General features: G+C 37.3%; 6 protein-coding genes and 1 long non-coding RNA gene across 13 annotated transcripts; 5 read left to right on the top strand and 2 right to left on the bottom strand.

The window, feature by feature from the left end:
- Window positions 1-2,287: 2,287 nt before the first annotated feature.
- LOC121733244 (coiled-coil domain-containing protein 63-like) lies at window positions 2,288-19,266 on the top strand. Its single transcript, XM_042123448.1, has 12 exons — window positions 2,288-2,375; window positions 3,422-3,547; window positions 5,388-5,582; window positions 6,011-6,150; window positions 6,431-6,605; window positions 6,901-7,080; window positions 7,467-7,617; window positions 10,244-10,415; window positions 16,095-16,236; window positions 16,689-16,819; window positions 16,970-17,104; window positions 19,230-19,266. The coding sequence occupies exons 1-12, from the start codon at window positions 2,310-2,312 to the stop codon at window positions 19,264-19,266; spliced, it is 1,650 nt and encodes a 549-aa protein (XP_041979382.1). The 5' UTR covers window positions 2,288-2,309.
- Window positions 19,267-20,176: 910 nt separating this feature from the next.
- On the top strand, window positions 20,177-28,106 carry LOC121733245 (cellular tumor antigen p53). Of its 5 annotated transcripts, none has more exons than XM_042123452.1 (8): window positions 20,177-20,491; window positions 20,690-20,755; window positions 23,429-23,540; window positions 23,623-23,721; window positions 24,814-25,000; window positions 25,404-25,641; window positions 26,720-26,918; window positions 27,773-28,106. In XM_042123452.1, the coding sequence occupies exons 2-8, from the start codon at window positions 20,709-20,711 to the stop codon at window positions 27,938-27,940; spliced, it is 1,050 nt and encodes a 349-aa protein (XP_041979386.1). In that variant the 5' UTR covers window positions 20,177-20,491; window positions 20,690-20,708; the 3' UTR covers window positions 27,941-28,106. The 5 variants fall into 5 exon arrangements, with proteins under 5 accessions (XP_041979386.1, XP_041979387.1, XP_041979388.1 ...); XM_042123453.1 differs by having other exon boundaries at window positions 20,687-20,755; XM_042123454.1 differs by having other exon boundaries at window positions 20,672-20,755; window positions 25,407-25,641.
- Window positions 28,107-49,258: 21,152 nt separating this feature from the next.
- LOC121732938 lies at window positions 49,259-63,080 on the bottom strand. Of its 2 annotated transcripts, XM_042122973.1 has the most exons (6): window positions 62,916-63,080; window positions 60,571-60,619; window positions 59,987-60,124; window positions 59,406-59,548; window positions 58,822-58,994; window positions 49,259-49,344 (listed from the first exon to the last, which is right to left on the bottom strand). In XM_042122973.1, coding segments are annotated over exons 1-6 (588 nt in total). In that variant the 5' UTR covers window positions 63,000-63,080; the 3' UTR covers window positions 49,259-49,343. The 2 variants fall into 2 exon arrangements, with proteins under 2 accessions (XP_041978907.1, XP_041978906.1); XM_042122972.1 differs by lacking the exon at window positions 49,259-49,344 and having other exon boundaries at window positions 58,818-58,994.
- Window positions 63,081-63,803: 723 nt separating this feature from the next.
- Window positions 63,804-93,229, top strand: LOC121732936 (putative phospholipase B-like lamina ancestor). 2 transcript variants are annotated; one of them, XM_042122968.1, is made up of 11 exons: window positions 63,804-63,954; window positions 71,149-71,262; window positions 83,181-83,513; window positions 85,062-85,211; window positions 86,856-87,099; window positions 87,950-88,230; window positions 88,792-89,026; window positions 89,447-89,652; window positions 91,433-91,589; window positions 91,871-92,174; window positions 92,535-93,229. In XM_042122968.1, the coding sequence occupies exons 3-11, from the start codon at window positions 83,395-83,397 to the stop codon at window positions 92,858-92,860; spliced, it is 2,022 nt and encodes a 673-aa protein (XP_041978902.1). In that variant the 5' UTR covers window positions 63,804-63,954; window positions 71,149-71,262; window positions 83,181-83,394; the 3' UTR covers window positions 92,861-93,229. The 2 variants fall into 2 exon arrangements, with proteins under 2 accessions (XP_041978902.1, XP_041978903.1); XM_042122969.1 differs by lacking the exons at window positions 63,804-63,954; window positions 71,149-71,262 and adding an exon at window positions 80,744-80,762.
- A 1,946-nt stretch (window positions 93,230-95,175) lies between these two features.
- On the top strand, window positions 95,176-110,068 carry LOC121732937 (charged multivesicular body protein 2b). Its single transcript, XM_042122970.1, has 6 exons — window positions 95,176-95,318; window positions 95,412-95,503; window positions 96,013-96,129; window positions 96,934-97,114; window positions 104,808-104,914; window positions 109,512-110,068. The coding sequence occupies exons 1-6, from the start codon at window positions 95,285-95,287 to the stop codon at window positions 109,608-109,610; spliced, it is 630 nt and encodes a 209-aa protein (XP_041978904.1). The 5' UTR covers window positions 95,176-95,284; the 3' UTR covers window positions 109,611-110,068.
- Window positions 110,069-112,556: 2,488 nt separating this feature from the next.
- Window positions 112,557-136,747, top strand: LOC121733268 (gustatory and odorant receptor 22-like). The gene is made up of 9 exons (XM_042123487.1): window positions 112,557-112,758; window positions 116,050-116,188; window positions 118,271-118,521; window positions 124,369-124,629; window positions 127,678-127,805; window positions 132,313-132,472; window positions 134,026-134,097; window positions 135,363-135,452; window positions 136,626-136,747. The coding sequence occupies exons 1-9, from the start codon at window positions 112,639-112,641 to the stop codon at window positions 136,716-136,718; spliced, it is 1,314 nt and encodes a 437-aa protein (XP_041979421.1). The 5' UTR covers window positions 112,557-112,638; the 3' UTR covers window positions 136,719-136,747.
- LOC121733269 lies at window positions 132,832-142,540 on the bottom strand. The gene is made up of 4 exons (XR_006036536.1): window positions 142,073-142,540; window positions 141,450-141,454; window positions 137,206-137,213; window positions 132,832-132,844 (listed from the first exon to the last, which is right to left on the bottom strand). It is a non-coding gene; the product is annotated as an uncharacterized LOC121733269 (long non-coding RNA).
- Between the last annotated feature and the right edge of the window lie 1,639 nt (window positions 142,541-144,179).

Genomic DNA, 144,179 nt, shown 5'->3' with positions numbered 1-144,179 from the left:
TAAGACACTTGAAATTTTCACAAAATCCTCAATTATAAACGTACTTTAATATTTGATACTAAAATTGAAATATAATAAATAATTAATCCCATACTAAAACACAATTTTTCCCCTCCTTTCGCTCTATAACAGTTTACTTTTTTGGGTGTATTTCTTTTAGGTTTCCGTACCCAGAGGGTAAAAACGGAACCTTATTGCTAGACTTCATTGTCTGCCCGCTATCCGTCTGTCTGTCTGTCTATCTGTCTCTTGGATGTATCTCATGCATCTAGCAACGGCCGTCGTGACTTACTGACTATCATATAAATTATAAACTTTCACCTTATTTTTATGTTTCCGTACCCAAAGGATAAAAACGGGGCCCTATTACTAAGACTTCGTTGTCTTTCCGTCTATCCATCTGTCTGTCTGTCTGTCTCTAGGCTACAACTTGAAAACGGTCATAGCTAGAGAGTTGAAATTTTCACAGATTATGTACCTATATCTATTGCCGCTGTAACAACAAATACTAAAAATAAAATAAAATGAATATTAAAGGGGGGCTCCCATACAACAAACGTGATTTTTTGGCCTTTTTTGCTCTATATCAATAATGGCAACAGATAGGTACTTGAATTTTTCTCAAAGTCCTTAGTTATATGTCTACTTTAATATTAATTAATGATATTAAAATAAAATAAGAAATTAAGGGGGGCTCCCATACAAAAAAACACAAATTTTTGCCCAATTTTGCTCTATAATGGTACGGATATAGGTAAAGTTGGGTTTGATATTTTTTTTGTTGTTTTAGGCCTAATATCATGTTACATACCAAATTTCAGCTTTCTAAGACTTCAGGAAGTACCCTAACAGTTTTGATGATCGGTGAGTCAGTGACCAAATTGTGGTTTTTTGGACACCTGTAAAATCTAAAGTATAATAGCTACGATATTCAAACTTTGCGCATTTAATAACTATACTTACCCATGTCACTATATCTTTAAAATTTCAACTATCTGGCATTATTCAAACCAAAGTTATGAGGGCCCAAAAATACGACGAAAGGTTTCGAGAAAAGGTAGGTAGTGCCCTTGCGCGCTTCGCTTGGCTCATCTTGGCGGGGGCACTCCCGTGCCCCCAGATTCTTAATTCTGCACTAGATGATGCCAGCAACTCGCGTTGCAGTAAAAGTAAAACTCGTTTCTCGCGCGGAATCCGTATATTTTTCTGATATATAAAGCGTCCTTTTCTGGGACTCAAAGTAGATCTCCATACCAATTTTCAGCAAAATCGGTTCAGCGATTTGGGCATGAAGAGTTTACAGTATTACTGTATTACAGACGGACAGATAAATTTTCGCATTTAATATAATATTAGTATGGATTATGAAAACCGCTTAGATCAAAATCTTTTTTCCAAAGTCCTAATTTTTTTTGTTTAAGTATAAAAATAATTTATGATTTTCTCCTTCTTTACTCTTAAATTGCCTGTCAACTTGAAAAAGAGCAGCGCTAAAAATGGTACGGGTCCCGCGGTAGCTGCTGTCCCCAATAACGTGGCATAGCTCAGCCCCCGTAGACAAGTGGCAAAACATTCTGTCTACTCTGCTAACGCTAACGCTAGCTCTACAAAATGTATGGATTTGACATTATATTCGCCAGCGAAGCTATGACTTATGTCAAATCGCATACATTTTGTAGCGCTAGCGTTTTAGCGTTAGCTTAGCGCTTTGCCACTTGTCTACAGGCCCTGGGCTTCCCAATCTTTTTCAGCCTGCGGCGGCGCAGTTATATAATATTATGTACAATATTTTGTCACGGCGCGGCGCCCTACTGTACCTAGCTATTAGCTATTATTTACCTTTAATGATTACAGTTTGGTTTGGACGGTAATTGGTAAATAATAATCAACAAATATTTAATCATCTGCATTACAAATTAAGTATACCTACATATATTTTTATTTTATTTTTTATTTTTTGGTTTCGGATAGTAACGGAGGATCGACTCACGGCGCCCCTCTTGCCTTTCCACACTTGTTCAATGCTTGCTTACATCGCAATTCGCACACCTTGGGAACCCTTGGCATATAGCTCATAGATATTATGACCCCTGCAATCCAAACTTCTGCCATTTAAATAAAAAAATATCCTCGGCCCTCTTTCCACCTCTTTCTGCTTCTAATTTACATTTGACAACTGTTATGACTTATTGAAGTTATGACAGAAAAAAGGAAACTCAAAGGTGACTCAAAGAAACTAATTCAGTGGCATTTATATTTATTTACTTGCAATTTAATTTCTTACATCTTTTTGATTTGATTTTAATACAATGCCAGGAAATATAGAGCAGAAGACAACAGACCCAGAGGCAGAACTGAGCAACGTCCAGAGAATCGTAAGTTTTAGGACAAAAGACTCAATTAATAATTAAAAACCCAGGCTCAATTTATACCGCGGCGGAGTGGAACGGAAGCGACTTTTTTTCAACGAAACTGTACATAGCATAATGGTCTTTTTATATCAACAGTATAACACATTTAACGGCCATTCTCCGGAGAGCAAAATTTACGTGTTCCGGGCTTGTATACTCTGTAATATTATCTTATTCAAGTATGCAATATTTTCAAACGGTAGATACCATCAGTATCTAGCTACAAACTTAAACACAGGCTTCTAATTTAAGTAATTCAGACAAAATTAATTGAAGTCGTGTTCAAAAACCGTGTTTTGCTAATTACCGTAACGTGTCCTCACGCCAACTTGATCTCGAAACTTGCTTGTAATTTTTATAACGTACATATTTACTGTATTCTATTCATCGTTTTAATGTTTGTGTGTCGCCGATAAAGCACGTTAGTATCTAATTACCGTAGCTTTTGTTATAAACTTTTCTAATTGCCGTAATCTTCAGTTTTAAATTATGTTTAAATTTGATTTTTACTATGGATATTCTGTTTATATTACATTATTTTACGCCTACGTACGTTGCCATAAGCTAGTTTTTGTCAATTGTGTCATTGTAACGTAATGTTAAACATTACATTTATCTAATTACCGTATCCATAAATTTTTAAGTCGCATTATCTAAAAAACTTTAATTAACTGTTACCTCCCACATTTATTATTGTGCTCGTATCTTTCATTTCTTTAATATTTCAATGTGTTTAAGTCAAAACAAAAAAAAAAAAAAAGGTTACGGTAATTAGGCAAATAATGCCAAACCGGAGAATGGCCGTTAAATTAAACAAACACGAGCCAAAAAATTGGACGCGCGTCTTCCGCGGTTTTCTCGCGAATTCTCCGGTGTCGTCTGTGGGAATCCGCGGGAAGTGGCGCGAACTAGTCAAGTACAGTTTAGATTAAACAATGGGATGTCCTCATGACGCGGGAATTCGCGGGAATGCTCGAGCAGTATACAGTAATTTGAATTTGCTGTTCTAGTTTCAAAATTTGGCGCCGTTATGCAGCGTGGAGAAGAGAGCAGGCGACATCCCCCAGCTTGCCTCGCAGGAGAAGCAGCTCAGCATCCTCGCTTCCGAGTTGAAAGATACACTGTTATGTATAAACGTAAGTCGAATTCACCTGACTGCGGCCAGTAGGGGGAGATTCATACGTGGGAGAGCCATGCTTCGGCACGAATGGGCCGGCTCGACCGGAGAAATACCACGTTCTCACAGAAAACCGGCGTGAAACAGCGCTTGCGCTGTGTTTTGCCGAGTGAGTGAGTTTACCGGAGGCCCAATTCCCTTTCCTTCCCATCCCTACCCTCCCCTATTATCATATTATTCCCTCTTAAAAGGCCGGCAACGCACCTGCAGCTCTTTTGATGCAGCGAGTGTCCATGGGCGACGGAAGTTGCTTTCCATCAGGTGACCCGTTTGCTCGTTTATCCCCTTATTTCATAAAAAAAGTAGGAGGATTATGTATTTCGAATTTACGTAACTTGATATTTTTTACTGTTTTTAGTGAGATGCTTTAGTTCCCGGCCACCGCCTGCTCACAGAATAAATCAAATACGTTTAATTTACATAACCCGACTAAAAAAACATGGGTCAGCTATCTGCTTATAAATCGAATATCAGGATGGAAAATTTCTCAGAAAAAATTCTAGAATCTAGATGTTCACCTCTCTATATTTTCAAGCTTTGATAGTCACAGACCACAGTCTAAACTCGAAAGTTTACTGCCGCTTCTTTTTTTACTTTATTTTATTCAGAAAACTTACAGCAAAGCTTACAGTTTTCCAATAATTTCACTAAGAGTACAATTATTATAGAAACATAAAGCCATTTACATATAAAGTTTTCACATATACTTAAGTAACAAAAAAGAAAAAATAAGCATTAATATTATAAGCATTAACTAGCTGTTTCCCGCGACTTCGTCCGCGTTAGCATAGTAGATCACATTCCAAGTATTATATTTTATTGTACAAAAATATTCAATGTACAGAATTGACTTTCCTACGATTTAATTATATACTTATAGATGTTCCGCGCGGCTTTGCTTGCGTAATTTAGGAATTTCACGCAACCGTGCAAAAAATAGCCTTTGTTCCTTCACGTGGTCTATTCTTCATGTTTGCCAAATAACATAAAAATTGCTCCAATAGTTCTTAAGATATTAAGCAATTTCAAATAATTTGCCTCCGTTTTTCCACATTTTCATCTATTTCTTTGCTCCCATTAGTCTTAGCGTAATAAAATATAGCCTATAGACTTTCTCGATAAATGCACTATCTAACACTGAAAGAATTTTTTAAATCGGACCAGTAGTTCCTGAGATTAGCACTTTCAAATATGACCTTCCAAATAATTTCCCCCCGTTTTTTCCACATTTTCCTCTATTTCTTCGCTCCTATTAGTCTCAGCATGATAAAATATATCCTATAGTCTTGCTCGATAAATGGGCTAGCTAACACTGAAAGAATTTTTCAAATCGGATCAGTAGTTCCTGAGATTAGCGCGTTCAAACAAACAAACAAACAAACTCTTCCGCTTTATAATATTAGTATAGATGCAACAGTTGTAACTCGAACATGAGAATAAGCAAAATAAGCAACAACACTCAATAGTCATTAACAACAAATTAATAATATAGCTAAATCTATATACAAAGATAACTCACAAAACGGAGTTCAGTTCAAGACTCCATTGCTTAGGTCAAGTGCCAGTTTCAGAACTATTAGCGTCCTGGGCGAGGTTTCTTCGGCGCCCTGATGCTGGTAGACCTAAAAAAGGGGGTGCCTGTGGTGCCAATGCCAATAATGTCTGCCTTCGGCGCCTTCTTTTTATCTGGCGCCCTGGGCGGTCGCCTAGCGTCCCCCCTCCCCCCCCCCTCCTCTACCACCGCTACTGCTTAGGTCCTTCACTTAAAGATTTCCTAGTGATAACGTTCATGATTACAGCTGGCAAAGAAAGGTATGCACGCTCTCCGCGACTTCACCGTGAAGGGGGGCATGAAGATGTCTATCTTCGATTTTGAGAAGTTGAACGGGCAACTTCGCGACGAGAGCGCACAGCGGTCGGAGCTGGACTGCCTCAACTACCTCGCGCAGAAGCACCTCGTGGAACTCATGAAGCAGGTCCCCACGGAGGCTGATGTGAGTCTTCCTTATGCTGGGGCCACACTAACGATAAATGCCATTAATTATTGCGATAATGCTACATGTTACAGCCAGCCAGCTATCCCCAACCCGCGGGCCGCATGCGGCCCGCCGGGACTTTATCTGTGACCCCCGTGATGTTAAACCATTTTGAAATTCACGCCCAACAGGAAAATAATGTAAAGTGGTCTTGAAAGTCGTGATATTTTCCACTTTTAAATCGTTAATTTTTAACCCTAAAAAAATTTTGTTGTGGCCCACGACACCAAGATCAAAACATTTTTGTGGCCCGTATGAAAAAAAGGTAAGGGACCACTGGCCTAAGAGGTTTGTCGCATTTGGGCTAAAGCAATTAGATTTGTCTTATCACATGATACGCTTGTCCCGGGCGCTGTCTGACGGAATACAAGCCCTACCTTTTTCAGGAGTTGGAGATGATAGAAAACGCCAACACTCGCCTCCGTAGAATGGAGAACAAGCTGGACTTGGCGACGAAGAGATTCTGCCTCGTCAATACAGATAACAAGAAAATGAGAGATGAAATCAACATACTTTTAGTCGAAAGGTATTTCAGAATGTTGCTTAGGAGAAACAATGACTTGGCACACTTTTCTGATAGTTCGTTAAGTTACGTTTAACGAATAACGATACACATTTAATGAACTGTTACTATCAGAGAAAATTACATTTTTCATGGGCCAACGTAATTTAGATGGCCTATGTCTAGATGAGCTTGACATAGCCCGACCAAATTAGGTAGAATATCTGCAGCCTATGAACAATTTTCTCACAGTTTCTTTAGTACGGGTAGACTTAGCCACCATACTAAAAGCTTTATTCTCTAGAAACAATTTTAACGTACAATGGAATCGCACAATCGGCAAACTTGTGAAGGGCAAGGAATATCTGATGGACATCTTGGAGATAGCTTCGAACGCCTTCAACGACCGGGACGAATGCTGTAAGAAGCTGGAAGCTCTGAAGTGGAAGGGACTGTTCCAGATGAATAGGGATATCATGGTATGTTTGAGAAAAGTTGCAGTTTATTTTGCCCTATTGGGCTGGGTCTAGTGACTAGTCAAAATTTCGATCAGTGGCGCATGGCGGGCAAGATTTAAATTTTATGTGGGCGAGATAAATTTTGCGAGGCCTCCGAATGGATGACGCAAGAGGCCGGATTTTGTTGAGAGAAAGAATTATTTTTTTATACATACCTACAATCATTTTTTATAAAAAAATATTGTCAGTTATGCTCGCATGTCCTTCTATTGTGAGTTGTTGTCAGTGTAATTTTGATTTTGAACTTTTGTTGTAGGAGATGCAATCATGTGAGAGTGAGCTGAACCACCTCGCCAAGCTGGAGGAGTTCCTTCGTGTGAAGGGTTCCAGGAGGGTCTGTGAAGCGGACGAGAGAGAGGAGATAAGAATACAAGAGGAGATTCAGCGATGCGAGCAGGAGATTAAGCGGCACGATGCGCTGCTGGGAGAGATTTTTGTAAGGACTTATTTGCAGCCTGGATTTATGTATAGGCAGTATATGCCATGGCCTATGGGCGGCAGCGTCCTATCCTATAGCGTCCTAGGGGGGCTGGCAGCGTCCTAGGATGGCGGCAAATTAAAATGGCATACATAATTATACCTACTCATAAAAAATAAATATATAAATCCGGCCCTGCTCATTTGTAAGTTGTAACTAACGGCAGCACAAATACGGTCGCATTCACCGCCGTACTAAGAGACATTTAATTTTGATTAAGCTTCAATTTAATGAAGAGTTTGACAGATAATGTATTAATTACACGTTTTAGGTACGTGCAAAAGTCTATTAATAAGTAACTCTGTAATTATTAATTTGAAATGCAACTACTTTTGTCATGGTAGGCCTACACAGGGTCCGAGAGGATATCGGCCATTATAAACAGAACCAAGGCCGCTGAAATTGAAAATTTCTCCATCTTCGTGCTACTTTGCGATGTTTGTCAAGAGTCTATCTTGATGCAAAGAGAACAAGCGAAGATGCAACAAACAATATGTAAGGAATCTAATTCTTATCTTATATCTTTAAACGAGCAATTCTTGTATAGGTATTTTAATATTAAGTAATATATTAAGTAAGTATATGTAATGTTTCAAAGAATTTGTTTTTGAGAATATTGGGTATTGTTATATATAAACTAAACATAACAAACTCAGTTTTTTACAAATTCAAGTTTTTTGAAACATAAAAATCGGCGGCGAATTAACCAAATCATATAACGCACACGTCTGCGCTGCGCGTCGTGTGCTTTACTGCGCATAGGTTCTATTTCCACGGACTAAAAAGTGCGTCACGGATAGTATGTCGTCTGCGCTTATCTGTCTACTATATTATATACCCTTAAATCTGTGGTTCGTGCTTTGCAGCGCAGGTATGAACAGTCTGAAAATCTCGAAATCTTGTTACAATCTTGGACAATTTGTCAAGATCGCGAACAGGATTTCGAAATTCAGGATTGATGGCTTTCAAGATTGAATCTTGGAAAATCACTCAAGATCTTGGTGGAATCTTGATCTTGCAAGATCAAGATTGCATTCCCTAGGTACAACTTTTTTCAGTAAGTACCATGGAAGAAATTGATTCATAGACAGAAGGCTGACCTACGTATTTTGGTCGCGTTTTTTCAAACCCAGCCGATAGATGACGAGTTGACATAATTCGACCAAAATTCGTAGGTCCGTCATCGTCGTTGTCGTCGTTCGCTCTATGAATCAATTTCTTCGAAGCCTTCACCCACTGCGACTTTTAGTAGCGATGCAGTCGCGACTTTATGAAGCGCACGACTGCATTACTACTAAATAGTAAGTAGTACTAACGCGCGTTAGTCGCATATTTTGCAACCCCATACAGGACATACAGCTAGCGACTGCATCGCGATTGTATCGATGCAAATATGCGATAGTATCGCGACTGCATCGCTACAAAAGTCGCAATGGGCGCGCGGCAAAAAGTATGTAGGTTAGAAGTGTTTATCGTCACCAACACCATGATAATGGACTCTGTCCTACTTAGATAAGATGATAAGTTTCTCTCTACACATTACTAACCTACCTCCACTTGCCCCACGGTTTCTTATTTTCGTCACTTTTATCCGGTTTCTAAGGTTTTTAGACGGGGATTATCTATTCACAAGCTTAACGCCTCCGTGGTGTAGTGGTATAGAGCGCGGCTCTTGACTCGGAGGTCGTGGGTTCGATTCGTTGGAAACATGTTATTTTCAAGTTTGGTTAGGACAATGCAGACTGATCACCTGATTGTCTGACAAGTAAGATGATCCATGCGTCGGATGGGCATGTAAAAAGTCGGTCCTGCGCCTGATCTCTCGCCAGTCGTGTCGGTCGTCCGTCCCACTGGGTTATGAGAGTGAAGGAATAGAGAGTGCTCTTGTGTACTGCGCACACACTTGAGCACTATAAAATTACTCCTGCGTACCTGGCCTGGTTTCAATGAAGCTGGCCACCGTCACCGAAACCGGTGTGGGGAGTATTATTATTATTATTCACAAGCTATTTTGATTGGATACCGTCTTTATAATATTATCTACCGATATTATCTAAAAATTGACCAAATAAAAACGCTAGATAAAAATTCCTAACAAAAATACATCATACATTTTGAATAATATTCCACATTTTGTACTTTCAGAGAAGGTGATTCCTAGCCCCTAGCACAGAATATACTTAACTCTACGAATAATATAAACTATTAACTATAATAATATTATATTAGTAGTTAAGTAACTAGCACCACCCCTAGGCGGACCCATCATGTCATATTTTGGTGTGAATAAATTATTTTGATTTGATTTTGATTTGATCATGTCAATTACATGTTAATTATTGTGATCTATCGACTGGGTTTAATGTAACGCGACCAAACTATACGCATAGCTGGGCATTAACTCGTTAATCCGTTAATTAACGAAGTTAACATTTTGATTAACGGTTTAACTTTTAAGTTAAATTTTTAAAAATATTAACTGACTGGTTAACTTCCGTTAATATGCAGAAGTTCGTTAATCGTTAATCCAATGCCTACTATTTACCGCACGGCACCGCGGCGCGGCGTGAAAACAGGTTCAGACGAAACAAAAACAATACTAGATAATATACATTTTCAGGCGCATGCGAGTGAGAAGAGATTTGTTTCGTTTTATCATTAATTCATTACTCAGCGCCGGTGCTTATAGAGAGAGTGATTTGTTTATTGTTATTATAAATCATTTGCATGTTGATAAAGAAGAGTGCAGTATAATTTAGTTAGGTAGAATACAATAATTATAGAAGTATTTTGTTTTGTCCCCAACCTGTTAACTTCCAAAACCTTAAACCAACAGGTTTTATATGTACACTAACGCAATGATATTATAAGCTATAACAAGGCCATATTACAAATATTATCGGATTAACGATTCACGTTAACTTGCGTTAATTCGTCTGAAATGTAACGCTTTAATGTTTAACGAAGCTAACATTTCATTTAACGGATTAACGATTAACGAAGTTAACTATTTGATTAACGGTTCCCAGCTATGACTATACGTATCCCCCATCTGCCTAGAAATCAACTTCTCTGTTAATAGATATACATGAGACTCATAAAACATTTTGTATATTCCAAGTGGACCAAAGAAATAGGAATGAAAAGAAAAAAGAAGGCGAAGAAAATCGATTGGCAGAACTTTCTTCGACTCTGGAGAAGAAACGACAAGTTACGAACAGTTTGCGAGAAACGAACGAGGCGGTAGAAAACTTGTTGCTCAGAGTTCTACGAGGAATAGACGACTTGTTCAGGTTAGTTTTAGGGTTCCGTACCCAAAGGGTAAAAACGGGACCCTCTTACTGAGCCTTCGATGTCTGTCCCGTGTCTGTCTGTCTGTCTGTCTCCAGGCCACAGAGATATTGCTTCTGATATCTATGCTCCAGGTTGTATCTCAATTCTTATAAGAACCGCTACAGCTATAGACTTCTGAAAATTTCACAGATTGTGTATATTTGTTGCCGCTATAACTAACAAATATTATGTAAGTACATACTAAAAACAAAACAAATTAAATATTTAAGGAGGGCTCCCATACAAGAAAAAAACACAATTTTTGCCATTTTTAACGTGAGAGAGCCATGCTTCGGCACGAACGGGCCGGCTCGACTGGAGTAATACCACGGGCTCACAGAAAACCGGCGTGAAACATGCGTTGTGTTTCGCCGAGTGAGTGAGTTTACCGGAGGCTCAATTCCCTACCCTTTTCCCTTCCCTACCCTCCCCTATTACCCTATTCCCTCTTAAAAAGCCGGCAACGCACCTGCAGCTCTTCTAATGCTGCGAGTGTCCATGGGCGACTTAAGAGGATACACCAGGGCCGAGAGAAATTGAAAATAGGTATTTGAAAATGTATTGCCGTCTCACCAATTTCAAGTCTCCCACCGCAGAGCGCGATAAAGACAACACGACAAAATTTCTAATAAAAGAACAGAAAATCTTCGATGCGTTGTCCGCTGATTCTTTCTGCAAAACTTAACTTAAGTACTTAAATCGGTTAGATTTAAGTACTTTTTTCATTAAGAATTAAAGCAAGGCTTGATCTGTGTTCCTATGTTTTTTTTTTTTTTAATATTGTAGCCAGTTTTGTTCTCTGGGTGTTTTAACACAGAGGAAAATCTGGCCATTTTTTTGGGTTTTCGGACGTTCTTATCTTTTTTAGCAATAAAATTATGAAAAAAAAAACATAGGGACATGCTAATAGTGGCCATAGATATTCAGGAACAAAATCATAACTCCACCGGCATTATCCAGGGAGGAAACATCAAACAGGGGACAACGTTTGTATGGAAAAACGGGGGTGTGGTCCTCTTAATGGCCTGAGCCTCTGAGGCCTACTACGAATCGTTTTGAGAGTTGAGACTCATGAGAATGCCGCGTCTTGCTCTAACAACGTAATCTCTCGTTTGTTAGAGTTGGTAAAACTATAGTAACCAAGTTGTGTGCCGAGTACTGCCGAGTGGTAATTCTAATGATTTGATTGCCATACAAATTATTTTTATAGTAAAGTTAATTTTCTCACGTGGAGTGGTAAAAAGTTGCACTCAACATACAGAAATAAAGAAATTCGCGACATTTTAATAAAGCTCATTATACATATTATTATCATGTAAGTATATCTAAGACAAGTACGCCATCATTCTGGCAATCATGGTGATCCAGTATCCACCCTGCCATGGGTGTCATGGCCTATGGCCCATTTGTCCAACTTGGTAAAGGGCATCCGAAACATACTCTAATTAAATAATATAATCTAATAAATAAAATTCTCATGTCACAACTCAGAATTCACAGGGTTTGTTCGCGAACTCTTCCAGATTCGTCAGGCGTTAGTGCCTTATCACACTGGCGATTAGCGAGCGATTTGAAAGCGACACGACTGCGCAGCGCACATGCCGCGATTGCGCGGCGTGGCGTGGACGCCATTTTTTACACTCGTCTGTGTAGACCAGTGGTGTTCCTAACGGCTATATTTTCATAACACGCTATATGGAATATGCTACATTTTTCTAGCGCGCTAGTTTTGACGCTACGTTATAACGAATGAAATCCCGATTCTTTCAAGCGCGCTTGCTTTGAAGCTACGTTATAACGAATTTCAAGCGCGCTAGTTTTGACGCTACGTTATAACGAATTTCAAGCGCGCTAGTTTTGACGCTACGTTCTAACGAATTTCAAGCGCGCTAGTTTTGACGCTACGTTATAACGAATTTCAAGCGCGCTAGTTTTGACTCTACGTTATAACGAATTTCAAGCGCGCTAGTTTTGACGCTACGTTCTAACGAATTTCAAGCGCGCTAGTTTTGACTCTACGTTATAACGAATTTCAAGCGCGCTAGTTTTGACGCTACGTTATAACGAATTTCAAGCGCGCTAGTTTTGACGCTACGTTCTAACAAATTTCAAGCGCGCTAGTTTTGACGCTACGTTATATCGAATGCAATCTCGATTATTTCAAGCGCGCTAGTTTTGACGCTACGATATATCGAATGAAATCTCGATTCTGGACGCGTTGTAAAGCTACCGACGTTATTGAAATTCTTTCTTTATGTTATATCAATAATAATATGATGATGCGTAACGTCTACAATAATTATAACGCGGTGGGTGAGTTAATAATATAATATAACGTGGTTGTTACATATTATTTAGAACAATATAATCGTTAATTTAATAATGCATTATTTGGTTAATTATATCGACGGGTGCAAAGTAAAAAAAGTCATCTGCAATTTTGAGTTTTTCGTTTTTTTGTAGAAACTAGCTTAAAATATCATGTTCTACAACATAACAAAAACAAAAATTCAAATATCACCTTATTTCTGGTACTTTTGTCACGTAAAAGAAGACATCTACTCCTGTTTTGTGAAATTGCACGACGTAGATGCGGATAACTACCGCTGGTCGTCTATACGCGGGACGCGCGGGGTTAATGTTATGCGGCATAAGCGGCTATCTGCCATATAGCTTTTTCTACGTTGCGATTGTGATTTAGATGTCTCAATTTACTTTTGTAAATTAGTATTGTTTGTTATGTTTATGAGTACCTTTCTATGTTAATTCTTATTGTTATTATATTAATTGACTTCTAATTTCTTTCTGTTATTTTTTACTGTTGTTTCATGTTCAGAAAGTCCAAAACAACTTTTTAAAGAAGTTGAAAGTTTCCAGAACATAAACGATAGATTTATCGAGCAAAATACTGTGTTGCCCGATGAAGAATTATTGAACTTCTATAGAAAACCTTGATGTATCAGCGATGAATACAAATGAATATAAGTTAACTTCGTAAGATAAGTCCCCATGATCTGAATACTCTGGGCCAGTCACACCAGTTCACTCTCAGTCTAAAATATAAAATGATTTTGAAAATTTGGATGTCGATCTAAGCAAATTATTAAATACGCCAACGCCCTCAGAATACAATTCATCACTTCAAGTCCGCCGCGTCCATTATCAGTATTAGATCAAAATATTATGTCTTTTTTATTAAACAGATAGTTTGATCTCATATAATCTATGACCTGCTTGAGTTTATTAACTCATATATCGAGCCATCGAGTATATTATCCCTCTCAAACTGTGAATCTTCTAAAGACAACACCATTGATACTTCTTCGACAGTGGAGGCATCAAGTGAATATTCTACGCCTTCCTCGTTAAACGGTAGAAAAAGACGTCAGTTCAGTATTGATCTAAAGAAAAGGCGATTGAGAAATAAAGACACGTGTATTGACACATGACGTAAATTACGACAAAATTTAGGTAAACAAAATATGCAAAACATCATATTCCGGCATTTGCAAGTTTAACTGTAGCGCAAAAATATCTCGCGAAGTTTTCCTTTTAACTTATCTTTGACCGGTTTTAGGATCTCTGTGATCATGAAAAGCAATTGAGAAATCGTTGAAATAAAATTTCATTTTGTGTTCTGAAGAATCGTATACATCCCTCCGATGGTGTAAAACGTCCGGCGATGCTTATGATGTTATAATGAACACATCATGATCACAATTCACAAGTGCCAAGTACAAAGACTTACTCGTAATAAGCCTCTGCCTAAATTATAATAATTTACAACATAGTTCCTGTACTGATAATGATACTGAATACTTTTTAAATTAGTTTTAAAGTAATTCCAGTATTGACACAGAATTTCATTTTTGTTGTGAGAAATTACGATTTGTACGAAAGTAAATGAATGATTCCTAAGTATATCCAAACTAATATTAAAATGGGAAAGTATGTTTGTTTATTTATTTATTTGTTTGTTTGTCCTTCCTTCACGCTCTAACTAAGAAACTAATCGTATTGTTTTTTGGCATAAACTTATTTGAAAAGATGTAACCGCCTATGTTACTAGGCTACTTTTGGTCTTGGAATAACATCATGTTTCTAAGTTAGCTTACAGGAATATTTGCATTTTACGCGATTTTCAAATTCCACGCGAGCGAAGGCTAGTATTTCATATTTTAACTTCCTTCTAAATCGTGCACCTTGCACCGAATCGACAACGTAGAAAAAGATATCTACGCAATTATGTTCTGAACTTGGTGTTTTTAAGGTGTAAAACGGGCATTAACTACATATTTTAATAATATAAAGTGTTACACTTTACGTAGGTACTGATAATCGCACTAGTAATCGGTAAAAATACTTTAATAAATATAATTTTTAATTCCCACGTAGAAACGACCAAGTGGTAGTTAACTCAGTTGTCATATTTTCAAGCGCAATGTAGATGCAGACAACTACAATATCTCGTAAATTAAACAGAAATAGAAGAAATTAAATATACATGTAGATTAATTTATAAATAATGAAACAACGATGAAAATTTCAATAAATTTGATTGGAAATTGACAAAATGGGAGCATTTTTTCCTATTATGCGCTCTCCTGAAAAGTAGCTGTTTTGTAGATGACTCTTTTTACTTTGCACCCGTCGATATTATGATGTTGCAAATATTAATTTTAACTCTGTATTGATATTATATTTGAACAAACATGATTAGTAAAATTATAGGCGTATTTCAAAGTTCATTAAATAAAAAGTTCATTATATAATATGTACCATGTACATAAATTGGTTTAGGTTTATGTTAGGGTTAGGTTGTATACATACAATTTTATTATTTACAAACGCTTTAAATGTTTTTTTTTCTTTTTTGGTACTACATAATATGTACTTACATATTTTTACAATGTCAGTTTTTTTTTCCATTGTATATGTAAAAATATTATTTTCGCCACTTCTGTCGACGACAAACGATTTCTTTTGTCACTACTCACTAGTAACGTATCCAGATTTAGAAAAAATACGATCACATGGAAGTCATGATTATAATATTATAAATTACCCATAATTTACATAACACGCAATGCAACAATGCAAATGCGATGACAGCCGAATTCACCCGAGTTGACAACGAAACGACACGACAACGATTGAACGAAACCGCGCGCGATCGGCAGCGCGGGCGGCGCCGCGCTAGGTCAGTGACCACGCGGTACGTTATAACGTAGCGTCTTATGCACAGATTTATAGCGCGCGCTATTCGTTGCGAAGAACTAGCGCGCTATTTTTATCAGCTATACGTTATATTAACCACCACTAGTGTAGACGAGTGTACAAAATGGCGAGATTATTATTATATATTATAGTAGACTCTTCTAGGGAGTGACGTCAGAATCCATTTTGCTGCTGAGTGGCCAAAATGCCGAAGGCAAGCGTGCGTCGCGCAATCGCAGCGTCATCGCGGCGTGTGCATTGCGAAGTCGCGTCGCTTTCAAATCGCTCGCTAATCGCCAGTGTGATAAGGCCCTTAGGCCTCAGAATAGGTTTTTATTTACTTTATATTATATTGATACTATAACAACGTTTGCCGTATCAGCAGTGTAAGTACCTAATAGTAATTATTCACTTCACTACAGACAAGCAAGATGTGATGCGAGCCCGTTGATGTCACTTCTTGGGAACCACAAGGAAGTCACCAAGTGGAACGCCAAGAAGTTTCTGCCGATTTTGGAAACTGAAATTAAAAGTCTTATCGAAATAGTGTATGGTGCAGTCAAGGTGAGCTTTACAGGGTTCCTAAGTGCATTTTTTTTATGAGATAACGGGCAAACGGGCCACCTGATGGGAAGCAACTTCCGTCGCCCATGGACACTCGCAGCATCAGAAGAGCTACAGGTGCGTTGCCTTTTAAGAGGGAATAGGGTAATAGGGGAGGGTAGGGAAGGGAATAGGATAGGGGATTGGGTCTCCGGTAAACTCACAGCGCAAGCGCTGTTTCACGCCGGTTTTCCGCCGAAGCATGGCTCTCCCACGTAATAATGGACTGGCATCAGACATGGGACTGTCATAGTGGTTTTGTTCGTCAAATAGGTAATTATTGTTCTGGGACACCGTTAATAAGTTTTCCTTCGCTATTCCGGCGTAGGTTATAGGTGTTATGGTTTACTCAAGATAAAAGGACCGTTTAAGTTGTTATTATTTACAAGTTTGTATATAATTTTCCTGTGCAGCCACCAGCGCCTACGCCAAAGGGACGGAGGGCAACCGCGCAGCCTCCGGCAAAACTGGTGGCAGATCCCCAAGTGGAGGTCCTCATACCGAACAAGATTAATAGCCTTGTACCTTATCAGCCCTGTGCCTAGTTAGTTTAATTTTTTTATTCTCATGTCCCTACTTTGAGTACTTTGTTTTTTTCGTAGTTTGGGAAAAGCTATAGCGGAAAACCAAACAGTTCCATCGAACATTTTAACAAAATTTAATTTATTTCTGTCAATTACAATATTGATTTCAGTTGCGTTGAGGACTACATAACGCATTTAGTGTTTGAGACACCGGCGGTGCCTGCTGATGATGAATACGTTCAGAAAATATTCCATCTGGAAGACGTCAATACAAAATTCGGCATATACACGCTAACTGTGCCAGAGTGAGTTGCTTACGGCCCGGCCGCATCTGCGTCTATCGTCCGAAGCTTCGTGCTACGACTTACGAGACGATACTATTGGACGATACACGCAGATCGTCCAATAGTATCGGTTTTAGCGCGAAGCACTACGCATAATATGCGGCCGCGGCATTACAAGTTACACGAGCCCACTGCCCACTTTGCACCAGTTTGTGCCTAATACCCGGGCCGCACCTGCGTATTGACCCTGACTCTGAATACAAACATCGTCCTTCTCTCTTCACACTCACGCACGTCTTTCATATGCCAGGTGAAAAAGGACGGCGCGGAATCATCGCCGAGTTAGTTTTACTTGAATAAAAGACGAACTATAATGATTATGAAAAAAGTGTTTTGAGCAAATTTAGGTTTTATCAATACCTTTTTAGATATTAAAAAATATTAAAGAAAAGACAGCAAACTCTGAAGATCGAAGCAAAAATGTGTCTAAAACAAGTTTTTTTGTAAAAAAGAAACTATCGAGCATTTTTTAGTAATCGTGTCTTCGTCTTGAGCATTTAATCTTTATGAACTGAAGTTACTTGTGTCAAAAAATCAGTTTTGAGCATTTAATCTTTATGAACTGAAGTTACTTGTGTCAAAAAATCAGTTTTCTAGACCTTACAGATTTTGAGATCTAGGTTAAAGTATGTAGTCAAGTTAGGGCCTCTTAAAACGATACCATTGGACGATCTGCGCGTATTGTACATTGACATCGTCTCATAGCACGAAGCTTCGTACGATAGACGCATGTGCGGCCGCGGCATTATACACATATTATCATGTTATTTTTAGGGTTCCGTACCCAAAGGGTAAAAACGGGACCCTATTACTGAGATTTCGATGTCTGTCCGTCTGTCTATCCGTCTGTCTGTCTGTCTCCAAGCTGTAACTCAATAACCGCTATAGCTAGACTTCTGACATTTTCACAGGTTGTGTATCTCTGTTGCCGCTATAATAGTCTAAGCGATAAGTTGAGAATGGCGAAATATAGAGATAAGGGTCATAAAAATACGTGCGATAGCTCATTAGATTCGGGAAGACGTCTAGAAAAATGTATCGGAAGCGTGTATTAGCACACAAAAAATTGCAAAAGTTATAAGCAAATTAGGTTGCCAAAAAAGGTATTACGTTTTTTGTTAAAAACTCCGAAACTATTAATTTCTGAAATGTTAATAGTTTCGGAGTTTTTAACAAAAAACATAATACCTTTTTTGTAACCTAATTTGCTTATAACTTTTGCAATTTTTTGTGTGCTAATACACGCTTCCGATACATTTTTCTAGACGTCTTCCCGAATCTAATGAGCTATCGCAAGTATTTTTATGACCCTTATCTCTATATTTCGCCATTCTCAACTTATCGCTTAGACTATAACAACAAACACAAAATAAAACTAAAAACAAAATAAAATTAATATTTAAGGGGGGCCCCCATATAAATTAAGGGCCGTAATAATATTATGTACTAGCTGTTGCCCGCGACTTCGTCCGCGTGGACTTCAGTTTATAGCGCGCGGTGTCAACAAAATTGTTGTTAAATTTAAAAGCTTTCTAAAACCCTGGTACCCCTTAAATCAAAATACCCAAAAACAGCACATAATGTTTCATTATTTTAAATTAAACTTTATTTATGCCAAATTTTAAAGCTTATTTAGCCCCCCATTACACAACTTTACCCATAAACAGCTATAATTTATCATTCATAGGTTTAAGATTACATCACTGCATACTGCATAGATAAAGTACTGAGTAGTGACTTATAGAAAATCGTGTAAAACAATCTAAAGAATTGAAAAATACAATTTTGGATGGTACCACATCTTATAGAAACTTTTAAAAGCAAGCGATAGTGCGATGTAAATGACTCTTAGCGCCATCTGTTTTGAATTTTTGGAACTAACTTAATTTGAACAAATTTACGCATTTTCACCCCCTTACAACCCCTTTTTCCAGTTAAAAAGTAGCCTATGTTCTTTCTCAGGCTTCAGACTATGAAATTAATATTGGCGTGAAAGCGAGACAGACAGACAGACAGAGATACTTTCGCATTTATAATATCAGTATTCAGTATAGATTCTGTGACTTAGTGAACTTTTTCTTTCCAGAAAACGCCACCCATACAAGGGATCAAGAAAAGAATGAAAATAAATAAAATATTACCTATTTATATTTTGTATTTAAATCTTTCAAATGAAGTTTTACAGTTTACATAGAATAAGGGACATCATTCATTTTGGACTTAAAGGAAACACCTGATAACAATCCTGTATAAAATAATTATATATGTAGATAATTTTCGAATAAAATTACTTATAAAGTTAAATAAGACTTAAAGAAAGATAAGATAATGACTATTGGCTGTGCTATTGGTTGGAATAATATTAAGGTAAAATAACTCTGTTGGTACTCACCTATTCTCCTATGGCCAACTATAACAACAATGTCAACGAAGTTCATTATCGCGCGTTACGAAAGGGGGCTAGACGGAAAAGTTGTAACGACACTTTTTGAACCTGCGAAGTAGGGGCAGAGGGCGTTGATGTGGCGATGACGTCAACTGGAGGGAAATTTAAAACTTCGTTCCATCCGGGTGTCCCTTGACACCTCTCAAGTTTTTTCTTTCATTAAAATCTGATCTGCGATTTCGACGCGACGGTGCAACGGTGCCGGTCATTGAAAGGGCCAGGCGATAACACTGCGTTGCGGCGTCGCATCGCAAAAAACTACATTGCTTTTCTAAGGTTGTTTTTGCGATGCGACGCCGCAACGTAGTGTTGTGGCCTGGCTGGTTATGTCAATGGGAGTTGGGACTGCTCAATTATTTTTAGAATTATTGGCAGTAACCAACTATTTTGTTTACTATCCGACTGTTTTTTATTACTGTCCATGTTTTATTGATTTTATTTTCACAGAATTAAAGTTACCTACCTACCTACCGCTTTAAATCCCGATTCTCGGTAGTCCTACGCGTTAAGAATAGTTCTGAAAAAAAAAGTAAAAAAGAAGTAGAAGTAGAACTGTCAAGTGTCAGTTGAAACTTGAAATCGGCGTCCGCGGTACATGGTCGAATTCTTTCGATTTTTCGTTTCTTTTTGCTTATTCCTAAATAATTCACAGGTTTATTTTGTGATATAATAGAGGATTATTCGTATTTTTGCTAAATTCAGTGAAATGTGAACTGGAAGGGCTTACATTTTAAAGTTGATGCACGTTCACAAAGTCATTGAAAGCCAAAAAAAACTTCACAGTGTTCTACACTGTGAAGTGATATTTAGTTAAAACTTATAGTACCTACATGAAATTATCAGTAATAGTTTATTTAACAAGTTGAGGTAGTGCTCCAATTTTCATAAAACACTTTAACAAGGTATGCTCCGTTTCACAACTACAACAATCTCCTCTTGTTTTTGCTTCTTGCTTTTAACAGTAATCTGGCTTTTAACTTTGGTACCTACTTACTTTAAATATGTTCTTTATAAACAATCTCAAACAAATTCTTTGGTTCAGTTGCTTTTAGTGGTCAATCTAAATATATGTATGTTTTAAGGAACTCTTACTGTAGCAGGAGAACCACAGACAGCAAAATGTTACATGCTGATGACTTTAACTTGGCAGAGGTTGGAGCACTGACGTGAGTTTTATTGTTATTTTATTAAGATGTCCCCAATGGTGACTGATACAATTTTATGTTAATTTGCCGGCTTAACATAAAAAGAATCTTGAAGTGCATCACACAATATGGTGCATTATATTGTCTGACATAACTCAGTTTTGTCAGACAACAGTAAAGGCCGGCAACGCACCTGCAGCTCTTCTGACGTTGCGAGTGTCCATGGGCGGCGGTTGGATGGCAGTTGCTTACCATCAGGTGACCCGTTTGCTCGTTTGCCCCCTTATTTAATAAAAAAAAAAAAAAAAAGTTACCAGTAAAAGGCAATAAATGATAGAATTGTAAAATTTTAGATTGAACAAATTGAATGTTTAAGATATAAGTTTAATTTTATGATACCGTACTCTGATATTGTATTCATGACATATTTAAGTGTATGTGTCATAATATAGCGTTTTCGGCATCTATTGTGTACCCGGCAAATACAGGCAGTAGCAGTCATTGACCACCTGTCAAAAAACTTGTCATATTGCATCACTTTCTATATAAACTACGATTGACAGTGAAGTATCAGATGTTCCTAGTCTGGCTGCCATACATGCTAGGGTCTATCGGAGAGGTCCACCTGTGCAGGTATGCCTGCACAGGTATACTGGAATGTGTGTGGGAATAGACCTGTACAGTTTTATGGACCTGCGCAGGCGACCAGTGCAAAATCTAAAATCAATTCTTTCGACTGACACCTGAGTAGGCATACCTGCACAGGTGACCTCTCGGATAGCCCTTAGCGTTTATGGCTTACATAAGGGTGATATCATATTTCGCATACTCAATGTGAACTCAGTAAGCAATACGAACTTAAAAAATGTTGGAGATTATCATCATCAAGTTACCAAGAGGTTTTCTGATTAATCTATAATAATCTCTGCCTTTGTAAGAGGAAAAATTTTTCCTTAACTATTTTATCAGAGTGGAGCAATGCCTATGGTTTGGTCCTCAATCCAACAAAAACTCAATGCATCATAATTGGCAGCAGGCAGCTTATCGCGAAAGTAGACTGAAAGACCTTACCTGACATTCTTCTTGATGGAAATATTATTCCCTACAGCTCCTCCGTGCGTAATCTTGGAGTTTACTTTGACCGCACCCTCTCATGGGATTTCCAGGTCCAAGAACTACGCAATAAGCTGAATGCTGCCACTGCATCTCTTAGGCGATTGAGCAATTTCCTGCCAGTTGCAACCAAAATAAAACTAGCTACTACTATACTTTTCCCAATTCTTGACTATGCTGACGTTTGCTACTGTGATCTAAACGAAAATCTTCTCTCTTCCCTTCAACGCCTTCAAAATTTGTGCATCCGTTTTATATTTGGCCTTCGCAAATTTGATCATGTGTCTGAATACCGGTCTCAGCTCAAGTGGCTTCCGATCAAGATGCGTCGAAATTCTCACGTCCTGCATTTACTTTACAATATCCTTTTTAATCCCTCAACTCCTGCCTACCTAAAATCAAATTTCAAATTTCTAGGTCATGGCAATCCTATTCTTCGCTCTGCAAAGAAACTTACGCTTGCCTTCCCTTCCCATAAAACTTTGTTCTATGATTCTTCTTTCACCTACTCCTCTATTCGTCTCTGGAACTCTTTACCTGATTCTATACAAAACTCTGAATCCATAAATATCTTTAAGAAACGTGTCAAGAAACACTACTTAGACCTATTTCCTTCAATATGAAAATTTTGATGTTAGTACTAATATTAATTACTTATCATAAAATTCTTATCTCCTGTAATTTTTTCATATTTTTGCCTTATTATATCTATGTAAAGTATAAGTAGTTTATTTTATCTCATATTAAGTATTGTAAGTAATAGTTTTACACTATTGTTTTTTCAATTATTTTATATTGACAGTTGCCTGGTAGAAACTGCTTACAGCGGTAAGGCCGCCAATTTGCACATTTTTATTTTGTAAATTTTATTGTAATTGTATTGTCATTGTTTTATGTATCTTTTGTTGTGTTCTTCATTTTGTATGTAGCCTTATGTGCAAATAAAGAATTTATAAATAAATAAATACAGCATCTTTCATATAGCTCCTTGAATTAAAAGATCAATGACCACTACCGCCTCTATCCGCCAGGTACACTTTGGAACTGCCCCAGGGCAGGGCAGGCTGAATGGATACAAAGATAGCCAAAGTTTGAATTACTAAGAATAAACTACATATTTTTATAATTAAATAGCCTTTATTCAGATGAACAATATATTTTTTTAATTGCAATAATATATTCAAATTACTTAATTATTATTCGGTATCTAGTGGTCTTTGTTTCTGTGTGCCTCTTGGCAAAGGCCTCTCCCAACAGCTCCCACTCATTTTTTTAAAGTAGTAATAAGTCTAAGTGCTTGGTGGATTCTGGTTTTGTTCGGCTATTTCTGTATCCATTCTGCCTGCCCTGCCCCGGAGCAGGTATCTCATAGCGAAAACGCCAATACAAAATTAAAAGTGAATTTATATTTAGAGGAATATCTCTAGATATAAATTCACTCTCCTATCCTATCACTATTCTAAAATAAAATCTTGTAGCATTTTCCTCCTGCTTTTTTAATTTCTAAGTGGAAGGACAGACTATAAGACTCTACAATTCTTGTACCACAGCAGTCAATTCTAATCAAAAATACTGTTTTAGGGGCGATTTTGATGAATATTTCATAAATGGAGTGCCAAGAGTTTCAATATCCGACATAGAAATTGATAATTTTAGTGAGCCCAAGACTGAGCCTTACAGTTTTATAAATCCTGTGAGTATCATTCTGTTTTTGAATAGAAAACCGGACATTATATTATTTAACGATGCTAAACTATAACACTCTTCTATTTTAGGTTTCACCAACTGGTCCGCCTCACAGAGTTAATTTTTCTGGAGAATATAATTTCAATTTAGAAATAAATGCAGTCCATACACAAAAGAACAAATATCTGGTATGTGGTTATTATTATTTGTAATTGCCAACCTTGTTTTTTTAATTTTTACCTTTCCTTTTAACAAATATAAAATAATAAAAAAACAATTGACTTTGCTCAGAAGACTTCTCCACCTAAGTGCCATGCCACACGATGCGGTGCGGCGGCGATACGGCGCCTGACCGGTGCTGCTCCCGTTTCCTACATATAAAAATGTATGGTATGGCCACAGACATCGAGCAAAATAGATACCGCAAGTGTATATTGTACTTCGCGTGCCATATCGCGTTCTCAAACGACGAGCAATGCTCGTCTTTCGAAAGTCTTTTCTTTAGTCTGCTATCGGAGTCAGAAGTCGATCGGAATTTTAAAAGTGCCGTATTGAGCTGTACAAATTCAAATAGAAACGTTGGCCTTGATAATGGACACGTTTCTTATTATCGGTACGTCACAGTGGGTAATAAAAAAGTGGCACGCTCGTTTTCATACAAATGGAGCGACATGCAGTATCTATCTTGATCACAGATATAGATCAAGATAGATACCGCATGTGTGTGTACTTCGCGTGCCATATCGCGTTCCCAAACGACAAGCAATGCTCGTCTTTCGAAAGTTTGTTCTTTAGTCTGCCATCGGAATCGGACTTCAATCGGAATTTTAAAAATGCCTAAATTCCTAATTGTGCCTTATTAAGCTGGATACATATAATATATATCATGGACACGTTTCTTATCATCGGTACGTCACAGTAAATAGGAAAAAAGTGACACGCTCGTTTTCATATTATCATACAAATGGAGGGACATGCGGTATCCATCTTGATCTATTTCTGTGGGTATAGCACACGGCGCGTTCCGGTGCGCTCCGGCGCTGCACGGCGGGGAGGCGGGGAGCTCGAGTCCGTTGTCGTTGATACAGTACTGCAAAACTTTGCGGTGCCGCACTCACCGTGTGGCCAGAGTCCGGCGAGACGGCCTCCAGTGAGGTGCCACACCGCGTCGCGTCGTGTGGCATGGCTGTAAGCCGTAAGGGTCCACCACATATTACGACACATGACGTAATATGTGCCTAAATTTGTAGGCTTTTTGTAATATCCCCTTTTCTTTTTAGTACTCACACAAACTCCATAGGATCTATGTAGTCATGAAGGAGAATTTCTCAGTAAATTTCAACTGGAACACAACAAACATACAACAACCATTGTATGTGCGGGCGACTGTTGTGTTCTCTGATGCTGCTCAGGCCGAGAAACGAGTTGAGAGATGCAGCCAACACTTCTATGAACAATCTAACTTGCGTGAGTGTTGTGACAGTACGAAAAATATAATTGATACTATACTCCACTCGGGCTAACTTGTCGCTAGCGGTTATTGACTCCCTTTCAAAAACTTGTCATTTTCCATATAAAACCACGATTGACAGTATCTGACACTTCATTGTCAATCGCGGTTTACATGGAAAATGATAAGTTTTTGACAGAGAGTCAATGACCGCTAGCAACAAGTTAGCCCGAGTGGAGTATAGCTATCCTGACCGATGCAAAAATAAATATGTAGTGTTAATGCACGCATTTTTTGAAATGAGAGTGTTAACAAAAATTTTAAAATTATAACAGTTTCTATATCATTTCATAATATTACACAAAAACATCTAGTTTCTGCTGTCGAAAATAAAATATTCATTTAATATATTTTTTTTAGAAGAAGCTCAAATCACTTCAGAAGCGGAACGAAGGAATGTTCTCCGATCAGCTCGGGCTCCGGGCTCCCCGGGTGTTTTCTACTGTGGCAGTCCGCAGACGGTAGACTCGTGGTACTCAGTGCTTGTGGAGTTCCCAGCACCTTCCAGCCATGCCTACACGTTTGTGTGCAAGAGCAGCTGCACTTCTGGCATCAATAGACGAGCCATCAGCATCATATTCACCTTGGAGGATATGGCGTAAGTCATTTCTGCTTGAAATTTTACTAAACTCGATCTATACATGGAAGCAAATGTTAATTATTAACGCGAAAACGACAACTACTATACGCGCATAACTTTAAGTTCTCGCGCTTCAATGAGAGGGGAAGGATCAAGGAATGTCGATTTTTAGCCTATTGGTAGTTAGACGTATCGTTATTTGTAGATCGCGATTAGAGGGTGACACGTTATTGGTAGATATTGTGCACATTCGCCGATCGGTCACTCCATTTCGTCGAGATAGCTTAAAGTTGTGCGGTGCCTATCTTTACATGAACCAAATATGTAATACGTTATAACGACTTTTAAATGTCTTTCGGGAAATTGTTGTTTTACAAATACGCACGTTTAACGTACGTGCATTTGTCATTGTCGCGACGTGCAAAATACCTAATTACGTTACGTTAAAGTAATTCTGCACGTCGCGACAACGTAACGTGCCACGTTACCGCACCGTTCCATGTTGACGACGCATCGCGACGTGGAGATGTGGACAGGCCGTTAGGCTTCTATAGAAAAACTAAACTTTGTCATTTTGGTGACGTCATGTTAATAAAAATAATATGATTAACGCTGTTAGCACTCTAGAACATGCAAGTTGCAAGTTGCAACATAAACTGATAAGTGATAACCCATTGTCGTTCGATCTGTAAGACAGGTCTGTCGTTTTAGTGTGGTATTAAAGCCGGAAAAGTAAAGACATTTGCAAATCATTTCTGTCGATTCTTGATCATTTTAAGACCAACTTACGAGGTTGGTAGAACTTTAAGCGTCTTTAATTATAATTATTCGCTAAATAAGTTGTCATTAACATATTTCAAGGCAAAAGCTACATATGAGTTATGACACAATGTAGCCGGTAGTCCGCAGGCGATGCGTCCTATTTTTAAACGAGCAACCCAAAACTGGACTTTATTTACTAAACAAGAAATTACTGAATTGACCTTGTCTTGCCACCCGCCGTGCTGGACTACCCAATTCTTGATGACTCTTTCAATATAATTACGCGTCGTCTCGTCAGTCGTCACGTTGTACTGACCCTAGCACCGATTTTCAGCGGCAACGTGTTCGGTCGCGACAGCGTCGGCGTCCGCGTGTGCTCGTGCCCGCGGCGCGACATGCGACGCGACGAGAAGGCCGAACCGACGGCGGGCAAGCGCCGGCTGACTCGCCCCCCGCGCCCGCCCTCGCCCGACACCCCGCCCGCTAAAGTCATCAAGGTGGAGAAGAACCATGAACAAAACATCAATTTGCAGGTGAGATTCTAGTCGTTTAGTTTAAATGACAGCCAAAATCAATCTAGGGGGCTATGCCAGAGTAAACAGAGCTAACGAGTAGGCCGACTCGGAAACATAAAAATTAATATATCTAGCGGAATAGAACAATCTCGAGCTGTCAAACGAAACCGAAATTGATTTACATCTGTGTGTAAAAATATTATGTGTATTGTGTACGTATACACATTACACTTACACAAGCATCTTTCTATATTAAATTGTCAACGTGCCGATAAGTGCCGACTGGACGTCAAAAAAAAGAGTGCTGCTGTCATGTATCACACGTCTCTTTTTACCACGCAGTGTTACTGATAGTGACATTTTGCTCGCTCAGGCTTTTGTTTCTCTAATCCGCTAGGTATATTAACTTTATGCTCAGTAGAGATCTCGTTTAAAATACGTTTGACGTAGTATGTCATTGACGTACTATACATATATAATACGTTACTAGGAAATAGGAATCGTGAAAAATGTTGAAAATGACAGTCGTGCCTCGCGCCCAACTCGCGTATATTCGCCCATTCGTTTGAAGTCGAGGTACTCCTTAGTTCTGTGTGGTTCTGTCTACTCTGGTTTTGCCCTGACCGAGCAAACCACCGAGCGAGGACGGAAGATCTCCCTTTGTAGCAACCACTCATATTCCCACCAGTGATGTCATTATTAAAATTGCTGAATTTGTCAATGACGTTGCCGACTTATTAAGTTTGGTAAATGTGAACACCGCCTAAGCGCTGATTGTGTTGTTAGTTCATTCTGTTCTTGTCTCCTCGTCCTACTGACCATTACTCAAATGGTCAGTAGGACGAGGCCCTCAACGTTTCCTTCGTTTTTAGGTTAGTCTCGTCGGGAAGAAAATTGCAATCTCAGGACTGAACGTCATGTACGACATGACAAAGCTGTTGAGAGACCAGAAACACGCGACTCAACAGCCCGTGGAAGATTTGGATAGAGCCCTAAGTGATATTCAACGAGAAATTGACAGGTTGAAAAATACTGCATAGCACCACTCGCTCAAGTTAAACTTAAGATTCTGCTATTGAGATTATGTTGTTATAATATTTTCTTTTGTTTTTAAGATATTGTGATAAATTCAATGCATAGAATTTAGCCGCATCGCGTCGTGCCTATGCAAGAAGTTTACGACGAAAAAAACTGCTATGAAAGTAATTAAAAAAAAGTTCTTGAAACAGCTGACAGATAATTTCCTCCTCCTCCTTCGAGACTGGATTTTTTTTCAATTTGAACTTCTTTGCATAGGCTTACTGCCTGTTATGTGCTTAAAATTTATGTTTTTGATTTTACCAAATCGAATATAAGTATAGAAACCAGTGCGAAATGACAATAATGATAAAATAATATTATGATTATTGATTACCATTGAAACCAATAGTCAGGAATCACTGAAAACTCTCACCCACCGAGCCTATATTTATCATTGAGTTTAAATTTAGAAATAATAGTAAATAAAGCTCCCTTATATTAATTGAAATATTTACACGTCGTATTGAAGGTCCTGTGTCTTTGTTTGTTATGTTCCTAATCCAGCTATCCCCAACCCGCGGCCCACCGGGACTTTATCTGTGACCTGCGTGATGTTAAACCATTGTGACATACACGCCCACCGGTAAAATAATGTAAAGTCGTCGTGAAAATCGTTAAATTTTCTCCACTTTTAAATAATTAATTTTGAACAACGTCATTTTTTAACCCTAATAATTTTTGTTGCGGCCCACGACACCTAGACCAAAACATGTTTGTGGCCCGTACGAAAAAAAGGTTGGGGACCACTGGTCTAATCCAATGGACCAGGCGACTGAAAAAGACAAGCAATGTGAAAAACCTTAAGTTTGCTTTGTAAATATTTTTATTAGTAAGGTGGATAGATTTTACAAAACGGCACCAACTTAATTAAGTATTAAACAATTTGTACTATTATTTTTGAAATATACTATTTAAAATATATTTTAGTAATATTTTTACAAAAATTAAATTTTAATAGTATATTTTCAAATCTTAAAACTTAAAATGTAGTTAGAGAGTAGTTGTAAGTTTTATAAATTATGTTGTCAGTTTTATAGAAGCCTGGAAAAATTAAAGGAATTGAGACCGAATAATTCATGTAGTTTTGAAAGTTGGTACAGTTGTTCCTAATGGTGTTTACATGAATATACTAAAATTTAATTATTATAATTTTTTATTGTATGTTACAGCATTTAGCATATTCATAATTTTCAGGAAGAATGAGTCTATAGGTACCACTACGTTTTTATTTTATCGTAAACATCATTCAAATTTATTTTATGGTTGGTCGATTGGCAGGGTACGGGGCATTCATTTTTTTGCAATTTTCAAGGGTCATATTTTTTATTTATTAGTAAATTTAGAAAAAGTCGAACGTAGCTTTAACAGATCATAATATTGTATAAAAATCATTTATCTGGACACATTGTCCAGGGAGTAAATTAGGGAATATGTTTGTATGGAAAAACAGTGCGAGTGTACCCTTTTAATACTCTGTATTTTCTGAAGTAATGACCGTACAGTAGAAATGTTTGGACGTAATATAAAGGGAATTAAATGTAGATCATTAATGTAGAAGTCACTAAAGAGATATTATAAATAATTTTCGAGTCACAAGCAAGAACCTTGAAAAAGAGACCTTTCCCCCCCTCCCCCACCGCCGGCTCTTGTCCCACCCTCGGGGACTTTTAGTACATTCATCTGGATTCTGGACACATTTAGGAACAACTGTACCAACTTTAAAAACTACACGAATTATTCGGTCTAATCGTCGATTTTGAAACTAATTTTCTTAGACTAATTATTGTACTTACTACTTTATCATGTTCTTCCATTGTAGTTATAATCATGTTTCGCTATGTGAAAATCTAGCGTGACTGATAAATTTCAAGCAACGAATATCCTAATAAAGTGTTTAGTACCTACATTATTATGGAATAGGTATTTTTCTTAAGTTATCACTTTTTGTGATGACTGTACTGAATATTTAAAGTTACCTAGAAACAATAAAAGATAAGCATGTGAAGTAAAAAATAAAAATACCATGACATTTGATACTGATTACGCTCTTTATGATGCTACTGAGTTCATTGACCGGTTGACCTCCCACGATCGTTATGATTTAAATATTACTGTGCCTGCCCCTTGTTTAGAAGTACTAGGTTATGTTCCGCTTCGTAAAATCAGAATATTATTTTAAATACTTACTTAATTTTTGATTAAACATTTTTACAAAACCAATCATATTATGTCCTAAATATCCATAATAGATTTTACCTAACATTAGGTCATAGTATATTCCAAAGTTCCATAAAAAATTTGATTCATAGGCAGTTGATGGACCTGCGTTATTTAGTCGGATTATGTGAATTTAATGTTAGTCCTGATTTGTCGGTTGAGTATGCTGTGACATAATGCGACCAAATTACGTAGGTCCGCCATCTACCTATAAACTCTGATAGTATATGCCTTACCAAAGTTTTAGTATTATGGTTTTCTGTGCATTTTAGAGTCACTCACGTGTCAAAAATTTACTCAGTATACATTTTAAAATATATTATGTAGTTTTATAAATGCACAATGCCCATATTATACGGATACCAAATGTTTGTAGTAATATTTGTATCCTATTCTAATGCTGCGTTTCCACCAGAGAAGTGTTTTTGAGAACCAATAGAATCGCTTTTTTTTATTTTATTGGATCTTAAAAACAATAAATTATAAATTTGAAGTTGAATAAATTATAAATTCTTAATTTTCACTATCACAACTAAACCATAAATCAATACAGTCAATTACAATTGATACAAAGCTATTAATTTTTTAGTAAGTAATTCTTACATTTAATTATATATTTAAATACCTATTAATACAATGTTTATTTTAATGTTTGTCTTATTTTTTAATTTGTCTTATTTAGCAGTTATATTTGAGTTTATGAATGGTGCAGTGCTTTAAAATTTTATGTTTAATGATCAAACTGATTTTAATAGAAGTAGTTTATCCTTGATTAAGTATTTTAGTTTTTTAATTTCTAGAAACATATTGTTATGGTCAGCGTTCCCTTATCCCTAGAACATTTTTTATTTAACCTACTATCAAGCAAATTTTTTGTGAGTAGCTTCATTTTGATAAGACGAATAACATTTTTTACTGTGAAAAATCTTGAAAGTGGTAGCTAACAGAGATGGAAAGGATTTTATACTTTAATTTGATGATCCTAAAATATGGATTATTCTATTTGTAGGGCCATGTTACTCTTGAATTATATAACTATTAACCTATCAATATACAAAAAATCAGCTGGTTAGGGTTCCATAGTCAAACAAGTTTTGTTGATTACAGAACCCTAAAACGGAACCCTAACCAGCTGATTTTTAGTACTTATATTGAAAGGTTATTAGTTATATATAATTTAAGACTAACATTGTCCTACAAATAGAACAATCCATATTTTAGGACCATCAAATCAAATTATGAAAACCTTTCTATCTCTGTTAGCTACTACTTTCGAGATTTTTCGCAGATAAAAATGTTGTTCGTCTTATCAAAATGAAGCTACTCACAAAAATTAGCTTGATAGTAATAAAAAAATGTTCTAGGGAACCCTGACTACTAAGTTTTATAGGTGCATATGCTAGATTCCAGTCGATAGACGTAAGTACTAAGTATGTAAGCAAGTATCTAAGATACTAGACTGTGCCTTATTTTCTATTTTAAATAAAATAATTATGATAATTTATTGTTTTTCATTTAATGTACATTTTCATAATATAATTAAGACATCAGTGGATGAACCGTGTAACCAGAGACCAGACAATATTTTCCTTTGTCTATGGTGTAACCAGGTGTAACTAATATTTAACAACATAAGAGGAATTAAGTAAGTACTATTTTTTCCATTATAATTTGATCAAACCTTGTGACTTACCTACTTCTGCATCTTCTGGCTAACATACACATAGAATACACATTTCTTTTTATTTCATATTATTTTTTCGGTCCTAAACGACAAAAACGACAGTTTTCAAATCGTCAAACACACAATGGCCTACGATGGCCCACTGCAGGCCATCTTCAACTGTAGACCACGAGTAAATCAATAAACTTGAACGTTCTATCGTACACCATTACCCCGTCTACACAATGGCGACAGCATGTGATGCCAGCTCCACTATTGTGGAGAGGCACCTTTACTTAGGTACCGTAATTGTACTTACGGTACCTAAGTAAAGGTGCCTCTCCACATGAATGGATGAAGCATCATCATCATCCACTCATGTCTCATCTCATCTCATCATTTTTGTCTCCAATCAGCTGTCATCATTTTTGGAGTTAAAAATAGTTAAAAATAGTCGCAGGTACACGTGTTAGAATAGATAATAGGTACACTTTAGCGTGCTTTAGCCCAGCGGCCCCCAACCCGCGGCCCGTGCGGGCCACCGGGACTTTATCAGTGGCCCGCGTCAAGTTGAGGTGACGCCGCGTTAATTTCATTTAATTCTTCATTTATTACTAGCGACCCGCCCCAGCTTCGCACTGCACGGGTATAAAATATACAGTGTGAAACAAAAACTAGTGATAATACTTTAGGGTGTGTACATGTTCCTTGTAGAGAGTTTACTGTGAAAGTAGCAGCTCTGAAAGACGAACATTTTTTTTCACTTTTGTATGGGTAAGGGCCCGAGCGTCACGAGTTTCCCCATACAAAAGTGAAAAAAAAATTTGGTCTTTCAGCGCTGGTAATTTCACAGTGAACTCTCTACAAGGAACACGTAGACACCCTAAAGTATTATCACTTGTTTTTGTTACATTCTGTATAGCCACTGAAAAAATGATTAAACTTTTCAAAAGCGAATTCGAATTCTCCGAGTGTATTCTTAAATCCAATTCTGTAAATCTTTCCGACTCAACAAGATAAACTTAAAATCGAGTTTGGGTTTAGGTAATAGTAATGCTCTTTACGAGCCTAAACGAATTTCGCCCAAAATAAGGGCAAGTATTATAGCAAAAGCGATACTTACTTGAAAAACTACAGTCTACAGACTACAGCCCTTAGGTATAGTATAGTCTTATTAGATTATTAGTCTCTCGGTTAAGGTGACGCCGCGTTAAAATAAAAATCGTTTTGGATATGTTTTAGATTGCTTGTTTTCTATGAGAGACCGGGCCGGCTTCTCATAGAAAACAAGAAACGGAACAGCAAGAAATGGAAAGAGTGACAACTGACAAACGAAAAAATTTAAAAACCATAAATAGGTATAAGTATTTCATATAAGCTATGGGCAAATTATAGTGTATGCTTGAACTAATCAATGTACTTACAAATTTTGGAAGCTTAAATCACTCTCCTTTGTTGGCAAAATTAGAATCCCTGTTCTTATAGAGGTTTTTTTGATTAATTATTCTGTGTTATAAAAGTTGACCAATCGTGTTATGCTATGGGTAATTCAAAGATAAAGACGTGATGAATACTGACAATGATCTTTAATTTCTTAGCTTTAGTCATTGTTGAGAAAAATCGATATCGCTGCAGCCAAATTATCAAGGCGTCACCTTAATAATGCACAATCCTCATATAACTATTTCTATATTACCTTATCTTAGACATCTTTGGGAGGTTTCAGCACTCAGCACTTGCTAAATGCTAGGTCCTTTAATATGATCAATTTGAAGCAAAATGTTGTAAATTACATAACTTGACACGTTTTAGCAAAAAAACCAAGCAAACGCGTACAATAAAATTCAAGGCCAAAATATGCTTAATAATAAGCATATTTTGGCCTTGCCTTAATAATAAGTACCTACGTACATTAACGAAGTTAATGTGATTATAACAGAATTCTATTCACGTCGTCTTATTATTTTATTCTTATGCAAAAGTAATGTAGGCTATGAAAAATTTCGTAACAAATAGCATTGAGTAAAATAAAAAATTATACGATAGTAAGTAAGTAGGTATATTATACTAGTCCGACCGAAGGTTGATTCTGGCCGTCGCCGAAGCCGAAATAATAATCTGTGTAGGTACAAGTAACTAGTAAGTAACGTAACTTTTACATAATACTTAGTCTCCATAACGCGACGCTCGAGTGACTACCTGATTAGCACCCTGGGCTCCCCTACGTTTGATGTTCCTTTGAATTTCCGATATTCCGATATAAATTCAGAATTTCGTACAGAAAAGGCTTTTGATTTGCGTAGGCCCTGAAAATCGTTTTCAAGTTTCAATCATGAACTCCTTATTATTTATGTTGTGTCCTTTTTCTTTTGTTATATTTCTCCACATTTCTCTTAGGTCACTTGGGTATATTTTTTACGGAAACTTTTTTCATAACAGAAAAATGAGAAAAAGAAACAAGCCGGCGCCGTAGGCTCGAGTTACTTTGTCTCCTTACAATTATTATTAATGAGGGTTTAAATGTAGCCAAGTATTTGAATCCTTAAATTAATTTAGAACAAAGTACTTCATTTTATTAAATTAACATTCATACAGGCACAAATATTATGCTGTAAAATATTTAATCGTAACAAAAACAAAAGTTGGATTTTCAACTTGTAAATTAATAAAACAGCCTTGTAAGTTGTAAAGTGAAATAACGTTGAGTCATTGAGTGACGACTGACGTCACACCGAAGTTAGGGATCGTCCATAAATGGCGTGAGGTGATTTTGGGGATTTTTTACCTTTTCCCCACTCCCTTGGTGAGATATAGTTACTCTCTACAGGATGTAACAAAACTAAGTGATAATACTTTAGGGTGTGTACGTGTTCCCTGTAACGTGCACCAGGTACCTAATTTCATTTTATAATAAATTATTTATAATAAGTACTTATAAGTATTAAAGCCTTTTTTTTACATTTTACTAAAAAAAAAATACATTTTCTGAGTCGATCCTCTCCCTCTATTGAGGTTTGGTAATATTTGGCCGGATCCCCCTCCTCCGTCACTAAATGCCTTACGTAATTTATAAACGTATTTATTCATTTTACTGGTGCGGTTAGAACTTAGAAGTTTCTGGATCTAGTGAACCGCTAAAAATTTGCGCAATTTTTGTAAAATATGTCCTAAGTTCAAGGATATTAAATGAAATCCAAGAAATCGTATAAAAGTTAACTTGCCGACTGCCATGGCTTTTAAGAAGCTCAAATTATAAGTAGGTATTGGCGAAGCCGTAAGAAAAGATAAGTAACAGAAAAACGTCTATAATAAATTATCTATCTACAGGGTTACCTCGTAAGTCGACCTAGATCCTTTAAGGGGCTATAATTTAGATCATTTCTGACTGATTTGACTATGAAACACCCTATCCTAAATCCAATGGTTTTCGAGATAAACTAATTTTAAGTATTTTTCATAAAAAGTCCATTTTTTGCCTTTTGTTGTATCTCCTTTTTGTAATCTGAGGCTCTGGTATGTTTGTTTATACGTTTTATTTTAGAAGATAAATTGCTTTATCCATTACAATAAAAAAAAAATACAATTGCAGAATAAAATGAGTCGTAAAAGATGGAGAAAAGTGAAAAATCAAACAAGAAAAAAACCTAAGATGTGTCTTTCTTTAAGCGATACTTAAAAAAAATCTATGGAAGTCTGTTTGCAGATGAGCTTAAAAACATCTCCGTTTTGTCAGCTATCCAAAAAGGTATAACATTATAGGGTAATAGCAGTTTTTATTACAAAAAACTCAGATGATAGCCTCCCCGGGCATTGAAATAAAAATATTAGTTAGTTCTAAAAATTAAACAAAAAAATGTAAACAGTAAATATTTATTAAATTTTGTTTTTACAGTTCATTTTCTACGTGTCCGCCTCTGTTTCGGACACAAATTCGCATTCTTTTTCTCAAAGCACTTTTAACTACTCCAGTTGTTAGTGTAGTTCGCATTTTATCGGCTGCATCAATAATCTTTTGGCGTAAAACTTCTACACTCGTTATGGGATTGGGGTCGTCATACACCAAAGTCTTCATGTGTCCCCATACGTAATAGTCCATGGGGGTTAAGTCGGGACTTCTGGCTGGCCATGGTGTAGGTCCACCTCTCCCAATCCACTTATTGGGATACGTCGTATCTAGCAATTGTCGGACTGATCTTCGGTAATGTGCAGGACAACCGTCGTGTTGAAACCACATATTTTGGGTGATTTCCGCCGGTAAGTCCTGCAATAGTTGTGGTAATTCTTCAGTCAAAAAGTTTTCATATGTTTCTCCATTTAAATTTTCGGGTAGAAAATATGGGCCAATTAAATGGTTACAAACTATACCCATCCACACATTCAAACTAAATCGCCTCTGGGATCCCTTTGCTCTTTTCTTTTTTGGATTTCCGTCTGCCTTTGAGGCCCAATAGTGAGCATTGTGGTAATTTGTTATACCATCTTTGTCAAATTTGGACTCATCAGTCCACAAAATGCGTTTAAAAAAATTTGGGTCTTCTAAATCGGCATGCAGCATAAATCTGCAGAAATCCAATCTCCTCACAGGATCGCCTTCTTCGATGACTTGTACGGGCGTGTAATGGTATGGGTATAAGCCAGGTGTATGGACGGTGGACCACACTTTCCACTGCGAGCATCCAAGATCTCGGGCAACAACACTCGTTGTTGTAGTTGGATCTGATCTAAATCGTTGTACTATATCGTTATCTTGTTCGTCGTCATCATTAACACGTGGACGACCCAGGTCAGACCGTCGTCTTGAAACTGAACCAGTCTCTCTAATTCGTCGGTAAACTCCATCAAACACACTGACATCTGGGGCGCGGCGGTTAGGAAACCGTCGTGTGTATTCGGCACGAGCTCTTGATGATACACCATCGCAATATCCGTAACACAATAACATGTCAGCATATTCCTCGTTCGTATAGGCCGCCATTTTCAACAGTTCCAAATCAGAAGCACAAAACAAAGTCCACAAAGCAAGCACAGGTAGTCACGAAGATAAAACGGGATCAGTCCAGAAATACAAGCCGAGTCAAAAAACAGAGAGAGCACAGAGCAAGAATCGCATCTACCACGGACGAATCGCATGAGCAGACTAAGCTAAATCTTTTGTTTAGTCATCCAAACTCCAAAGTAACTCAAACTATCTTTTTTCTCACTCCCACATACACAAAACGTATCTCATCTCGCTCGCACGTATCCTATTTCAAACAAGGATACTTAACAAAAGACCGGAATTTTTGCTACCTGTGGGCCTTTTAACAAAGTTTTTTTTATGAGGTTTTGATGTTACCCTATAATGTTATACCTTTTTGGACATCTTAGGTTTTATTTTTGTTTGATTTTTCACTTTTCACCATCTTTTACGACTCATTTTATTCTGAAATTGTATTTTTTTTTATTGTTATGGATAGAGCAATTCATTTTCTAAAATAAAACGTATAAACAAACATACCAGAGCCTCAGAATAAAAAAAGGAGATACAACAAAAGGCAAAAAATAGACTGTTTATGAAAAATACTTAAAATTAGATTATCTCGAAAACCATTGGATTTAGGATAGGGTGTTTCATAGTCAAATCAGTCAGAAATTATCTTAACTATAGCCCCTTAAAGGATCTAGGTCGACTTACGAGGTAACCCTGTATACTTAATAAAATTATAAAGCGGCAGAGTTAGTTTGTTTGTTTGTTTGACCGCGTTAATCTCAGGAACTACTGGTCCGATTCGAAAAATTATTTTAGTGTTAGACAGCCCATTTATCGAGGAAGGCTATAGGTTATATTTTATCACGCTAAGATTAATAGGAGCGAAGAAATAGAGGAAAATGTATAAAAAAACGGGGTGGGTAAATTATTTGAAATGGCAGGGAATTCTCACGAACTACTGGAGCAATTTTTATGTTACTTGGCATAGTCCATAGATAAGAAATAGACCACGTGAGCTGTGAAGGATCATAGGCTATTTTACTAATTTGTCTGTGAAATATCTAATTTAGTACCTGTATGTGTATAGTCAAGATATTTATAGCCCAACTAGTTACTCTCCTCATTGTTTCATCTTATCGAGAACCGTACCAAATCTGTTACCGCACGCCGACTTACTACTGTTGATAACATTACTAGTGCCTAATGCCTATATAATACTACCTGCCTAGTGCCTACAACACTTACTATAACGTGGTGACGTCACAGTAAAGATAAGCGTTGCACGTAGATCACTGACCTCTATAATACACTGGACAGGCGATCGCTATCAATAAAATGTTTAGGCTATTTGAAAGTCGCCATATTGGCGCTGATTATGTGAAAGCAGTAGTGAGTGTACTTGGAACTACTATTTTGCAAATAGCGGTTGTGATTTTCTATGTAATTAGTTCACAGTACGCTCACCGCGGCGCTTCAAATCGGCACAAAAAATAGCTGTCATTTTTTACGGCATAGCCTGTCCAGTGTATTATAGAGGTTAGTGACGTAGATCCACAAAGTGTGTGACATTACCGTACAACGGATAACGGAACCCTATATTGCGCGTGGCCCGACACGTACTTGGCCGGTTTTTCGCTAGTACGGACCCTCGCAGACATTATATATTATTTTATTTCATAATGCAGGCTGATTGGAAAATGGAAATATAGAGCTACAGTAGGGCCTCGGTAATCCGGAGAGACAAAAACAAGACCCTTTTCGAATTATCGAGGCGTCCGGATTATAGTATGCAATATTTAATGTTAATAAAACACATGTTTAAGGGCAATTTCAGAAAAACGTGTACGGGGTATAAAATTTCATTTTAATTTTTATGTCAATTTTCTCCTTTTTTCTATAATGTAATAGAAAATATCGTTTATTATTCAAAAAAAAAAGAACGCGGAATTTAAGGCATTTTCCTGATAATATCAAAAATTACCGTAGAAAAAGTCACCCAACGGAGGTCACATAATGCTACCTTCTTGTTGTTTTACATTGTTTAAAAATTAACCATCTTATTTAGCACTAATACATTTTTGGTATCAAATACTATACAAGTTTTGCAATGTGTAAACAATAACAATAATCAAAGAAAAGTGATTAATAACTTGGTCACATACCTGAACAAAGAAATTGAAACACCTGCACTTCAACAACATTTCCGCGCTTTTCACTAGTTAGTTTGCCAGTAAAAACAAAAAGACGTACCTATCGATGAAGAACATACGTTGTTTTGCCAGATCGTGCCGAATAATTTCTAGTATTAGAAGAATTTTTGCAAAAACGAGCGGTCACAAAGCGGAATCTTCCGGAAGACTAAAATTTTCGTTTTAAATTCAAATTAATTTTTAAAAGAAATTACATATAAAAATATATAATTGATACTTTCAACTGATACATTTGACTTTTGAGATTTTAAATTATGTATAGAAATCACTTCCAATACTGGATATTTTTAAAAATCAATCATTATCTCATATTTGATGGTTTTCAACACTTTAAAACCTTCGTAAGTTTTTTATTTAGTAAAGTAACAACAAGACGACAGTTTATATATGTATTTAAACATATACTTTTTTCACTTAAATTAATATATTCTGTTAAAAGTTATTTATCTCAACAAAATAAATTAACAAAGTCGAGGGACAAGGCAAAATCAGGGGGTACACATTTTTTTGAAAATGCCCTTAACCTTAGTTTCTTTAAGTTAATCAATTTTTAAATTATAGCATAAAAACAAAATTTGGTTTGAATGTTTGGATATGTTCATTATTGTAATATTATAATTCAACCATGTAAGAAATCAGTAAGTTAAAACATAAAACATTAGCTGTTAATTATTTTTGAAAAAGTCTGTAATACTCTTCTGTGTATGATTTTCGCACTTCATTTCGAAAGCTCGGTCTCTAGGTTGACGGAGAAACATTACTTCGTGGCTTTCAAATTCGTTATCTTCAGCCCATTTTAACGCAGTGTTTAAGAGGATACACCAGGGGCGAGGGAAATTGAAAATAGGTATTTGAAAATGTATTGCTGTCTCACCAATCTCAAGTCTCCCACCGCAGAGGGCGATAGAGACAACACGACAAAAGTTCTACCAAAAGAACAGAAAATCTTCGATTCGTTGTCCGCTGATTCCTTCTCCAAAACTTAACCGATTTAAGTACTTTTTCATTCAGAATTAAAGCAAGGCTTGAGCTGTGTTCCTATGTTTTATTTTTTTTGTATATTTTAGCCTGTTTTGTTTTCTGGGTGTTTGAACACAGAGGAAAATCTGGCCATTTTTTTGGGTTTTTGGACGTTCTTATCTTTTTTAATAAGAAAATTATGAAAAAAAAGAAAACATAGGGACATGCTAATAGTGGCTATAGATATTCAGGAAAAAAATCATAACTCTACCGGCATTATCCAGGGAGGAAACAGGGGACAACGTTTGTATGGAAAAACGGCGGTGTGGACTCCTCTTAAAGCTCTGGCCGGCCGGATTATAGCGATCACCGAACAAGCTGGAGTCCGGATTACCGAGGCCCTACTGTATATGGCGCACTTGCCGGGGTGGCACGCTTTCCTGTTATTCAAATGTCTAAAATAACCGAGAACATGATATTTTAACTGTAAGAAGATAATATTATACGTTATACATTGTTTTTATAGAAAGATTAAGAGGATACACCAGGGGCTAGAGAAATGAAAAAAAAGCACGTGTAATATCTATAGCTGTCTCCCTTACCTCAAGCCTATAACGCAGAACGCGATAGAGACAACTGCAGAAAATCCAGAAAATCAACGATTCGTTGTCCCCTGATTCCTTCTCCAAAACTTAACCGATTTAAGTACTTTTTTCATTAAAGATTAAAAAAAGGCTTGATCTGTGTTCCTATGTTTTGCTTTTTTTTGTATAATCTAGCCAAATCTGTTTTCTGGACGTTTGAACACAGCGGAAAATCTAGCCATTTTTTTGGGTTTTTGAACGTTCATATCTTATTTAATAATTAAATTATGAAAAAAAAGAAAACATAGGGACATTGTATTAGTGGACGTAGATATTCAGGAAAAAAATTATAACTCTACTAGCATTATCCAGGGAGGAAACAGGGGACAACGTTTGTATGAAAATGGAATGAAAAAAGGGCGGTGTGGACTCCTCTTAAGGAAAGATCTTTAGGCTGAATTTATATGCGACTGCCCGAACGCGCGGTGACGCGTGGTTTGGCCAGAGTAGACAGAATGATAGTTTGGCCGCTAGTGCCGCTACACCGGGAGATGACAAGCAAACAGCGCCCCGCCTAGGGTTGCCATCCGACCGGGTTTCCCCGGATTTGTCCTAGTTTGAAGGGCGTCCGGGGACCGTCCGGCCGAGTTTTTGAAAAGTGTCCGGGTGAAATCCGGACACTTTTGTCGAAAGAAATCCAACTTTTTAGTCATGCAACAACAAACGAAAGATAAAACCTTGCTAAGCATACACACGGTTTCTTCTTTAATCAAAAAGTACGATTTCAAGGATCAGATTTTAACAAATTCTTGTAATAGTCAGTAGGACTATTTATACGGGCCTAAGACTTCGACGTTGTCTGTCCGTCTGTCTGTCTGTTTGTCTGTTTGTCTGTCTGTCTGTCTGTCGCCAGGCCATATATATCAAGAACCGCTATAGCTAGAGTTCTGAAATTTTCACAGATAACCGCTTTGACAACAAATACTTAATAAAATAATTTTAAATTGAAGCGTACAATATGTTTGTTGTAAAAGGGGTGCCGTGTGTAGGCTGTAGTATGTTATCATGAAAAACAAGAGCAGAATTCAATTACATTTTCCCTGTTTGTGTATGTACTATGTAAGCTCGGCTTTGTTAAGAGAAACTCTAAAAATTTTAAGCAACCCAAATCTAAAATCATGTTATATAACGGACTCGTCCGTAGCCACCTTGAGTATGGTAGCATAGTCTGGAGTCCATATTACGAAGTGCATTCTCAAAGGATCGAAAACATACAGCGGGCTTTTACTAGATGTAGCTTTTACTAGATGACCTAGCTTACGGCAGTAGCGGATTTTCACATAGGCAACTATACGAGCAACGTCTGAATAAATTCGATATGGTCACCTTACGGAATAGAAGAATATTACTTGACTTGTGCTTTCTGTATAAAATTATCCACGGTAAGGTCATATGTAACAGTCTGCATGATCGTATAACCTTAAACGTACCATACAATTAACCTATAAATAAAATAACTAAGACATTTTATATTCCTCCCTGCATAAAGAAGCTTCGCGAGTTGTAATTCCGATTTCCGAGTAGGCCACCAGTTCCCGGTACTGAGAGGGTCTATTTTGATTTATCTTATTATAATATTCGGTGCTTCCCAGAATTGGTATCAAAAATATATTGCCATGTTTTTCCAATGCCAGTTAAAAACAATATTATCAGTTCATGAAAAAATTCAAGATGACGCCGCGCCTTGATAATTTGGTTGCAGCGTATCGATTTTTCTCAACAATGACTAAAGCTAAGAAATTAAAGTTCATTTTCAGTATTCATCATGTCTTTATCTTTGAATTACCCATAGCATAACACGATTGGTCAACTTTTATAATACAGAATAATTAATCAAAAATACCTCTATTAAAACAGGGATTCTAATTTTGCCAAGAGTGATTGATTTAAAGTGGGAGAGCCATGCTTCGGCACGAATGGGCCGGCTCGACCGGAGAAATACCACGTTCTCACAGAAAACCGGCGTGAAACAGTGCTTGCGCTGTGTTTCGCCGAGTGAGTGAGTTTACCGGAGGCCCAATTCCCTTCCCTATCCTCCCCTTTTCCCTTTCCTTCCCATCCCTACCCTCCCCTATTATCCTATTCCCTCTTAAAAGGCCGGCAACGCACCTGCAGCTCTTCTGATGCTGCGAGTGTCCATGGGCGACGGAAGTTGCTTTCCATCAGGTGACCCGTTTGCTCGTTTGCCCCCTTATTTCATAAAAAAAAAAGCTTCCAAAATTTGTACATTAGTTCAAGCAACACTATAATTTGTCCATAGCTTATATGAAATACATATATTTATGGTTTTTAAATTACGCGATAAAAACCATTTTGTCGCTTACACCCTTTTCATTTCTTGCTGTTCCATTTCGGAGATCCGTTTCATTTATGAGAGTTCCATTTCATTTATGAGAGGCCGGCCCGGCCTCTCATAGAAAACAAGCGATCTAAAACATATTCAAAACGATTGTTTACTTTAACGCGGCGTCACCTTCAATTGTAAAAACTTTTTAAAAAATTACAGAGAAAATATTAAATATCTAAACTGTTTTTATTGTAGGCGTAATACATTTTTCGGGACAGAGGCCAAACTAATTTTGCTGGTGAATAGTAAAATGGTAAAAAACTTAAAATAAACAATTACATAATAATAATATTATTGTCTTTATCTCTTTACTAAACTATGTAAAAGTAAATCCAGGGGTATGTTACTGAGAGTCGGTTAAAAAGGAGCCTGGCTTTTAAAAGCTTCGTAAATCGTAAGTTGTCATTTAAGCCTGAAACACTGTTCACAGTTAAATTGAATAGGTGTTTCACTTTGTAGAATGTTTTATTGTTTTCTAAACTCTCTCTGTTGTCCCAACTCCCAAGTGAAAACAACCTTTTGGAACTTTTCACCCTGATTCTGGTTATTAAATCGAAAATAGGTGTTTCACTTTGTACCTATAATGTTTTATTGTGTCGAACTTTGTAACCTGATTGTGGTATTTTAATCTAACAACAATACAGCTTCGTTTCAGTCGGGTTATTATTATACTTACATCTATTTAACTTATCCTAATGTACAGGTGTTAGTTGTTACAAAACAAAGTATCAATAATACTTGAGGGTGTGTATGAGTCTCCTGTGTAGAGTTCAATATGAAAGTAGCAGCGCTGAAAGAGTACATTTTTTCACCTTTTGAATGGGCCAATTGATGACGCTAGGACGTTCGCTTGCCCGTACAAATCACAAAAAATTTTGCTCTTTTTAAATCGCTGCAACAACAAAACAATGTAAGTACCTATAACTTTGTATTGTTACACTCTGTATAAGTCAAACAAGCATGAAAATATCATTGTATAATTTTATTACACTGAGAAGTCAGAGTAATCGATGGCTAATCGAAGCTAGGTAAGTCAGGAGAATATGGGTACCGGAATCGAGTTGCTAGTCCTGTAGCAATTTTCAACGAGGTTATGAATACACTTTACGAAATTGGTCCCACAGATAAATTTTAACATCTCATAATCTTAAGGTACGTGACAGTAAAGTCAACTTGCTATGGAACGCTCAAAGACGAATCTATAATGATTAATGTTACATTACACGCGAATGCTCGTCTGTCAGGGAGGTAGTATTAAGTAGTGTAATGTAATACTCAAAGTCGAATTTATAATGTTACACGCGAATGCTCCCGGTAAAGGAGCACCTTTAAGTCTTACCAAATCGGTGGATTGTCAAAATTCTCCCATCCATTCTGCATTTTAAATGACCGTCTACCTTCGTAAGGCACGTGTTAGCTAGATAATACTTACATAAATAATGTCAACATAAATTGTTATTGATTCGTTACGCACAGATACGCATGTCGTCTGTCGCTTCTAATTCCGTAACGATTCCTAATATATTCCACGAATTTAATATTATGCTCAATTTGGCCGATATTGTCTGAATAAGGCCACGCTCCCACGTTTCATAATTATGAATATTAATAAAATGATATTATAGTCCAGGTTTCATGGCTCATTTTTCACTTGATTACCGTCAAGCTAATTTTCCGTAAGTAGCTTCATTTTGATAACACGCTCAACAATTCCCTGTGCGAAAACTCCTGATTGTGGTAGCTAAGAGATGTAGCAGTGATAAAATATGTGAAGCCACTCACGGGAAATTAGCTTGATATTAATCAAGTGAAAAAATGGGCCATGGAATCCGGAGAAATGTGGTAAACACGGAATATTTTAATTTTTAACTGACAACCGACCTTTGGCAACGTCGCTGCGCGTGCGATACCGCGTATGAGCAGTTGGTAAATACCGCGTAACAGCAAAATGCGCAAAATTGAGATATTGTGCCAGCCTATTCGAAACGCATATTGGCTTATATTAGGCTTCACAGAATTTAAATTATCCAATTAGAAACGTACATTTTGCCATCGAAACAATACCGCGGAACAGTAGGCGGCCGGAAGTTAGAAGCAATTCCGCGTATTTACTACAGCGGCAAGAAAAATATATCGAAAATAGTAAAGTGCTCCCAGAAATAACTATTTTTCTGAGATAAACCACCACGTAAGTATATTTTAATTATTGTTTAATATTGTTCATATGTATTGTATTTATGCTAGAATGTTTCAATTAATTTACCACCATTTCCATTGCTTTGAAGATCAAGGAAGGTTACATGACGTGATCATTATATCTTCACCTTAAAAATACAGGCGGCAACCAATCGCCACGACTAAATATGATCACCAGGTTGGGGAAGTAGCTCAGTTAAGCTAAAGCACCCCGGGGATATGGGCGACTAGTTGTGCTAATCCTACCCACTAAAACCACCTGCGATTTGCCTTCAGCCGTATACGGAAAGATGTTCTGGATTTGTCAAACACAGGGCTCCCTCCACGACCGGACGGTCTTCTCTAAAAGGGAGTAGACTACCACCAAAGTAAGGAAACGCTTCGGTAAATTGTAGAGTTCCCTTCGGCGTCGGGACCAGCTAAGCCGGGTAGATTTCCAGCCTCACCCGGAGCCCCAATTGTATTGAAAGTTGGAGGTTCGCATAATGATGCCTCCCCACTCCCGATGCGGAACAGAGAATAGCTCATTATCTTTGTTACTCTATGGCCCAACGATCGTATGCCTCGTGGCTGCTTTCCTTGCCTTTAAACCCTCCGGAACTCCCACTGCAGGCCGTGACGTCCTCTCTGGAACGACGATGAGCAACTTGGCGAAGACCTTCGTAACCAGCTGTCACGATAGATCTCCCGCTAGGACAGTAGCTGCCGCCTAGGAGACCGTACGGCACCTCCTACCAGGAGACCTCGTGGCTGCTTTCCTTGCCTTTAAACCCTCCGGAACTCCCACTGCAGGCCGTGACGTCCTCTCTGGAACGACGATGAGCAACTTGGCGAAGACCTTCGTAACCAGCTGTCACGATGGATCTCCCGCTAGGGCAGTAGGTAGATGCCGCCTAGGAGACCGTACGGCACCTCCTCGTAACCCTCACCACTACATTGCGAAGAGTAGCTGCCGCCCCGCTAATGCCCGCCTTATTACTACGAAATTAGTAACGAAATCTGCCTATATTAAACCAACGTGCAGAGCTTACTCCGACAGACTGGATTCTGCCGGCTATACTCTAGAAAGTATAGCTGCTGTGGTGTAACATATTTTAAGCGTTGGACTCATTTTGACTTTCGACCTTCTGATAACAAGTGCTCCGGGTGGGGGTGCTTTTCTTCAGGTCCATGGAAGAGCAGGGCTTCAGTATGTACTTAATATGTAATATATCAATATATGTTTTTTATTTTAAATGATTATTATGATCTCTGTCAGATAAAGTCAAAAATCTATGAAAAATTGGGATATCAATTACAAATTAGGAATAGATAATATTGTTAAATGATTTTGGTAATTAACACGTCATATTTTTGCTAAGTTACAGTGGAACAAAATATAAAATATTTGATTTTTCTAATAAAAAAAAATGCTACCTTTTACTAAATTGTTTGATTTCAAAACCGCGTATCTTTAATATTAAGCCTACTTATTTTGTAACTACTTAATAAAAAAACGCGTAAGTGTTTTTGACTTGACTTTACACAAAACCTAAGCCAATTGCGAACAAATTTACGTTACTAACCACTAAAGGAAAGTACAAAGAACTAGCTGTTAAGTTCAGTCGATAATAGGAGTCAAAATAGCTGAGATATTCAATTTTTTCTTCCTCCTGTAAAATCATCAAAAAGCAGATACGCGGTATTTACCAACTGCTCATACGCGGTATCGCACGCGCAGCGACCAAATGCTAGTTTTGAACTAGTTCTACAGAGGGTGAGCGTATGCTTATAACGTTAGAGGTAGATACTCAGACGATGGTCTTCAAAATGTAAGCTATGGCAACCTCACTCTTAATGTAAGTAAGTAATAAGAAGAATTACCTATTATATGTTGATTATAATAGGTTTACATATTTTCATACCTTGTTTTACGGCATGCAGGTAGGGTTGCCAACTCTCGAAAGGACCAACCCGGGAGAATTGTAGGGGGGGGGGGGGGGGGGGGGGGGTGAGAAAGAAGAACATAGTCTCAGAACCACAGGACCATTTTTTCTCTCTTTCATATGAAGTCATTAGTAAGCCCAGAGATAATCCAAGCGATTTTCTTCAAACAGATAATATGATTGTCCAATCTAACTTCATCTTACAATTTTTCACTAAGTATGCAATAATAATTATTAGTTTTTTAATTTAACCGGAGAAATTATCGTTCTCCGGGAGGACGGAGGTTAAGCATTATTACTGGAGTCTCCCGGGCAATCCGGGAGGGTTGGGAACCCTACATGCAGGCCTGAAACGGCCGCTATCACACTACTTATATACTTAAATATAACAAACTTATACTTAACTAGCTGTTGCCCGCGACTTCGTCCGCGTTAGCATTATAGTAGATCACATCCCAAGTATTATTTATTGTACAAAAATATTCAATATACAGAATTGACTTTCCTACGATTTTATTATGTATAGATGTTCCGCGCGGCTTCGCTTGCGTAATTTAGGAATTTCACGCAACCGTACATTTTGCAGCAAAAAAGAGCCTATGTCCCTTCACGTGGTCTATTCTTCATGTTTGCCAAATAACATAAAAATTGCTCCAGTAGTTCATAAGATAATAAGCAATTCCATATAATTTTCCCCGTTTTTTCCACATTTTCATCTATTTCTTCGCTCTTATTAGTCTTAGCGTGATAAAATATAGCCTATAGCCTTTCTCGACAAATGCGCTATCTAACACTGAAAGAATTTTTTAAATCGGACCAGTAGTTCCTGAGATAAGCGCGTTCAAATAAGCCCTTTTCATATAATTTCCCACGTTTTTTCCACATTTTCCTCTATTTCTTAGTTCCTATTAGTCTTCGCGTGATAAAATATAGCTTATAGCATACCTCGATGAATGGGCTATCTAACATTGAAATAATTTTTCAAATCGGATAAGTAGTTCCGGAGATTAGCGCGTTCAAATAAGCCCTTTCATATAATTTCCCCCGTTTTTTCCACATTTTCCTGTATTTCTTCGCTCCTATTAGTTCTAGCGTGATAAAATATAGCCTATAGCCTATCTCGATGAATGGGCTATCTAACATTGCAAGAATTTTTCAAATCGGACCAGTAGTTCCTGAGATTAGTGCGGCTAATATACGTGGGAGAGCCATGCTTCGGCACGAATGGGCCGGCTCGACCGGAGAAATACCACGTTCTAACAGAAAACCGGCGTGAAACAGCGCTTGCGCTGTGTTTCGCCGAGTGAGTGAGTTTACTGGAGGCCCAATCCCCTACCCTATTCCTTTCCCTTCTCTCCCCTATTCCCTTCCCTTCCCTTCACTACCCTCCCATATTACCCTATTCTCTCTTAAAAGGCCGGCAACGCACCTGCAGCTCTTCTGATGCTGCGAGTGTCCATGGGCGACGGAAGTTGCTTTCTATCAGGTGACCCGTTTGCTCGTTTGCCCCCTTATTGAATATATGAATGAATCATTAAAAAAAATAAGGCGACCAGTGTTCCCAACTTAGGGGTTTTCCCCCCAGATTTAGGGGTTAAATAAGTGAGATGGGATTTTTTTAGGGGTCTAAAATTTTTAGGGGTATTTTAAGGGATTTTTTTACTTTTTAATATTTTGAAATTGTTGATATTAATATTAATTATTTATTGACCTAGCGACTTCTAGCGACATCTATTACGTAATTCTATGGCCACTCTGTGGTGACTGGCGGCAACATATTAAATCAATTATTATAAAAAAATATATTTTATAACATATTTCAGTATATTATTTCTAAACTATTATAAATTTAGATATATATATATATATATATGCATACTAGCTGCCCCTGAGAACTTCGTGTCACTTTAAAACATTCCCTGGACTTCTACGAATATTTTAAGACTAAAATTAGCCCAATCCGTTCAGCCGTTTTCGAGTTTTAGCGTTACTGACATAATTGAAAATCCATTTTTATATATATATAGATTTTAGGGGGAAGACAGAAAAATTAAGGCGATTTTAGGGGTTTTTGACACCAATTTAGGGATAAATATTTTTGAGAGGTGGTAACACTGAAGGCGACAAAAAATTGAAAAAAAATATAATATGTTGGTAATTTTTATTTATAAAATAAAATAACAAAACAAAAGGTTTATTGTAATCTTCTACTAGTTGACTCGGAACCTTCGCTCTGCAAAGAAAAATAAAACAATTTAGTTGTTTACTGTCTCTATAAAAAATAAAAAAAACCCTCAAAATTTTGCTATTAATTTAATTAATTATATAGGTATTAAATATAAATATATTCTAATAGGTCCTAATTCCTAACCCCTTCCCCCTCCTTGTCACACTTCGTCTACAACGTTAAAAGTACTTAGCGTTGAAAAACAGTAAATATTAATATATTTTTGTTATCGATTTTTGTCTTTTTTATTCCGTAAACGGGAACAGCCAATACTTGTAATGTTGTAATATTAGTATGGAAATACCACGAAGCCCGCGAGTTGTGTTTGTGCCGAATACCGATTAATGTACACGCCAGGAATATAACAGAAACAAACAGAACATATCAACAAATAATATATTGTATTTTAGTACAATGTCGAATTGTCGAGAATGCTTCCTCCGTCCTCGTATTGAGGCGCACGAACGAGCAGCCCCTATACAGGCTGTAACAAGACAAAGTGATAATTAGACATCGGATTATATGCACGATCAAAGTGCCGATATATGCATGCAAGTATGCACGATAAATGGCCGAAATATGCATAAAATATGCACAATCAAAAGTCACTTTTTATTGAAATTTATTATTTTTTTGAAGACCTTTCCGGTGCTGCTGTTAAAAAAAGCGTCAATTTTTTTTTATAATTGCATCAAATCCAGGATTTTTCGTTTTTTATACAGCACCAATAATAATTTTCTACCAACAAATTCCGATTGCAATCTTAATGCCCATGGAAGTTTAATAAATCGGTAACTACTTTATTCAAATTTTTTACTAATGCAAATGTTGCCAACTACAGTACAAAGAAATATTTTGTTTCTAGAAACATATTATCTATCGGGTGTATTGCATTCTTTAAATGGGGATGGAGCCACATATTTTAAGTGTTTTGATCTATCGTAGGTACCTCTGGTTTGTGGCCTGAGTGTGTGTCATGATAGCTAGTTTCGAGACTACGAGGGCATAAAACTACCGAAATAATAATATGCAGTATGCACTATCAAAGAAAAATTGCCAAAATACGCACTACCGCCTAAAAAGTGCCATTGTATGCATTTGCATATGCAATTATGCAAATGCATGTAATCCGATGTCTAGTGATAGGTAATACTTTAGGGCAGGGGTTCCTAAAGTGTGGAAAGTATCTTTGTTTAAAGAAATTAAACAATTCGTGGCTTACTATCAAGTTGTATAAAAATCGGCCAAGTGCGAGACGAGCTCGCGCACTACGGGTTCCGTACCATTATGGAACGAAAGTAAGCAAAAATTTTGTGTTTTTTTTTGTATGGGAGCCCCCCTTAAATATTTACTTTATTTTATTTTTAGTATTTGCTGTTATAGCGGCAATTATAGAAATACACAATCTGTGAAAATTTCAGAAGTCTATGTATAGCGGTTCTTGAGATACAGCCTAGGCAGACGGATAGACATCGAAGTCTCAGTAATAGGGTCCCGTTTCCCTTTGGGTACGGAACCCTAAAAATGAATTACAATAAAATCAATCAATCAATCATTAAATTTAATAGTTAATTTTGCTATCTACTCTTCTCTTTAGTTTTGCTATTGAGCACGTATTCTCCCAGACCAGACTATGATACTGTACTACTACTAATTAAGGAGGTAGTAATTTCCTAATGCGAGCTTAAATACGAATTACTTTCCCTAAAGCCTTCCCCGTCCCATAAAGTCATTTCAAGGTATCGACCACCTTGTTTATTATTAATGGAGGTCTTGATTTGTAAGGTCGAAGGACAGATCGATTCAAAGGCAATAGATAGATTAAGGCATCGGAGTCCGGACTCCGGTATGGTAGTATAATTAAGTAATTCGAAACTTTGCATACGTATAATTAAGAGCCAATGACAATGCAATAATATTTATAATATTTTATATTAAGTTATAATTTTTTTTGAAATAATAATAACAAAATGAATTTGAAAAAAGCGTGTTGTTTAGTTTGCCATTAATATATTAATAAATTATCAATTAAGTATCATTAAGTTAGTGATCATTAAATAAATAAAATATAAGTAAATATCTACATAAAATCTTTATTTCAATTTTTTAACATTACACAACCACAATAAAAAAAATACAAAAGAAAAGAAAAATTAATAAAATAAGGGAAAGAAAAAAGAAACAAAACATTATAAGTACTATCCAAAAAAAAATTGCATTTTTTAATTAAGTAAGTAATAGTCACCAACTATATCGTTTATTTTTATAAGGCATGTATTTAAATCAATATCTGTATATTCCCTTTTCTCGATCAAAATATTCACCAAAAATACTGACTTGCACACTAATTATGCACCCTAAATAATGCGAATTCAGCATACTATTTAAAGTTATTTGCGAAACTGTTTTACTGAACGAATAACTATTATTAAAATAGTATACCTAACAATTCCTTAGTTCAACAAACATACTACAACTTTTTAAAGGAAAACCATCACCTAAATTACTTTTAGGAACATCATTTATTTTATTCTAAATAAAACCCAATTTAATATGTTATGTTCATATAATTAAGAACATATAAAAATCATCAAGTGCTAACTTAACATGGACTAAACTTTGGCACAGTGAATGGTAACTCAGTTTATAAACAATAATAATAAACAATCGGCAAAGAGCGAGTCGGATTCGCGCACAAAAGGGTTCCTTACCGATATATTGCAAAATAATAGGAATTGCACTCTAGGGGTTGACAAGCTACTAAAGAAAAAAAAAGAAAAATACAACTGGCTTCAATTATGAGTCGACGGAGCCCCGCTACGCGGAGCTTCTACTTCTGGGTGGTTCACAAAAAATAACCACGATGGCTAAGGCGGGAGCGTAGCGCAGTGTAGCGTAGGTTCCTTACCGATATATTGCAAAATAATAGGAATTGCACTCTAGGGGTTGACAAGCTACTAAAGAAAAAAAAAGAAAAATACAACTGGCTCCAATTATGAGTCGACGGAGCCCTGCTACGCGGAGCTCCTACTTCTGGGTGGTTCACAAAAAATAACCGCGATGGCTAAGGCGGGAGCTACGCTGCGCTACGCTCCCGCCTTAGCCATCTAACCTAACCCAATCAAGTCGTATTGGGCCAACATTGCTATTAATTGTTTAAGAATCATTAATAAATTTACTAACCCATTACAATACAGTACAATACAGTAGTGAATTTTGATAATTTTTCTTAATTTTTATCAAGAAACCTTGAATTATATAGTTTTGTAATGATAAAATCTTTCACCATATCTCATCATAATTACCAAAAATCGTTGTCGCTAACACAGAAATAGATCAAGATATATCTGTGGTCGCTAAAGAGTAAAGAGCGAGCGCAAAGGAGTGAGTGCGGCGTTAGATGAGGAGGCCCCAACATGTTTTTCAGTAAAACAGAGAAACAAAAAGAAAATAAAGTTAGGTTAAAAATATTTTAGTTGCAGGATTTGTCAATTTGTAGACTTGTTTTTATAATAGAAATTGATTTTATTGTGGTGCACCTTTCGATATCGTTTTTAGAAATTCCGTTGTAAGATTGTCCAATTTAGAGTGCAAGTTAGTATTTTTGATAAACAATTTAAATTTTAGTTTTACAAATAATATATCCGATGTATGAACCATATTTTTGGTGTGAATTCGGTTATAAAGGTCTTCTCGTTTTGTATGATGTTTAAGTTTTTTTGAAGGACATGTTCAGTTAATCAATTGTTTTTTTTGATCAGCATTAGTTTTTCTGGTATGCATTCAGTTAATTAGCGGAGTTAAGGTAGTGTGCTGAAAAATTATTCTGATGTGCATTTAATAATATCCCTTTTTATAATAACAACAGCTAAAGTTATAATTTGTCGTTCGTTTAAAAATAGCAGTTTATATTATGTAAAACTTGTTTTTCAGTAGTTTGAATAATTCAGAATAAACAGGAAGGTAAAGTTTGATAGTTCCAGACAAGACGTGTGTTTTGAACTTTCCCCAACGAATATTAATGTCGTGTGTTTAACGTTTATAGGGTTCCGTACCCAAAGGATATAAAACTATAGACGTAATTCCTATTACTAAGGGTGGGTTGCACCAGAGGCGTGGTTAAAGTTAAAGTTATGGTTATAGTTAGCGATTACTTTAACTTTAACCTTAACTTTGACCACAGAATTTGACAGATGACAGCTGGTCCGACAAGGCTTGAAATGAACGTGGGCGGGGGCGCTGCTGGTAAAGGAGAACTGTCAAGTACGGTAGTTCCTTTTTTCGCCACGTGTATCTAAAGCCTTGTCGAGTCTAATATCTATAGTTAAAATTTTCACAGGCTACGTATTTCTGTTGCCGCTATAAGGACAATTAATACTAAAAGAAAATATATTAAACATTTAAGGGGGCTTCTATTCTATGCAAAACAACATTTTTGCCATTTTTTGCTCGATATCAATAAAAATGGAAACAGGTGCTTAGGCACTTCAAATATTCACAAAACACTCACTTGTATTTGAGGAGTCTTATTTCCACTTTTGGAAAAAATTTAAGTAATGATGGGAATCCATACTCTGCATACGTTTGCACCTCTATACTAATTTGTTTATTACAAAAACACCTTATTTCCTTTGTAAATTTGACTTTCAATTTACGTATTCAAAACAAATACGCCTATTTCCACGTCACATAGGACGTTTTTTGCATTTATTGAAAAATTGGATAAGGTGGAAATAAGAATCATATTATGATTCATTATATGATTCTCCAAAGCGACCATTTTAGCCCCGCTGGGCGTTTGTGCACTACCTACATGGAATTTTACCATGCGGCGCGGCGCGGCGTCTCGATTTCTTACGTTTTGATATTATGGCAAACGAGAAAGTTATGAACGCCGGACGGTAAAATTCCGTGTAGTGCATAAACGCCCTAACGCGACCAAATTACGTACATCAGCTATTTGCCTATGAATCTATTACTCTGAGAGTACGTGTTCTTTTGTTAGTACTCTGTTGTCTGTACACGCGTCTCGCGGGGGAGCCCGTTAAACCTAGTTAAACCTATCAATTACTATCATCCTACAAGCCTCCCTAAACAAATACGTTCAAATATGGTTAAGGCTAAACCGAGTCGTCCGCAGTTTGGTTCCGTAGTTTTCCTTTTGTCTAAAAAACCGATATCTATGGAATGTGGATATTAGAAACGTGATTATTTATCAAAGTACGAAAACTAATAGAAAATATCACAAACTAGATAATAACCGCTACTTTTTCCCCGGAATTCGTTTGTCGCTCGGTAAACAATAATCATACATTATTCCGGAATAAAATGTTCAGTGGTTTGAGCAAGAAGTAACAGATAGACAAGAGTCCTAAGAAAGGACAATAATTATAATTTTCATCGCGGCAAAACCATTTTTATGAGCTTGGGCTGTACGAAGTATGTAGACATGTATTTAATACATAAGGAATTTCTAAGGGCGCATTTTTATTAGTCGTTAACTCGTACGGTATACAGCATACGGGGAGTCTATGACAACGAATGGCGCATGTCTATTGGTCATGGCATGATCTCCCGCACCCCGCATGCGGACCCTATCGACCCAGGGGCGGATCTTGAATTTGTAGGGCCCTGGGCTAATACTGCTTAGGGGCCCTACCTAATTTCTCAACTAATTGCCATTTAACAATAAACTGTTTTTTGTAGTGATGTAGGTATATTATGTTAATTAAGTACAGGAAGTAAATAGGAAAACAATTTTTAAATTTATTTATATGGGCTACTAGACGTTCCGCGCGGCTTCGCCCGCGTAATTTAGGAATGTCACGGAAACTGTACATTTTTCCGCAAAAAAAGAAACCTTTGTCCTTTCACGTGGTCTATTTTTCATGTGTGCCAAATAACATAAAAATTGCTGTAGTACGTTTGAATAAGCTCTTTCAAATAATTTCCCCCGTTTTTTCCACACTTTCCTCTATTTCTTCGCTCCTATTAGTCTTAGCGTAATAAAATATAGCCTATAGCCTTTCCCGATAAGTAGGCTATCTAACACTGAAAGAATTTTTCAAATCAGACCAGTAGTTCCTGAGATTAGCGCGTTCAAATAAGTCATTTCAAATAATTTCCCCCGTTTTTCCATAATTTCCTATATTTCTTCGCTCCTATTAGTCTTAGCGTAATAAAATATAGCTTCCTCGATAAATGGGCTATCTAACACTGAACTAATTTTTCAAATCGGACCAGTTGTTTCTGAGATTAGCGCATTAAAATAAACCCTGTCAAATAATTTCTCCCCATTTTTCCACATATTCCTCTTTTTCTTCGCTCCTATTAGTTGTAACGTGATAAAATATAGCCTATAGCCTTCCTCGATAAATGGGCTATCTAACACTGAAAGAATTTTTCAAATCGGACCAGTTGTTTCTGAGATTAGCGCGTTCAAACTAACAAACAAACTGCAAATTCTTTTATTTGGTCATCGCACTGTAGGGTCCTTTGTTAAATCAAAATTTATCGAAAGAACTGATAATTAAAACTATTGTGTAGTACCGCGAGCGTAGAAAATAGGTATTTGGGTTTTCAAAATTCCATTCTCTGTCGCCACAGCGCTCGGCCCCCGCGCAAACATGCGATAGAGAGAGTTGCAGTTCGGCTGTGATTCTGGGTATTTTTAGACAAAAATCGCGTTTCGGGGCATAACGTTTTGCATCCCCTACACTGTACTAAAACTATTATTTTTTGGTATCAATCTTTTCAGCAGAATCTAATCTACGCTTGTACGTTTTGCTTTGTTTGAAATTTTACGTTATTTTTCAAATACAAACCATTTAAAATGAGAAAGATTTGAGCCTAAAAACCAAAATTTCAGAAGCTCGTAACTTTCAAACTAACAAAAATTTTGATAAAAAGAAAACGTAAAAGCATAGTTTTCACTAGAGGCAATAACATAGTGAGAAATCGTTGAAATCGGATAAGTTTTAGGGGTAGCAAAACGTTATGGCTTTTTGTATGGAGATGGAGCCGGTAGTCGATCCTCTTAATGATGACATTGTTGTCCTGTATTTGTTTTCTATATATGACATCCTGGAGAAAGAACGCTCTGCTCCCCGTGTATTATATTTCTCTATGGATCTGCTTCACAGCTAGTGATCGGCATCGTTAAAAAATCTTTAAGATGGTATAGCAGTTTGGGAAAACATCAACAAGTTTCTTTTCATAAATTAGCCAAAAAATTTCACTGCAAGAGGTGTAAGACTCTGTCTTAGACTGCAGTAAATAAAATTTTAACTGAATGCACTTATTCACTAAATGTTCGTCTACGACATTTGGATAATGCGCCAACCTTATGATCGTTTTTTTTTTATTCTAGATAATTTTTATTATTTTCAGGTTTCAGTTCGGTTGGGGGCCCTCTGTATTCGCGGGGCCCTGGGCTGCAGCCCAAAAAGCCATATAGTAGATCCGCCCCTGTATCGACCAGTGAAAATGCGCCATAAAAGTTGCTGTAATTACACAATTTTGAAATTACAAAAATAATATGAAAACCTTATTAAATCGAGATAAAATATGCAAGGTGATAATATTTAAAGTGTATAAGCGTTATCTGTGGAAATACAAAGAAAAAAACACCTTTTGATCGTGTTTACGTTTAGAAAATTTTGAACTGCGTGTACTCTTTCTTGACCGACTGTACGGTAGCTCTACCATGAGTTTAAAGCTATAGTATTTATCGATACTCGATACCGACTACGTAAATATTTAGTATGGCCATTTTAGTTCAGCAAGTAACCGCTAGAGGCGCTGTAAAATTTGCCATACTAAAAATTTACGGTAGTCGGTATCGAGTACCGTAAATTTTTAGTATGATTAGTATATACATATATTATTAGTAATATTAGTAATCGATAAATACTATCGGTCTTACTACAAAAGATTTAAACACCTGTTGAACAGTTGATTAGAGAAAAATTCAGTACAAAATGGTCTCAAAACAACTGTTCAAAAGATGTTTATTCTTTAGTTTTTTGTGGTAAGACCGTAAAGCGTTAAACTCATGGTATAGCTACGGAACCCTATTACGCGAGGCAGGCACGTGATCGGCTTATATGAAACGGGATCATCTCACACGTCAGTATGTGTTTCACGTACTACAACATGCTCGTTCGGATGCCATTAAACTTTTTTTTGCACTAACGTTGTTCCTCGAACTCTTAGATGACTTATCGATCAGCATAATATTTCTTTTTGTACCCTTAGGTCACTTTAGACTGTAACGCGACGCGTAGATGCATTTCTAAAGTTTGGATTTGAATCTGACAATTCAGTAATACAATTATTTACAGTCGCGTTGACCCTACTGCTTTTTATTACGTTGCTGCTTCAATGTTAGAATCCAGTTTGTATCCTATCAAACTATAAATTAGTACGCTCATAAAATGTTGACTCTCAAACAATTTATAACGTCTACGCTTTCTGATTGGTCAAAACTCAAAAGTCAAAACTCAAAAAAGTAGCTTAGTTTTTTATAGAAAGCAGACTGGATCGAGCTACGATGAACTCTGTATTAAAGTTGTATGAAAATAGTTGAATCGGGGTACTTTTAGGGACAGTACACAACTACACACCAATTTGCGGCGTAGAGTTTTTAAAAATGCAATTCGCGTCTTGCTGGAGTGACTCTCAATGCCTTTTGTGGTGGCGACAGAAAAACACCATTGTAAATAGAACTGCGCTAATACAATACCTCTGATTTAACACACGAGTACCACAGATACGACGACTTGTTAAAAACAAACGACTGCTCGTAACTCCAGAGTCAAGAGTCACTCTAACAAGCTGTATTCGACTCCTTTGGCTCGTGTTTTCTATTGTTACCACAAAAACTCGATGGAATGACAGATAATCTCAGTTCTAAGTAAAATATTATTAGGTTTAACAAGCAATTTATTGATTCTTAAATCATGGATCGTTTTCAGACGCTGATCTAATAAAGCTTATGTCGTTATCAAAAACAATACCATAGCTTCGAGGAATCAAAGGTTGAGAAGCCAGCGAGTCCGCGATCCGAGTTGACTATCCCCGCGTTCCATCTGATAAAAACGATCAAAACGCTCGAAATAGGAGGCATTTTGAGCGTTTTGATCGTTTTTAACATCAAATGGAACGCAGGGTCAGTCAACATTCAACACCCTGTACCCGCCGCAACAACAAATTCCTGGCACATTTATCAGCACGCGCGCGCCGAACGTGCCGCATTTTAGAATTCGTTCAAGTATGAAATGATGTGAAACCTTGAAAACATTCGTCCAAACCGTACGCGCCGCATTCCGTGTATTATGCGATGCGAACAAATGTGCGGATCAGCTTTACTTGTGGTCTGTGGATCCTAATTACTATATTATATTCTGTGCTAATAGCCCATTACTGTCGTCGTCCTGCATACGATGTTCCATGTTTGCACCACCATCATCACAAAAAAATTACCAGAAGTTTAACGGGCAGTATCGCAGCGTATGAGCAGCATCGCCGGTGGCGCCGCAGCGTCGACAGCAGTGCGCGCGCAGCACGGGGCAGCGCACGCGGCCCCGCGCGTCGCGCAGAGCGTGGGTCGTGTACCACACTTCGGGGTGACCGTTGTTCTTACAGAAGGCGCATTCCTGGAAAGTGAGAATGTGGTTCTTGGTGAGGCGTTCTCTAGAGTCTATGCAGCATACACACTTTTTGTTAATATTACTTCTATTATACTCTTTGTCCCATCCTCAGTCACAACGCATGGAAATGCTGATGATGCCATTGAATTCAATGGAATTTTAATTAAAAGCCTAGACTGTTTTTCTAGCACCATACAATAAGCTAGAAAACCTGAGCCCACAATGATTTTGTCTATTGTATCACTTATCATCTATTAGGTATTGATCGTCTGCTGCTGCCGTCGCAGAGTATCGATCGACGTCCTGCAGCAGCTGCTGGAACTGCTCCGGCGTCAGACTGAACAGCGCCTCCTGCTGCATGCTCACTGCCGCCTCGAATATGCCGTTCGCACTCGCATCACATCTGGAACAACTCACCATCTGTTTCATGATAGTCTGCCGCTGCCGTCGCAGGGTGTCGACGTATCGCAGCAGCAGTTGGAACTGCTGCGGCGTCAGACTGAACAGCGCCGCCTGCTGCATGCTCACTGCCGCCTCGAATATGCTGCTCGCCATTATATCTGGAACATAATCAAACAAAATTTTTGGTCTATGCACACAAGTAAAAATATTTAATTATGTGTATCTACGTATAATGACTTTTAACAAGATCTGCGATCGGTTTTTTTCTGAAGAAATCTTCACTTAGGTAAGTTATAAATGTGCCATCCAATATTTTTTGTGATCCTATGCGTATTTAAGCCTAATTTGGAGCCCACTATGCAGAGGAGGATCTATAACCTTCATTGTTACTTAAAATATTTCGATAAGTACTAGTTTTAGAACCAGTGGCGTACTTTTAATTTTATGTCGCGTGCCAACTGCCACTGGTTGCACGCGTGTTATTGGTTCGCCATCCCTGCTATAGACTAAATGGGGAATTAGGAATAAAATTAGGATCCATTAGACATTCAGACAATTATTATTAATAATAATGAGAACGTTTATTTAACAATTACCCTTCTTCTGGTTGGCGTTGTCGACTTTAGAGACTTTATCAGCGGGTGGTGGCGACGGTGGTTTGTCTCTCGGCTGGCTGGTGACGGTGACCTGCGCCTCCAACACAGCCGGATCCATCTTCACTGCCAGCAGCGCGTCTGAAGATTATGGAAAATATGTTATAAGTACATCTATTTGCCACCAGGTGCCGCGAGGTAGCCGTCGGGTCTAACGTGTCAAATAGACATATTATCGTGACACAATATGACAGCTATATAGTGATTCGTGACATATGTCAGTTATATCGTGATTCGTGAATCGTGACATATCACATATTACAGTTTGACACGATAGACCCGACGCGACGGCTATATCGCGGCACGTGGTAAATAAAAAAAATTCAACAACCCTGATGACAATAATTATACTTTGAGAAAGAACAAGAGTTCTATCAGAGTTCTATCATGCAAGTTTAATAGTAATCACTATTTATTGATAATGATAGTTTAATGATTATTCTCATGTCCAAATTAATTATTACGAAAATAATCAAAATATTGTTGACTGTTAAGAACTAAGTAATTATGTATACAGTATAACTTACCAGAATCCGCATTCGTTTTCAAATAGAAATCTTTGTCTGCATTCGTGGGCTGGAAAATTACAATTTTATTATCACCCTCCTCTTGAATTGTATTATTATTAATATGAAGGACTCTCGAGAGGGATTGAGAATCAAAATAAGGGTCCTCCGGCCTTTCCTCGTGGCTTTAAGATGTAAGAATCGGTCTCAGAACGTCGGGGGAGCACTCAAAGGTACTCGCGTATGAAGGGACTCAAAGTATCGAGGATAAGTGTCCCAAATTGACCTACTTATTAGAACTAAACTAGGTGAGCAAAATCCCGCGTGGACGTAATTGTTTTGATGATAAGACAGACTTTATCGTTTACCATAGTCCGGGCCAATTTATACTTGACCTACTTGATATTTATGAAAGTGTGTCTGTCTGTCTGTCCGTCCGTCTGTCTGTCTGTAACCTCTTCACGCCCAAGCCGCTCGCGGCTCAACCAATTTGGGTGAAATTTGGTATGGCGAAATGTAGAATCTTTAATAGACTAGATGACGCCCGCAACTCCGTTGCACCAAAATTCGTTTAGCGCGCGGGGACCGTACATAATTTTCCGGGATAAAAAGTATCCTATGGGCTATGTCCTTTCCTGGGACATAAAGTGTCTCTGAATTTCAGCAAAATCGGTTCACTGGTTTGAGCGTGAGAAGGTAACAGACAGACAGACACACTTTCGCATATATATTTTTATAAAACTCAAAGGTGACTGACTGACATGGTGATCTATCAACGCACAACCCAAACCACTGGACGGATCGGGCTGAAATTTTGCATGCAGGTAATGTTATGACGAAGGCATCCGCTAAGAAAGGATTTTGATAAATTCCAACCCCAAGAGGTTAAAATAGGGGATGAAAGTTTGTACATAATATTACTTCTTAACGCGAGCGAAGCCGCGGGCAAAAGCTCGTATTTTATAATATTAGTATGACTGCTTAATCTAGGACAAGCAATCATGGACCTAATAACTAAAATATATTTCTTAGTTTTATAATTTTGCTTTGCATACTAGAATCAGTGTAGAGCCTGTACAGTGTAAATTGTACAAACGGAGCTAAAACATCTTGTGTACATTCGAGTATGCACTATGCATGTAGTCAAGACGTTTCCTGTATAGCTTCTGTATAGGTCGAATGTTTCTATGACTGGATTGCACCAACTAACTTTAACTGTAACTTTAACTTTAACTGTAACTTTAACTTTGACTACAGTGCAAAATGTCAAATCTTTGGGTAAAGTTAAAAATGGACGCCATCAAGACGCCATGTTTAACTATAACCATAGAGCTCGACAAGGTTTTAAATGCATGTGGCGAAAAAAGGAACTAACGCTGTCATCATACAAAAACAGCAATTTTTGACAGTTCTCCTTTACCAGCAGCGCCCCCGCCCACGCGCATATAACCTTGTTGGATCAGCTGTCATATGTCAATTTCTCCGGGCAAAGTTAAGGGTAAAGTTAAAGTTAAAGTTAAATTTACCTTAACTATAACCATAACTTTAACTTTACCCACTCCTCTGGTGCAACCCAGTCTATGTCATGTTCATCAAAATGTATGGCATTCCATACATTTTGATCGGCGATCCTATAAAGAAGCGGTGAAGAAAAGGTCTTGGCTAAAGGGCCAGATAACTTTAACCTTAAATTTCGTCCTTGGTATAAGTACTTATATGAAAGAGAAGGTACGAATCTTACAGGATTACAGGATTAGCAATAACCCAGATTGGCGCAAATGTGCCTAAGTGTTGTTTTACCCTTCGCTACCTTTTTAACAAGGGAAAGAAGGGATTTAAACTTCGATCACTAATATACCTACTGATAATCTCCTCTTCCATATAAAGCAAAGGTAATGGATAAATGATAATGCTATTTAAGCCTCTTTTTCACGTTATTCAGAACGGAATTGAATTAATTATTAAGTATCTTCAAATTATTATTATTAAATAATAAATACCTGAAACCAGGTGAAATCTTATGGTGTACCGTACCTAAAACTTTTGGAGTTATTTAAATTTTTGGTGTGGTCGAGCAATTTTTTCGACATTTTGGTACCATCTGCATCAGATAAATTGATTCTTAATTCGTAAGCAGATTGAGGTATAATAACTTGACTTATGTAATTTGGTAAGGCCATGTCAAAATAGCTGGGTCTGGCCGAGCTTGACAAAACTTGGCTAAATTGTGTAGGTCCGCACTCCTTCATCACAGTTGTATGAATATGCCTAGTCTGATAGCCTACTAGATTGATCAACATGATAATAACATGTAATTTGTGTTGCACTATTATTTCCTCTCCCGCAATAATAACATTGTTACTCACCAGTTTGTATGGAGTTTGCATAACATCGTTGAAAATAGGTTGTTTATCTATCGACTGTACATGGTTCGATGCTATTATGTCCATTGTAACTGTGATTTTACTCTAGGAACAAATATAAAAGCATGGAATGCCGAACAATTACAAAGTTAAAAGAACTAAGATTTCACAACTACCTTCGAATTGTGTTTTTTTTATTATGCCTTCGAGAGTTAATGAGCTTGCAATTAAAAACGAATGTATGTATTTTAAAAATGATTGAGTAACATGTTATATGAATTAACAAATTCATTAATCTTGTGAACTTTTTTTTATAAAACCCTGGATATTAAAGTTTTATACCATAGGCGCCATCTATGAGAGATACGCCCAACTAAATTGTCAGAAGGTTAGCATCTTTCCTAAGAGATTAACACAATTTTACAGAGATGGCGCTTTAACGATCGAGTTTGGTCTCATGAGCGTCGGATTGTCGTAATTAATTTTTTATTTTTTCTTGAAATCCTTGAAACATAATTTATTGAAAAGATTTGATCATTTTCATTTTTTGATTTGATTTGATCATCGTCGTTAAGATAATATTATACATATTATGGAAGTATTTTAAAATCTAAACTATGGGTACCTAGGTACTGTACCTATTTAGAAAAGTATTTTTACAGTACAAAATAATGGCATTATCTACAAGGATAGTATTAAAATATTGTTTTAATATTACGCAATATACACTGAGGTGCAATTCAATTATTTTACTTCCTAAGATATAAAAATAATCAAAATAAAATTAAAATTTTTCTACTACTTCCAATATTTATTACTAGATGGCGCTGTGCTGCACATTTGCTCTGATTATGCGTGTGCGGCTTTGACATCGGCTAGGCATTATTCTTTGCTTTGATGTAACCAGGTGCGGTCGTGTTCTACAGTGTTATTGTAGTCCGTGCGAAAGCCCTCAAATAGTGCCGTTTCAAATGTAGTCCCCTTCGCGTCACCACGTAAAGGACCGTCAAAACTTCGCCAGAGAGAAAAAATCAATGCAAAAGTGAGTAAATATATTTTTCCATATTTTTCCGCGATAAAGAAACATTGCACAATTTGTGGGCAATTCAAGGTGTTTCCCCGATAATACTATTTGAATATTTAACTATACTTTAGATGAAATGTCAATTAAGTTTGCATTATGTAAATATAGAGAAAGTTGGCTCAGACTCTACGTCGCTCTCACTTTAAGCGCGGATAACAGGGACTCGAGATCGACTTATCTGTAATAGGAATTTATAACAAGTACAATTTAATTTAAATTGTACTTTGGTAATCTTAAATTCGAGAAGGGAACCCTAAAGGGTCTATAAATAGGGTGAGTCTAGACGAGGCACTTGACCTCAATCGGACGAGTTGCGAGCGTTGTCCTCGCACGTGGTCTCACTGTTGCTACCCAAAACCGCGAATTCCGATCATACTCGCAATACCTAACTTCAAACGACGATCCAAGGTACAAAACCAACCTTAAATGTCAAAATTTGTACGAAATTCTGCGCCCGGCCTCGTCATTTTGATATCTGACCTTTGTTAAAGGAAATATGTTTTACGTTTATGCAAGAATATATTTAACGCGATGCAAAGCAAGTTAATGATGATAAAATGCAATAAAAACATCTTGTAACAACTTCATCAAACATCTCTGTATCCAATATTTAAAATCTATGTACTTTTAACATACTTATTTTATTCTCATGGATCGTGGATTCTTGGGAGATTGACTTTGTTTTTTCTTGTTAAAAGCAGTACGCGGTTGGTTTTTCCGAGAAAATCTGATGGAAAATACTTCGAGGAAAATTTCACTCGTGTTTTTTATTACTGTATTCATTATTATTATCATTAGTGCGCTGATTTTAGTTTAATTTTAGTTCAATAACGCCACTTACTAAGCCATTAGAGTCTACTTGCGCCGAAATTCTTTAATCCCGCGGGCACCATAAAATATTCCATGACAAAAACTACGCCATGTCCATTCCCGGGATTCAAAGTATCCCTGCACCAATTTTTATGGAAATTGGTTGAATGGTCCAAGTGTGAAGAGACAAATGCATGCTCTCTCGGTCTTAAAACTTGTAAGTTTGTAACCAAAATTAACACAAGACAGGAGTTCAATTCATTAAAAACTTTATATTAGAGCATCATAAGAATCATTGAAGAATTAAAGGGGGGTGAGTCCCGCGGCCGGCCCTTAATTTCTTAAATGATACCTAGATAGTAGATACTTAATTTGCACGTAGAGGCAAATTCTTCTTTGCCCGTAGAGCCAAATAATTCTTATTTAAAGTAGCCGATTCATTGAGTAGTCACAAATCAAATATTCGAGAGTGTGTTGTGACTCATATCTATCATCATTAAAGAGTTACGAATTACGTTTACTACGTATGCTATATTTAAAAGCAAATTCTGTTGTAAAATGTAGAGCAAAGATTAGGGTACTCGACGAAAAGTTTATCGTAAGTAAAGCATTTTTTCGTTTAGGTTAGGTAAAAGGTAGATATCTCGTTTTAGTCTTGCATTGAAAGTTAATGTAATAAATATACCAAGAACGTCTAAACTTTTTTTTATGAATGATTAAGCTATTTTTAGTTTTAAAATATTCGCAGAAATCCAGGGATTCCGTTTATGAAAGCATAAAGTTCACCGGGATATCTAGCATTAAAAAAATCACCTTACATCCAAATTTTAATAGGGCTTAGTTAAGCAGAAGGCTCTACCAGCCAAATTATAATGATTTTAAATATCAAAATTAGTCGTTAAACTATTAGTAATTCACGACTGCTTATCGTGACACTTTTGAAGTCACGATAAGCAGTCGTGAAAAATCGTCACACGTGCGCGTGCGTCTGACGACGACGAATTTTCATTTTCGTTTGTGACGTCCGCGTCACTCAAGGTTAACTATACTCGGCCATTAACCAAAGATAATGAAGATGTTTTCTTTGTCGCTTCTATAAAGAATCGATGATCAAAAAGTATGGAATTGACACGACATGAGTCGAATGTCGGCTTCATATTATTATCGAACGATTATTGTCAATTCCATACATTTATACGTGGGAGAGCCATGCTTCGGCACGAATGGGCCGGCTCGACCGGAGAAATACCACGTTCTCACAGAAAACCGGCGTGAAACAGCGCTTGCGCTGTGTTTCGCCGAGTGAGTGAGTTTACGCCCAGTTTAGAGGCCCAATCCCCTACCCTATTCCCTTCCCTACTATCCCCTATTCCCTTTCCTACCCTCCCCTATTACCCTATTCCCTCTTAAAAGGCCGGCAACGCACTTGTAGCTCTACTGATGCTGCGAGTGTCCATGGGCGACGGAAGTTGCTTTCCATCAGGTGACCCGTTTGCTCGTTTGTCCCCTTATTTCATAAAAAAAAAAAAAACTTTGATCGGGGATTCTATAAAGAAGCGATAAAAAACGTCTTGGCTAGGGATTCTGATTTCTGAAGTCAATTTAACATTCCCAAAACGACGTGAACGGAAATGTCAAGCGTTCCCGAATATTCGGAAATTTTCTTGATTTTTCCGCCAATTCCCCGAATATTTGAAACAAAATATCATCTCGATTTTTCAGTTGGTCAATTAATTCACGATTATGCCAATCGATTAATTATTAAACGTGTGTTAAAATCGATTATTTACACTGCATGGCTTACATAATGAATGATTTGTTTATTGCATTCCAAATTACAATGGGTAATATGCATTCAGAAATCAGACAAATTGGAGTCGGTCTTTACATAAATAAATGTACCTTTTACAATAAAAATATTATTATTATTAATGCGAAAATATTATGTCTGCCTTACTATCTCTTATCTCTTCAGTCTTCACGCTTAAGCCGTACCTAAAATCAAAAAGTTAATTTCAAGTTCCAACCTCAGGTGGAATTAGAGGCTCTGACCTATCCCATCCTGAGATCCTCGGAGCATAGATAATGATGATGCTCAACCTGAAAAATGTACGGTTTTAGAGTGCAAATAGAAGCTATTAAAATTTTATCTATTTTCTTGGAAGACTCATGCAATGATACGAGTGGTATGAGTAATTTTCCTGGTGTTTTCGTGTTTGGTACTGATAACGAGGCGCCATAGGGCGTGCGCGGCTTATGGCAAACAAATGCTACTGATAAGCAGAGCAGATGTGGTAGGAAAATCACACTGCTCCCTCAGACCAAACAATAAAAGTCACGCCATCCCCTGAGCAAACGACCTTGACTATACATTTGCCGCGTTGCCGAGATCGCATCAAAATACTATTTTTTTACTTATCTTATGTTGTTCAAATATGACCTAAAAAAAATTCAAACGGCAAATATGTAGTTAGTGAAATTGTCGATCTATTGGCGTGTGTTTCAAATAAATGTAAATTGTAAATACTAGGGAGATACTCAATGTATGCTTGAATTTAAATAAATTGGTATTACTTTGGAAGCTGATATCATGAGTAGGTATAATAAACAAAAATAGAAAATTAATAACGGAGAAAGGAATGTTCATATGCTGAAGATTATTGCTGTATTTTTATTTTAATTTCGTAGCTTTCAAATTATGAGTTAAGACTCTAAAAACGGTAAATTACGGCATCTCCGTAGGGAGCGTCTTAATAAGATTAATGATAAACGATTAGAAAACCATTTACTCGAGTCATTAAACATAACGTTATCAATTTTAAATAGTAACTTGTAAAAGTATGTTGGTGGTACCTCCGTGCAAAATTCACTTCTTGCACTTTTTGCAGCAAAACTATCACATTATACTTTTTTCTGGGAGGCTAGGACTGAAGCTTAAATCTCTGAATTGAAAATGATGTGAAGTAGCATTTTACCATGCAGTCCAATACCTCTTACTGGTTTGAATTTTTTTTTTTAATTTAAAACATTTACTCCCTTACTAATAAACGTTGTATAAGCTTTTAGCCCGGCCGCACATTGTCCGAATTCTGATCAGAAACAGTTGAATTTCGCCGGACCGCCGCGCCCGCCACCCCGCACAGTATCCGAAATATCCTTCCGGCGAGTTCGAGCTCACTCGGCTCAGTACAAAATGTAAGAGACAGCGCGGACGTTCAACTGTTTCTGATCAGAAATTTCGGACAATGTGCTTAATAGTTATACAGTGTTTTGTTCCTGTCACACAAGTGACATTTTTAAATGGATTGAAGAAGACAAAACACTGTAATATAACTTATCAAAGCTTATACAGCGTTTATTAGTAAGGGGGTAAGTATCTTTTGAAATATAGTGATAAATAAATCGGAGTTAAGACACGTGTTGACCTTCCATCTTTGTTCCGCTTTTCCGACATGTACGGCGATAGCTTTGTTCATACAAGATATGTTATGATTATGACTTATGAGATAAACTTAAATAGTATGTAACGAGCTTTTGCCCGCGGCTTCGCTCGCGTTAAGAAGTATTATTATATACAAACTTTCATCCCCTGTTTGAACCCCTTGGGGTTGAAATTTATCAAAATCCTTTCTTAGCGGATGCCTACGTCGTAACATCTACTTGCATGCCAAATTTCAGCCCGATCCGTCTAGTGGTTTGGGCTGTGCGTTGATAGATCACTATGTCAATCAATCAGTCACCTTTGAGTTTCATATATATAGATAAAAGATAAACTAGTAAGTTCTAGATAAATCTAGTATTCGAATATTGTTAATAACTTTACTTTAATATTATCATCAGGTAATCAGCTAATCGTAGGGTAGGAAAAGTGTGTCTATAGCTGATACCTCTTCACGCTACACTTACATTACTTACATACTCCGGAAAGGGCAAATAATAGTTTTAGGGCCTGTTTCACCACTTCCTGATAAGGCTTTCAACCAATTAACTTGACAGATCAAGTATGGAGAATCTGTCAAAAAAGTTGTGAATAGCCTATTAGACACTTCATCAGAAAGTGGTGAAACAGGCCCTTAATCTAAAAAAAAATTGAGGTGCCCGCGCTATAAACGAGCATTCAAGCAACTATATGTTACATAAAATATAGCTAGTATCTAATAATCAAGCTTGGTATACGTTGATTCTAGAAGGGTAGGTATTAAGATCGAAATATATTTTCTTATCATCAATTTGTGATAAGAAAATATATTTCGATTTTCCTTTAATTAACTTAGTTACCAATTTTATAAATAAAAATTAAAATGCAATTAGTTTTATCAATCAATAAGAAATGAATTGTTGTAATTGCATTGTAAGTGGGTTTCGGGAACGGAAAAAGGCAGTAGGTCAAGTGATAAGCAGTTTTATATTCGTCTAAAACTCTTATGTAGGTACATACTATTATAATATGCATGAAAAATTTTCTTTTAGGTAATTTAATTTCTTAATGATTTGTAGGTATTTATCATACTGGCCTAAAAGCCAGAAACAGCCAGACTTTTTTCATTTTAAACAAGCTGTCGGTTTTTCTTGTATACTTACCCCTATATAATGAAGGAGAAAATATTATGATTAAAAAAATTGAACTTTATACTTTATCGAAGGTAAGGCTAAGACCTTCAGAACCTGGATACCTCCTTAAGGTACCGCGACCGAAACTCCATAGAACTTGCTCGTCGTTCTTACGGCTTACCTAATACAGTTTGTTAGTGTAAATGAGCCCGTCAAAATGAACAACTTTTTCTATGAGAACAATGCTGGGAACTCAAAAAAAAAAATGCCGTCTTCATACCCATACGGATGCCCGAATCGGAATTTTGTATGGTATGAAGATGAATTTTTTTGAGTTCCCAGCAGTTCCCAGCAGAGTTGTTCTCATAAGTAGAAAAAGTTGTTCATTTTGACGGGCTCATTTAATGGTTTTAAGGATAACGGTGTTCACACCAACATCTTCTTATATATAAAAATGGATTTGGGCTGATTTTAGTCTTAAAATATTCGTAGAAGTCCAGGGAAGGTTTTAAAGTGACACGAAGTGCACCGGGACAGCTAGTTTATATATATAAAAATGGATTTTTAAATGTGTTATTCGCGCTAAAACTCGAAAACGGCTGGACGGATTGGGCTGATTTTAGTCTTAAAATATTCGTAGAAGTCCAGGGAAGGTTTTAAAGTGACACGAAGTGCACCGGGACAGCTAGTCTATATATATAAAAATGGATTTTTAAATGTGTTATTCGCGCTAAAACTCGAAAACGGCTGGACGGATTGGGCTGATTTTAGTCTTAAAATATTCGTAGAAGTCCAGGGAAGGTTTTAAAGTGACACGAAGTTCACCGGGACAGCTAGTCTTATATATAAAAATGGATTTTCAATTGTGTTAGTAACGCTAAAACTCTAAAACGGCTGAACGGATTGAGCTTATTTTAGTCTTAAAATCTTCGTAGTAGTCCAGGAAAGGTTTTAAAGTGACACGAAGTTCACCGGGGCAGCTAGTCTTGTATAATAATAATAATTAATAAGTTATCGTTAATAATTGTATAATAATTGTAAAGTGTCATAATCTAATAAGTAAATCTAATTAAGTAATCTAATAAAATTTCCATTCATAAACGTCGTTGTTGAAATACAATGTTATATTTTTAAATTTATTTGTTTGAATGTGGCAGGTACCAAATTATTTTATAGAAATGAAGGTTTGTCGAAATAATCAGTTCAATAGTTTTTAGAGAGTCTATAAAATTTAATTGCATAATTTCTAAGACACATATAATATTATTATTTATTATAAATTTATAATATTATGTCATGTTGCTATGTACGAATGACTTTTGGTTATGTAACTTTTTATCTCTGAAGCAAATAACAAAATTTTATATTTGCCAGCTTATAATAAACAAAATATAATAAATGTTTATTTGAATATCTCGAAGAGAATTAATTTGATGACGTCTACACGAATATAATAAGCCTCCTTCCTAAGAAACGGACCAACTTTATCATTAAATCAAACAAGTAGATAACTGTGTATTAATTAATGAATTATTTTAAAATTACTTTCATACGAGCACTCAGTATAAGGTTGCATGCTAGCGTAGAAAGTTGTTAGAGCTCTTACGACTTATCACTTAGTTCTAAAGACCTACCTTAGATAATTATTAGTAGGACGCAAGTTCTCTATCTGCCTATAAGCCCAATCGGTGGGTCCTTGTTTGATATTTTATTATTGTTTAACTTAGCACCCACTTTTAACATCATTTTGTTGTATCCGCCATTTTGTAACCGCCGCCATTTTGTCGACAGAGTTGTAGCGGTGTAATTCAACTGTCCGCCGTCGCCGACTGTCCCAGCAGGACCATCCCGATGGGTTGAGATCACCGACATCGTGTTTGTGGGCGAACCACCAACGCCAAAGCTGTGAGTATCTTTTTTATTTTTACTTCTTTCTTTTTTCTTGGCTCGGCCTATGAACAGACTTAGCATGGCCTCTTTAGCAATGCCAAGAAAAATAATCATTTTTAGGGACAAACTGACATGTTTTTCGGCAAATCTGTCTGAGAATTAAGAAACCCTTTTATAAACATTTAGGCTTGTGATTAAGTGGTGTCCTTGTTCACCTACGAAGACTCCCCTAAAAATGTCATTGCGAGTTTCCTACAAAAAATCAATAAATATGTACCATGAGCCAAGTTACAGTTACCGCGTAATAAACACCGCATTTTCCTGTTTTCCTTATGCACTACAACAACAATATGTATTTATCAATCAATATTTATATCCGTCGATTCGATATCGATATCCAGACATATTGTATTCGACCTGACATCCTGACTGCCCGGTTCGATGACCTCGTCGCTCCCATTGAGTGCGCCGGCGCATCGTACAACCCGCCCTAGCAAATAATGGGGTTATAATGTATGGAAATTTGTTAGGTAGGTAAGTTTTTTGCTCGAATTTTACCCGATTACGGCGAAGCCAAAAGAGGGTTATGATTAAGGCAGACTATATATACCTAATATGTAGGTCGTAGTAAAATCGTAGTAGCCTCTAGGCTACTACGATTTTAATAAATAATGTGTCACTATAAACTTATTTGTTATTACTTATCACGAAATTAGTGTTTAATATCAATGTACCTATTGTTAGATACCTAATATTACAAACGATATCTTAAAACAAAAGCATAGGTACCTACTTAACTACCTACTCTACATTTTTCAAAGGATTAAACTATTAAATTATTGCTATTCTATTAGGAGAGACAATGGAGTAATGAGTCAGCCTAGCACTAGAGGAATAAAAATAGAACAATAGACAGTGATTAAACACATTCTTGTTAAGTAAATCATTGCTAAAACGGAATTGTTGCTCGTATCTTAATCGTATCACGTACCTACGCGATTGCTGAAAGGAAACCTACATAATCTGTTTAACTATTCCAAGAAAGCGATTTTTCCACATTTTGAGCGCAGAAAAATTGCCGACATATTGTTCCTCTTTAAACTTCTCAACGGCATCATAGACTGTCCAGAACTCGTTGAAATATTTAGTATCAGTGTTCCATCAGCAAATTCAGCATCACTCAGACGTCAGCAGACGTCATCAACTTCTACGTTCCCCCAGTGTCAACAAATTACCGTCGAAACTCCACTTGTTTTGAGATCGAGTAGAGCGTACAATAAGGCGACTCGGAAGTCGGAACACAGAAATAGACTTGTTCTGTACCAGTATTGGTAGACTAAAGAAGACCCTTAGCGACAATTTTTTTAAATACCTACTTAAATAAATATACATAATACTAGCCGGCAAACGTTTCTTTGCCATATAAAGTATTTCGCTCATATATTTATTTTATTGAAATGATTAAATAAGTATGTCACCATGGCGACGTCCATCGCTATCCCGTCGCATAAAAAATGGTCGCCGTCAGTCTCGAGTTGTAATAATTTACTATTATTTATTCAACAAATGCACTTATCAATGTAAAAATGTAGCCAGTAGCCGATTCTCAGACCTACTGAATATGCATATAAAAATTGGTTAAAATCAGTAAAGCCGTTTCGGAGGCGCGGCCTAACATTGTGACACGAGAATATAAGATTATGTAAATTTAGTTATGTCCATCAAACTTGTTACTGTTCTATTCTTTGTTTGCTTTTTGTTTTTTGTTTAACATTTCTAGTGTATCATATATCTGTGAAAATTTGCAATTCCTGTGTTATTTTAAAACTACTTGTTAATCTAGCTGTAAGTTTTTTTCTAAATAAATAAAAATAAAGAAAGATAGTTAATAGCTGGTTTTTTACACGAGACTCAAATACTTAATAACTAAACTTTCTCATAAAGTTTAATATAAGAATTTAAAATAAGATATAGCATATTTAAAACTAAACGTTTCCAAGACATGCAACAAATAAAATGATTTTTAATTGCTCCAACAATTTCATGAAAATCGTTCTTACAGTTTTGGAGTCTGATGTAAACAAACCTTACATTAGGTATGTAATATACTATAAAGAAGTTTATCATAAGAAAACGTCAATTATTAACTAACTTTCGATATCTTCGATCACGAAGATCGATATTCGAAAATGTTTCGATTAGTATGCCTATTATACTCGTAGTAGCTGTCTGGGCGGATTCGACCAAACTGGGCCTCTATCATGAGCTCTTAAATCCATTCTCTTTACGTCCTTATACAGGACAGTCAGTATAAGGACGTAAAGTGAATGGATTTAAGAGCTCATAATAGGCCCCCTGGAGTAAAATTTTACTCGAGTACCTATAACTGTCTCCTAATCTAAGAGTAAGCTGGTTTTGCGTTTTTCCAACTTCTAATCCAAGAATGAGGTAATTACACGGGAGTAAATATTTACACGGGCTATTTTGGTGGAGTAAATATTAAACTGAGAATAGTTGCACAACAGGGTTCAACTGTCACGGTCGGTGTCATTGTGAACTATAATTGACATTTTATTTCATACTCTTTGAGTAACTTGGTAAAACGCAAACGATAATACCCTAGAGTAAATAAAAGGAGTAAAATTATTCTCATGATAGTTATACTCGTGTAACTTCAAGTTTGGTCGAATCGGGCCATATTATATTCCTGCTTTCTGTTTTTATGTAGCGCTATCGCTTTTTGCTATTACACCATTGTTGAACAGTGAACACACTACGAATTACGCATAATTTGTTAATTAAAATGACCAAGATACTACTATTTAGGGCGAGGGCCACTTGTCATAAGGAATGCCTATTGAATTATAAGTATAAGAAAGAAAGAGAGGGAATATAATAATATTCCAAAAGTTGAAAAGAGACAGAATTACCGGTAAGTGCCAATTAAATTACGGCATTTTACCTGAGTCCTTCCAAGAATTTTAAATGATTGTAATACTTAATCTTAGAATTAATTTTCTTAAGTTCCATAATTATTTCGTAATGACTGTTAAGTAATAAACCGACTTCCAAAAAACGAGGAGGTTATTATTTTATTATTTCTCGTAATATTATTATGTTTTATTGGAAAATTGTTTAAATTCAATGACTAGAATTGAAACGTAGATATAATATTTTTATTTTTATGAAATAAGGCTGCAAACGAGCAAACGGGTCACCTGATAGAAAGCAACTTCCGTCGCCCACAGACACTCGCAGCATCAGAGGCGCTGCAGTTGCGTTGCCGGCCTTTTAAGAGGGAATAGAGTAATAGGGGAGAGTAGGGATGGGAAGAGAAGGGAATAGGGGACGGTAGGGAAGGGAATAGGGTAGAGGATTGGGCCTCCGGTAAACTCACTCACTCGGCGAAACACAGCGCAAGCGCTGCTTCACACCGGTTTTTGGTGAGAACGTGGTATTTCTCCGGTCGAGCCGTACCCTTCGTGCCGAAGCATGGCTCTCCCACGTATATTATTTTGCAACAGATAAAGCTATCCTTATATTTTATTACTTATCATCTTTTTCTGGGACTGCGTTTGTTGTGTTCAGCGGTTAACAGGCTGATATACTTGCTCGTTTACAAATTAGTCTAGAAATACGAATTGCTTCGATCAGTATATTAGTGATCGAAGACGAATTGTAATAAAACTAATATTACAAATGCGAAAGTATACTTGTCTGTCTGTTACCTCTTCACGCCAAAGCCGCTGAACCGATTTTGCTGGGCATAGATATACTTTGAGTCCCGAGAAAGGATATGGTATACTTTTTATCCCGGAAAAGTGTAAGGTCCCCGCGCGATTAATGAATTTTGGCGCAACCGAGTTGCGGGCGTCGTCTAGTTATGCAATAAATAAGTAATTTACACATCGGTTCCTTGAATTTCAATTACGTAAGATAATAATTTTCGCACCTCGGCGACAGTTTAACACATTATATAAACTGTAGCGCGTACTGTTTGTGATAAAATCGTCGTAGATGACATAACGACAAACCTTGGGAATTGGGATGTCCAAAAATAGGATACTCAGAAAGTCTTTGTGTTTTAGAAACAAACGGTACGATATAATTATTATTGTAATTTGTAGCTCTAAACTATGAAGAACAATCAAACTGGGTTAGTACTTTAGTGATTGTTGTTTTATGTTTTTTCTTTGTTTGTTTGTTTTTACGCTAAGTACTTACCTTTAACGCTATTGAGTGCGATATATATTCCGATATTTACTGCCGCGGGGCAAAAATGGTCTCTTATTTTAAATCATAATATGATTAATTTTTTTAAATCGCAAAATGGCCACTCTGCTTACCATTCATGTCTAGTAATTCGTACTAATTTAACATTCGTCAGTTTGACAGGTTTGACAATTCATTTGCTGAATTGATTGAGAGGAATTATTGCTAAATCTGATTATTTTAGCCCCGCACTCAGAGTGGAATATTAATTACTTAAATGTAATTAATTTAAAATTTTGACATAAGCCCCATACATTATCTGTCAAACTCCTCATCAAATTGAAGGTTAATCGTAATTAAATGTCTCTGAGTACGGCGGTTAGAGTCCTTCCAGCAAGCACACAACTTGTATATTAACCAAAACAGATACAGAATTAAGTCTTGAAGTCATATTAATTCTTTTAATCGTCACTATCCAAATATGATTATTACTCTATAAAGACATTTTATTTAAAGGGCAGCCCAAATTTTACTTAAAAGAGTCGTATAAAAGATATACAGCCGATATACGATTTGGTTATAATGCTTTGTACATTAACTCGTGCTATAATAAGTTTGTTATAATGGTGTTGTGTGCTTGCTGGGTTATATCTTCTAATAGTACTCTCTGTAAATATGCTGCTGTGCTATACTTGTAATGAAAATCAATATTATAACGTAAAACTTAAAATATTGACTCTGCATTATTTGATATGAGAGTAAATCAATTATTTAATATTAGATGCAAGATGACGCCGCAACTTAAAAAAATCGATTATCGCCCGGAAAGTGTACCTACATTTTTCCTCCAAAAATAACCTAATTCCTTTCCAGGGACTCAAAGTATCTCCATAGCAAATTTCAGCAAAGGGTTTAGGGGTTTGTTCGTGAAGAGATAACAGACAGACAGACAGAAACACTTTCGCATTTTTAATATTAGTATGGAGTATATGTCGTAGGTTACACGCTCAATCTGGCATCAGTTCAATCCATCAATCTGAGATTGACGCAAGCACATAATAAAAAAATGATCAGTCCATCAATCCGTGGGTTACACGTTCAGTTTCGCGTCAATTACCAGATTGATGAGAAAAAACTGAACGTGTAACCTCCGACTTTGTAAAGTCGACTAGCGCAGCCTTAAAGCACACTTAGGCCCAGTTGCGCAGATCTGGGTCAAAGTTAACTTCGGATTAAACGTTATCTCTTTCGTAAAATATATGAAGAATGCAAGAGACATCAGACAACATACTATATTTTAAACTCGGTATTAACTTTAATCCGGATCTGCGCAAGTGGACCTTAAAGGTTGGATTTGAGTAAAGATAACAAATCTATTTTATTGGCAAATTCCGAGTAACAGAAGCCAGCACGTGCCAACGCCAGACCAACTCTATCTGCGTGTGCCATTGACGTAATACTATCGCGATCGTCAGTGCTTTATCTCTCATGTAAGTGAAATCTTGTTATCGATACCAAACCGTTACAACTGCAACAAAAGTGTTGCTGGCTAATACAAAAGGACGGTTTTGTTTAAAGCCTAGAATGTGCGCTAGATATTGTATATATAGATTGATATTAATAGTAAGAGGAGACTCAAAAATCTTATGAAGTCAAAGCTCAAAAGCTTTCTGGCAGTGGAGAAAGAGGGGTAGATTAAAAAAAGAACGGACTGATTCCGGGCACTCATGCGCAAAAAAGCTGCATCTCATAAATCGCGTAAGGGTAAGTGACAACAGCATCCTGATGATTGTGGCAGATGATTTGCATGCACCCATATTGAGGAATTACGGTACGTGCGGATAATGAACGAATTCGAGAGAAGACCTACAGGATATACTTATCCGCACTTAATTCAGATTGGGTGCGGGATTTAGTTTTAGATAATATTACTTACCCTAAATTTTTAAGTTTGTAATACTAACCAATCGACCATAGTAGTCTAAAATAAAGATATTTGTATTTTTTTTTACGTCCGTGGTTGTAAATTGAAAGAGAAACATAATTCAAAGTCTGTCTCTACTCTCTACTATCTTTGGCACCCTTGAATCTCTTATTGAGAAGCTGCGGGGGCTTGGGGCTATAAATTATAATTAATAGCCCCAGTCCCCAGGCGTATAATAATTATTCCTAGGTAATTTTAATACCTTATAGTTCCTACCAGTACAGCACACATTTTGTCTTATTTCTACGGTTTATGTCTTTAACTCTCATGAACCATATCTATTCGCGGAGACCTTGGCAGGTTAACATATCAAACGTATTTACCACGAAATTTATTATATGATTTATTTACTTTAGATGTAAAACGCCGAAGTACACGCGCGCTAAATCCAGTACTGTATCATCATAAAAGTAAAACCAAACGTGAAACGCTCTGGCTCTGAAATGTATTGATTTATTCCCGCTTTTCGCATACGCACGTTCATATTTCGAATTTCGTATTCTTTATTTAAATCGGAGATGTGATGTGAGCAGTTTTCGGCAAGTTGTGTTTTTTTTATTGTAACTTAAAAAGGTCTTCAAAATACAGCGTTTAAAGTTGCGAAAAAATATGTTTGGGTTCGAAGTCTTGTAAAATTATTTAAACCAATTTATTTTACACGTGCAAACATTTTATCTTACTAAGTGCTTATTGTGTATTAATTTGATATTGTCTGGTGATATTGCATATTAATGCTTTATAATATTGTCACTGAGCGCGAAAAAGGGTCGCGTCCACTAGAGCTTTTCCCATATTTTATTATTTTGTTTGTTATTAGTTTCATTCGATATAATATGTTAAGTTCAATATAATTATAAAATATGTATCGAATAGTTAAATAATATAATATGTGTTTTAAGATCCGTTATAGCAAACAAAGGATAGTAAAGTAATTCTGCGAGTTACGGAAACACAATTATAATATTAAGAGTTGCATCAGTCGTTTGCATCAGATCAACAAGTGTTAACTTTGAGAAATAATAATATTTTTAATTGTAAATATAATCTTATCTTTAAATTGTCCTTTTTTACTTCCGCTACGCTTAGTAGAGCAAGGTTTGGGTTTTTCCATCATTTGTTACTTTATGTACATTATTTGTGTTCCCCAAGTAAACTTTAATGTTTATCAAAACAAATCTTGCTAGGGGAAGAAGATTGGTTAATTGCAAGGTTAATAATTATTCGTAAGAACTAGAGTCAATAATGTTGCGCTGAAAAAAATAAATCGAAGGGCGAGGTTATTTAATTTATCTGTGGATTTTGTTTTTTTTCTAATCCAAGTGTGAACACAGCTTTATAGGTGCATAAAGTTGAGGTAATAGTGTAATAGTTGTAAATGGATCCTGTTACTGGGGGCTTGGCGCCGGTGTCGTGTCACTGACGAGTGGCGACACTTTGTTGCCACGCAAGATTATGATATTATCTTCAATCTTATCGTACTTTTTCTTTACAAAATTATAAATACTTACTATCTTGTTTCCGTGTCTCTACTTACACTAAGGTTATAATATTATGTTCAATCTTGTACTTTTTCTTTATCATACTAGCTTATGTTCTACGGCTCATACATAGGTTCAATACTATATTTACAGAGTTATAACTAGGGAACTTAATGTTATTTTAAGATGGAAGTTATAGTATGAGCTGATGGGAAACGATTCGTCTTTTCGTTTTTGTGAGTTGGGGCATGTTGGGGTGTCCACCAGGGATGTTAATAATATTCTTTCTAGTAGCAATGGAAATCTAAGCTTATGTCCTCTTATGTCCTAGAAAAAAAAAACACATGAAATGTACTACTCGAATAAGGAGGAGGAGGACTCGCAAAATATAAGATTGTGGATTTAGGAAAAACTAGTTATTATAAAATGAATCGTAAACGTCTTACTAAACTACAGTACTGAAGCCTTTGTTTTTATTATTACACATGCTTTTGTTTTATATAAATCAACTTAATAATAAGCATAAAATCAAATTTCTGACTTGTGATGCTTGGCGAATCTCCAAAGTTTTGGTTATTATATAGTGGTTGTTAAATGTAAACCCGTGAATTTTGTTACGTCCTGGATGCGTAAGCAATCTCAACACTTAGGGTCAGGTCACACGAAAATGAGATGAGACGTCAGACGAGATTCATGTAGTTCGGTGCTGTATAAAAAAATATTCAAATATCACAATTTTCATAATTAATTACTTACTTACATATATTTTTATTGCTATTATTATGAATCACTGCGCAGCGTCTTGTCTCGTTTTGCTGTGAACGTTCTTCAAAGTCGACTTTACAGGGTGTTTAGTTTAGCCTAAATTGGTTCCTAATATTATATTTCTTCCGATTTTATACCATTTTTTTAATGAAATAAGGGGGCTAAACGAGCAAACGGGTCACCTGATGGAAAGCAACTTCCGTCGCCCATGGACACTCGCAGCATCATAAGAGCTGCAAGTGCGTTGCCGGCCTTTTAAGAGGGAATAGGGTAATAGGGGAGGGTAGGGAAGGGAGGGTAGGGAAGGGAATAGGGTAGGGGATTGGGCCTCCGGTAAACTCACTCACTCGGCGAAACACAGCGCAAGCGCTGTTTCACGCTGGTTTTCTGTGAGAACGTGGTATTTCTCCGCTCGAGCCGGTCCATTCGTGCCGAAGCATGGCTCTCCCACTTATAAGTTATAACTTATAAGTGAGAACTAAATTGTTTCTGCGTTCTGAGTCAAAATACAGTAAACATCAAAATGTGTACATTCAACGTTAACAATGCTGAACGAGGTACAGTCTATCTTATTCGACAATTATTATTTCCGCACTCTCTGCCGTACTCAGAGATGAACATTAATTACTTAATTGTAATTAAATTAAGATTTCAGACATAAACTCCATACATTATCTGTCAAACTCTTCGTTAAATTGAAGTTTATTCATCATTAATTATTAATTTTTCTGGTAAGGAAGCTCTCTTACCAATAATACTACATTTTGGTATTTATTAATCTTTCATAGTCCTATCTTTGACAGCAACGTTAGAAACCAAACAATTTACGGGCGGCATAGCAACCGCTAGCTAGAATGTTCTGTGGAAGCTGAAGACTTTGTGTTGAATCCCTATGTTGATAAACTTCTAAGTTCTAGGCTTTGTTGATAAACTAAGCTAGGGTATTAGCACACGTGTAACGTGCAGGTAATGCATGATTTCGCTCATTGTTGCACACAGGTCGGCCGGCGCAGGCGCACGTTTACGCGATATACTGTAATTCAGTGATAAGCTATGAAGTTTATTACCTTCGATTTGTAAGTACGTTAGTATGTGTGAAAAGTTTGTTTGTGTGAAAAACTATACTCTTTGGATAGTTACGGGTAATTTTTTGGGATTTTACACATTACTTTTGTATTCTTTCAGTCGAACTCGATACTAAAAGGTATGAAATTCTATTAACTTCGTACTTTTAATCGAAATGTATAGGTAAGTACATACTGCTTATTTAGTTAGGATTTTTTCTCAGATAAAATGCTATATGAAGAACCTACTATTTTATTTCTATAAATAGCTAAAATAAACATATCACGGAACAAGAATCTCTTACTTTGTAATTTGTTGTCACAGGCTTTCAATTATATCTCTTACGTTTAAAAAGGGTCAACTACGGTCATAGTAGGTACATACATAATTTTTTTTAAATAAGATGTAATAGGCTGGTAATATAAGACCTTTAAGCCTAGTTTTTTTTTGTACTCACACACATCAACAGTCATAGAGATACTTGTCTAGCTGTTTTATGAAAATAAACAATGATATTCTACTAATATTTTCATATAATATCATTGAAAATATATCTGAAAATTTGCAAAGAACTTTTGAAAAAAGTAAATAAAAGAACTAATTTTATGGTATTTTTAATTACTTAAATAATATGTATTTTCATATTTTCAGGATTTCATTATTTTAAAAAGTATAGTTTAGTTGTATTTTGCCTGATAAGTGAAATTTTGGCGCGTATCGCCGTAGCAAACAAAATTTTGCAGAAAATTGATTTTCTTTACTTTAAATAGGTGTATATTTTACTGTACCATGAAGAAAAAGATTTATATTAAGTATTAAGAACGTCTGTACAATTTCTCATGAAACTTCCAGATGATTCTAAAGATATATAGAAAAATGATAGCCTTTTCCATTTTCCAATTTTCTTATCGAGTCTCCATATATCTGTAGCATATTTTAATTACATATAATAGATAACAGGAGCGCAATCTTCAGAGTATCTCGTATTGATACTGTGATAACAGCTGTAGTTCTGTTGTATGTTGTTGCCAATAACCATTGTGTTACATCCTGTAATTTGTGTAAACTGTTATTTAACTGGTACCCTTTTAACTGTTTTTCATTGTGCTTGATAATAGTGAAAAATTATAATAGACGTAAACAGGTTTGTTTTTGTTTTTTTCATTGTAACGTTGTTGGTGTAGTTGTTTTCACTTGAAGTGTCATTATAGTTGACTAGCGACCCGCCCCGGCTTCGCACGGGTATAAAATATATTACAGCCTAGGTCACTAAAAAAAATATTCAAATCGATTCAGTAGTTTTGATAAATAATTTATATTCATTACTACCCGTGGCCCGCATACTGCCGCAAAAGCTACGTCCCGCAAAGTTTAAATCTGTAATATCTTCGAAAATATTCATTTAAAATTTAAATCTATGCTTTACACGCTTTCATACGGGGGAGAGCCATACTTCGGCACGAATGAGCCGGCTCGACCGGAAATACCATGTTCTCACAGAAAACGGGCGTGAAACAGCGCTTGCGCTGTGTTTCGCCGAGTGAGTGAGTTTACCGGAGGCTCAATCCCCTACCCTATTCCCTTCCCTACCCTCCCCTATTACCCTATTCCCTCTTAAAAGGGCGGCAACGCACCTGCAGCTCTATTATATTATTATTATTTCAAAAAAATGTAAGATATGGGACGTCATCATTATTATTATTGCTAAACGTTTTTGATGCTCGGTGTAGACCGTACTGACTATAATATTATGAAGATATATAAAACGCACCACTCTCAGTAAAGTGATTTATCTATAGTATATCGCGTAGATATGTTTCGTTTGACGTCACTATATCGCGCATATAAATACTATAACATCACACCCATAAAATTATGCATCGAAAACAAACATCCTTTCAATATAACCCTTACTTTAATGCAAAGAAAACAAAGCATATTCCTACATTATGTTTACAATATACTCCGGCGAAGAAAGATTTAGTAATAACTTCCTCATATTATTATAAACTTAGATGGTTTCGCGAATTTCGTTATTGTTTGAATGGTTTGATAGTCTATTTATGTAAGAAAAGTTTCTTTTACCGAGATAAAGACGATTGAATAAATAATAGTTCTTTTGGTAGCAATGGTAGCATAGCAGAAACAATAGGAAATTATAATAATTCTGGAAATGTATTCCGCTGACCACAACATCGTCGAGCTAAAATTCATTATTGCGCGCGCGCGTTAGCTGCGATGTCATTTTTTCGGGATAAAAAACATCCATCATTTTGTGAGTGTTAACCCACTTAAAATTTCATCCAAATCAGCTCAGCGGTTTGATCATGTCAGTTAACAGGCAAACACAATTTACAAGAAACTCTATCTACAGTTCCCCATCAAACCTTTGCATTAGCAGAATTCTAATAATTTATCTTTTGTTTCAGGGTTTAAAGATTAAAAAAATATAAAGACTGGTATACAAAAGGAAGACTCCGATGCGGTCCCCGTGTTCGGAGACACATCAGCACCCTGCCAGAAGACCATAACATCTTTGATGGTCACCCCTCCGCTAGAGAAATACACCTACTCGCTTTGTCACTTCATTATAATTAAATTCCTGAACATCTTCTTCATATTATAGTTTATTTTCGCGTTAGAATGAGTAAAATACTGAAGGTAGTGGGCGCGAGCTGGCTGCAGACCAAGATCAGCTCGTATATACTTGCGCTCCTGGGACTGATATCTATCCTGTCGCTCATCCTAGGACAGATTGAAAGGTAACATCCAAATTCTTAATATACCGTCGAGGAAATTGATTCCTAGGCAGTTGACGAACCAACGTAATTTGGTTGCTTAAATGTCAAACTATTAATCATTAATTAATTTCTTCGATCGTACTTATAATTATTAATGCTGTCTTATTGTATATTATGTAACCAACTAGTATCAAGTCAAGACTAGTAGGCGAATAAAGATTCGAGACACAAAAGCTTAATATTATGGTAGATAAATGTCAAAATTTGTATGAAAATCTATGCTTTGTTATTTAGATTTGATTTTAGGATTTATACTTTGACCTTAGGATTTATATATGCCGTAAAAATAGCTAATTAGCTATTTTTAGCTAATTAATAAAGCAAATTAATTAGCTATTTTTATGGTTAAAATTTTAGCGACAAATGTGAGCGCCGTCTAAAAGTATTTCGTTGTGTTACAATTTTATATTGCCAAGTTTTGCCTGAGAAATTTGAGATTTCACAAAGAGAATAGTGTGGAAATTTTGTTTTGATCACGTGTATTTAACCCACTTATGACGTCAACATCAGACAATAAGATCAATGTATTTTATACTCGTGTAAACTAGCATTTCTAAACAACAATAACAAGCATAGACGAAAACACATTCTGACTTAATCCACAAAGACAAGCTAAACAAAGGGGATAATGTATGAAATTAACATTAGATTAATCGAACGTCAACTTCATAATGATTCCATACATAACATTTTGATCGGCGATTCTATAAAGAAGCGACAAAGAAAACGTCTTGGCTGAAGGGCCAGCTTTATTATTTGAATTTCGGTTTTTGATGTATTCGCGGTGCTCACTGATTGGTGCTCATTGGTGGAGCGGGTGCTTGGTAGCCATAGAGTCGTTACCTCTGGCTCAGTCTACGTTAAATCCATAATAGGAGTTTTCGTAGCTCGTAGAGGCTTCCTCTACGACGTAGACCAAAACTAACAAAAAAATATCTACGTATACAAACAAGGTGTAACAAAACTAAGGGTGAAGCCAAACAAGCTTAATTTGTGAGTTGTGAGTCGCAGAATTTCGGCTAGCAGAAATTCTGCTGCATTTAGTTTCATACAAAAGTCCTGTTCGATTCACACGAGCGTAACTTTTTGAGTCATGATTTGTATGAATACGGGACAGAAATTCTGCGACTCACGACTCACAAAACTACGTTCGTTTGGCTTCACCTTAATTAATAATACTTTAGGGTTTGTATGTGTCTCTAAAACGGAGTTCGTTGCGAAAGTAACAGCGCTGTAACACTAAACATTTTTTGTGATTTGTATAGGCAAGCACGCCAGCACTATGAATTATCCCATACAATAGAAAAAAAGTTAATCCAGCGCTGCTACTTACAAGTTACACAGTGTATTCCATACAGGGACTCATACACACCCTAAAGTATTTCATTATGTTTAGTTACACCCTATATATAATTTAGTATAAAACAATCGACTCGGTTTTTGGTGCATACCTAACGTAGCTACATCATTTTGATCCTAAAGCAAACAATAATAAGAATCATTTTCCAGAATCCAAGGCGACGGGAACTACGCAGCTACCGTGTTCTTCTCTGAGAAGACCGGATACCGCATCGAGCTGTGGGGGCAGGGCAACGACCTCGCCGACATCGCCCGGGGGGTCGCCAGGGCATACCTGAGGGAGGATAGAGATACCAACGGGTAAGAGAAACTTCCACATAGGAATCCTTACCATTAGAATCTTTAAGCTGTCTACACACCAAAGCAGCCAGCCCGGCGGCATAACGCGCTTTTTCAAAATTGTTTTAAAATGAGGCCGACGGCCTTCGCCCTCATTTTAAAACAATTTTGAAAAAGCTTGTTTTAAAATTAGGCCGCCGGCTTGGCCCGGCGGGTTATGCCGCCGCGGTGCCGGCAGCTTTGGTGAGTAGACAGCTTTAGGGTCAATTCAGACCGCACCGCGACATTTGTATGGACAGATTTGCAAACGTCTCACGCAATAAGAAATCTCAAATCTGTCAATTCAGTACAAATTTAGAAATGCATCTGCGTGGCTAGAATGGTCACTTTGGAGAATCATATTATGAATCATAATATGATTCATTTTTAAATCGCAAAATTGACACTCTGCTTGCAATTCATGTCTAGTAATTCGTACTAATTTGACATTCGTTAGTTTGACAGTTTTGACAATTCATTTGCTGAATTGATTGAGTGGAATTGCTAAATGTGACCATTTTAGCCCCGCAGCGCGTCGTGGTCTGAATTGACCCTTAGGCAAATTGTTAAAGGATGTCAATGGTTAAAGGCGATTGATGACGAAGTTTACAAACAATTAATTATGAGATTTGACAGACATCGTCAAGATACAGCTACAATTTGTCAGAAGAGTAGGTGTTGACTACGAATAATAAAAACTAGGTGTTAATAATAAGCAACAGATATTATGATCACCAAGGGATAGTATTTAGTTTTTCTTCTTAAATCTTTCGCATTTAACGTGCTGTCAACGATGTACATCTGTTTTCATCACGCATACACAACCAAAGAAGCACAAGAGTGTTCTTAACCATAAATAACTACCTTCCTTTTTTATTACAAAAAACTTACATAATATACTGTTTGCCCTCAAGACTTTAGTTAAATAAATAAGGCGATTAAATAAATCAATGTCAGTTACTGAACCAGATTTGTAAACTCACACTCCTAATCTATTGCAATAGCATTTTATTACCATTTCCTTACAGCAGTATACACTAGAACTTCCGTGTTAGCGTATTTATCAAGGTTCCGTTGAGGATATCACACACTGCTGTAAAAATGATTTATCTTCAATGTTACTCTAGCTCAATGTCCATATTATTTGGTAAGATAATTAGATATTTAAACGTGGGAGAGCCATGCTTCGGCACGAATAAGCCGGCTCGACCCGAGAAATACCACGTTCTCACAGAAAACCGGCGTGAAACAGCGCTTGCGCTGTGTTTCGCCGAGTGAGTGAGTTTCCGGATGCCCAATCCTCTACTCTATTACCTTCCCTACCCTCCCCTATTACCCTATTCCCTCTTAAAAGGCCGGCAACGCACCTGCAGCTCTTCTGATGCTGCGAGTGTCCATGAGCGACGGAAGTTGCTTTCCATCAGGTGACCCGTTTGCTCGTTTGCCTCCTTATTTCATAAAAAAGAAAAAAACTTTTTACTATATTTTTAAGCTTTTGCATAGCTTCAATCGCGGGCTTTGAGCGCGGCGACCGATTTAAGCAACTCAATAACGAAAAATCACACGCCCTATCCTATCTTAAACTAAAATAAGGATGGGAAATATATATTAAACTTCTTTTCACAGATGGATAATTCTAGAAGTAGAAACGGATGCATCGTATCCGGATAAAGTCCAGGCGTATGCCGCAGGGCTGGTGGAAGGTACCCTGACCTGGTCGCTCATACATACGCACCTCGAGAACACCATACGTGCGGAGTGCGAGGGACGAGAGAAGCAGTGTGAGAAGCTGAGAGACGCGCTGGACAAGTCCGTACACAAGTGGAAGAGCTACGCCGAGGAACATGATGTGGACCCGTTCTGGCATCAGGTATGTGTGTGCTATCTCTTTTTTTATAAAACAAGAGGGCAAACGAACAAACGGGTCACCGGGAAAGCAACTACCGTCGCTCATGGACACTCGCAACATTAGAAGTGCTGCAGTTGCGTTGCCGGCCTTTTGAGAGGGAATACGCTCTCTTCTTGAAGGTTTGCAGGTCGTATTGGTCCGGAAATACAATTCCACCTGCTCTTACTTCCACTCACCATAGTTTTATTCGGTATTCCATCTGTATAATGCTACACGGAGTGTCGGTTTACGTGGTTAGGCTAAAAGGCTGCTAAAAGATAATTAATTATTAGCATGTTTGCCACCATTCTTTTTATTCATCATGGGCTGACATGGAAAGATGCCCGTAAATTTGGGGATGCTTACATATTAATAGTAAGCACCTTGTTTATTGTACCATCGAGGAAGTTGATTCCTATGCAATTGACAGACCAACGTTATTTGGTCGAATATGTCAATTCAATGTTAACTGTGATCTGTCAGCTGGGTTTGACGTAACGCAACCAAACTACTTAATCTTCTTTTCTTCTCTGATAGTATTATCGAAGAAATTGATTTATAGGCAGATGACGGACCAACGTCATTTGGTCGGGTTATGTCAATTCAAAATAAGTCCTGTTTTTTGGCCGAGTTTGACATAACGCAAACAAATTACGTCGGTCCGCCATCTGCCATGAATCAGCTTCTCTGATAGTACAAACTACATAATGGTCTAGCGATAATGCATAAATCACACATACCCAATCCTATGACTTGAGATACAAAATGCCTAAAATATAGTTTCTTTTTAAAACACTACCAATTTCCTAACATTTATCAAATCAATTTGCAGGTATCACTGTACTACTCGCAGATGGCTGGCATCTACACCGGTTGGGAGTATGGCGTCCGTAGAAACGAGAAGGAGTATAAAACAGACGTGTCAGATCTGTACTGGCTGAACTCCATCTCAGAAGTAACAGAGCTCCAGCGAAAACTGAACATCAGCGTTGAAGATGAGACCTTCAACTCGCTACCTGGTCTGTCCAGCGCTTACCTGAGGATAGTGAACGAGACTTCAAAAGATGGTCTGCCGTTGAGGGAGATGTACGTTGCTCAAAATGGTGCTGGAAGGTGAGTGAAATTCGCAGAATCTCTATCTTTTCATCAGCCATATTCATCAGCCTTAGCCATCATAATATAGGTATAGCTACATTAAAAAAAACTAGGCCTTTACATCCGTTATGGATGATTTATATACAGTATTGTTCAGAGCGAAGTAACCACTCCTCAAATACTGTAGTGTCTGGGACAAGATTTTTAAATGTCCGTATGGTTGCCCAAGCGCATACGGCATTCTCGCATCATAGTCGGCCTAGTCCAGAGGAAAGAACTAGTCAATACGTCTGGGACCAACTATGTGCGGGTTTCCTCACGATGTTTTCCTTCACCGAGCTACATTAGTGCCACAATTAAGAATGTTGAAGTCTTTCTCAAATATGTAACTTAAAAACAAAGACTATCAGCTTTTCGCGTTTTCAACTTGGGAGTACCTCTCGCTGCTTACCTTTTAAAACTAAGGATTTGTAAAGGCTAGGTGAGATAACAATTAACAATTCAAGGCTAACCTATTGTTCACCAAACACAGATACAATTTTTATGCGTCCTTATTTTTCATCCTTTTCTCCATTTCAGTTACACGTCCATGATCCGTCTCATGAAGCGGTATAAGCTGAACTACCACATGACATCTAAGGACACCAGCCCCATTCGCGGCACCCTCGTGGACTTCTCCAGCTACCCTGGCTCCATCACCAGCCAGGACGAGTTCTACATCGTGCAGGGAGACAACCACAAAATGGCCGTCACTGGCACCAAACTACGGAACTATAACAACAAGCTCTGGAAGGACGTTAACATCACAGATCAGGTAAATACATAGTTAATTTTAAACTAAAGACGGGTACGACTTTTAATTACTTCAAAAAGTTTCAAAAAGGCATACTTACTCAAAAAAAATTATTGCCGCCATGATTTTTAAGCTGCTTATCATCACAGTAATCTTAGGTTGAATACTCTATGGATCTATTATATTATTATATTTATTATATAGGCGCTTATATTAGTCTCCTATGGTCCATGAGTCAAAGACTCCAGACGGCGCATTGTAAATCCTAATCTACCCCACCTAGCATCAGTAGTGTTGAGATGTAGAGTACACTTTTTGAATGGAGAATTCAATTATATGAAAATATCATCAATTGCGTAATTGTTGAAACCACACTCAATCATGAAATAGTACTTATGTCTCAAAAAGTCAAAACTATAACATCGCCTATCATAATTCCAGGTCCCAATAGGTCCCCGTATCACCGCGGCCAACCATCTCGCCACCAACATCAGCTCCTACGCCCACACCCTCGCCCGCAGCAACTCCGGCACAGCCTGCAAGCAGTGGCTGGTGGTGGACTACACCAAGCTGGATGGAGTGTTTACCGGGGGAGAGAAACCCGCTGTGGAGAGGAAGGAAGTGATCACTGAGACTATGTTTAATGAGTGAGTATTTTGTTGTAGATTGATTTATACAGTTTTCTTTAGGGGAAGGAAGTCTTTAAGTTCCTGGGGACTGCTACTGCATACCCAAGCTGCATACCTAGCTGTAAAGTATAACCAGCTGTAATACTTTACAGCTGGTTATATTGAATGTCCGTATGCCCATACGGCTTACCTACGCAAAACATAGGTAGAAGATAGATGGATGGCTGGATGGGTGGACCAGTGCCGTAAATAGCCTTTCTTGCGCTCTGTGCGAGCTTATATAACTGCACCTTTGTTTTCAAACCGACTTCCAAAAAGGATAAGGTTATATGTTCGGCTGTGGATTTTTTTTACTACATTGGCAAACATCTCTGGGGCGTTGCTTGGTATGGCCATTCTTGCGTCCTTCAGAGTCTACGCGCTGTGCTTGGGCACCGGTGGCACCGCCCTATTTACGGCACTGTGGTGATCGTTTATTTCTCTTTCACACAAAGACTTCAATAGACAGAATTTGATATGGTTATTTATTTTTGTTATACCCTGTAGAGTCTAGTTAAAAGTCAGGATAGCCTAACATGTAGGAAACCTATGCCTCATCAAAATCAGTCCAATAGTTACAAATAATATAATAATAATCTATGAAAACAATGTTTATCTAGAAAAATATACAAAATCTCACTCGCTAAGTCAAGTGGCGCCCTCAAGGTTTAAAAGCATTACGTGTGTTCACTTGTTTTTCCACGAACGAGCACTCAAATGGGTTATGAAATTTGATAGGCTCGTAGTATTTACTCACACGTTTTATCTTATCTCTTAGTATCTTTCCATCCCCATTAGATAAATATTTCTATAGCATTAGGCTTTGAACACACTATCTAAAAAATTGAGTTTAGTTTACTTGTATGGACATTACTTACATAAGATTATGCAATACCTGCATAAATAATGCCAATTAAAATACATTTAAAACGTACTGCGAAGTACAGTTTCTTTATTGCGCACTTTATCAATGGCGATATATCTATGAAATTATGTACATACAAACACTGCAACGGAAGTTTACACTTAGTGATTTTCCTCGCTCTATCAATCTTTATTAATATTATGTAACCACATCGCGTGATTTAAAGTAAATTCTCACGTTAAATTTCTATGACATGTTCTGCATAGTTGCTGATTAACATGTCTAGTTGTGACTGTACAATTATGTAATTATGTAGAAACTAGTAACTTATATCTGAGGATATATCTCTACAATCTACATATTGTCACCAGTAATTTTATGTAGAGCGTTTACAGTGAAAACATGATGTAATATGGGGAAAATTAATGTAACAATTTACTTGTTTTTGTTGTTCTCTGATAAACTATAACTAGCTGATAAACTGTAACTAAACAATAATACTTTTGTAGATTTCGCGTGCCTGCAGGAGTCTATTGTACATGTATTCTGTATGTTTATTTTAGCGTTATGTGGCTAACACGATGACTTGTAAGAACTTCGTAACTTATTATTCGAATTGATACCCAACTCCTAAGTCTTAGAAAGCAACAACAAATCATTATTTTATTTACAGGACACTCTATCTCTTGCTTTTAATATTCATCTACATTTCAAATCCCTTTAGTCGAAAATGAATGGGCTGAATCGGCATAAATCCATAGGATTTCTTAGATACTTAACCCTGCAGCTCTTCTAATGACGGGTGTCCTAGTTGCTTTCCATCAGGTGACCCGTTTGCTCGTTTGTCCTCTTATTTTATAAAAAATACTGACCCTATTTATTATCTGCTTCCAGCACCAAGCACACAGTGGTCCACCGTGCCAGCAGCGGGCGCGTCAAGGGTCTGGTCGGGCTGATCGAGCAGATCCCCGGCCGCACTCACTCCGCTGACATATCTGATGCCTTCGTGGAAAACACGTACTGGGCTACACATGGACTGCCATTCTTTAAGGTTAGAATTGCTTGATCAATTGAGTAGGAAACGAGCAGGATGGTAACAAAATACCGCCGTCCTTGGACATTCAGAACAAGCTTATCAAAGAGAGTTATGACTTAGATAGGTTTGCGCTGTAGACTGGTATTACTTGGCCTTTAAAACTGGACCTTATTATGTTCCGTACATTGTTGCTTGTTGAACTACAACTGTGACTTACTCTAGTAATACGTAAAATGCTTGATTGGACCTATTTGTATATTGGACCTATTTTATGATTAAAACCTCTCAAATTCCAGGACATCGCCGAAGCGACGCACGTATCGAAGATGCAAGAAGTCTACGGCAACATGTTCTCAGAGTCACTATCACCGAGAGCCGAGATATTCCAACGGGAGTACAAAAACGCCACCACGCTAGACGGCATACTGAAGTTGATGAGATCCAACGATATAGTCGCCGTGAACACCACCAGTGATGATGATTGTAAGGAGGAGATGTGCTTACTGCTCCGAGGGTACTGGTCCGTGCTTGGTGTCAGAGGAGACATCATAGAGCCGAAGAAGAAGGCTTATGGAGTGATCGACACGAAAGTTGTGAAAGGTGAGTTTCACAGATCTATATTTTCACCATTTTATAGAAAATAGTAAGTATCGTGGGAATCGCAGACACAATAGATTTTCAATTGTTATGCAACAGCAGGGTGCTTGCCAGCTTGGGGATTGATGGGTGAATTTTTGTATAGTATTAAAGTATTAAATATATTTCCGTTGTCTGGTACCTATAACACAAGTCCTTCAGGTAGGTACTTAGCACGGGGCCGGACTGACGTGGTATGAAGCGAAAACTTATTATATTAGATATTATTATAATGTGTCCGCCAAAAAAAAATCGCCTGAACCAACCGTCAGATTGGAGTCACGACAATCTAAAAAAAAGTCACTAACCTATTGTTTTTTTTAGCCACCTGGAACGACACAACCTTGAACATCGTCGCCGTGTCCGGCCCACCGCACAACGCCATCAGCAAGGAAGACATGCTAGTCAACAAGGGCAACGTAGCCTCAACGTACACAGATCAGTTCGATGACGTCACGATCAGCGGCCTTGAGATCCGAGCACTGGTAAAACAACAGAAGGAGGAAGCGGAAATAGAGTCGTTGAAACAGTTGAACAAATTCACAGTTAAACCTTTCAAGTGGTCAGAGAGCAGTTTTCAAGGAAAATCCCATGAGCGCCTACCAGATCTATGGGACTTCGACCCTTTCCATCCGAAGTGGTCTTGGTGAATCTCCCTCCCCTACTGTAGGTATGGTTTCTATTCTAACTACGTCATACAATGCATTTTTTTCATTCCATATTGGTCTATCATAATAATTTTGTGTTGTAATCATGTATTTTAGTTAGATGTTCAGTAATTATTGATCTATTTATTTTGTGTTCGTTTTGTTTCTGTGCTGTTTTTGTTTTAAATTAATGTTCATGACCAAGTAGTTTTAACTTATTATCTGAAATACGTTGTACTTATATGTATGCATTTCTGAATAATACCTATCGTATTTTGTTTTTGTCTATTTTATGAAGTGACATTTTTATATAGAATTAATGGAATATTTACTAAGCAAAGTGTACTCTAATAAAAATGAAGTGACAGAATATATTCGCAAATTGTATTTTATTTACTTACCTACATTACGTTTTTTTTACGTCCGTGCATTACGGTACCTATATTCTCTCTTATTAATTTCTGTTTCCTAGATAGGTAAGTAGCAAAAAGGCGATATTATATTAAATCTATTATTACAATATCTAAGTAATAATTATTAGTAGTAATAATTCGTAGTAAGTAGCAACTTTTTCAGGTTAACACAGTGGGTTAACATTAATTGTTAAGGTTCACTCGGCGTAACTGGGCGGTAGCGGTCATTGACTCCCTGTCAAAAACTTGTCATTTTCTACATAAACCGCGATTGACAATAAGGTGTCAGATGTTGTCAATCGCGGTTTTGTATAGAAAATGACAAGTTTTGACAGGGAGTCAATGACCGCTACCGCCCAGTTACATCGAGTGAACCTTAGTAATACTATTATATTATGCCATTAGAAGTAGGGAAAGGGACCGGTAGCTTTAATACAGGTTATGCTGTAACCTAGCTAAGCTGCCGGTTGCGATCTTCACATACTATATATAGAAAAACCACTGTAAAACTAAATAATAGCTTTATAATTATGTATTTAGATTAAGGTTTTTATGTTTTGAGCTGAATAAACAATTTCAATTTCAAAAAAAAAAAAAAACCTTAGTAATACTTATATAAGTCATATTTAAATGTTAACATTGATGAGTTACTTCTCTATTCTTTAATGCAAGTTTAAGCGCCAAGGTGGTTATGCTGTTAGCTGTTGTTTGATTAATGATTGCAAGCCTCTACTTTATTACAAACCTAGAAATTCTATGGCGGCAGGTATACTATCTCAATTATCTCATTAACTAGCTAAAAGCTGAGCTCTGTGAGGGCTCGCAAAACACAATATCTAAATAGATACATGATAAAAAACTAGTATATATTGTATCATTATGGTAAAACCATAAAGTTACATAATATACCTAGCGGAATAGAGCAACAATCTCGAGCTGTCAAACGTAACCGAAATTGGTTTTCATCTGTGTGAAAAATATGTGTACGTATACATTTACACAAGCATGATTGAACATGAATTATATGAGATTAAATTGTCAACGTGCGGCAAGTGCCGACTGGACGTCAAAAAAAGATTGCTGCTGTCATGTATCACACGTCTCATTTTACCACGCAGTGTTACTGATAGTGACATCTCGCTTGCTTGAACTTTATGGGTAAAACTTTTTTTGTTTGTACCATCGAGGAAATTGACACCTAGACAGTTCACAGACCAACGTCATTTGGTCGGATCATGTCAATTGATCTGTAGGCTGGATTTGACGTAACGCGACCAAACTACGTAGTACGTAGGTCCCCCATCTGACTAGGAATCAACTTCTTGATAGTACCTACTACCTACACCGCGCCGCCTTGTTGTAGGTGTACAATCTTTAGTACATACAAATGAAATTTAAGAAAACTAAGTGTCAGGAATGAAAGTGCCGATTCGGAGTTTTTGGAAGAATGTGAAAGAGTGATGTTGTGTTTTTATATTATTTTCCTAAAATTGTGTTATCTTGGTTTTTAATGTGTAATATGTGGTAGGATATTAACCATTAAATATTCGTTATCGTGCACAAGTGTAGGAAAGTGATGTAATAACCCGAAACGTGCTCTTTTGTGTTCCCTCCAAAACTCCATCAAAAGTTTCAGTAAAGCGTCTTACCACTTTACTGAATCGACCGACTTGACTTCTTGACTGTATTGACTTTATACTTAGACTTTGACTAGACTTTAGACCTGACTGACCTGACGATAATATAGAAAAAATTGTATAAAGAATATTGTTTTCCCGCCATAATATTATACTCGACACTGGCCATGGCCCATGGTTATAGCCGAAGTGCCATTATATGAAAAAAAAAAAAAGTGCCGATGCTGTCATCTGTCATTGTCACGAAATCAAAACATTAGTCATCAATCGTTTGTACAAATTTTTTTGATAAATTTTGCAATTGTTGTTTAAATTGATTTAAATTACTTACGTACGTATGTAATTAAACTAGACTTCGCAGTTATCAACCAAAGAAAATGAACTTTTTCAAAAAGGCTCCAACAGTGAAAGGTTAACATAAAACACATTTTAAAGTTTCTTGCAAGTTGCAACAAAGTTTTAGCTATATTAATCTTTAAACGCTATTTGTATTCTTAATTTCAGAACAGCAAAGGCAAAATGATCGTGAGCTACGTAAAGCAGGCAGAGATTTGGAGCGGGACAAAGCAGCACTTGAAAGAGAAGAAAAGAAATTGGTTGGTTCTTCTATCTCAATCTTATAAAATTTGTCTTTATTTTCCATAAATTACTTCCATATTCTATCATCTGACCGAGTAGAAACATAATTCCGCAAAGAAAAAATGTGAGGTATTTGTTCAATGTGCCTGAGTCAAACTATGCTACCAAAAGACTTATTGCATATTCTGTAACATAACTGTCCAGGGTGTTTGTAGTACAGTGGCGTAACTATATACAGGCAGGGTTTGCAAAATGCCACGGGCCCTCGACCCAAAAGGCTCCTGGCCCAAGAGGCCGTGATGTCAGTTTTTAATATACTTACATTGATTGTTAATGGTTTTATTATTAACAGGACGATTTTTCCTGATAGGGCCTCATCAACTTGCCACCGGCCCCAGATGGTATAGTTATGCCACTGCTGTAGTGGCAAATTTAACTCTTATTAAATAATTTTATTCAAAATGATTTCAAACTTGTGTTTATCTTTCTATAATATTATTTGTTAACAACTTATTTTTATTTAAAGGAAATGGAAATAAAGAAGATGGCAAAAGAAGGCAACAATGAAGGTTGTAAAATACTTGCAAAACAACTGGTGCAGATGAGAAAACAAAAGACAAGGATCTATGCAGCTAACAGCAAGGTAATTCATATTAATATGTTTACAAATTACAATATTATTGTTTGTTTTGTCTATTCTTGATATTAACACTTCATTGCACTGGCTTCAATTAGTATAAGATCTTATAATTTACATACCTACCTACCTTTACCTACCTTTTTTTATTACAAACATATTTTTATCATTATCATTTATCACCATATTCACTACATCTCATCTCGTCTAATTTTTGTCGCATATGCACGCTGTACTTCACCTGTCATTAGAACTCATTTTATCTGTAAACAAATTTTATGTACAAAAAATGTCACAAATGCTGTTCTGTTGGTGAGTCTATAAAAATAAATAAATAAATAAATACCTATACTATATTTTTATACTAGTGACAGTGCCTGTTTTCACCAACCTTAAAGTCAAGTATCTCTTAAAACAAACACATTTTGGATAACTTATTGTTAACAACAATACTTATTACTTAACCCTTCAGGTGACACATACAAAATTATTGAAATCTTGAAAGAAATGCAGGGCTAAAATGGTCACATTTAGCAATTCCTCTAAATCAATTCAGCAAATGAATTGTCAAAACTGTCGAACTGACAAATGTCAAATTAGTATGAACTACTAGATATGAATTGCGAACAGACTTGCATTTTGCGATTTTAAAAGAATGAATCATTACATGATTCATAATATTATATGATTCTTCAAAGCGACCATTTTAGCCCTGATGTTCCCTTAATGGCTGCTAGAGAAGTGTTAGGAGGCGATCGGTGAAAACAGGTACTAGTTTCATTTTATAATTCTAATGTCCTCACGTTACAGATTGCGAGTGTACAAGTACACAACAAGACAATGGGAGCGAACATAGCTATAGCTGGCGCAATGGGAACCACGGCTAAGACTATGGGCACCATGAACAAAGTCATGAACCCGCACCAAATTGCCAAAGACATGGAGGCATTCAAGCAGGCTAATGCCAAGATGGATATGACGGATGAAATGAGTAAGTTGAGTTGTTTTTTTTTGTAAATAATCTATTATTAAAAATAATGTTTAAAATACAGGAAAAGTCACAACATTTTACATAATACAAAAGTTGTATTTCTGGTTTGTCTTGTGGTTTGGACCATGCTAAGATAGAGTACAGCAGAAATAGTAGGGCTAATAATGACTGAGTGCATACTCATTCAAACGTCTGTCAAATGCACTGTTAGCCTTGACTAAACAACAAGTCAACAATTTGTCTCTTTGTCACTTATCTTTATTAATATGATGTCATATCACAATATGAGATTGTGATATTAATTATTACGATGATCTTAGTCAGGGGTTCCCAAACTTATTTTGTCCACTGCCACAGAATATATATTAGTAGTACCAACAGAATTCCCACTCATGAAACCCATTTAATAAAATAACAACTCATGATACGATACTATAAAGATCAAATTCCAACCGCGCAGTGCTAGGTGCCTACAATTATATTTGCCTACATGTGCGCTCTCTTTCTATCGCGTAAGAGGTACCCTTTCTGACGAAATCAAGATTGTCACCTTTTAGAAAATAAAATAATCTTCTTTTAATTACTATAGCTACTAATAGCATACTTTTTTATAGTATTAATCAAATTTTAGTAACCCAACATACATTTTATAATAGTTTTATATTCGATTATAATGTAGGAGCTGGTCAGGAATTTTTTACAACTTAAACATAGTAACTTGTGTTTATTTATGTGTAGTATGCGGTTTGTTTGTAACAAATTGGTTTATTTGCTATGTTTGTGATTTTTTTTATCTTTTTTTTTGTATTTTAAAGTCTTAAATTACTTTATTGAAATATTTCTTTGACTTTTTTTTAATTGTTCATATTTATCAGATTAATAACGATTATGTCATAGCGGTTAAATCAGTACGTAGATATATGCGTCACCGCTCGCTTGTGAGTCCCTTGTGATCTGCCCCTTTAAAGGGGTACTTACAGTTCGATACCTAAACGCGCGAGTGGGACAGGCCTACAGATGGGTAATGGAAAATTTTCCGAAAGAAAAGAAAAGAAAAAAGAAAAATTTCCATTATATTTTTCCAATTTTTCCAATTTTTCAAATATTTTTCCAATATTTTTCCAAGTTGAAATGTCAACCAAGATTAGAAAATAAAACAACATACCTGCAGGATAAGTATAACATTTTAAGGCTTTTATTTATTATTTTTCTTGGAAACTTCTATGATTTGTTGCATAAGCCGGCTCTTAGACGATCAATTGTATTGTGCAATATCACGCTTCAATTTTATTAAACAGTTTATTTGACAATTATTAGATTGAAGGTGCGCGATGTTCAATATCTACCCTAGACGTTCAATAATATTACGCAATACGTGATAAGGCGCAATAAAATTGCTCGTCTAGGCCGCTAAGATTATAGCGTTCATCACCGGTATTACTAAAGTCGCGTAAGATTTTTTCTGAAATTAATAATTATAGAAAGTTTTTTTTTGCGCTAGTGTTTAGAAGAGGTCATAAATAGCTTAAGGGGGCGACGAATCCTAAAGTGTCGATTTTATAATTCATTTTTATACTTGAAAATAAGCCCCGAATTGTTTCATTTTCTAAAATTAGATACTACATTATTTTTCCGAGAATTCGATCTGAGCAAAAACACGATATCTTAAAATTTTCTCGATAGAAAAAAATCACAAAGATGCATCTAATTTTCACGAATTTTTCATTTATTGCCATAACCGTGCCAATGCACTATATAGTTCAATAACTAAGTTAATATTTTAACACATTGTATAAAATTATCATTGAGAGATCGACCTAGCGGATTTTTAAAATGTTGTATATTTATCGAGTTATTGAGAAAAACCATAGCCATATTGGTTTGAAGGTGCCTATTTTTGACCACATCTTCATTATTTTTTTTTTTTTACGAAAATGATAAGAATGTTGCAAATTTAATTCTCTACAAGTTTGATTCTTATACATTTTTACGGAAGTAATTGCAAAAAACAAGTCAAAGTAAAAATATAATTTCGCCTGTATGACCTGTATGTCGATTATCACCAAAAGAAAAAATTACAAAATCATTATCATTCTGCAATTTCCTCCAACTTTGATTCTTACGATTTTTTTCAGTAATGGGTTTGTACCTCCAGGCACCGTTCTTTTACGTGGTATCCCTAACAGTCATGATCAATTTTTTTTTTTGTCAGAGCAGGACAGTTACCTACAGAATTTTTATGAATAATTATACATTAATTATACATTATTATTATTAACTTTACTATATTATAAAGCGAGTAGTAGAGTAGTGCCTTCTTCATTATATGACTCTGGAAGTTCGAAATTTTTTTCGCGAGAATGAGCTACAATTTTGACAGATAACAGAAACTTTCAGTTTTGCAATATCCGCACATTCTACTACAATAATTATTGTCCTTGCATAATTTACAAGAAATCATTTTAGGGTTCCGTATCCGTAAATAAGTGGTCAGTACGAGTCGGACTCGCGCACGGAGGGTTCCGTACAGTTTATGAGCAAAATTAGGCAAAAAAAAATATTTTTATATGGGATATTAATGTAATTAAATATTTAACTTAATTTTAATTTTATTATCAACTATTAAAATATATTACAATTAACAGATACAATTAAGTATATATTGATATAGAGCATTATACGTGGGGAGCCATGCTTCAGCACGAATGGGCCGGCTCGACCGGAGAAATACCACGATCTCACAGAAAACCGGCGTGAAACAGCGTTTGCGCTGTATTTCGCCGAGTGAGTGAGTTTACCGGAGGCCCAATCCCCTACCCTATTTCCCTTTCCTACCCTCCCCTATAATTACCTTCCCTTCCCATCCCTACCCTCCCCTATTACCCTATTCGCTCTTAAAAGGTCGGCATCGCACCTGCAGCTCTTCTGATGCGGTCTAATCCATGATCAGAAATATCCAGTTTTATCCAGTTGCTTGGGTCCCGGACTCCTGGTACATTTACCATAGGCGTAGAAAAAATCATTAGGATCGTAGGTTTAAAGGGCCTGGGGCCAGGAAAAATATTTTGACTTGTTTTTTGCAGTTATTTCCGCAACTACAGATTTTACAATGAAAATTATAAGGACTAAAGTTGTAGAATATCAAATTTGTGATAGCTTTGGTCCTTACCATTTTCGTAAAAAATAAAGGAGATATGGCTAAAAAAAGATATTGTTTTTTTAAACAACACCTAAAGTCATTCAAGCCTTTGAATTTCAACTTAATATGAACCATATTTGATATTCCATTTCATTTTTACTATTTACTATTTCACTTAAGCTAATAATTTCAATAAAAAAATATTTTTCCATTATTTTTCCAATTTTCCAAAAAAATAAATGGAAAAATTTCCGAGCTTTGAAATTTTTCGGAAAATTACCCATCACTAGACTCACAGGCCTGCCACTGCCCACTTTGAGAACAAATTATGTTTTAAGCGCCCACCATTATTTCAATTAAAAATATACAATATACATTTATTTATTTATTTATTTTGTTCAATATTGTATACAATGATACTACAGAATACAAGAAATCTTGCCTCAAAAACTACAAAGAGTTTATCTGGACAAGATGTGGTCGCATTAGTTGAGTTTACTCAATAGATGTTTTTTAAGTTGCCGTCTATATTTACACTTGTCCCGATACAACTTTTGTAGGTCTTCTGGCAGCTCTTCTACAAATGAAGGTATTAATGTCTTAAGCATTCTGCTTCCATAATAATTATTACAGTTTGGCTTAACAAATTTTGTTATACAGGTTTGTCTTAAAATGCTGGGTCTTATTTTTTCTATTAAAAGTGTAGGGTCATTAACTTCATTTAAAACTGCAAATTTAACAAGATCAAAAATGTGCATGACATTACAATACTCATATAAGCCTTCCTCATTTGTTTTAAATTTATTTTTAACCGTTTTAGGTACAATCACTTTTAATATGCGTAACGTTAATGAATGTATATTAAGTAAGTGACTTTCAAACGATCTCCCATAACTACTCAGACCATAGTTAACAACCGACTGGGCCAACGATAAATAAAATAATCTTAAGGTTCTATAGGGTAACTTGTATTTAAGAATATAGATTTTACTGAGTACAGATCTTAATTTCGAGCATACATGGTCTATGTGTGGCTTCCAACTCAGTCGGTTGTCAATTATGAGACCGAGGTATGTATGTTGATTTACTTTTTCTAATGCTGGACAATTACATGCGTTATAAACTACATTTGAATGGAAACAATCATGAGTATGTGCTATAATCGTGGGGGAGGTGAGAGGCAAATTATGAGCAGAATGAATATGTATGAATTTAGTCTTTTGTGAGTTTATTATAAGCCCCACATCATGCGCATATTTACAAATAAGATTGTAATTTTTTTGCATGGTATTTTGAGCTTCCTGTATCGATTTATGAGCCACTAAGAGACACGTATCATCGGCAAATTGATAGATATCTCCTTCTAATATTAAATTGCACATTTCGTTAACGTAGGCCAGGTACTCGTCAGGGCCGATCGTGGACCCCTGTGCCGTGCCCGCCTCGGTGCTTTGCAAATCACTATACTTATCGAGAATTTTAACAGCCGTAAATCGGTCTGTATGATAATTTTTGAGTATTTTCAAAAGGGGGCCTTGAATACCTGCGTTCGATAATTTTTGGAATAGTATTTTAAAATCTAAAACGTCGAACGCTTTTGAAAAATCAATAAACAGCGCAATTACCTGAAATTTTTGATCAAGATAGCCGTTAACCCTATCAGTGAAATCTCGTAGCAACTCTGTCGTACTCCGTTTTCTTTGAAAGCCATACTGTTTATGGTTAATAATATTATTATTTTGAAAGAAGAATGATATTTGATCATCGTAAAATCTTTCTATTACCTTGTCTATACACGATAATATAGTAATGGGGCGATAGTTATTATAGTCGTTATGGATACCCCCTTTATATACAGGTCTAACGGTACCTATTTTAAGAATATCCGGGTATATACCCGTATCAATACAACAGTTAATCAGGTGCGTCAGGACAGGAACCAATAATTCGGAGGACGATTTTATGTCGCGGGCCCGAATGCCGTCGCGCCCGGGACTTTTGTTTATATTTATACTTTTAATAATTTTAGCTATTGTCTCATGAGTAGCCCGCTTTAATCTAATTGACATTGTAGGTTTATTTTCGTATGTTCTTGAATCTAATAATTTAATGTTACAAATATTTTTAATTTTTTTGATTGAGTCCTCAAATTTCTTTGCAAAGTTGTTAGCTATAATTAGGGGTTCGAGTTTAAAATATTTGAGTAGGATGTCATCAATACTTTGAACAATTTTTCCAGAAATTTTATTTATTATTTCCCATATTTTTTTCGGATTATTAAAATTCTTACAAACATTAGCCATAATAAATCTATTTTTAATAAACTGCGCATATTTATTTGTTTTATTCCTATAGCAATTAAAGTAAAGGCGCTTAGTGCAATTATTTTCATCTTTTTGCCACTCCTTATATAGTCGATCCCTCTCAGCACACATATACTTTAAGCGCTGATTAGCCCATGCACAAGAACTACGTTTTGAGTTTGCGTTGACACTTTTTGTAATTTTACAGGCGTCATATAATGAATTAAAGTCGCTAAGTAATAACGACATAATCGTATTAGGGTCCGTAAGAGACAGATATTTACTAAAGTCAATGGAAGAAATTTCATTTTTAAGTTTTATGTTATCTATCGATGTATAAACAACACGCGCCGGCGCACCGGCGGATGGTGTGACCGGGACCGGCAAGGCACCCGCGATAACGCAGTGATCGGCCGGCACGGTGTGCACCACCGCGCTGTATGCAAGTGCGTTGTTAACGTTTCTAATAAACAGATGGTCGATACTCGACTTGCTAATTGAATTTCCATACTTTTCTATGCGTGTGTGCTGAGATATGGCACACTCGAAGCCTACGTTACTTAAACAATTTAAATATGTATTGACGATGGGGCTATATTGACTTAAGTCGATGTTAATATCACCTATAATAATACAACTATGTTTATGGTCAAATTTCTTAATCATGTTATCTAATTCACAAATAAACTTTTTTTTGCATGTCTGAGGTGGTCTGTAAATGGCACATAAACCGATACGAGTATAATTATTTATGACTATCTCACCACTTAAGCATTCCATATATCTAAAAGTATAGTTGTTATATCTATTAAAATTTAAAGACTTATGTATGTACATTAACACACCACCACCTTTTCTATGACTGCGTAATTCGCAATGTAAATTATAACTAGGTAAATTAAATTGATTTGACATAGCTTCCTGTATATTAGCTTCTGTTATGATAATAAAATTGATAATGGATTTTGAACTGTTTACAATTAGCTCTAATTGGGCAAAATTTTTATTTAACGATCTAATGTTAACATGAAAGAACAATAAGAAATTTTCATACAAGGGAATATTATACAAAAATTCGTTTAAATTCCCAAGGTTAAGTTCAATAATTTTACTATTTATGTCATCCATTTTTATTGATTTTAAGGTATTCATTTACAATTTTTATACCTATTATTAATATAAACCTTTTTTGCAGATTACAATTATTAGTATACTATAGGCATGATATTATCTTAGGTTGATATTTTTATAAGTACATTTTTTTATATGTATTACATTGTTTTAGCTCATTTTTTAATTTTTTCAATGTCCTTTTCAGTTTTAATTAAAGTTATTTTACCTTTATCGTCTTTTCTTACTAGAACCGATCCATTTTTGCACCAGATATACTTATATTCATTTTTCAGTTCCTCTTTTGTCTTCCAGAGTAAAAATGCAGTGGTAGGGGTCAGCGATTCACGTAGATAGATTTTTCTACTTCCTTCTAGACCGATGGCTGCAGCAGTAACTTCGGTTTTTCTGGAGGTTTCCAACCAAGAATTTCGTGCTCCTTCCTTCAGTTGAATAATGATGGAAGGCGGAACGTTCTTTTTGATTCCGGCATGGCGTGGCTCCTTTTTATAGGATTTTATTATGTCATCTGGATTTTGCTTAATGATTTGGGCATATTTGTGCACGATGACTTCTACGTTGTTATTTCCGGACTCAATACCACACAATTCCAGTTTGTTTATTAGCTGAGATTGTAATATTTGATTCATTTTGCTTTCGGTTACTTCGTGTTTAAGAAATAGGTTTTTGTAATTGTTGCGTAGTTCTGTACACTGGTTTTCAAGTTTTTTCATATTTTTTTCGTAGGTAATTATTTTAGCTTCATATTCGTCTATTTTTTCGGAATAAAAATCGAAAGTACGTTGTAGCTCGTCCTTGATCACCTGGCTAACCTCTCTTCTGATGATGTTCAGGATTTCTTGAGCTTGATTATTTGCGGATCCGCTATAATCCTCATCATCTTCCGGTATTATACCCGACAATCTTCTAAGTTTGGTTCCGGCGCAGTTCTTACACTTCCAATCCACCGAGTCCGTCGTGACGAGAACATTTAGCTGGTCAAACATAATAATATACAATATACAGGGCTCACGCCTGACCCCACACTAGCCTGCCGCGCTAATGTGGGGTCAGCCTATAAACTGCGCATTTTTGCCGAAGAATCTTTAAGTTGTGCTTGTATAATAATAAATTTGTCCAGTTTCAGACACGCTGGACGACATCATGACGGAGTCCGGTGATGAGGAGGAGACCGAGGGAATTGTGAGCCAGGTGCTGGATGAGATCGGCATTGAGATTAGTGGAAAGGTAGGTTATTTTATATTTATTCCCGGGTGGATGCACAGGTATCAACTTCTTGAGTTATCGATTCGTTTTGTTGTCGATTCTTCTGATATTATAAACTAGATTTTCCGCGCGGTTCCGCCCTCGAAAATAAGGCATTTGCGGGTACCGTACATTTTTACTAAAAAAAGTAGCCTATGCCCTTCCCAGTGGTCTACTCTATATCTGTGCCAAATGACATAAAAATCACATCAATATACAAATACTGTATTTGTATACCTATATTATATATTCATAATAAAGGAGTGAGCACACTGAGACGGGCCGTGCCGGGGCTCATCGCAAAAATCCGCCTCCATACAATTTGTATGGAAGCGGAAATCCGCTGCGCCCCGACACAGTGTGCGATACGCGCATCTCTCCGTAGGGCTGCTGGAAGAGATTTCTATTAGAAATAAGTAGATCCTTTGTGTCGTTTTACTGTGTATATTGTCTTATTGTAATTGTTTCTTGCGCACAATATTTTTTTTTTGTTAGCCTATGCTATCCCACTGCTGGGCAAAGGCCTCCCCCAGGGCCTTCCACTTGTCTCGCTCCAGTGCCACCGTTGGCCAGCCCGGCTGGTACGCCTCCAGCTCCTCGCGCCATCTTTTCCTAGGCCGGCCACGGCCAATAAATTATTAAATAAATAAAATAAATAAATAAAAATCGGTCATGCAGTTTGTGAAATAATCGCATTCAAATTATAGTTTTCCCCGTTTTCTCCACATTTTCCAATATTTCTTCGCTCCTATTGGTCGCAGCGTGATTTTGTATAGCCTATCCAATCTATGCAACAAAAAAGAATTTTTTAATTCGAACCAGTAGACGCAACGTACAAGTACAAGTGTACGCACCAACCTCGACACATTCCGTGACGAAGTGGAGACCATGTACGAAGACATCTCCAAGGTCTTAAATACCACCCCTAAGACCCACTTCAATGTTGTCATGGGAGATTTTAACTCCAAAGTAGGAGTACGAGCTAGCGGCGAATCTTGCTTGGGACAGCACGGTGTTGGGATTCGAAACCGCAGGGGGCAAATGCTGGTCAACTTTCTCGAAAAAGAGGGGCTATTCTTGATGAATTCCTTCTTCAAAAAGAAGCCCCAAAGAAAGTGGACATGGCGAAGCCCTTTTTTTTTTTATGAAATAAGGGGGCAAACGAGCAAACGGGTCACCTGATGGAAAGCAACTTCCGTCACCCATGGACACTGGAAGAGCTGCAGGTGCGTTGCCGGTCTTTTAAGAGGGAATAGGACAATTGGGGAGGGGAGGGTAGGGATGGGAAGGGAAGGGAATAGGGGAGGGTAGGAAAGGGAATAGGGTAGGGGATTGGGCCTCCGGTAAACTCACTCACTCGGCGAAACACAGCGCAAGCGCTGTTTCACGCCGGTTTTCTGTGAGAACGTGGTATTTCTCCGGTCGAGCCGGCCCATTCGTGCCGAAGCATGGCTCTCCCACGTCAGCCCTGACTCTGTGGTAAGGAACGAGATAGATTTCATCATTACGGATCGGAAGTATATATTTAGGGATGTCTCTGTGATCAATAGGTTCAATACCGGTAGCGATCACCGACTACTGCGAGGATCCTTGAGTGTATGCTTCAAACTCGAAAGAGCCCATATGCTGAGGTCTACTCTCCGACCCAACTCCCAACAATCCGTCGCTGACACCCAGAAATTTCAGTTACAACTGAGAAATAGGTTCGACGCTCTTAATATCTCGGAAACTACAATGGAAGTTGACGAGGCTTTAAATGCAATTGTGGAGAGCATACGGGTCGAAAGTGAAAGGTTTTGCAGGCCCAAGCATGCGGGCAGGAAATCCAAACTTTCGGATGAGACACTCAAACTTATGAGGGAACGGAGGGAAAACACGGACTCGGGTTCGTCAGATGTAAAACTTCTCTCGAGGCGAATACGGAAACTTATACGTAGAGATCTTCACCGCTCGAATACGCTGGAAATCACGGAAGCGATTAAGCGGAATAGAGGGTCTAAAGTTTTCGTAAGGCGCCTCGGGAGGAGTCATCTGACGAAGGTGAAGAATAGCTGTGGCCAAATCGTTTCCTCACGAGGGGGGGTTCTGTCCGAGATCGAGGATTTCTATAGCCGCTTGTATGCTTCACATGCTTCGCAACCTGATCCTCGTGATGACGACCCGCGTGCCAAACTCACCCGGCATCTTTCTAGCGAGCTTCCTGACGTCAGTATAGGCGAAATCAGATTGGCTCTGAAACAACTTAAAGGAGGAAAGGCCCCGGGGAGGGACGGAATTACGATCGAACTTCTCAGAGCGGGAGGCGAACCCGTCTTGAGAGAGCTTCGTAAAGTCTTTAATTTTGTCCTTCAACGGGGAGTTTCCCCCGAAGAGTGGTTTAAAAGCGAGGTGGTTCTCTTTTTTAAGAAGGGCGATAACACCCTTCTTAAAAATTATAGACCCATCACGCTTTTGAGTCACATAATATATAAGTTGTTTTCTAGGATCATTACGAATCGCCTATCCAATAAACATGACGAATGCCAGCCACCGGAGCAGGCTGGGTTTCGCAGAGGCTTTAGCACCATAGACCATATTCACACCATTGTGCCTTGCCTTTGTGGACTATGAGAAGGCTTTTGACTCTGTTGAGGCCCTACAACGATGTCAAGTCGATTGGCGTAACGTCGAAGTTTTGAAAGGTCTATATAATGCCGCGTCTATGTCCGTCCGAGTACAGGGGACCACAACAAGGCCAATCTATTTGCATCGAGGAGTGAGACAGGGGGATATTATTTCCCCGAAACTGTTCACAAATGCGTTAGAGGACGCCTTCAAGACCCTAAACTGGAAAGGACGTGGCATAAACGTTAATGGCAAGTACCTCTCACACCTTCGTTTCGCTGACGATATCGTCATATTGGCAGAATCGTTGGAGGACTTGCAGGAAATGTTGAACGACCTAAATGAATCTTCCCGGCGGATCGGTCTCGGGATGAACTTGGACAAGACGAAAGTCATGTTCAACGAACATGTTCTCCCGAGACCGGTTGCAGTTAACGGTGTCTTTCTCGAAGTCGTAACGGAATATGTCTATTTGGGGCACATACTGCAGGTAGGTAGACATAACTTCGAGAGAGAAACCGATAGGAGGATACAGTTGGGTTGGGCAGCATTCAGGAAGCTAAGCCACATTCTCACGTCGCATATTCCGCAGAGCTTGAAGACAAAAGTCTTACGGGGCGGAAACCTGGCCTTTTACAGCAGGGCTAGCTCGTAAGTTTTCCGTCGCTCAGCGTGCTATGGAACGCGCTATGCTCGGAGTTTCTTTGGCGGATAAGCTTTGAAATGAAACAATTCGTCAAAGAACTAAAGTCACCGACATAGTGCAGAGAATCAGTACGCTGAAGTGAAACTGGGCTGGTCACGTAGCTCGAAGAACATACGATCGCTGGAGTAAACTTACTCTGGAATGGAGACCAAGGCTGGGAAATCGGGGTGTAGGTCGACCTCCAACTAGGTGGGACGACGATCTCCGCTTAGTTGCAGGCCCATGTTGGATGCGAGTAGCAGGAGATCGGTCATCTTGGCGTTCATTGAGAGAGGCCTATGTCCAGCAGTGGACGACTATAGGTTGATATGATGATGAACCAGTAGGCCTACTACGAAACCGTTTTGAGGCTCAAACAATCGGACGAGAATGCCGCGTCCTGCTCTAACAACGTCATTTCACGTTTGTTAGAGTAGGACGCAACATTCTCATACGATTGTTTGAGTTTCAAAACCATTTCGTGGTACGGACCCCGTTTTGAGACTCAAACAATCGAATAAGAATGCCTTGCCCTGCTCTAACAACGTCATTTCACGTTTGTTAGAGTAGGACACGGCATTCTCGTACGATTATTTGAGTCTCAAAACTGTTTCGTGGTACGGCCCCTGTACCTACTTCCTGAGATATAGCGCGTTCAAACAAACAAAGATACGTATGTATCTGTCCGTCTGTCTTTGACCAACTTTAAACAACTAAACAGATTTTGGTGGTATGTAAATATTTAATGTAGATATTTTTATTCCTCGGAAAGTACAAAGGAAATATTTCTTCCGAGAAAATTTACGGTTCCCTCGCTATAACGAGGGAGAGCCACTTTTACGTGGGAGAGCCATGCTTCAGCACGAATGGGCCGGCTCGACCGGAGAAATACCACGTTCTCACAGAAAACCGGCGTGAAACAGCGCTTGCGCTGTGTTTCGCCGAGTGAGTGAGTTTATCGGAGGCCCAATCCCTTACCCTATTCCCTTCCCTACCCTTCCCTATTCCCTTCCCATCCCTACCCTACCCTATTACCCTATTCCCTCTTAAAAGGCCGGCAACGCACCTGCAGCTCTTCTGATGCTGCGAGTGTCCATGGGCGACGGAAGTTGCTTTCCATCAGGTGACCCGTTTGCTCGTTTGCCCTTATTTCATTAAAAAATAAATAAAAAAGAAATATAAACATAATATTGCAGCGCAAGTCGTAACAAAGTTGCCGTCAACATTTTGAATAAAATAATAATATGTCCTTACAATTTTTTCAATAAATATCCTATTCTGTTTTTGCAGATGGCTGATGCGCCTTCAGTATCGAGGAACAAAGTTGGCGCGTCCACCACTGACGCCGACAAGGAGTTGATGGCACAACTGGCTAAGTTACGCTCTTAGTGGCTACAGCACTAAAATATAGGTGTTCCAGAATTTATTTGTTATAATGCACCATAAGGGTAAATTCAGACCGAAACGTGACCCGTAGTCCGTAGATGCATCTCTTAATTTGTATTGAATTGACATAATATTATTATTTGCATGACGTCTCACGCAATTGAAGTCTGTCAAATCTGTACAAGAAAATATGCAACTACGCATCGCGTTGCGGTCTGAATTGACCCTAAGATATGGTCAAGTAATCTTACGTTTATAAAATGCTATGTTTTGTCTTCTTCTGATACATTGGCAAAGGCGGTTGATTGGACAAACATCGTATTACGTATGTTTTATGTAACTATTTTTTAATCAAGGGGAATATTTTTTACTTGTGTTATGTAGTATCTAAACAGCATTCAATGAACAGACTAAACCAGGGGTCACCAATTAATTTCGCTCGGGGTCCGTTTTAAAACATGAAATGACCTTCGCGGTCCACATTAAAAAAAAAAAATTAAACAAAGGTAATTACGGAAATTACATGGGTATTTATTTAGATATCAATGAGAAAAGTAACCATTTTTGTAGCCAATTATCTCTCTGAAGTTTGGAGTGAAATATTGGTGCAAGCTATAGATATTGACATTAAATCGAAGATCATCTTCGAACATGCTTGGTCCGCACACAATCGGTCCGCGGTCCGGATGCGGACTGCGGTCCGTCATTTGGTGATCCCTGGACTAAACCAATAGAAATGGTCCACAATTAAATTCTGCCTAAACATACGGATATTAAACTGGAACATGCCTAGTTCTACTTCCGTGCTTTAGAGAGTACTTATTAATAAACGCTATGGACCTTACTAATAAAAAGATTTATACCTGTGTATAATTTATAGTTACGTTATGGTTAAGTACAGAACGTTTTGGCCTTATCTAAAGCATCAGAAAATATGTGACTTGATAACTAAATATTGACCTCGTATAATGTAACACTCTGTTTACGCAGGATCATTTTTTTTATTAATAAGGGGGTAAGGGCTTAAGAGTATTCAAATATGTTAAATTATAATTGTTAAATGTTTGTCTGTGGATATTTTGTTATATTGTATTACTTATTTTGTATAATAAATCTGACTCGATCAATTTAAAACTCATAACAAGAACCAATCAACTATAAAGATAATTAAATATCTTTAAACCTTTATATTAACTTACATTTGTACAGTCGCCCACATATTCGTTTACCACTTGAACTTTATTGCCAGGTAATAAGGTCGATAAGTGGTGCATGGATGTGTTTTTTACTGTACTCAGGGACATGGTAATGGCAGTTAAAACAATATTATGAAATAAAATCTGTGATATTTTAAGGTTGAAAAATAAACACATTTTCAAGTTTAATATTTGGTTTTAATGCGCATGAAAATTCTAAATTCCCAATGTAATATAATGTAGAATTTAAAAAAAACTCACCGCCGTGATGTCTTTTGTGTGAATGGTTTTCACACGAGTTTTGGCTAATCGGTTAAAATTGCAATTTGTGTCACAATTTCAATGAAATCTGTTTAGAAGTTAAGGCAAAAGGAGTAACCAGAATATGGGTACCTAACCATGTAATTTCCAAAAAAAAAAACTTAATCGTTACAGTAATTTTGAAACAATTTGCATGAATTTAACAGCCTTATTAAAACTTTATATTATTAAACGCCGTCGAAAGACTGTCAAACTCCTTTCCTCAGCTATAAACTACGAATAATAAAAACATAAAGATACAAAATAAACGCCTATTCCTTTGCCGTTTGATAAATCATCAAATGTCCCATAAAGATAACGTTTTGCGCAATGAAACGCTCATAAACGGACCTCACACCTAATCCACTGTTTGTTGATTGAAATTCGATAGACGGGGTCGTTTGCTTTAAATTTTAATGAATTTCGCCACAAATTACACTCTTGTTTGTACAGCGATAATGTCGGAAAGGCCGCTTTCATCATTTATCATTTCGCATTCGGCGGTAAGCGAAGTAAGCTGCTAACGTTACCTCCAGCGAGACGCGTTTAGAGGTACCTAGAAACTGACTTTGTTTGGCCACAGTAGAAGAATAGAACTGACAGATCAGTTTCGTCTGGAGCGACCTTGACATAAAGCTGACCTTTATAAAATGTTGATCAGACAGCTGTGACCAGCGGCATATCCTAATCTAGTTTTTACTATCCCGTGATTCTTCATGTCACAGTAGCACGCTTCGAAATTCCTTACAGTCACATAATTACCGCGTTTGATAGTGGCAACGTCGCCTCAAAAACCAAGCAGTTTTTGAGGCGACGTTGCCACAATCAAACGCAGTAATTAACTGTGCAGCTTTAGACTTTCTGCAAATTTTAGTTTACAGTTCGTAGTTCATCGAAACGAGACGTAACGACATGTAACGACTAACGAGGCATGCAAATGTAATGCAAAATTGAAATGTTAGATAGCGGGAATTTCGTATTATATCTCCGCATCGCGTTTTGTTTCGGTTTGAACTGACCGCTTGCTTAAGAGGGCGACTAACCCCAAAAATCAAACGTCGTCCTTCTCTCTTCACACTCACGTCTTTCATATGCCAAGTGAAAAAGAACGACGCGGATTCATCACCAAATTAGTTTTTTCTCAATAACTCGATAAATATACAACATTTTAAAAATCCGCTAGGTCGATCTCTCAATGATAGAATTTTATACAATATGTTAAAATAGTTCAATGCACGGTTATGGCAATAAATGAAAAATTCGTGAAAATTAGATGCATCTTTGTGATTTTTTTCTATCGAGAAAATTTTAAGATATCGTGTTTTTGCTCAGATCGAATTCTCGGAAATATAATGTAGTATCTAATTTTAGAAAATGAAATAATTCGGGGCTTATTTTCAAGTATAAAAATGAATTATAAAATCGACATTTTAGGGTTAGTCGCCCCCTTAAGCAGCGTTGGAGTCACGTTGGAGTTCAAGAAATAAGACTGCTCAAGAAGAATAAGTAAATTGAATATTCTCCAAGAAAGAACAATGACCATGATGATACCAGACCATCTGTTCGAGGAGGGAATAAACAACTCTCTCCTCAGAAACGAAATGAAAAATGTGCAGATGAACAAGTCTGTGTATGACAAGTCGCAGCGTGATTACGTGAGTACCGATCTTATTCTCGTAGGCGTAAGTTTTAAAATTCTGCGGCTTTTCCGATACTGCAATGTGCATTCAATTGTAAGAATCGACTTGATGTGTACAGTAGGTATCCAGGTAAGCTCTAAAAATATATTTTTATTCGATATTCAAATCTGTCACTCATCCAACTTTTCCTTACTGTTCTCAATACAATTATATTTTTACGGCCGTTCCCAATATTCAATCTATCTCTGGTTTGACATACAACCACTGACCTCCATTATACATACTTGTATAATGGAGATCAGTGCATACAACCGATCGCAGCTAACATTGAATTGACATAAAATATATGTCTCTAATGTCTAATGTGAGCTATTCCCATAAACTTATAATATACTGTCGCTATTCCTATCTCTAGTAGGGCAAAACCAGAGATAGATCAAATATTGGGAACGGCCGTTAGAAGTAGCATTTAACTAGGCCTCGTGCCGTTAGAAAGGTGACACGATATGGTCAGCACGATGAGCCGTTGACGAGAAAGATACTAGAGAAATAAAACTACTTGACTATGAGTTTAGGTACAGTATAAATAGTCAGTACTCAAGATGCATCTCGGTCACAAGACACGGTTCAGGCCACAGTATAGCAATATTAGTCCCTACAGTAACGAAACGCCTTTGACGTCGCACGATGACACCGATGACATTTGGATTGGATTGGGCCTCCGGTAAACTAACTCACTCGGCGAAACACAGCGCAAGCGCTGTTTCACGCCGGTTTTCTGTGAGAACGTGGTATTTATCCGCTCGAGCCGACCCATTCGTGCCGAAGCATGGCTCTCCCACGTATACTATTTATGCCATAAATTATGAAAACTAAGAGTCTGCCAACTGTTTCAAGTAAAACTCACGTACCCTTCGCTTAAAAGTATCTCTGGTTTTTGACATCCTGATTTCCGGAGGAAGAGCGTTCCAGAGGAGAATAGCCTGGATATTAAAAGAAGAGTGGACGGAACTTGACTTGTAAGAAGGGCAACTTAAAATCTGATTTGAAGTGGATCGGAGGTTTTTATCGTGCCTGCTGCAACGGTATTGAAAGTGAGGGGCGAGATATTCGGGAGTATGGGGATGATGCAGCAGTGAATATAGCACACACAGTGCCTGCACAGAGCGGCACTGACGTACTGGTAACCAGAGTAGCTTGGAGCGATACGAAGAAACATGGTCGTATTTTCGAAGGTTGAATATTATCGGAGGCAATTATTAAACAATCGGTCGAGTTTATCGAGTTTTTCGGCATTAAGATCTAAACAGCACACGTCACCATAGTTAATTATAGGAAAGATAAGGGACTGGACCAGCAAGGTCTTGACCGGAGCGGAAAGGAAATTTTTGAGCCGGTAGATGAATCGTACATATTATGTCGTACTGCCAGATTGTTTACGTGAAACTTTATTTTTAGATGATTTTAGCTCTCTATTTAAAAAATTAATTAACCCATCAAGCCCCATAAGCTCACCGGTGAGCGACACACAATAGAATAACAATAGATTTCCAAGGATCCACGAATCACGATCGAAGGATTAAAATAATGAAGACGCATTCGAAATTTCGAATATATGTATAAAATATCCAACAATTAATCACACGTCAGGTGTAACAGAAGCACTTCAAAACTCTTTTTACGTGCGCGGTAAGGGCGCGGTATGTTACACTTGATATGTGTACCTGGGTAGGTAGGTACTAATTAGTATGTAACAGGGTATTTGACAGATTTTTAATTTATTCTATATTGTTTCTCTCCTTGTTACACTTACAACGTAAACAATAAAACAGAGATGCAAATACATGCCGCCAAGGTCAACACAATATTTGTATAAACTGTGAGCCGATATTTATGAAAATTTAAATCCTTTTTGTTTTTTGAATCAGATTTACATCCGTACACAGTACACTGAACATTTATTATAATATCCCATTGTTTATAAGATAAGTTATCGTTTTACAACACAAAGTTCGTAGACAACGCGCCAACGTCACCCCTGTGGGCGCAGGTACACAAACTCCGCGAGTTGGTGTACGCGGGCCCGCGCCGCCCGCTTCCCCGCGGGTACTCCTCCGTTGCTCTGCGCAAGTACATTCGTTTCACTACTGTAGGGATATGTCATATTGCTATACTGTGGTTCAGGCTCTGTGATTGATTGGCTGTCAAAATTTGGACCAATCACAGAGCCGAACCGCGTCTTGAGACCGGGTCGCATCTTAAGTACTGACTATTTATACCAGCCTAGGAGTATCACAAATTATTGTAACTACCTAGAGCCACAAAGAGCTAAAGTTACAGAAATTTAAAAAAATCGGCCAAGTGCGAGTCGGACTCGCGCATGAAGGATCAACCGTACCTATAGAGCAAAAATAGGCCATGTGATCACGGAACATCTTGAGCACCGGGCCTGGTGAAGATGTTCCGTACGTTTTAAAAAGGGGGGAGCAAAATCCCAATTTGCCGCCCTCCAAGCAAAAATAGGTAATAATTTTCATGGTCACATAGGTTTTAACCGCAGAATGAGTTCTACGGAACTATGTTGAATTGAAGTGGCGGTGATGAGAAGTCAGGCCGAGGTCCCTGGTGACAAGGGACGCCTACAAGCCAACAACAGATATAATTCAGCGAAACAACGTTGACAGGGTAGCGCGGTGGGCCACCGGTGGTGCACGCGGCGGTGAAGAAAGCGACAAAAGATTGGGAGGTGGCCTCCGGCCGCCCCCCAATCTTTGCCGCCCGGGGCACGTGCACCCTCTCGCCCCCTCCTAGATCCGGGCCTGTTGAGCACAGAGCACAATCAATAGATGACCATCAGATTTTTATACGTAGGAGAGCCATGCTTCGGCACGAATGGGTCGGCTCGACCGGAAAAATACTACGTTCTCACAGAAAACCGGCGTGAAACAGCGCTTGCGCTGTGTTTCGCCGAGTGAGTGAGTTTACCGGAGGCCCAATCCCCTACCCTATTCCCTTCCCTTCCTTAACCTCCCTTATTACCCTGTTCCCTCTTAAAAGGCCGTCAACGCACTTGCAGCTCTTCTGATGCTGCGAGTTTCCATGGGCGACGGAAGTTGCTTTCCATCAGGTAACCCGTTTGCTCGTTTGCCTCCTTATTTCATAAAAAAAAAGATATTCTATTATTCTATAGGTATAAATAAAACATCACAAACAATTTTTGCAATTTTTGACGCGAGAAACAAAGTTGCGAGAAACAACAGTTTATTATTATTAGTACGGATTAAAAAAACAAATAAGTATTTCCAGGAGCGTGAACAACGCTACCTCCTGTCCTCGCAAGATGGCGACATCTGCGAGATCCACGACCAGTTCTACCGCGACCACAAGCTGCTGCTGGTGCTGTTCCGAGCACTGGCCGTCATGCCTATCACCAGGTCACGACCAGGTACATTGTAGACCTTATTGTTATAGTGGTAAGGTTCAAAGTTGCGTAATGTGTTTTGACACCAGGTAACCACCACATCAATCTTATTCCAATGCGCTTAAGGGTTTTACGTGTGGCATTATAGTTTTCGAGATGAGAGAGATCTTGTAAGAGGGCAATTACAAAAATTATGAGTGTCTAATACAGGGTGCAATTAAACCTTCCTGCCAAATTTTGATATATTAATCCTTGTTAAAAATAAAAATATACGTATTTTTTTCTTTTATAATCACTCAGTACTAAAATATTGAGAAATAGCTTCCGAAAGTTATCCTAAAAAACACTACAATTAATGGACACGACGCGTCGCTCGCGCGTGATGTGACCCCGCGCGCGCGCCTCCCCCTGCGTTACCCCCGCTCATTCCCCCGCGCCGCGAGTGACCTTTCTCCAACGATTTTAAATAGGATAAATATGTCATTGAAAAAACGTACTTAACACCCAATTTTTTTTTGTTTAATGAACTCTCTGGAAAAAAATTGGCAGGAATGTTTAATTGCACCCTGTATACAGGGTGTAACAAAACAAAGTGATAATACTAAAAGGGTGTGTACCTTTAATATATTATGTCCCTCATAATTATAGAGTTTATTCTAGTAACGCTGAAGGAGTTACTTTAAAAAAAATATATAAGTATGGATAAATTCATGACTTTGCATTGGGGCATTTCTTAAAGAAACACAGAAGTCAAAAGTTATTCTTTCAGCAATTGCTACTTTCATAGCGAATTCTATACAAAGGACCTATACACAACCTTTTGTATTATTACTTACTTAGTTTTCTAACACGTTGTACAAATGAGCCTACAGCCTATCTTTTCTGAATTTAAATCCTTTCTGAATTTAAAATAACAAGGTTGTACAATTTTTGCTACACTCAATCGAAAAGGTTTTAAAAAGAAAGTTCTAAAAATAATAGATTTAAATGCTTTTTGTAGAGATATTTCGGAAAAATAGAATTCATATTGTGGGCGGCCGGGGCCGCCTCACAGGTTTAAAGATTCGTGAAAACCTACATGTCTGAAATACTTGCTCTGTGGGGTGAAAATTGAGAATTTTTATCGGAATTTCAACCGGTCACGTAAAAGCTTGATATTATGGTCCTTTAACACGTTTTAGGATTCAGAAGGATTATCTAGTGAAAAAAACAATGTGACTTAAGTCATTATAACATTATTATAGTAAGTATATACCGTGTTCATTCCCGGAAACTGTACCGTTTTTCTGCTTCAAAATCCCAAATGAAAATACTATATATATATCTACACTACTATTATAAAGAGGAAAGATTTGATTGTTTATTGGTTTGTCTTGAATAGGCTCCGAAACTACTGGACCGATTTGAAAGATTCTTTTACCATTGGAATACTACATTAATTCTGCTGAACATAAAATACTTTAAACAAAAAAAAATACATTTAGAAATTGCAAAATAGTAAAATAGTATAAAAAATAGTATCTTCTGTAGGTAAGGATAAAATAATCAAACATAACACTTAAAATAAAATAAAAAATACAATAAAAATGTGTATAATAATTATAATAAAGTAGTTACAGGCTAAATAGTGTAAACCACTTTTATGTTCTGCTTAACATAAAGATTGACTAAGAAATAAAGATTGAAAAAAATATATTTAGAAATCAATGTCCACCCGTGCGAAGCCGGGACGGGCCGCTAGTATTTTACTTTTCGATTGAGTGTATCATATAACAAAAATCTTATATATATATATATATATATATATATATATATATATATATATATAAGATTTTTGTTATATGATACACATATTTAATACACATCCATGACTCACGAACTATGAAAACTTTTTGTTCCGTCGGCGGGATTCGAACCCGCGACCCTCGGTTTGAGCTACCGACAGCCCACAAACTGAGCCACAGATCGTCAATCTCTTTAAAAAAATCGGATTGATAAGCGAATATAATTATTTTGTGCAAAGTTATAGGCACTCACATTTAAAACTCTCGAAACAGAATGTATATATTTTATTTACTCTATAAAATACATAAAACCTCCTCCCAGGTACAATCACGTTCAGCTGGCGGTCCCGCGCCACCGCCTACGCGATATTCTTCTACATCGTCACCACCGTCATCGTCCTCGCTGTCGGCTACGAACGCATCATGATACTGCGCTCTATCAAGAAGTTCGACGACTACATCTACTCGATCCTCTTCGTCGCATTCCTCGTGCCGCACTTCTGGATACCTTTCGTCGGATGGGGCGTGGCCCAGCAGGTCGCGATTTACAAGACCAGCTGGGGGAAGTTTCAAGTAAGTTCTGATTTTGAATTTGAAATTCGAATTTACTCGGCAAGTTCCAAGTAAGTTCTAATTTCGAATTTTCGATTTGGGAGTTCGACGACTACATCTACTTGATCCTCTTCTTCGCCTTCTTCGTGCCGCACATCTGGTTCTCCTTCGTCGGATGGGGCGTGGCCCACCTAGTCGCGATTTACAAGACCAGCTGGGGAGGTTTCAAGTAAGTTCTGATTTTGAATTTGAAATTCGAATCTACTCGGTCTTCTATGGTGCGACCAGTTTAAGCGCGACCTTCGTAGCATACTAAATGTATGCTACGAGAGTCACGCTTTAAGTGGTCAGAGCATAGCTGCGGAAAGTTTCAAGTAAGTTCAAATTTCGAATTTTGAATTTGTGAGTTCGACGACTACATCTAGTACTACGTCCTCTTCATCGCCTTTCTTGTGCCGCACTTCTGGATCCCGTTCATCGGATGGGGCGTGGCCCACCAGGTCGCGATTGACAAAACCAGCTGGGGGAAGATTCAAGTAAGTTCTGATTTTGAATTTAAAATTCGAATCTATTCGGTCTTCGTTAAAAGGCCCATTCACTGCAGGACTGCCGTGCAGTCCTGCCGTAAATGGGCCTCTTTTCTCGTGCCGCATTTCTGGATCCCGTTCGTCGGATGGGGCGTGGCCCAGCAGGTCGCGATTTGCAAAACCAGCTGGGGAAAGTTTCAAGTAAGTTCTGATTTTGAATTTGAAATTCGAATCTACTCGGCCTTCTTCGTCTTAAGTTGGCCACAGACGGACCGCAACTTGCAGCTGACACCGACTGTGACATCTCTCTTGCTCAGGCCTTTGTTTCTCTATTCCGCTAAGTATATTAACTTTATGGCCGAACCATGTCGCGATATAGAAAACTATCTGAGGAAAGTTTCAAGTAAGTTACTCTATAACTAAGTTACAGAAAGGATGTCGATCCTTGATTTCGGTTACTAGATTTGGATTCGGTAAGTTATCCTTAATGTGGACTGTATTCCGTATTGAATGATAAAGAAAATAAATAATAAGATGAGTTTAGAAAGTGCTCGTAGGAAAAGGATATTTTATAAGCAACTCCGTTGTGCCGAAATTAGTTTATCTCGCCGAAACCGTACATTTTTCGGCATAAAATATCCTACGTCCTTTACCGGGACTCAAAGTATCCCCATACCAAATTTCAGCAAAATGTCTTCAGCAGTTTGGGCGTGAAGAGGTAACAGATAGACTTTCGCATTTATAATAATATTAAGGACATTATGTATGGATGACATAGTGGGTAGGTTATACTAATTTATCGGAACAAGCTTACGAAGCCAAGGGCTTTGAGTCCATAATACATTTATTATTTACGCTAGGTGGCAATCGTATTAATTTACGATGTGAGTATTCATAATTTGACGCTGTTAAGCATTCGCGTACTAACCCACAAAAATTGCGTACCTAAGTATTGAGTTATGAATGCAGTTATGTTCTTTAGATCATTTAGAACAAGACTGCATTCAAAATTTGACAAAAAAATGTTTGTGGGTACACAAATGCTTAACAGCGACCAATTATATAAGCACACCTTTTTACCCGACTTCTCCAATAAAGAAGGCGGTTAAGTTTTTAATAGCCTTCTTTTTATAAAACTAGACGACTTCGTAAAGTGTAGTCTGGTGGAAAACTCGTACAATATACTTAGTAACAAAATTATTGTATGTTAATTACTAAATTTATTTTTAGGTTATTTTTATTAAGCCAAGAAATAATAGATGTCAATATATTATTAATGTCAATTTCATAGTTATTTAAATTGTCACAGGGTATAATTACAGTACTGTCGTCAGCAAATAATGTCAATGGTTTCTTAATTGATTTAGGGAGTCATTTATATAAATTAGGAATAATAAGGGGCCCAAAACACTACCTTGTGGCACACCGTAAATAAGGTGTCTCATTTCAGATAAATGGAGTTCCTCTAGAAGTGTCTTTAAATTTAGCCGTTTAATTGCTGTATACTGTCTTCTGCGCGTCAAATATGATTCTATAAGCCTAAGTATAAAAGAAAGTAAGGTTTTATATATTTTCGTACCTAGCTTCCTTCTATTAGAAAACTAACAAAACAACTCCGCCTACCTAATAACATATTTCTAAATCTAAAACATTTACCTGACAATGAACACGAGAATAAGAAGGTGTATAGAAGTTTTAATTTCCATCAAACAATGAGGTACAGAACCAACAAAGTATCTCGGAAGTTTCACATGCCCCCGGTGTTGCCAACTTTACAATAACCCTGAAATACTTTCATTAGATACAGATACCGCCCTTCCATAAGAAAGTTTTATATTGTACTCCTATTTCACTCTTTACGTTCATTTATGTCAAGAAATAATGCACCATATAAATGATGTTACACAGTAGACTATATTATATATATTCATATTAAATCGATCGGGCGCACGCACACATAATAATACGGGTGATTTCAGATAGCTTTAAAAAACAAAGAACGTCCGTGGCCTAATGCGTATACCTTTAGTTCGCACTCGTAGAGGGTGCAGGTTCGATCCCGGGTGGAGGCGTGTACCAACGAGACATTTTCTGATCTCAAGTACATAATACGGACGCTCGTACGGTGAAGGAAAACATCGCGAGGAAACCCGCACATAGTTGGTCCCAGACGTATTGACTAGTTCTTTCCTCTGGACTAGGTCAACTATGTTGAATGCCGTATGTGCTTGGGCAACCGGATATGTACAATAAAATCTTGTCCTAGGCACTACAATATTTGAAGAGTGGTTACTTCGCTCTGAAAATACGGTATAAATCACAACGGATGCAAAGGCTTGGTTAAAAAAAACATTGCAGTATCACGTCGCGTGTCTCTTTGTTGAACGAATTTGATTTAGTCAGACGTCTGTGTAATTGTGTTACTGTTCTCTTATTTCTAATATGGCGGCAAAAAGCGTCTACCTTTTTAATATAATATATTTTCCAAGGCAAAGTTTCTTGTCAAGGAAACTATACAATGGAGAAATTTTTCTAAAGAACTATGAAACCATACACATAACACAATGCACGTGTCGACATTTACGACTAACTTCTTTTAAAGTAGAGACATTCACAAGCGCTAACATGTAATAGCAGTATAAGCGCTAGCTAGTTGTATAGAATAACTAGCTGTTGCCCGCGACTTCGTCCGCTTGGACTTCAGTTTATAAAGCGCGATGTCAACAAAATTGGTGTCAAAAGCTTTTATAAAAAAACCCTGTTCCCAATATTTGATCTATCTCTGGTTTTGCCCTACTAGAGATAGGAATAGCTCAAAATTGACATAAAATATATGTCTCTAATGTCTAATGGGAGCTATTCCTATCTCTAGTAGGGCAAAACCAGAGATAGATCAAATATTGGGAACGGCCGTAAATCAACACAGCTGTGCAGTGTGCACACAATAAGTATTTCATTTTTTATGCCAAATTTTAAAGCTTATTTAGCCCCCTAATTACACAACTTTACCCATAAACTATTTATCATTGATAGGTTTAAGGTTACGTCACTGCACAGATAAAGTACTGAGTTTTTTAATACCGTAGAATAGATATAACAATCGAAAAAAATCTAAACTTAAATGTAAGATGATACCACCTCTTATAGAAAGACTTTTGAGCACGCGTCAGCGCGATATAGAAGACGCACGGCGCCATCTATTATGAATTTTTGGAACTAACTTAATTTGAACAAATTTACGCATTTTCACCCCCTGACAACCCTTTCTTCCAGTAAAAAAGTAGCCTATGTCCTTTCTCAGGCTTTAGACTATCTGTATACAAAATTTCATAACAATCGGTTCGGTAGTTTTGGCGTTTGGCGTGAAAGCGAGACTGACAGACAGACAGACAGACAGAGATACTTTCTCATTTATAATATAAGTATAGATTATGTGCACACTGCACAGCTGTTTTTGGGTATTTTGATTAATTAAGGGCCGCGCTACACCGGAATGGCAGCGGCGAGGCGAGCACTTTCAGCGCTGCCATTCCGGTGTAGCGCGGCCCTAAGAGGGGTACCACTTACCAGGGTTTTAAAAAGTTTTTAAATTTGACACGAATTTTGTTGACACCGCGCGCTATAAACTAAAGTCCACGCGGACGAAGTCGCGGACAACAGCTAGTAACTAATAAGTATGATTAGTTCTATGTTACAATGAAGTAAAAAATGAAACGCCATCTGTTGAATCGTATTAGAACTAAAATGTTCATTGCATCGATATATTTCTGGATTTTTTATAATATTATACATAAAATATATTTAAGTAAAAAAATAAAATGCCATCTGTTTTCATACATTAGAATTAAAATGTTGATTACATTGATATATTTTTTGGATGGAATATAGGCCAACACTGTACACTTTAACTCCTTTATTTTAGAGCGCCTTCTGTTGTCAACTTGTCACATATATTAGAAATGCAGTAGGAGTTCTATAAGATAAGATAGATTGATTATTATTATACCAAGTGATAATATTATTAAACATAATATTCTAACGTATTAAAAACTATAAACAAAAACATAATAATTAATAACTAATAAGTATGATTAGTTCTATGTTACAATGAAGTAAAAAATAAAACGCCATCTGTTGAATCGTATTAGAACTAAAATGTTCATTGCATCGATATATTTCTGGATTTTTTATAATATTATACATAAAATATACTTAAGATTTTTGAAATATTATTTAAATACACATCCAAGACCCAGGAACATTGAAAACTTTTTGTTCCGCCTGCGGGACTCGAACCCAGGACCCCCGGGATGAGCGCTGGCCACGCGCAATGCGAATTAATTTTCATCGATATTTTCATGGAAATAAGATATTTTCCCACATCAAAATGTAGCCTATGTCCTTTCTCAGATTCTAGAATAACTGTGTACAAAATTTCATTGCAATCGGTTCAGTAGTTTTGGCGTGAAAGCGAGACAGACAGACAGACAGATACTTTCGCATTTATAATATTAGCATGGATAATGTTACATACCCGCCTACAGCGAACTCAAATGGAAGCGCTATTTAAAATTTTAGTTAATTATATTATGTTATCATCCCTTTCTTATAATGTTTATTTGTGTAACTAATCACACATATTATCTATATATTAATACGTGAGCCAAAAACTTTGTATCCATTTTGACGAAAAATGGGGAAACGTAGGTGAATGAAATTTTGCACAGTTATAGTTTATATGGTGAAGGAGTGCATCAAGCTAATATTATTTTGAAATAATGCTTTTATCATACATTTTTTTTAACAAATAAAACATTACACACACTAGGAAAATGACAGATTTTTGAGTGACAAGCCTCACTACATACGAATTATACTCTTTTATTTATGGTTGAAGTCTGTTGACAACATTGACAACAAGGTGACAAATTAAAAATGGATTATACATTTTTTATTGAATCTATAAGACTATAAGACAATGCTTACACAGCCAGTCTGAGACCAGCTGAGTCCCAGAAACAAGAGTTGAAAAAAATATGAAAAAGTCAATTTTTTTTATACAAAATATAGGTAGTAGTCCTAATGTCGTTGAAATTAAGGTCGAATTTCGACCATTGGGCGATCTCTAGTTATAGTGAAAGTGTGTCTACCTATCTGTTATGTCTTCACTCTTTATGACCATTAAACGGATTTGAATGAATCCAGCTATAGATATAATTTAAGTCCCGAAAAAGTTGGTACGTAGGATAGTAGATTTTTATCCCCAAAAATAGGTATAATTTCTTCGGCATATAAACGAATTCCTGCAAGTATTATGTCTGAAAACCTTTCATTCATACAGGTGAGATACTACCGAGTGACCGGCCAAGATCTGAAGTTCCCAAACCTGAAGACTACCATCGTCATCATCAGCATCGGCTGCCTGCTGCTAGCTGTGTGCTTCCTCCTCAGCCTGTGTGCTCTGCTGGACGGGTTCCTGCTGCGACACACCACGGCATATTACCACATCATCACCATGATTAACATGAACTGCGCGTTGTGGTATATCAACTGTAGGGGCATCAAGGTCGCCTCGCAGAGTCTTTCGGAGTGCTTTCGTAGGGTGAGATAAGATTTTTTTGTCCTGCAAGCAGGTCAATTTAGCCCTGACGTCACTGCGACCCTTGAGGATCTATTGTTGCATTAGAGTACCGTCCCCAACCCAATGCTGAATTGCTGCTCATAAATTGAACGATGTGGTTGGGGTTGGTGCCACGAATTTCCTCTGTGGTTCGTAGCGACCAATGTGCCTGTTTCTGCTCCGTAGTAGAGCAGGACATTATTATCTTTTATTATAATATTATTACTAGCTGTCCCGGCAAACTTTTCTTTGCCATATAAAGTATTTCGCCCGTATTATTTTATTGAACTGACTAAATAAGTATGTCACCATGACAACGTCCATCGCTATCCCGTCGCACGAACAATGGTCGCTGTCAGTCTCGAGTTGTAATAATTTACTATTATTTATTCAACAAATGCACTTATCAATATAAAAAGTACCCAGTAGCTGATTCTCAGACCTACTGAAAATGCATATAAAATTTGGTAAAATTTAGTAAAGCTGTTTCGGAGGAGTACGGTGACTAACATTGTGACACGAGAATTTTATATAATATTATAAGACCTATTATTCTAGTTGATATAGTTCAAAAGGTGGATGGAGGTACAAAACTTTATACAGGGTGTAATAAAACTGAGTGATAAGGGCCCCTTATACAGTGTGTAACAAAAATAAGTGATAATACTTTAGGGTGTGTACATGTTCCTTGTAGAGAGTTCACTGTGAAAGTAGCAGCGCTGAAAGACGAAAAAATTTTTTCACTTTTGTATGGGCAAGGGCCCGAGCGTCAAGGAACACGTACACACCCTAAAGTATTATCACTTATTTTTGTGACACCCTGTATATAGTTCGCCGATCGCAGTGAAAGTTGCAGCGCTGAAAGAGTAACATTTTTACTTTTGTATGGGAAAATTCATGACTCTGGGGCGCTTGCCCATATAAATGACAAAAAAGTTTGGTCCTTCGATGCCGCTACTAACTCCATAGGTATAATAGAACCCTTAAGCATTATCACTTTGTTTTGTAACACCCTAGATATAATGTCAAAACTTGTGTGAAATTCTGTGCCTCGTTATTTCAATACCTAAAGCTTAGGCCAAACCTACGCGACCAAGCGACTGCGAAGCGGGAGCGTCAAGTTGTCAAATGGTTTAAAAAAAGAAGTCTAGTTACAAAACACACATAGACTTGGCCTAAGCCGACCGAGCGACCAAGCGACTGCGAAGCGGGAGCGTCAAGTTGCGCCAAGTTGTCAAATGTGTGTTTTGTATTTATTATTAGAACAAAGCATTATTCTGCTGTAATGTGAAAGTTTGTAAGGATGGATGAATATGTTACGCGTTTCGGCAAAAAGTATAAACGCAGTATTAAGAGTTTGCGTAACATACTGTTTTTGTACGAAACCGTGGGCAACAGCTAGGTAGTTGCTAAAATTTACAGTTGAACGGCTCTTAAATTATAAGTAAGAAACCCGGTTTTCTGATAAACTTGGATTTCTAATTTCAATAGTCTCTATCCTACTAATATTATAAAGGCGAAAGTTTGTTTGGATGTATGGATGTATAGATGTATGGAAGTATGGATGTTTGTTACTCTTTCTCGCAAAAACTACTGAACGGATTTTAATGAAACTTTACAACAACATAGCTTATACATCAGAATAACACATAGGCTACAATTTTAACCAACTTTCAAAATGGGGGAGGTGTTATGTTCGTTTTCTTATGTTCAACGATTACTCCGCCGTTTGTTTACCGATTTTCAAAATTTTTCTTTTGGTATATAGGGTATTATACCAATTTGCTCTTATATTCACAAAAGTGGTGATCTGATGAAGGATCCATAAGTAATCGAGGGAACTCCTTAAAATTTATAAGGAAACATAATTGTGGTGACTTCGGTTTCGTGAGAAGTATTCTAAGCATATGCTACCAACAAATAAGATTTTACACCGAGGTATACCTGGTATACCGTGGTTCGGAAGGTGCTAAGAGAACTCCTGATTCTTTATAGATACAAGTTTGGGAGTTCCAGCGTTGTTTTAAGAAGGGAAAGCATATGCTACTATGCAAATTACATTCATAATCATCATCACTACCATATTATACCATGCATCGTCCCATGTTTATGACTTACGAGCCTATATAATGACCCTGTTATTGGTACTTTTCATAGTCTTTTAGATCGTGACTGGGGTTTGTCAAGCGATAATTAAAAAAATCTATACTTACCTACCTAATAATATAAACCTGAAGGGTATGTTTGCTTGAACGCGTTAATCTCAGGAACGATTTAAAAATATTTCAGTGTTAGATAGCTCATTTATCGAGTAAGACTATATATTATTATTATCACGCTAAAACTAATACGACCGAAGAAACTCAGGAAAATGTGGGAAAAACGGGGGAAATATTAGAAATTACGAACTACTGGAGCAATTTTTATGGCAATATTTGGCACAGATATAGATTAGACCAAGTGAAGGGAGTAGGGACATAAGCTATTTTTATGGAAAAATGTACGGTTTCCGTAATATTCCTAATTTACGCGGACGAAGCCGCGCGGGACATCTAGTTGACAATAAAATTGTAATTGTTACAACTTGTTACAAAATATACATTCTTATTTAATAACAGATAAGTTCTTGGAATTTAGTAACTCGTGTTAAGTTATAAGTAGCCAGGCCCTTAGCCAAAACGTTTCCTTTTTCCCATCTTTATAGAATCGCCGATCTAAATATATGGAATTATATAAAAATTATGAAGTCGACATTCGACTCGTGTAATGTCAATTCCATACATTTTGATCGGCGATTCTTAGAAGCAATAAATAAAACGTCTTGGCTGGTGTCCCATCTAAAATTCATACGGTTAAGAGTATTCGAAGTAGGCCTCTTGGGTTAATATCCAAGAAAAACTTCGGATTTTTTTTTCTGAGAGTAGGTTTCTATCTACTTTTTATATTGACACTAGAAAATAATTTATATGGCAAAACAACCTTTGCTAGTTCAGCTAGTTAAAAATACAAATTTGGCACTGTATCTCGTAGGACGTGAACATAGAGTGCACGGCGAAGCTGATATCGAGCTACCGCTACCTGTGGCTGAACCTGTCGGAGCTGCTGCAGTCGCTGGGCAACGCCTACGCCAGGACGTACTCCACATACTGCCTGTTCATGTGAGTACAGTAACACAGAGTGCACGGCGAAGCTGATATCGAGCTACCGCTACCTGTGGCTGAACCTGTCGGAGCTGCTGCAGTCGCTGGGCAACGCCTACGCCAGGACGTACTCCACATACTGCCTGTTCATGTGAGTACAGTAACACAGAGTGCACGGCGAAGCTGATATCGAGCTACCGCTACCTGTGGCTGAACCTGTCGGAGCTGCTGCAGTCGCTGGGCAACGCCTACGCCAGGACATACTCCACATACTGCCTGTTCATGTGAGTACAGTAACACAGAGTGCACGGCGAAGCTGATATCGAGCTACCGCTACCTGTGGCTGAACCTGTCGGAGCTGCTGCAGTCGCTGGGCAACGCCTACGCCAGGACATACTCCACATACTGCCTGTTCATGTGAGTACAGTAACACAGAGTGCACGGCGAAGCTGATAACGAGCTACCGCTACCTGTGGCTGAACCTGTCGGAGCTGCTGCAGTCGCTGGGCAACGCCTACGCCAGGACATACTCCACATACTGCCTGTTCATGTGAGTACAGTAACACAGAGTGCACGGCAAAGCTGATATCGAGCTACCGCTACCTGTGGCTGAACCTGTCGGAGCTGCTGCAGTCGCTGGGCAACGCCTACGCCAGGACATACTCCACATACTGGCTGTTCATGTGAGTACAGTAACACAGAGTGCACGGCGAAGCTGATATCGAGCTACCGCTACCTGTGGCTGAACCTGTCGGAGCTGCTGCAGTCGCTGGGCAACGCCTACGCCAGGACGTACTCCACATACTGCCTGTTCATGTGAGTACAGTAACACAGAGTGCACGGCAAAGCTGATATCGAGCTACCGCTACCTGTGGCTGAACCTGTCGGAGCTGCTGCAGTCGCTGGGCAACGCCTACGCCAGGACATACTCCACATACTGGCTGTTCATGTGAGTACAGTAACACAGAGTGCACGGCGAAGCTGATATCGAGCTACCGCTACCTGTGGCTGAACCTGTCGGAGCTGCTGCAGTCGCTGGGCAACGCCTACGCCAGGACATACACCACATACTGCCTGTTCATGTGAGTGTCATCGAAGAAATCGGATTCATAGGCAGATGACGGACCTACGTTAATTGGTCAGATTTTGTCAATTCAATATTACTCGTGATCTAGCGTCTAGTTTTGACAAAACGCAAGCAAATTACGAAGGTCCGCCATATTCTGCCTATGAATCAATTTCTCTGATTAGACTCCGATTAGAGCCGCAATCAGAGAGACCTAATGATTTTATTTTAATGTAGATTTTGACATGAACTTCACCATCAACTTCTTAAGGTAACGCCGCGTTAAAGTAAAAATAGTTTTCGATATGTTTTAGATCGCTTGTTTTCTATGAGAGGCCGGCCCGGCCAGAAAACAAGAGATGACACAGCAAGAAATTTATGGCTTTTAAATTACGTGACAAAATGGTTTTTGACACGTACCTAATTTAAAAGCCATAAATACATTTCATATAAGCTATGGGCAAATTAAAGTGTATGCTTGAACTAATCTATGTAAAAATTTTGGAAGCTTAACTCACTCCCCTCTGTTGGCAAAATTAGAATCCTTGTTTTTAGAGGTCTTTTTGATTAATTATTCTGTGTTAAAAAAGTTGACCAATAGTGTTATGTTATATATGGGTAATTCAAAGATAAAGACATGATGAATACTGATAATGAACTTTAATTTCTTAGCTTTAGTCATTGTTGAGAAAAATCGATATCGCTGCAGCCAAATTATCAAGGCGTCACCTTAATGAAATTAAAGTTGAGAGATCATTTAAATAATATCTATGAGTGTGCCACATTGTTCAGTTAGTTTATATAGAATATCATATCAAATACTGTAGGTACCTATATTATATGTATGAACAGTGCAACCCAGCAGTGCTTTTCTTAATAAATAAGCAAAGAATTAGGTACCAGAGTTTTCAGCTGGGGAGTAAATTTTATTCCTGCCTTAAAGCTCCTTCGTACATCGGACAGTTTCCAGTAATAAACTAGAATTTAATAGGGGATCACGGTACTGCGCTGTAGCCTGTAAGCGATTTTTAGTGAATAAGCTATGTAGATTTAGTAGTCAATATATTACCTTTGTGTCTTTGGCTACAGTCGAACAAATCGAATATTAAAACAAAAGTTTTATCTTTAATCGATTTATAAGAATCTACTTTTCGGGTCATTTTGACATACTCGTATTATTGAGTAATAAAATTGACGTTAATTTTCTATTGTTCTATTGTTTATTGATATTATACATTTTTTGTATGGCGTATGCTACACGTGCGATGTTTTTCGTGATAGCAATTATTTTATTACTACATAACGCCCGTAAGAGCCGGGACACAAAAACACGATACGACTCGTGTCGTGGGAACCCACGACGAGCATCGTAAAAACTACGACTCGACATCGTAACGTGCCACGGCCCACGGTACACGGCACGACGTCGCGTCGTAGAAACTCACGTAGAAATTCAAAGATGACGTCGTATTGTGTTTTTGTGTCCCGGCCCTAACTCCGTTGCGCCAAAATTTACATATCGCGGGAGAGTCGTACATTTTTCCGGGACTCATAATTTTGTATGGAGAATACAACATTTCAGCAACATCGGTTGAGCGGTTTCTACGTGAAGAGGTAACAGACAGACAGACACACTTTCGTATTTATAATATTAGTATGGATACACAAAATAAGCCATACAAGACTTTCGATAAATACCGTATCGCTTAAAATCCAGTATTTAAATATCGCTTTGTGCCACCTCCTGAGTTTTATAATCTTTGCCAGAACCACTTTACATATTTTTTAATTTTTTAAAATTAGAGAGAATCGTAGAGATTTGCATAATTGCATTTAGAATATAGCTAGTCGTCATGGGAGTAGAAATGTGTAGAATAGTATAATAATAGCTCCCACACCGATTTCGGTGACGGTGGCCAGTTTCATTGAAACCAGGTCAGCTACGCAGGAGTAATTTTATAGTGCTCAAGTGTGTGTGCAGTACACAAGAGCACTCTCAATTTCCTTCCTTCACTCTCGGACGGAAGACCGACACGACTGGCGAGAGGTTAGGCACAGGACCGATTTTTACATGCCCATCCGACGCATGGATCGTCTTACTTGTCAGACAATCAGGTGATCAGCCTGCATTGTCCTAACCAAACTCGGAAATAACATGTTTCCAACGCGGGAATCGAACCCACGACCTCCGAGTCGAGAGCCACGCTCTTAATTACTAGACTCACGGAGGCGTTATATGGCGTGAGAATAGTATAATGTAAGCATGTAGTTAGATTAAAACACATTACACATTTTAGCTGAAATTAAGTAAACTTTGACATAATACAAAGTCGCAAACCGTGTCCTTGCAGCTTTTTAGTTCAAATGGAATTATAAAAGTATGAAGAGTACATTCACAAAATTTTATTTTTTTGGTTATATAGTTAGTTTGTGTACTTTCTTGTAGAGTGTAGTATACCGTGGTCACTGGTCAATTAATATAATGAATTAAAAATATTTTATTGATGACAATAATTAAAGCTGAATATTTTGTAATAATATTTTTAAGTACTTTAAAATATTATGTAGCTTAGGCATTATATAGCTTATGCATATTACACAGAGGAGAGAAGGGCGTCTAAAACTATCATAATTATTTAGGCTGCATTTCCACCAAAGCTGTGCGATGAAAATGTGCCTACGAAGATGTGTAGCGGTCCTGTAAAAATGCGCTGGTGCAGTGTGCGCAAACCTAGCAACACATCCACCTCAACACACATTTCTCGCAACACACCCCTCGCAAGTCGCAACACATCTCTCGCACACATTTCTCGCTTGTTTTGTATGCGCAAAAATTTAGCTCCGCTAAGCCGTTTCCACCAGAGCTGTGCTGACGGAGGCGAAGTAAATGAAGATTCTATTGGTTCTTTACAAACACATTCCTCGCTACGCATCCTCACACATCTCTGGTGGAAACGCAGCCTAACCGTCATATACCTACTTACTAGTGATGCAACGGATCTCTGTTTCTGTTTCCGCAAGTGCGGAAGTTCCGCTCGATTTTCAACATCCGTTTCTGCTTCTGTTTCCGCAACTTTTATATAACGGAGATTTAAACGAAAGTTTACAACCGACGGTGGCCAAATTACTTTTTATAAAATATAACTTGCCAGTTCCACTACAAAATTTTGAATTTCAATAAAAATATGTTCAGTTGCAAAGTTGTAATATTGTTTTCTATAATAGATTTCTAATCTAGATTTCGTGTATTTGATATTTAATAAAGAATTATATATTTTGTACATTTGTTTTTTTTTTCATATTATTTACACTTCCGTTTCTGCATCCGTTTCCGTTTCTGCAAAAGTTTACTTTTGATATCTGATACCGTTTTTGGTTCCGCTAAGGCACCACCGTTGCATCACTACTACTTACCACGATTTATTTATGACAGACAATAAGGTCAATCGAATAACGCAGGTTCTTCAACATAACGATAGCAGTGTACGGCGCGCTGTCGGAGATCGTGGACCACGGTTTCGGGTTCAGCTTCAAGGAGATGGGGCTGTTCGTGGACGCGCTCTACTGCTCCACGCTGCTCTTCATCTTCGCTGACTGCTCGCACAAGTCCACCTTGAAGGTACACAAAGATATAATATGCCATTTTGTAAATAAAGCTAAGCCATTGCTGGAAATAGCTGAAAAATAAATAGATCCCTCACAATTTTGAGATTCATCAGGCAAACTGGAGGGGGCAAAAGCGACATAATATTGTGCAATGTACTAACAGAGGAGTTGATTCCTTGGCAGACGGGGGACCTACGTGGTTTGGTCACGTTACATCAAACCCGCCGACAGATCACAATTTGTGCCATTGACATTGAATTGACATGATTCGACCAATAATTATTGACGTAGGTCCGTCAACTGCCCATGAATAATTTTTTCTGACAGTAGGTACATGTTACTTACCACAGTTACTTACCAATATCGTGTCAGCGTCTGATCGCGACTTATTAGCGACTAGATATTTACTCTGACTTGTCACTGGGACTGAAAGTATCTACAAAATATATTTCAGCAAAGTTAGTTTAGCAGTTTAAGCGTGAAAAGGAAACTGACGAACAGACAGACAGTCAGCAAATTGATACAGACCACAAATATATATTTTATACGTGGGAGAGCCATGCTTCGGCACGAATGGGCCGGCTCGACCGGAGAAATACCACGTTCTCACAGAAAACCGGCGTGAAACAGCGCTTGCGCTGTGTTTCGCCGAGTGAGTGAGTTTACCGGTGGCCCAATTCCCTCCCCTATCCTCCCCTATTTCCTTCCCTTCCCATCCCTAACCTCCCCTATTACGCTGTTCCCTCTTAAAAGGCCGGCAACGCACCTGCAGCTCTTCTGATGCTGCGAGTGTCCATGGGCGACGGAAGGTCCCCTTCTTTCATAAAAAAAAAAATGCTTAATTGGTTCCGTAATAGCTGGATACAATTTTATAATTAATCTGTGAGGTAGTTAATTACAAATAGTTGGGGTTCTCTCGTCACTCGGCTCGACTTTCGCCCAGTTCCTCTTGTATTAACTTTAACAGAAAACTCCTAAATTACCTTTGTTTCGAAAGTGACAGACATCACGGTAAACTCATTATAGATTGTTCGGCCCACTCGCGTTGGGTTAAAGTTAATCGTTGAATTAATATACCGAAGGATAATAACCGGAAGTAATATATATTTAGGGGACTCTCCATTAACAACACCGAAAATCCGTTAAATACTTTATTCATACATTAAGCACATACAATCAGATAGGAGCGCGAGCCTCGACTGGCTCGGAATGCAAGCGTAACATAATGCAATAATACATATCCATTATACATTAACCCCCTTACTAATAAACGTTGTATAAGCTTTGAATACATACACAATTATACAGTGTTTTGTTCCTGTCACACAAGTGACATTTTTAATTGGATTGAAGAAGACAAAACACTGTATAACTATTAGCCTAAACCGTATAAAGCTGTTATTTTTTCGCAAATATATTTTTTTATACTTTTCGCATTATATTAAAAAGCGATTAGTAATAAGATTGGTGTACCTGGGCCTTAGACAACTCTTCTATTTCTACCTTCTATAATCGAGCTAAAAAAATACTGCAGCTTCAATACATTTTTATGACTTTTGCTCACAGGTGGCGGCAGGGGTTCAGGATACTTTACTCTCGATTGATGTTTTATCCGTTGACCGACCTACGCAGAAAGAGGTATTCTCACATTCTGAACGTTATTTTTATCTGAAGAAAGGTTGTATTAATTCCAGTGTATGTTTGTTCGTTGCAAGCTCTAGAATAGTACTATTATAATCATAGAATTATAATGTACTAGATGACGCCCGCAACTCCATTGCGCCCAACTCGTTTATCGCGCGGGAACCGTACATTTTTCTGCAATAAAAAATATCCTATGTCCTTTCCCGGGACTCAAAGTATCTCCATACATATTTTCAGCAAAATCGGTTCAGCGGTTTGGACGTGAAGAGGAACAGACAGACAGACAGACGGACAGACAGACTTTCGCATTTATAATATTAGTATGGATTACAGTCCGTCAAGAAGGAATAGACACTGAACTTAATTTTCTAAACGTAACGTTTCGACTGGTGGTCTTTGTCCACACTGTGCACTTTCATCTTCAATTTTCGTCATCAACTTTCATATTGGCGCATTCAATAATTGAGTGCGTCAAGGAACGCAACGCCAATATTGTCATTTTTTAAGTATTATATACGGTCAGAGGGCATGCGTCGTAGGCATGCCTCACGTTCGCTGTTGACTGCGCTATAACGCATGCCCTTGACGAACAGAAAAACACAGTTTACAGTCCGTCAAGAAGGAATAGACAGTGAACTTAATTTTCTAAACGTAACGTTTCGACTGGTGGTTTTTTCGCCTAGAAATTCTACTGACGCTTGTACATAATATATCTTCAATATCATCATCTATCACCCTGACACAATTTTTAATTAATATCTATGGACGCTTCACACCACGTCAGTCTGGCCCCGTGCTAAGTACCTGAAGGACTTGTGTTACAGGTACCAGACAACGGAAATATATTTAATACTTTTATACTATACATATATTTAAGATTTTTATTATATCATGCACATCTACACTACTATTATAAAGAGGAATATTTAATACACAACCAGACCCGGGAACATTGAAAACTTTTTGTTCCGTCGGCGGGATTCGAACCCGCGACCCCCGGCTTGAGCTGCCACACACTCAACCAATTGAGTCACAGAAGTCGTCAATAAGGTTTCTTCTTCCTCGTCTATGTATATTATTTTTGAACAAGCTGTAGATTTGTATTCATCGTAAGAGCGACAGTAGTCATCGCAGTCGGATTTCATATTTTTTAATTTGTTTCGTTAAACAAAGCCTTAAATGATGATCATACTCATCCATAAAGGCGGGATTAACGAGATTCGTCTAATGAAAATGCGAATAAAAGGTTTTACTTTCAGATCGATCACTTCATCCAGGCTATTGAGATGAACCCAGCCGTGGTCAGCCTCAAAGGATACGCTCATGTCAATAGAGAGCTGCTCACTTCGGTATGACACAAACGATATTCTTTTGCTGCGGTTTGAAAAAATAAGTTCCATTTCGAATCTAAATTTTAATGACAGGGATAAAGTAGGTGAAAATTTAAAATTAGAAGAAAATTTTATTGAATTTTTTATTTTTAAAGACAAAGCAATGGCAATGTAACGAAGGCTACAAAAAAAATACACCCATGAACTTAACCTATCTACTCTTATTTTAGTAAAATATAAGCAAGAAAAAATGCACAATTTCAAAACATAAACTAAACAGAAATTATTGATTACTTACCACACAAATTAATTCACGTAAAATATTTATTTATTTCTCGTTTATTATTATAACAATATTAATGTCGACAGCAATATAAAATACTGCTGATACTGAATCTAAGTTTGTTAGAGATTTAACAATATTAATTTGATCAATGTTTGTTGTGTTATTGCCGAGTAAGCATTACTTACTTCGCGAATCAGGTTGTGGTGAGCGAGCTAGTTTGTTTAACAACCTTACCCTTGAAAGGCGACTTTAACTATGAATATGATAGAGTAAGGGCCGCGCTACACCGGAATGGCAGCGGCGAGGCGAGCACTTTCAGTGTCATTTGATTTTAAACTTTATCTTCGTTATTGTAATACATAGTATCGCTTGAGAAATCGCGGCCACGAGCGGCTACGGGCGGCCGTAGAGTTCTCAAGCGATACTATGTATTACAATAATGAAGATAAAGTTTAAAATCATATGACACTGAAAGTGCTCGCCTCGCCGCTGCCATTCCGGTGTAGCGCGGCCCTAAAGATCGTTATTGTGTAGTACACACAATAACGATCTTTACTCTATCGTATTCATAGTTAAACTTTAAAGTCGCCTCTGTTAAAAAGCCGCAAGAACCTTACATTTCCTAACTGTACATAGCCACATGGTTACTCGTATTTCCATATACGATTAACTAAGTAGGTGTAGTTTTTCCATAACATGATTCACCCGGGTTTTATCAAAATCGTTTGTAAAGATTGTATTGTATAATATATACTTATACTTACATAAATAAATATAGACCACATTAAGCTTGTATATTTAACAACCTAAGTCTGTGTACTTATATTATGAGACACTCAGATCCGACCGATATATTCCTGTGAAAATCCTATATTGTAGTGTTAATAGCGTTATATAATTTGCAGGCTATAAGCATGATAGCTATATACCTGATCGTGCTGCTGCAGTTCAAGATATCGCTTCTGAAGACTGCTGATGTACCCATCGCTGATGCTTGAGCAACTTTTGAATATCGTCTCATCATCATAAAGTAGTTACGTAGATTTATAAGGTTCATCACCTCAGAGTAGATTTATTATGAAACTTGTACCATGTTATTTAGATTTTAGCTGCTATGTGCCTTTCTGAAACTTATACAGCTATATTATAGCATAGTATTTCCATAAGCCTACTATGATTTAGCTGTTGTATGTCTTTGATGTCATAAAAACGTAATGATAATATAATAGTGCATAGTGCATATACAGTATTGTCTTCGGATTAAATATAATTTGTAAACGTCTGAACAAAATAAAATATTCTTAAGATAAGTTTATAACTTCTATTTTCATTCCTATTTTCCTGTCATCACTATATAGTCGTATTAAGATATTTAAAGGGCGATTTTTTAATAGGCGCTGATAAAGTTGCGAGTTCATTATTAATTATTATTATTATGGTCATTAAATGGTATGTCATCTCATTGTTGTTTTAAATAATTATAACCACTATAACTTCAAACACTGTTTATTTAAATAATATTCAAATAATCATTTAATACTATAATTTAGGAGAACACACAAATTATCCTCAAGGTAGAAACAGAGTAGCACTTAAATATTAAGCCACTAACAATTAGAATGATAATGGCCGGCGCCGGTCTATTCCCGTTATTTTATAGGGTGAACCGGTGGGGGAAGTTCCAACTTGTTTCTCGTTTACATGAGTCATCGCTAGGTGGCGCCTCGAGTTGCTAACAGTTGGTACTTTATATTTTTATTTGAATTATGACTAATTAACTACTATTGCTTGAGTATTATCTAAATTATCTTCAAGTGACAATAATAATTGGGCGTTTTAACAAAAATATCACGGGCTCATAATTCATATTCTATGAATCCCTGACATTTTAAATCATCTCATGCGGATCCTCGGTCAACAGTAACTTCAAACAAGGATTGAGGTAGCCGAGCGCAACGCGATTCAATAATACCATAATATACAGAACGAACCAGTAGGCTGACTTCAAAGAAACTGATAAATCTTCGGTTTGCACCTCGTGGTACCCCTGCAAGCATCCTACGAACGGCTCAACAACGCATTAACAGGGCGCGCGCCGGCCGATATGACATACTACGTCATACGTATGAATTTTGAGAATAAATCTATGTCGGCCTACTGGTTCTTTCTGTATTGTGATAATACCATTCTCTGGGGTCAAGATTTCCATTTAATTAATAATTTAATAACTCGTAACAGGAAATGGAAGGAAACTCGATTGAAACCTCTTTAGTTTTTTCCGTAATCACTTTACTGATTTTACCTTTAAAAGGCTTAATAATTGTATTTAGAAATTTTATTTATTGTATTTTAAAAAGATACATCTAGAAGTTTGTCAAGCTATTTTGTAACGTACCTTACAAGAACAAAACACTAAACGACCTGTTTACATCTTTGTCTAATACTTGTGTCTAAGGTGGAGAATTCATTGGAGAAGGTCTCTGAATGGGGTAGGCGTAACTTGGTCCAATTCAGCCCCGCCCGCCCGACACAAGTCTACGCGTTCACCACTAAAGAGTCACCAATGCTCGTATATCCTCGTTTCGAGGGCACATCTTTAACCATCTCCCCTGGTATTGAGATACTTGGCGACAACATATCGAGCGAAGTCCAGTTCCGATATCATCTAGAGGGTAAGGCCAAATTAGCCTCGAAGAAGCTTGGTGTTCTTAACAGAGCGAGACAGTACTTCAGTCCGGACCAACGCCTACAACACTACAAGGCGCAGGTTCGGCCTCATATGGAATATTGTTCTCACCTCTGGGCAGGAGCGCCAAAATACCAACTGCTCCCTCTGGATCGTATCCAACGAAGGGCCGCTCGAATTGTTGACTGCCATAGTGTTACAAACAGCTTGGACCCCTTGGAATTACGCCGAGATGTAGCTTCACTCTGCATCCTCTATCGGTTGTATCACAGGGAGTGCTCTGAGGAATTGTTCGGAATCATACCACCTGCAACTTTTCGCCATCGTCCCACGCGAAAAACATACCATCCTCATCACCTTGATGAGTGGCAGTCTTCCACAGTGCGTTTTTCGCGTAACTTTCTGCCGCGCACTGTAAAACTCTGGAATGAACTGTCACCAGCAGTATTTCCGGACTGATACGACCTGAAAACCTTCAAGAAAAGAGCGTATTCCCTCTTAAAAGGCCGGCAACGCACCTGCAGCTCTTATGACGTTGCGAGTGTCCATGTGCGACGGCAGTTGCTTACCATCAGTTGACCCGTTTGCTCGTTTTCCCCCTTATTTAATAAAAAAAAAGTACGTTTAAAAATTTGCTTGACGTCAAGGTAAAATACTTTTTCGAAAACACGTAGAAATATTTTAAAACACTTTAATTATATTATTAATTGTCTTGTTTAAATAGATAAAATCTTAAGCTTTTACTACCTGATGAATATTTTTTATAATAAAATCTTTAAATATTTAACAATTTTATGCTCCCAAAGTTTGAAATAAGTACGAGTACGGTAATGCACTTAAGAAACTTCAGCAGAATTAGGTAAGTACCTACGTGATGAACATAACTCTGGAGAATTTCGTAACAACTCATCAATCAAAGTTCGTAAATACCATCACCGTTTGAACTTCTAATCGTAATTCATTTAAAACCTTCTAATTCCGGAAACTACGTCACAAGAAGATTTTTAAAATCTGGAAGCCTTCCTAAAAGTGCTTTTTAGTAAGAAGTTTGTAGTTTTTTTGTAGTTTCCTTAATTCTAAGACCTGCGGGGCTGAAATGGTCGCTTTGGAGAATCATATTATTATGAAAATGAAAATTATATGATTCATATTTTTAAAATAGCAAAATGGTCACTTTGCTTACAATTCATGTCTAGTAATTCGTACTAATTTGACATTCGTCATTTTGACAGTTTTGACAATTCATTTTCTGAATTAATTTGAGAGGAATTGCAAAATGTGACTATTTTAGGTCCACCTGCATATATTATGCAATAAAAACTGTCATAATGAGTAATTTACTAATTATATAATATTGCATCTCGAATTTACTTTGGTCTAAAGATTTATCCAACAAGTTTGTGGACGCATAACTAACGGACTGAGAAAAACAAGTGACGACTTAATGCCGTAAGTGTATGTACAGAATTTCAGCTGCTGAATTTCCTTGTTGCTTTTAGGAAAATTTTCGTAAAGGGGTGTCGTATCTGCAGCGGAGGAACGCCACAAATAACAGCCAAAATTTCTTTGTGTACATTGGCTAGACCGCACTACTCGGCAGCGGAACTGCAAGACTTTAATACTATGGATATAAAGTGCTGTATCGAACTACTAGGAACACCTTTTATTTTAATTTTTGTCGGTCGCGGTTGAAATTTCAACTTAAAATAAAATTCCACTTTATAGGTTATAGATTTCATTTTGGTCTACTCAGCAACCTCTACATCGGTCGCTAGACTAATGTCTGAGGTAGAAAATGAAACCTGTAGGTGTAGGCCCTGTAGCCTAGTTCATAAAGCGCCATTTTAATTTTTATAGGTCGCGATCGCATGTCGCGAAAATCGGAAATACACCTTTACGGTCTCACCGTCACCTTAATTTGCAATGGAAAAACTTACGTACGATATGAACCCATTACTATCAACTACTAGCCACTATCCATTGACGCCAATGTCATTGCAGCTCGAGTGGCTATTCGGCCAATAAACATTTGTAAAAGCCCCGACACGTCACGATGTAATGCGCAACGTACAGTTTAAACCTTATTATCATAGCCATAAGGCATATCTGGAAGTACGGTATATCAGGGAGTGCGGTTATTAAATCTGAAGAGCACTCTAGATAATGAAATTGGCTCAAACACCGCGTAATTCCGACACCTCGTGGATTTGATCGCATTATTGTTACATGCAGCCCCAATGGCTTAGTGGGTAGACCATATCGAGACAGGTTCGATTCCCTGATATCTCATGGATTTGATCGCATTACTATGATAATATATTATCACAGTAATGCAATTCATATATGAAATTAAATAACGCCTGCGTGGTCTAGTGGTACAGAGCGCGTCACTTGACTCGGAGGTCGTGGGTTCGATTCCCATATTGGAAACATGTTATTTCCAAGTTTGGTTAGGACAATGCAGGCTGATCACCTGATTGTCTGACAAGTAAGATGATTCAGGGGTCGGATGGGCATGTAAAAAGTCGGTCCTGTGCCTGATCTCTCGCCGGTCGTGTCGGCCTGCCGTCCCACTGGGTTATGAGAGTAAAGGAATAGAGAGTGTTCTTGTGTACTGCGCACACACTTGGGCACTATAAAATTACTCCTGCGTAGCTGGCCTGGTTTCAATGAAACCGGCCACCGTCACTGAAACCGGTGTGGGAGCTATTATTATTATATGAAATTTCAGTGTTAAACTACAGTCAATTTTAAAACATTTGCTTTCTGGACGTTTAACAAAAGTAAATTTTTGGACATAAATATTATATTCAAACACAATATTCTAAATAATTATTATTCTGTACGTTTTGTTTTTATTATCAACAAAAACGATGAATTAACTTTCGGTTCGTATTAAATAAATTAAGAGGAAGTATATACAGTACTTAATAAAAAATACAACGCATTTTTCACAAGGTTTTTGAAAATACTGTAAATGTATTCTATTATCTTTAATTTAATAAAGCTTATTTTACTTCTTCCTTCCTTAAAAGTCAGTTACATTTTCTTATGGTGCGGTTTTAACTTTTTTTATTCGAGTGACATAATTATTATGAGCCCCAAATATAAATAATAATAATAGTTGCAAATAATATGCATTATGCTCAACCAGCTATTAAGATTTTTTAGAAGTTTCTAGACGTAGCACTTTGGTATTTTTACTGATTAAACTATCTAAAATAGTTTTCGAACTAACTAAAACTTCTTTCGTATTTTTTTATAAAAAAAAAACCTTTTAAAAGTTTTCTATTTCTCATCCTTCGCCCAGGAAGCTATTACCTATTAGCTATTGGCTATTAGTAATACAGTGGTGTCCGGCAAATGAAATTGTCCTTCGTTTTCCTTTATCACATTAGTACGGGTCCTATGTGTTTAATGGCTCATTTTCATTGGTCGTTAACTCGTTCGTTATACAGTATGCGGGCAGTCCCCGCAGCCGAGATAAACGACCAATGAAAGTTACAAGTCGATACGTGTTCGTTACACCGCCTGCGGGGATTGCCCGCATGCTTTATACCGACCGTGATATCGACCAATGAAATTCATCGGTCGATATACAGCTTGCGGGACGCGAGTTGCCATGTTTCCGACAGTTCCCAATGGCCGCCATACTACTGGCCATACAACGCGAAGAGCCGAAATTTCGCGGCATAATTTTCGTTGCGGAACGCGCGCGTAAGTGAGTATTTAAAATTCTGCGTTAACGATTTGGAGTTAAGGTTTGATTTGCTATATTCGGTTTTGATAATTCCGTCGCGTATCTAAGTGTGTTGCTATACAAAACATTACCGCCGAATCGCTGCCGAACTTTACGCTCGACTCGGCTCGACGGAAATTCGGCTGGCGACGGAATTTCGGCATAGTGTGTCGTCTGTCGCGTTACGTCCGTAATTTGTATGGGTTTGATACGCGGCGTAAACGCGGCGGAATTTACGTCGGCGTAATTCAGCCTTGTGTGCTTAGACACATACTGTAACAAATTATTTTATGTCTTGTACCTTGAAATCAGGTTGTTGTTCCATGGCAAGAACGTCTGTAACTGGCGACGAACACAGAGGTTCTCCCCAGCCCTGCGGGCCCTATCGACTAATGAAAACGGTTCCCCGAATGTGGGCCCTGTGGCACGTGTTCCAGAAATCTCCCGCACCCCGCATGCGGGCCCTATCGACTAATGAAAACGGTTCCCCGAATGCGGGACCTGTGGCATGCGTTTCAGAAATCTCCCGCAACCCGCATGCGGGCCCTATCGACCAATGAAAATGAGCCATAAGACTATCATCATCATCATTACTCCATATTGATTAAAAGCAATTTAAATGTAAACAGAAAACAAATTCGATCAAATAAATGAAATAAAGTAAATATATTATTATGTTTTACTCCCAAATCGAACTCAATACGTTTTTCTCGGAAAGTCATCAAAAATTGTACCCTCGCCGAGATGAACCGGCATAACAAAATTTGTAGTACCAGCGAAACAATTTATTTTTTATAAAATAAGGGGGCAAACGAGCAAATGATCGCCTGATTTAAAGCAACTACCGTCGCCTATGGACAGTCACAACGTCAGAGGAGCTGTAAGTGGGTTGCCGGCCTTTTAAGAGGGAATACGCTCTCTTGTTGAAGGTTTGCAGGTCGTATTGGTCCGGAAATACAGCTGTACGAGTAGGTATACGAGAAATATAATAAGCATTCACTTACATAACGAACGAAAGGTTTATAACAATAATTATTAGTAGCGTTATAGCCACGTTATAGCTGACCAGAATATTAAAATAAATATTTAGATACGTCTGCATCACAGTGAAGTGAATTGGAGTATGTAAAGTATGTTTATTGATTTCTTTTCAATTTCAGGCTGTCAACAGCCAGCCAAAATATTCGTTAAATAAACCAAATAAAATCCCAATCTACATGTTGTAATTGAGACCCTTAAACACACGTTACGAAAAACGTTAGCCGGACATGATTTGTGTATGGGGTGAAAATAAAAAGGGTGAATTTCATCTCTTAATAAACGGTTAGGACACAATTATAATGAAAAGTCGCGGAAAAGCGAAAACAGGATTAAAGTGTAATGTTTCAATATACTACGTGTCATTTTAATAGTTGTTTTCTCGCAATAAAATTATTCTATACTCCATTATTTCCATATAAAACCACGATTGACAATATCTGACACTTCATTGTCAATCGCGGTTTATATGGAAAATGACAAGTTTCTGACAGGGAGTCAATGACCGCTAGCGACAAGTTAGCCCGAGTGGAGTATATCTTAGTAGTACATTATATAGATTTGTGAAGTTTTTTTTTATTCAATTCATAAATAAATTCGGCCATGTCATTGCCGCTTGCGCTTATTGGCATAAAGTTGCCATGTATGTCATACCAATAATTTGTTGTTATAATACCAATAACTTTTTATTTTCAAAAAATAACTTGCATGATTCGATAATACTACTATAGGTCTAGTGGTAGGTACAGAGTGCGGCTCTTGACTCGGAGGTCGTGGGTTCGATTCCCGCGTTGGAAACATGTTATTTCCAAGTTTGGTTAGGACAATGCAGGCTGATCACCTGATTGTCTGACAAGTAAGATGATCCATGCGTCGGATGGGCATCATGTAAAAAGTCGGTCCTGCGCCTGATCTCTCGCCAGTCGTGTCGGTCTTCCGTCCCACTAGGTTATGAGAGTAAAGGAATAGAGAGTGCTCTTGTATACTGCGCACACA

Source organism: Aricia agestis, chromosome 13 (assembly GCF_905147365.1).
Source record: "Aricia agestis chromosome 13, ilAriAges1.1, whole genome shotgun sequence".
NCBI classification, from domain to species: Eukaryota; Metazoa; Arthropoda; class Insecta; order Lepidoptera; family Lycaenidae; genus Aricia; species Aricia agestis.
Note: the sequence above shows the minus strand (reverse complement) of the source record. Positions and strands in the feature narration are given on the sequence as shown.

Bases quoted from the DNA above. Each gene is read 5' to 3' on its own strand.
- LOC121732937 (XM_042122970.1), top strand. From the start codon at position 95,285: ATGAACTTTTTCAAAAAGGCTCCAACAGTGAAAG. The intron at 95,319-95,411 runs GTTAACATAAAA...TCTTAATTTCAG, and splicing joins AAAGGCTCCAACAGTGAAAG to AACAGCAAAGGCAAAATGAT. The intron at 104,915-109,511 runs GTAGGTTATTTT...CTGTTTTTGCAG, and splicing joins GCATTGAGATTAGTGGAAAG to ATGGCTGATGCGCCTTCAGT.
- LOC121732938 (XM_042122972.1), bottom strand. From the start codon at position 62,999: ATGGACATAATAGCATCGAACCATGTACAGTCGATAGATAAACAACCT. The intron at 60,125-60,570 runs GTAAGTTATACT...CATAATCTTCAG, and splicing joins GAAAACGAATGCGGATTCTG to ACGCGCTGCTGGCAGTGAAG. The intron at 58,995-59,405 runs GTGAGTTGTTCC...CTCACTTTCCAG, and splicing joins AGACTATCATGAAACAGATG to GAATGCGCCTTCTGTAAGAA.
- LOC121733244 (XM_042123448.1), top strand. From the start codon at position 2,310: ATGCCAGGAAATATAGAGCAGAAGACAACAGACCCAGAGGCAGAACTG. The intron at 7,081-7,466 runs GTAAGGACTTAT...TTGTCATGGTAG, and splicing joins CGCTGCTGGGAGAGATTTTT to GCCTACACAGGGTCCGAGAG. The intron at 16,237-16,688 runs GTGAGCTTTACA...TTTCCTGTGCAG, and splicing joins TAGTGTATGGTGCAGTCAAG to CCACCAGCGCCTACGCCAAA.
- LOC121732936 (XM_042122968.1), top strand. From the start codon at position 83,395: ATGAGTAAAATACTGAAGGTAGTGGGCGCGAGCTGGCTGCAGACCAAG. The intron at 88,231-88,791 runs GTGAGTGAAATT...TCTCCATTTCAG, and splicing joins GCTCAAAATGGTGCTGGAAG to TTACACGTCCATGATCCGTC. The intron at 89,027-89,446 runs GTAAATACATAG...TCATAATTCCAG, and splicing joins ACGTTAACATCACAGATCAG to GTCCCAATAGGTCCCCGTAT.
- LOC121733268 (XM_042123487.1), top strand. From the start codon at position 112,639: ATGACCATGATGATACCAGACCATCTGTTCGAGGAGGGAATAAACAAC. The intron at 127,806-132,312 runs GTGAGTACAGTA...CGAATAACGCAG, and splicing joins TCCACATACTGCCTGTTCAT to GTTCTTCAACATAACGATAG. The intron at 134,098-135,362 runs GTATTCTCACAT...TTTTACTTTCAG, and splicing joins ACCGACCTACGCAGAAAGAG to ATCGATCACTTCATCCAGGC.
- LOC121733245 (XM_042123452.1), top strand. From the start codon at position 20,709: ATGTTACATGCTGATGACTTTAACTTGGCAGAGGTTGGAGCACTGAC. The intron at 23,722-24,813 runs GTATGTGGTTAT...TTTTCTTTTTAG, and splicing joins CACAAAAGAACAAATATCTG to TACTCACACAAACTCCATAG. The intron at 25,642-26,719 runs GTAAGTCATTTC...ACCGATTTTCAG, and splicing joins TTCACCTTGGAGGATATGGC to CGGCAACGTGTTCGGTCGCG.